We start from the raw sequence: 144179 nt of genomic DNA on the forward strand, positions 1-144179 counted from the left end.
AACCACAAAATGCAAGCTTAACATATGTCACAGATAATCTTTTTTGTGTTCTAAGTGATTAATATGTATACTAAAATAAAATTATATTCTTTTGTGATGTAGATCGTAAATATATTTGTGTGATTTTCTATTCAATATACGGAAATCACACGAATTCCGAATGTCGCCAAGAAAAACTCCAAATATCGGTGTGAATTAAAATACTTTATTTCATCTAAATCATGATTAGATTTGCTTTTTTTATTTGACACTATATTGATTTTTATCCACAAAAATATTTTAGAATCAAAAGTTATAATATTCACTTTGATTTACCCATTAAACCAATGTCGCCGATAACCTACCGTAACGTATCTTTAGGTACAGTCAAAACATATTTATATGATTGGAAATCATGCCCAATGTGACTTTAAGCAAAGTTGATACATCAAATTTTAAAATCCTGCCTTTAACTTTTATTGCAATGAAACGAAAAATAAAAAAAAAATCTTCTCTTTCTCTTTTTTTCGATTGTCGCATATAAGAATCCAACCTACGTAACGCGTATTTTGGAACGCACTAACCAAGAACAAATCAAAATGATGATTATTTCATTGAAAGCACCCATAAAGCTTCTCAATAATCAGTTTTGAGAAAGCAACTCAACAATATTGTTACCTATTTCCATGTATAATGTAAATAAAACTAACCTCCGTTTAAATAACCTCCGTGACGCAGTTATTTACAGTTAAGTTGTCAGATTTTTTTTCATCAGTATCAGCGGCTGCCAACACTGCCGAAAGTCATTTTTGTAGCAGACATCGTTTATTATAAAGAAAAACAGACAAATAAAATACAGATTTTGAGAAAAAAAATGTTGTTTTGAGAAAGGTAGGTTAACTTGTTTTTTCCCTATTATGTGAGCAACATTATAACGTTTAATAAACGTTATATCAGCCATTTTCTTAGATTTAAAATAGTCTACAACACAACTTGTGTAATTACGACGACAATCATAACTTTAACAGCGGTTTATGGCAAACATTTTCAAGATTATTTAGGACTCATCAATGTAACGGAGGTTATGCAAATAAAAAAAATCTAAAGATGCATGTAAACACGATCATACCAATTGAAATTCTTGTACATTGTTATAGATACCAAATCAGTTCATGAATTATCACTAATAAAAATCAAAAGGTGATGTCAATAATAGACGACATCATTGATTTACGTTACGGAGGATAGAAATTTAAGGAAAAAAGTTTTTTTTTTCTCTAACAGGACTTTACTCTTTTTAGATAACGATTTACTAAGAAAAATGTTTAATTCTGTTGTCTTGTTTGTCATTTAATCCAATATTTACATTCATTTATATGTTTGCTGTTGGTAAGAACTGGAATTGTCCGTTATGGAGGTTTTAAATGTCGTTACGGAGGATAGAAATTTTCGAAATGAAACTATTTTGACTCCAAAACTTCATAGTTGAGTATAATACATACATTATGGTGTGAAGGAAGATGACATTATCTGTATAGAGCTAATAAAATTAAGTTGAACAGTATTCGGTTTAGGTAAAACATATTTTTGAGTGAAAGTTCATGAATCGTTACGGAGATTTTGACAAGAACTAGTCCATTTGACTAAAAGAAACATATAACTTGATAGAAAACAGTTTTTTAGTTTGTAATGTCAATAAATTGTTTAGAAAAGCTAGCATTAAAGAGTTAAGTGTTACTATGTATCAGCATTCAGATACTGGTTTGATATCAACCTCCGTAACAAAGATGGGGGTGTGGATTAATACAAGCATAAAAAATACATACAAGTGATTCAAAACATAAATAATAGGCTTTTTCCTGGAAAGCTGTATTATGAAACTAAAACATTATACAGCATAACATTTCATTAGTTTAAATTTATTACTAAATAAGTTGTGAAAACTACTTATTTGAATTATTTTTTAAACACTATATTAATTCAGACCTTAAAATTGGTATTTGCTTTCAATATATACAGAATAATACGTATAAATCAGTTTGCTATGGTGGTAAATGTAACCCATTTCACATGAGCCTGGATTTAAATCTTGTGTTTTTCTCTAATGCAATTTTTAAGATGACTTTATACAACACTAACCTCCGATACGTTCATACTTACCTTGTCTTACAAAAAACTGCTATAACTAGAAAACAACTAAAATGGTGTAAGTAAAAATTAAAAAAATGACAGACTAGATATAGACACAGAAGAAAACAACACTCTCTCTCTGCTCAGTTGAAATTTATTTTTTAACAGTGTCTACATTCGAATTGTACCCATTTTTTGGGAATGACTGATTGATAAGAAGCTTGCATAAATTTATCCATGGACATATGTGTCCCTCCGGCACTGCCGGTTTGGACATATGTGTCCCTCCGGCAGCAAGAGGGTTAAAATATACTCAAATAAGTTCTAGAGAGGCATTCGAAATTGTTGTCATCCCAAATGTTGTCCTGATTATCGCTTCGAACGCGTCAACGTCCGGATTCATTTGTATCGGGTTATACGGGGTGGTATTGGTCATGCAGTTTTTCAAGGTGCTCCGGAAAGGTCAGCAGATCCTGTCTACATGTGGCTTCCGTCGTTGAATGAGAACATAATGATCATGGAGGACAACAGAAAAGTTTGTCAATTTGTGGTATTATCAAAGACACAACTGATTCATGTACAAGGTGTGATTGAAGTGTTGATGATTACTAAAATTACACGTAGCAAATATAAAAAAAGGCGATGTGGTATGATGGTGTGTTCCCATTTCGCCTTCTTTCAAATAGTATTTCATGTAGAATTTGACATCAAAATAACAAATATCAACTAAATGCTATACAATAAAACAACTTAATTATATTGTTTACAGCAATTGTTTAAGCATACCTGAAAATTTGTACTAAGGCAAATATATAATTATTTTGACAACTAAGGCGAAATGAGAATAAGCCGGTATGATTGCCAATGAGAGAACTATTAACAAGAGACCAAATCACGCAGAATGTTGACAAGAATAGGTCACTTTACAGCACTATACAAGGTGCAAAGACTGGCGGTCATACCTCATATACAACTAAGCAGCTCATGATATAAAGGACCCCGAAAGTAAATTGTGTATTTTGTTTTTTTCGCAAGCGGCTTCAAACATGCATTTGTGTAAAATGTATAATAATTGATCAGGTCGAGAATGCTATACATATAACACTTACCACTTTTTTTTATATATGAGCCAGTCCATGCGAAAAGGTACAAAAAGTCTTTTTGGTAAACTTTACAGGACACGTTATCAAAGTTTGTTATAGTATTTTTGAAAAACGATTTTATCCGAAAAAAAATTACATTAATGTAAACATTCATAAGATTGTCAATTCTATCCCGAATTTGTCAACTAAAACCGAAAAAGACGTAGAAATATCTGAATTTTTGGTATTTGAGCAAGTGTAAAATCATTTGTTCCCCGGACTAATGCTATACCGACCAGAAACTACAAAAAATTATGACACTACAGAGACAAAAGTCAATAATTTCCGTCAGTTCTACAGGTTTAAAGAAAGAAAGACAACATTAAAACATGAGGGAAAATGCAAAAACTATGACATCTTGTGTTTTAGAAATTGAAATTTAAGTTAAGTTAAGTTATTTAATATTTAAGTTATTTAATATTATATAAATCAACCTTAGTTGCACGGGATTCGAACCGTTGCCCGGTTTGATTGCATTGATATCCGCATCGTAAGCGAGAGCCTTATCCCCACTGCTACCAGGTTTAACGTTATCAATTGGCAAATCAAGCCATTTAAACTGTACTTTGAAAATGATTGAAATATATATATGAAATAATTCACTAAAAATCTTGATAAAACTAGGGGGGGTCTCAACACTCGCAGGTGCGTGTAGCTCACAGCTTGATGATATGAGGGAAAGTAAATGTGTTTTATAAATCACAAGTCTACTACCAATAATTATGCACACTTTTTAGAATTTCGTAAATTTTTCGTTTTTGTACCTTTTCGCATGGACTGGCTCATATATAAAAGAGCCAAAATCGCAATTGGTACTTTGCGGAACGGAACAGAATAATAAATGAAAAAAGTTTAAATGAAATTCCTCTTGATCCGTTTTTATAATCACCGTCGGAACATGGTAGAGGAAGGCCTCTCATTTTAAATGTAATTTCTAAAGAAAAACACTTTTTGTCTAACATGCATTTGTGTTAAATTCATAATTATTGATCAGGTCGAGAATGCTATCTATAACGCGTTTTAATACCACTAATTTTATAGAAGAGGTTGAAGTCAAGACGCACAAAAAAAATCATACCATTTTTTACATAAATGTCTGATTCCGTTCGATTCCTTCAAGGATTTGTATAGTAAGAAGGATTGGAATCTCGCAGTTTATCGTAATCTCTTCCGCGGCGAGACTTCGGTACTCGCCACTATTACTACTACTACTACTTGTCACTTACGATATCGGAACGTGATTTTTTGTACACATGCATCGAGTTATGTTCTTATTTTTGTCACGTATAGACAATGTTGTAATGGTTAAGGACTTTATTCATTCTTAAATGTAATTATTATTGATTTTCACTCAAGTTTCAATTGACGAAAAAGCATAACTTAACTGTTTTATTTGATGGACATTGTAATGCAATGTGTATAACGACAGTTGACAATTGATGTGTTTGTATGTTAACTTCTGTAATTTTTTATTTTCAGTCAATTGTCAAAGAAATTTAAAAATAAATCTTATTCTTGTATTAAAATTATGTCATTATAGCTATATGCGAATTTGCATCTTCGGAAACCATCAATCTCGGGAAACAGCTAGGTGCAAAACCATTTTTGTGGCAAAAAAAGAACTGACCACACATTTCAGGACGAATTACTGCATTGCGTTTTATATACATAGTGGCTAGTCATTATCATAAGTTTGGAACAAGTACTGTTAAAGAGGGAGCCCCACGGGTAAACCCTATAAAACTGCCTCTGCATGTTGCTGTAGCCGGTTTCAATCATCATAAACATATATAGGCATAAAAGAAACGTTAGCCAGTGTGTTATAAATTGTCAATGCAAGCAAAAAGTTTTAATTGTATTAATAACATCACATCTTTAAATGCACTTTTGTTTCTTATCAGAGCACTTTCATCAATTTGTGCATGAATTAATAGGGCAACTTTATAGTGTCAGCTCTCTGTCATACATGTATAACGGCCTCTCAAGTAGTCAGTCATGGAATTATTCCTGGTTATGTATTATTCATGTATAATACAGAAATTAACTTGAAAAGAGCGACTTGTCATATATATATCAAAGAAGACTAACTTTTTCTGTACAAATCCTTGATTCCTTTAAATACCAATACATCAGAGCAATTAACTCAAAATTTCACATGATGCATAAAAAGGATCCTGATGTTGATACAATGACAACCTCAGACTCAAATTTCATTCACTTAATGCTTATCCTCTATAATATCATCAGCTCAACAGTTAGTCAGTGAAATTGTTTTAACTTTACCTTTCTCGTCTATTAATTTAAAAATAATTAAAAAAACTATAATTCCGACTGCAGCATTATAAGGTGACCTACTGTGAACGTTGTAAATCTTATTTAACTCCCTTTACTCATGTAGCTTCTTGGGTATTTTTTTTTTATTCTTTCTTGTCTTTCGTTTTTGTTCATTTAAAGTGTTCCTGGTGAAAGTAAATTTAACAACATGATGTGGACGCACCAAATAAATAGATTGGGATTTACATTTTTTTCATTACATTCAAAAATTTAAAATAAATCAAATATACATTAATCTTACGGTGATATTTAGGACAAGTTTACGGACGCCATCATTATGGTGTTATACGTTATAGAACAGTGATATCATAGTTGATCTGGGGTATGTTATCATTGTCGAAGCCATAACCCTTTCCTCGATTGTAACATCTCTTAGACCTTGTGTATATATGGATGTGGGCGTTTGTTTATGTTGCAGTTTAGTTTTGTCAGTTGTTTCGTTGTTTTTATAGTCGGTACGTTGCACTCGGTTTTGGTTTGTGACCCGGATTTTGTTTTCGCTAAACCGACAGATGAATATTGAACTACAACATATCTAGTTCCCATGATACATCAATCTTTAAAGATCAAAATCTTACAAGGCACTTGTCCTACCTCCATGACAAATATCTTGTAAGCCCCAAATTACATCGTTTTTGTGTGTAAATCATATTACATAAAGAGCTTGATAAATGAATGAGGTATTATCAATTCACTTTGAAACTCAACATATACCTCAATGACACTTACTAAACAGAATATCCTGGATAATCATATGTATGTCATATGTTCCTTTGGAATTTCAACTAAAGAAGAAGAACTGAACTATCCATCAATGTATTGGATACCTAACAACCAAGTGTCCCTACCAGTGGTCCCTATAAACAACGGTATATTGCTCCACGAAACCTCTTTCTAAATTATTAACATCAATTGGCATGGGTGTCGACGGTCAATTAACGTGTTTCTTTCCGGGGCACGCATAATACCTACATCCTGCGTGATACTGACCCAGTATGTATTGAATGTGTTCGATTTGGTTTGTGTCTCATTCAAAAGAATTTGGAGGAGTTTCTACAGTAATGGAACATGAATTGAACTAGAAGTTAGAGCCTGATAATATATGGTATGAAGGTCCCACACTACTAAGGGTATCAGTCTGACACCCTTTATTTGACCTTGACCGTGTTTTCATGATTCATTGAATATGACATTTTGTCGACCAAATTAGGTGACTAAGTCCATATCCCTAGAACTTGAATCATAGCTTGATGATATATAATATGGAGACCCTCTACAAATAAGTGATATCAGTCCGACATTCGCTATTTGACCCTGACCTTGATTTCGTGGTTGTTTGACTTCAACAATTTTGCAACCAAATAAGGTGGTTACATCCCTTTCTCTAGAACTAGAAACTGTCATTTAAGAGATAACTGTATTGTATTTGAATCTTTAAGGCCGTCCATCGGTAGTTTTACTGTCGCAAATTTAGTTTACCTGGCGACGCGTAGCGAAGAAAGGTAAACGGGTATTTGCGACTGTAAAACTACCGATGCGCGTCTGCAAAGCTTCAAATACAATACAGTTATCTCTATTCTAATGCAAAACAAGTTCATAATTAAATTTCAATCATTATTTCACTGTAAAATCTTCATTAAAGAAAATTCCGCGAAAAGATGTTATCTTCTTTGGTCCCTACACTAGGTGATGATTCCGGCGTCAAACATAAACACCGTGCGTTTTCTGGCTTCTGTGCCGCTTCAGAATGTAATAAAATTTGATAAAAAGAAGATTTTTAGGTGCAACATGTAATTTTTTGGTTTATTATTGAAGAAATAACATGACAATACATTCAGCAATTCAAAATGTCGGCTTCTATAGTTACAGACAAGGAGATAGAGAATTTTACGCTAACTGTCATTCAATCAGAACTATTGACACAACATAATTGCATTAGAATTAACTTTGACCTTTATGTCATGTTTGAATGACTTTGACTGAAATTTTTGTGAAAAAGTTTCTTGTTCGAGTTTATGTTTCAACAGCTGATAAACTATAACAGCTTAGGGTTGAGACAATATTTTTTTTGTTCGCAAGTTCCACATTAACAGTAGAAGTCCGTCCAAACCTGCAAATTTCATGGCAGATAACTCTTAACCTAATGAACATTTTGTACCCCAGTACGATTTGCTCTAAATGCTTTAGTTTCATAGATATAATTAAAAAAACTGCATTTCACATGAATGTTCCATTTTAAGTCATGTCGGCCATGTTGATTGACAGGCGGGGTCATCGGGCACATTTTTTACAATAGATACCTTTATGATAATTATGGCCACGTTTGGTTAAATTGGCAGTTTACAAGATTACATAAATGTACGATAAAAAAATTGAAACTTATTACAAAATGTATCTAGGGCAATTACTCCTTAATTAAGGGATCAATTGATTATTTTAGTCATGTGTGATTTATTTGTAGATCTTATTTTTTTAAAACATTTTTTTATTTTTATAGTTTGTCTCTATTTGTAATATTATTCAGATAATAACCAAAAATTTAAAACTTTCTGTAACATTTCCTTAAAATAACCAATTTAGGGACAACAACCCAAGAACTGTTTGTCTTATTCGTCTGCAAATTTCAGGGCAAAAAGATCAAAATCTGATGAACATTTTTTATCCCAGTAAAATTTTCTCTAATGCATAATTTTCATATATATAAGTCAAAAACTGTATTTTACCTCTATGTCCCATTTTTAGTCATGTTTTTTGGCAGGCGGGGTCATCGGACACATGTTGAAACAAGATACACTAATGATGATTTTGGTCAAGTTCAGTTCAATTTGTCTAAGAAGCTTAAGTTTCAGAGGGGAAGATTTTTATAAAATTTCACTATAAAATTTTGTCCTGTAAACTTATTTGTATATCTTACTTTACCAATCATTATTGCTGTTCACAGTTTATCTATATCTAAAACAAATATTCCAAATAATAAAAAAAAGTTTTTTGTAAAAGTTTAAGGACGACATCGTACGACGGACGATGACGACAACAGACGACAACCGCCAAGTGATGAGAAAAGCTCACTAGGCCCATTGGGTCAGATGAGCTTAAATTATAAATGACTCCACGTTTGATTGTTGAACATTACATTGAATTGTTAAACTAATATCAATTGAAAATGTATCAGTATTGTTTATACATGGAACAAACAGGGAGTTTTAGTACGTAGGTGGATCTTGACTCTTTTTATTTAAATACACGCAAGAGCATCTCTATTGTTTTAAAAGACCCCATCAATTTAAAAGTATAACTTATCAACACTTTAAGAAGCACAATCATTCTATTAAGTGTTTAACATTAAGAAGTAGTAAATAAGTAACATGGGGATTCTCATTCAAAATGTGTACGATCATCGAAAATAATTAATTTAAATTGAATTAAAAAACAGAGATTGTACATGTCTATCCGCTCGATCTGTATGATAATATCATGGGAATTGATAATGTTTCAATAACCAATTTTGTTAACATTTTGGATGTAGTTTCTAAAACTGTTGGTTAACACAGTTCTTATGGACGTAGAATAAATCGCAATCGGAGGAAATTTCGTACTTAACATTAAATTGAATTAAAAAAAAAACAGCGATTGTCTATCCTCTCGATCTGTATGATCATGGGAATTGATACGGTATCAATAAAGATTTTCTTTAATATTTTAGATGTAGTTTCTAAAACTGTTGGTTAACACGAAGAATAAATCGCAATCGGAGGAAATTTCGTACTTACAACACAAATAACAGCAGACTGAACCTACTGATTAATAGATTACATCAAATTTTTGATGATTGCAAAACAATAACATATTGCAGACCTTAGTATAAAAGATGGACGAAAGATACCAGAGGGACAGTCAAACTCATAAATCGAAAATAAACTGATAACGCCATGGCTAAATTGAACAAAGTACACATGACACAACATAGAAAACAAAAGAATAAGCAACACGAACCCCACCAAAAACTGGGGTGATCTCAGGTTCTCCGGAAGAATTAGCAGATCCAGCTCCACATGTGGCACCCGTAGTGTTGCTCATGGGATAACAAATCTGGTAAATAGTCTTATTCGGTAGGTAACATTAATGAAAGGGAAGGGGATTGTAGTTACGACGTGAGGAACATATCCGATATCATCTGTGAAACGATTATTCCATAACGGTCAACCAACACGTGATGGCGTCCTTAAAACTTACGAAGGGATGATTTCAACTTCACCATTTGGAATTCTTGGTTTAATAGCTTCCTTGTGAGCAGCAATGTTCCCTCTATAAAGAAAATCATGATAGGAAACACAAGCATGGGAATATCGTATCAATGGGGAGATATATACCTCGTATGCAGGTGCTGCTGGAATGTTGCTACTTAAAAATGGAAAGTTCACATTTGGAAAGCTGAAATCATCTCTGTTGTCGTAAAGTTTTGTTTTTAACCGACCCTCATTGTCACTTTCTAGATGTAAGTCAAGATATGAGGCTGCCTTAACTTTATCTGTTGTATTCTTTATCTCTAGTTTGATTGGATAGATGCATTCAACATATTTATATCAGCAAGTCGACATTGTAAAACAATTTTTCTACATCATTCCGACAACTTGACTTCAACTTGATGATAAGATTCCAGCTTATAACACACAACTTGACTAATAATTCCGACTTATTAGCAACACAATAACTTTACAAGAGGTGTACCATATGCGCTTCCATAACATAGTCACCAATTTTTGAGAGAACATCATCTATATAGCGAAAAGTAAAGTTAAAGGATATTTCTAACTTCTTATCTTTCTTCCTAAGAAGTTCCTGTATGAAGTCAGCCTCATAATAATAAAGAAACAAGTCGGCAAGAAGAAGGGCACAATTGTTTCCAATTGGAATGCCGGCAGTCTGTTCCAAAACACGTCTCCCGAACGTAACAAATATGTTGTCAATCAAGAAATCAAGCATCTTGAAAATGACAGATTCAGAGAACTTGTTTTTGGAATCAGAGTGATCCTTTACAAAGTAGAATTTATCCCTCTATAAGACAAGATACTTGTATCTACGTTGGCCATTCTTTTTTAAGAAACAAAACAATTTGTCTTTAAGTTTGGAATGTGAAATTCTTGTGTAAAGTGTAGAAAGGTCAAATGTTTTAATACTATTGCAAGATGAAAGAGAGTTAGATTGTATGTAATTTATAAGATCTTTGGATTTTTTTAGTATCCACATCTGATTCACATAACCTCTAGAATATGCAGTTTCACAATAACTTTTAAGCCCTGCTTTGATTGCTGATAAAATAGATATTAATAGTTTAGAAAGAGGTTTCGTGGAGCACTTGGAAGACCCAGCAATATACCGTTGTTCGTAAGGACACTTATGTAGTTTAGGTATCCAGTACAGTGTTGGAAGATCCAGTTCTTCATTTTTGGTTGAAATTCCAAAGAAATATAGAACAGACCTATAATTATCCAGGATTTCCTCTTTGGTAAGTGTCGTGAGGGTATATGTTGAGTTTACACGTGAATTGTCAATACCTAATTCGTTTATCAAGCAGTTAATGTAAGGTTTATACACACAAAAACGATGTTGTTTAGGGCTTTATCTGCGGAGACAAAAACATATTTGTCATGGAGGTAGGAAGTGTTTTGCAACATTTGGGTCTTTAAAGATTGATGTAGCATGGGCATTGATAGACCCATTCAGTTTTTTTAATTCTAATTTGTATCAACGACCTCATTGCCTTAATCCATTCTGAAAGAGTGTCTTCGTCTTCTTTCTCGCGCTTAGCCTATTAATGGCCTGGCATAATCCACGACTGGATCCATCAAAATTTTTAAAGTTGTATTTCCAATTGATGGATTTAGGCCCACGATTGTTCTGTCCTTTCGATAACACATTTCGCAGGGAAGTGTTATTGACAATGTTGAGGTCTCCGGTAATAACGTGTCAAGCCGGATTATATGTGAATTGGGAACTAGCACAAGTGCTATCAGGAGGTTTAGACTTGAAGTCGTCAATATTGAGATCCTGCAAAACGTGTTTGTAATTTATTTTAGTTGCAATAGGTTTGGAATAGGTATAAGACATGATTGGTACAGACTGATCTTTCAAACAGTTTAAATATTGATTGCATATTGTTATTCTAATCTGTTTACCAAAAAATATCACCCTGAAGACCATTTTTTTTAAAACATATCATTAGAATCAAATATGTCAATAAAGTTTCTGATTTTTTGTAAATATGTCAGGTATTTTTAATGAAAAATCCGTAAAAGAACAAACTCTTGAATATTTTGATAACACTGAGCTCACTCTTACATGTCTATCTTTTTCGGCTTATAAAAAATCTATCCGGAAATATGTCCTTAAATATAGAGAGGTATTTAAAGATGATAATATGAGTGACAATACACCTACGCTATGAAATCGCAGTATAATTCCAAATACACGTATATGTTGTAAGATAAAGATCACATAGTCACCAGCCATATCATGTGCCATGCAGATAACAACAGCATCCTGTATGACATCCAACATGGGGTTTGGAAGAAAATATCAAATGAAACGTAAACGTACAGCTGATAGAATTCATCGATGATATCACAAAAACCTTGATAATGGCCAACAAAATCACTGCCTAATTTTGGACTTTTCGAAGGCATTTGACAAGGTCAGCCATAGTCTACTCACAAAAGCTCAAACACTATAGGATAACAGGAAAAACAAACACCTGGACCAAAAGCTTCCTTTGTGAGAGAACCTAGACGGAACAGATAGAAGGCGATACATCTGATTGATGTATAGGGTCTGGGTTATCACAAGGATCAGTGCTTGGACCAAGCCTTTTCCTCTTTTATAAAAATAACATGCCAGAAAACATCAAATCTACCGTGAGGCACTTGGCAGATGACACCATTGCAGTAATATCAGATAATAATACTCTCCAGGAAGAATAAGACAAGTTGGCTCTATTGGAAGAAAAATAAATGATGAAATTCAATCCAGATAAATGCCAGGTACTACCAGTAACAAAAAAACAGCACACCAATAATAAAGGATAACCATTTACATATCCACCCTCTGGAGCACGTAACATCTGCAAAATACTAAGAGGTAACTAAAACACCAGTCTTTAACTGGGAAAACCATTTAGGAAACATCTGTGCCAATGCGAATAAAACAATTATCAAAAGAAACCTAAATATCTCCAACAGCGACATCACAGAAAAGGCCTACATATCCCTCGTTAGACCAACAGTCCAGTATGCCAGCGGACTCTGGGATCCATACCTACAAAAAGATAAACATAAGATAGAAATAGTACAAGGAGATCGACCAGTTATGTAACAAATCGGTACAGAAACAGATCATCCGTTACTGATATATGATAGAACAACTAAAGTGGACACCATTAGAGGATAGAAAGAAAAACGTACGTTTGTCAATGCTTCATAAGATTAACAACAAGGAGGTGAACGTTGCAACAAGCCACAAACGCATACCATCTAAAAAAAACTCTTTCCAGACCCCACAATGTAACACAATTAGGTAAGAGTCATTCTACCCGAAGGCCATCAGGGATTGGAATGCCTTAACACCATTGTTATATCTGACAGCAGCCTGGAATCTTTCAAGAGGCCCCACGAATATTAAATAAATCACTACTATTAAATATTGGTATAGCACTCTTTTTCGTTATTGTATTCAAAATTATATTTGCATACACCCAAAAGTGCCAGAATAGTCAACATGATGACAGTGGTCATGGACCTGTAGAAGTAGAAGTAAACTAAACAGAGACAAAATATTAAGTAGGTGTTACTTTCATTCACTGGATATTTAAGAAAAAAGTTGCTCCTTGTAAGATTATTTCAGGCTTATCAATTACAATCCACTTTATACATAAATGGGCATATGAGAAGTGTTATCACAGTGAAGACTCGTGGAAATTGCGAAAAAAAAACAGTTATCTTGATATTTTTTTGTTAAATAATCAAAAAAAAATTAACTAAACTAATCTGGCCTTTGTTAGTCTTGTATGATTTTTCATTTTAGTTTCTTGTGTATAATTCCGAGTTTAGTATGACATCCATTATCACTGTACTAGTATACATATTTTATGGGGCCAGTTGAAGGATTCCTACAGGTGTGGGATTTCTCGCCACATTGAAGACCCATTGGTGGCCTTCGGCTGTTGTCTGCTCTATGGTCGGGTTGTCGTCACTTTGACACATTCCCCATTTCCTTTCTCAATTTTAATGAAATTTACCCAAAGTAACTTACTTTAAATAAATCAATTATAACCAGTAATAACTGTCCATCCTAGATTAAGATATTTGAGTATTACCAGTGAAACTGTAAACTAAAATTTTACGACAAATGGGGTGATTTTTCGTTCTCTATTGTTGATTTTCCTTTTTTCGAAAGTGATGTTCCTTTGGCACCATTTCACTGTGTTTATATATCACAGCTTGTTCGCTGTGTCCATGTCTCTTGCAACGTTTCAGATATAAATGAGCATCATCTATGTATTGCTTAGTCTGGTAAACTATTATGTTATGTTGCAAGGTTATGTTTTTACTTTGACTGTTTATGACGTCTTTACACTAACTTTCATAGGATGTTGGATGTGTATTGATTAATAAATTAGTCTTATATGCATGATTTTTAAGTAGCTACTAATTGGCTTTTGTCTGTTTGTTATTGCGATGCACAAGTATCGGGCCACCTCACTCTGTGTTTTTGTTAGATGTTTTCTTTTATTTGTATCCATGTGATGAGTCAAGTCTTTTTCAACTTTACATATAAAGTTCATAGAGGTCACATAAAATGAAACGTTCTAAAACACTTAGAAAGTGTAAAATACAGCAGGTTGTTGTTTCCAAAGATTTAACTGTATTTTGCAAGGATGTTTACAGCAATATAATATTGTGCTGCCAAAATAATTTTTCAAAAATCAAAAATCCAGCATCTCTTATGGCAGCACTTTTTGTTTAAGGGGGTAGACCTTGGTTCAGGGAGATAACTCTTTAAATCAGTTAAGCGTTTGTAAAAGTCAAGTTTATCAATGTGTTTTAAGCATTTACCTGAAACAGATTGAAAATAATCTATGTAACCTAGAAGCTTAGAATATATTTTTGAAAATGGTTGACACAAACGTACTGATGATTTTAAGAGTTATTTCCCTTAACCTAGGTCTACCTCCTTAAGTAACTGTTATTTATCAAGCACAAGGTAACATAGTCTATGTTCTTTAACTTGAAAAAAAAACAAGGCATGAACAACTGTGTTTTATGGAATTAAATTGTCCAAAGTTGCCAGCTTGACTTCATACGAAAACTTTTTTTCATACTATCTAAAGATATGTCATAAAAAAAAATGTTGTTTGATCAAAAATATTTTTATTGGAAAGACTATTCACAATTTAACTTCTGTATTTTGGAATCACTTTGTCCGTTTTTGATACGTAACACTGCTTCACCAAGTTTGTCATAATCACTGAGATCGTTATAGATATGACAAGAAATTCTTACATACAGAACGCCATCAACACACTTTATTGGTACCTATAAAATAGAAAGAAAATTTCATTTAAATAAATGTTTTCACAGATCTTCATATATAGCTGTTGCACATGTTGCATTTATTTACTCTTTCTAGCTGACTTTTTTACGATTTAAATTCCTGATACTTTCTATTTGCAAAATTTGAATAAATAATCACTCACAAAAATCAGTTTGTTAACAGTATAAGATTAGGTACTGTTTTTTTAGAAAGAACGAACATTTCGTATTTATAAATAAGAGGATGTGGTATGAGTGCCAATGAGAAAACCCTCCATCCAAGTCACAATGTATGAAAAGTTAACAATTAAAAGTCAAAGATAGGCTTCAACACAGAGCTATGACTCACACTAAACAGCAAGCTATAAAGGATACCAAAATGACTAGTGTAAAACGATTCAAACAGGAAAACCAACAGTCTAATCTACATAAAAAACAAGAAACAAGAACTTATGAACCACCAACAAATGATAATAGGCTCCTAAATTAGGACAGGTGCATAAAAATGTCCACTTTAATGACACTTTATACAAATAAAATGTGGACTTCCGTTAGATTTATCAGCAGGAAAACGGATTGTTACCAACCAAAAATATTGAAGGCTTTGTTTGATAATAGAAACTATCTTCCCTTTTCCTTGGTTACTCAACATAAACGACCATAAATCATACTGAAGTGGAAAAGGGATAGCGGTTAATTTTAATGTCTGTGAATATAAAAAATGCCTCTATCAAATGTCATGAATGTGATTTAAGTCAAAGTGTCAGCAATCCAACCACTAAAAAACTAAGCCAAAAGATATCTAGAGGACCAGATATGGTCTTAAACAAGAGACATGTTTATTGCATATATCAATTTGTGTACTCTTGTCTTAAATTTTTGCTAATATGCTTCATCTATATTCGATTTTGTGCTTATTATGCATATTTGTTTGTTTTATAGTGATTAAGATTATAACAGAATGTTGACAGCTGTACCCCTTTTTTTTACAGTTTTACCTATTACATGTATTATGTCAGTTTGTTTTGTTCACACATCATTGTCAATATAATGAAATTTGATGTAACTGTCATACAAGTGAGAGGTATAGCTAGCTTTAAACCAGGTTTAATCCATCATTGCATATAAGAAAATGCTTGTACCAAGTCAGGTATATAACAATTGTTATCAATTCATTTGAAGTGTTTGAGCTTTTGATTTTGCCATTTGATTATGGACTTGCCTTTTTGAATTTTCCTTGGACTTCAATATTTTTGTAATTTTACTTATTACACATGTCAAACTCTGAATTCCCCATACTTGAGAAAAAGTTATGAATGAATTTATCAGAGACTTTTAAAGATTTGCCATAAATAAAAAAATCCCTGATTGACACGAAAATATTGATACATAACAAAAGACAAACATTGATGATGTCCCTCACTTGAGATAGGCATATGATCATTTTAATTTCGGGAAAAAGTTCATATGCTTCATTTTCTTATCCTAATGATGAAAAGGCTTTTAAGGATGTTTGCTTCTCCATTTTTTGATTTTATGCCAGATTTTCGGAATCCTCTGGTTTTGTCCATGTATTGTCAAAAACAATTTTGCCCACTAACCCTACTTTTCTTTTCATAATTTTATTACATGTAGTTTAAAAAACCATATTTCAAAATTTTATAAAATTCTTGTTATTTTTTCATAGTTTTTGAGACAGATAAGGTGCCAATGTTAAATATATGAAAAATCTAGAGAGAATTATTTCCCGCCAAATTTTCAATGGCTTATATCACGAAAACGAGCACATGGACCCTCCATTTTTTTCTACTTTTTTAGTTTCTTTATTTATATACTATCAATTCATAACAGTCTTTTAAAAAGCTCGTTAATTTTTAACAGAGTAGCTAACATCCTTAAACAGTCTGGTTTCCAGCAACTATAAGCAACACTAAATTCAATCAATTGAAGCTGAAGCCAACCTTTGGGGGTGGGATTTTCTTGCCATGTTGACGACAAATTGTTTTCAGTCTGTTCTTCAATCAGGATAATATTATCTCTTCAACACATTCTCCTTTTTTGTTCTCAATTCTAATAAAATTTGTTCTAAATAGCATAGTTTAAAAAAGCGTGTATTGGACCATATATCTAACCCACCTCTATATTAAACTGGTGATAAAGTTGATTTTGTAAAGTCTCTGCATTACTGTATTCAATCTTGGTGGTATTTCTATAGACATCTGGTGGTATTTCTACTAAAGCCATACAACCTTAAAAAAAAAAAATTAAAAAAAAAATCTTGTTATCACTTATTCTGAGTACACTTAAAGGGGGTACCGATCTCTTCAAAAAAATGGATTTGGCTTGATTAATTTTCATAAAATTTTGACAAAATCTTTACTTTGAACTGTAAACAAAATATCAAGAAATTTGAGCCCCACCATTTACAACAAATAAAAGTTTTTAACAACCTTGACTGGCTATACAGCCCTTGCACTGTCAATGTGTGATGAAAACGTTCAGCTGATTTTGAAAAAGCTAACTCACTTGCAAGGGGGTCTCATTGGGGGGTTCAGATCCCGGATCCCGCTTACTGTTTTGTCAGATTCCCGCATCCCGCTTAAACTATGTACCTAAGCAATTCTCATTTTTTTTGTAAGTTCCGGTGTCCTGCTAGACCTTAATTCCCGTTTTCACGGCACATTAATTAAACTTTCCCGTGTCATGCTTACGAAAAATCAGCAGTCCTGCGTCACGCTTTGACCCCAATGAGACCCACTTGCAATGTAGGTGTTTTGTCCCCCTTTAGATTGGAACTTTGTGTGTTTGTCATTGTGTTACAACAGTTGCTTGTGCAAATCTAATGAGTAAACCCCTTTTCAACTCACTATTTTAATAGTTGTTTTATGTAGTGCTATTACACATCACACACTCACAAATATGTTAAAACCCTACACTAGACATTTTTCATAAGAATGTTCCTACATTTTTCAAAAGAATGTCTCCACATTTTTCAAAAGAATGTCCCCAACTAGAGGATTTTGCAAGGGAATTGTTTTTGGTTTCAAGCTGACAGTCTGCAATATCTGTTTTTTTTATTTAAATCTTAGACCTTAAATCTGGTTGTGAGTTGATCCTTTTAAACTGTTTTATTTTGTGATCCCCAGGTCTTCCATAATTTACTATAAGGTATTGAATCTGCTTCTTCTTGAAGGTTGCACATTTTTTGTTGGAAAGCTTTGACAATCAAACCATATTTTCTTATTTGTATACTAGTATTTAAAATTCAAACGCGCATCTGACGCAAATATAAAATTTCTATCCTGGTATTTATAATGAGTCTATTCCGAAAAAAATGGTGAGCATTTATTATTGTGAAGCACAACTTACTGGTAAAAAAGTGATTGAAAACCTTTTTTGAATGGAAATCACAACTGAAATTAAGAAAGTGAGTATTTATTGCAAACCTGATAGTCACATTTTTAGAATAATAAAAAAAAACATCGCAATAATTTCGAGGGGAGAGGGGGTAAAAATTATTTAAAGAAAATAATACAGACATCAAGGTAATTAATCTTACCCAAACCTTCCCCTTAAATTTTCATGTCAATAAAAATTAATAATACCGTATGACGCTCCCCTGCATAAATAGGTGGGTATATAAATGCTATCTATTTGCATACAATATTTCTTTATTTTCCTTACCAAACATTTCGTCTGGGGCTGCTAAACTTGTTTCCCATTTCTTTAGTAATAAATTGCCTAAAAATATAATAAATTAATAGGTTAATAATATATATCAAGATAAGAAGTATGAATGAACAACCCACTTTTTTTTTTATCCTGGCAGAGCTTTTACTTTCTTCTGTTGGTATTAAAAGTTCAAGATGAAGATTTATTTGCCTGCATAGTTTTTATCTGTTCTTATCACATTTAAAATTATTTATAATATTTTTGAAACTTTAGATTACATGGTTACTAAAGCCTAAACACAGAACAGTAGGGATGAAAATTTGATTGCTAAACTTCCAGAGATGTTTTTTTCTTACATTCAATGAAATGATGTGTGAAATTTTGTCTATAGTACTTAGACGATATAAAACTTTACCCATACCAAGTATTTCTTTATTTGAAACAAAGATAAATTCTGCCAAAAAAATTAAAAGTGCAAATCTATATATAGCTAGTAAGAAGAATATGTGGAAACAATGGTGGTATTACACCTAGATTGATACTTCAGTTTATCTGTAGTTTACATGCTTAGATAATGAAACCCCAGCTCTGTGCAATAAAATTTATGAATACTCTTGTAAAACAGTACCTTATATGTCTTTCATTTGGATAATTACATCCCAAGTAACTAAGCACAGTCCAAAAGAACTGTAAGGTGGTTTATTTTCTGGAAATCTAAATTTTACGATTTCAATGACAAGGTTTAGTTAACATGCTTTTCTAGCCCTTGAATCTTATCCCTATTAAAAATAAGAATTACATTAGGAGACATCAAACGTAAAATTAGTGAATAAAGCTTTTGGCTTAAAAAACTCCACCTTGCAATAACTAGCAAATATGACCATTTTTTACGCATTTTTCTTCTAAAAGGGTTAAAAAAAACTAAAAAAACCACTTGGTAGCTGATTGTAATAGAATGTTATGATCAGGGATTTCTATATAAATAAGAATGACTACAAGGAAACTATATGAAAGTATAGAAAAAGCTGTTAAACCATTATAAATATAACTTACATGCTTTCTTACATAAGCCATACATATATTGTCGAATCTTTGATGGTCCAACCGAATCCCAAAAGTCTAACACAGTATGAAGGGTAAGAAAAGGACTGTAATCATGTAGTCCTGTAAAAATGAGAAAATACCAAGATGTCAATAAAAAATCATAAGTTTAAAAAACACACTTTTATTGCTATTCATCATACCGTAAATTCAAAAATTATTGTAATAATTTTATTATGCCAAAAATGCAACAGGGTTTATAATTGCAATAATTTAAACTTGCATTTTGAGTGTGAAATTTTTTATATTAATTATAAAACAGGAGTTTTCTCAATTTTGCAAAAATTAAAATTTGCATTTAAGGCTAACTAAAATTAATTAGTAGATTTTTCATCCAGATTTTTTAAAAAAAATGGGGCGGGTGGGAGGATTTTATTTTTTATTTTTTATTTTACATGAAACCCACTGATGACGAGTTCTTCTTACAGCGGGGGTATAAGCAAGTGTAAACTAAGATTATATCATGTACATAATTTTTCGAATAAATATCTCTGATTGACAACCAATGTTATACATGTAATTGCAGCTTTAGAAGCCTATATATTATAGTAAACATCAAAAACTTAGAGAAATGCTCTCTTCAGTTGGACTATATATACACATTTTTATTTGCTTTCTAAATAATGGTGTGTAGTCCCCATAAAATTAACCAAATTTATGCAACACAGCTATTATGAGTACAGAATGAAATGAAAACCCAAACAGTGTTAGGGTAATAGGCCTAGGGTTGGTGCTAAAGAAAGATGCAAATATAATTATGATATAAAACATGAACTTAACGATTCTTAACCAAAAAGAAGTTGTTGTTTAATGAATATATTGAGGGTATTAAGACAGAGGGTGTTTGCTTTATCAAAAAACGACAGCCATCTAAAGTAAATGTAAGAGCTTGCTATAATGATTTAAAATGATTATGTTTGCAGACTTTCTTTTTAACTCAATTTACGGTCAGACATAAATCTAACAAGTTTGTGCTTGTGTCAATTTCCCTAATCCAGTCATGTTTTTGTACCAAGGTGTTACACGACTCTTGTGCTTTGGATATCATTCACAGTCCAATTTCCTGACACAAAGTCATTGTACAAATAAGAAATTAAAACGGTTTTCTAATCATTTGTGACATACCGCAATTTGCTGATGCGTTCTTTGACATATCGTTTTACTCGTAACCCAAATATTTCATGCCCTTCCCGTAATCAATCTCTATTCCCGGTAGATGATAATGTCATGTTAGAGCAGCAGAATATATGTCGACTTAATCATTTTTGATATAGATTACTCAAAGAAATACAAAAGCAAAATTTGAAACAGGAAGTTTTGAATGAAACGAAATTATCGATGTTTACCGGTAACGGACATGAACAAAATCATAATTTTTTTAAAATAAAAAAAATCAGGGCGGGAAGATTTCAGAGGGTCGGGCGAGCATGAAAATCTATCAATTAATTTTAATTGGCCTAAGTCTAAATTGACAAAATCACAATGATAATTGCATGCAATAATTTCTGAATTTACAGTGTTTGTTTTTTTATTCTTATTTTTTTTACATAAATCAGGCTTTTACATTGACCTATAATGGTTTACTTTTATAAATTGTTGTTTGGATGGAGTCATGTCTCATTGGCATTCACACCACATCTTCCTATATCTATTTTAGTTTTCTCTATGAATTGTTAAACATTTGTCAGTTCCAGTCCTTTTATAGCTTGCTATATGCAGTATTGGTTTTCTCATTGTTGAAGATTGTACAGCTATCTATAGTTGCTATGGCTTCTATGTTATTTGGTCTCAGGTCGAGGGTTATCTCATTGGCAATCATACCACATCAAATATATATGAACCACTCAATTGATCAAGCAAATTTTCACAATACTTAACGGGGGCCTCAGTGGCCATGTAGTCTAAATAGTCACTACTGTAATCACTAGGCCAGTCAACACTGAGGTTGTGAGTTTAAACCCCACTCATATGGATACACTCAACTCCAATCTTAATTGACTAGGATTGTCAGTTTTCCTATCGAAGGTGAGTGGTTTTCTTCGGGCACTCCGGCTTCCTCTACCAATCAAAGCGCGAAAGCGCTGTAAAGGCAGTTAATTACAGGTTGTGTGTATTTCTAGTCCAGTTATATCATTATCTTCCATAGAACAGAGGTGGTTTGTAGAATTTATGATTTAGAGTTCTTTTGTACCTAGTTCACCTATATCTATAGTCTACTGTTTACAGTATATTTTCTGTGCCTCTCCATGAAATGCATTTTTAGCCATGGCCTTGTCAGTTTGCTTTAAATTTATGAGTTTGACTGTCCCTTTGGTGTCTTTCGTCCCTCTTCTTTAGACATATAAGAACTTTTCCTTTTCAATATAAATAGACTATTTTTAATTATTGATTGTATACGCATATTCTATGACTCCCATAAAAAATAGTTCACAAAGATTGACTAGTCTCTGTACTGTGTGTATAGCAAGAACATCAAGTAACATAATGGTAAATGTACATAGTAACACATCAACTTTTTTGATGACCATACCTGCCAACTGTCAGTATTTGCAGAGTATTTCCCCCATCGAGCTCGAGGCTCCCAAATGGAAATTTTGTAAGAGCAATTTTGTCGACTATTATAAAGAAAACAATTAATTCAACAATGGTAATGAGCTTGTTTATGCACGAAGAAGCCAAAAACCACATTAGAATATATTTGAAGGGAATCCATGACAAATCGCCCCATTAGCAAATAGCCCCAGTTTTTCACTAACTCGCCCCACTTTAAAAAAAAACTGCCCCAACCTGGATAACCAAATCGCCCCACTTGTGAAATGTGTTATATCCCTTAATATTACTCCTGCCAACTTGCCCCACCTAATAGAAAACGATAATATCTAGATAAATATATTATTAACCAGGAAGAATTTACTAATGCCAACTCGCCCCACTCATGTAAAAAGATGTTATCCCGTTGTATATAAGTTAAATTCCGTTAATATTACTCCTGCTAGCTGGTCCCACCTAATGGAAATCGGTAAAATCTAGATAAATATATTATTAACCAGGATGAATTTAGTAATGCCAACTCTCCCCACTTATGGAAAAAGATGTTATCCCGTTGAATATAAGTTAAATTCCTTATATTGCATTATGATACAATTAACAGGTTTCTTTTCAATTGTTATGCAAATAACTAAGCTTCAAAACTTAGTTATTCTTCAACAATACATTTTTTTTTTAGAATTATAATTTCAGTATATCAATAATAGTAATTAAATAAATTTTCGGTTTGTTTGTATTCTGTGTAGATTAGTTTTCATTAAAGTGGTGCGAGTTTTTATTTTTAATTATATATATATATATATTAATCTAAATATTACCGTTTTTTTATAAGTAGGGCGGGTTGGCAGGAGTAATATTTAACATGATTTAACCAATTTCACATGTGGGGCGGTTTGATAAATCAGTTTGTGGCGTTTTTTTTAAAAGTGGGCGATTAGCCAGTGGGGCGACTTGTCCTGCTTCCATTTGAAGGCCCCCTTGAAGGTTTTGTATGACTATATGAACCATCTTTCACGTAAAACCCCCATGTTCATTTTGAAAAGTTGGCAGATATGTTTCTAACTCCAGGCAAAATCTACCGGTATGAATGAAAAAGAAGTTTTCAATTAAGGCTCTGTGGCCATAACAGCTGTCTCATTAGCATTTTAACCACTTCCCATATTTGCAATTAAAACAATAGAAGAAAATTATTCAACGCAAAAACAAAACTTACTTGTAAATATGAAATTCTCTTTATGGTATGAGTTTTTCTCATTGTTTGAGATTGTACAGTAGTACCTGTAACTGCTTATACCTATTTGTTATTCACTTTTGCTTGATAAACTCACTAAATATCATGTATATACATTGTACCACATCTCCTTATTTTTATATGCATTCCAATAACATGAACAATTGTAATTCAATTCTATATACCAAAGCAAAATGAACTGCACCACTTTCATTCCCTAGTATGCATCTTTTGGCAAAATACAAGTTCTTAAATGACACAAGATATATTTATTGATAAAAAAATAAAATTTAGTATACAACTCTTTAACAGGTATAAAAAAAAAAAGCACAGCTGTGTCACAACTTGTGAAATCTGTGCTGAAAACATAGACATTGATGGTATTTGAGTAATTCCATATGTGAAGCTTAACATTAGCTCGTCAGTTGGTGGTGGACAGTTATAGTTCCTTTCTGCAGGCTAGGTTGAATGACTTTTCAGGAAAACCAATTTCACAAATCAAAACTTTCCTCTAGATTTCTCCTACAATATTCATCCAGTTTAGTTCTTTTGGTTTAATTGGACACCGTCCTGATTTTTAATTTTGCAAACCATTCAGTCTCTTGCTTGCAAATGGTGCATGGAAATAGGATGGGTATGGCAGTAGACAAGTCTCTTTAAAGTGGGTTTGTGCCCTGAAAAAAAGTTTTATAACTTAAGTTTTTTTGAAACTTGTGCAACACACATACCTAAATAACTATAACATAGAAGAGAGCATCATTCATGTCAATGTTTTGTTACTGTTTACATTGTCATTGATATTTTTTTCAGAAAGCCTGAGGCATAGCTCATGAATTCCTGTCATTACATCCTAAATTAACATAATTACTGCTAGAATAATTATCAGTATGATATACATACACTATCATTGTACAGCCCAAGTCTTCAGTATATATAATTGTTGCATTCATTCACTCCTGTGTTCAGTCGTTCAAAAATATTTAAACATCAACAAATGAACTTTAATAAGGACAAGAAAACACTAGAAAAGATACGTACATACAACCCGTGTTTAAGTGTATTTGAAAGAGAAATATATCTGGTTAAACAATGTATAAAGGAGAGAAAAATTGTAGATATTGCATTACTATGCTTTCTACCTAATAGCACGTGGATATGTTTACATATTTAGACTTGACCCAGTATGACCCGTACCTTGTAGGTCACCGCCGTCGTTTAAACACTAGACTACAGTCGTGTATAAGACAATAAAATGCTTAAGCCTGTACGATTTGTGTGAAGTAAATGTGTTTTTTCTGTACATTTAAATTGTTTTACCTGATAGCAAGGACGTATATCTATCCGTTTCCTTCTCAATTCACTTTGTCAATTTCTACGAACTTCTTCAAAACATACGTATTACTGCGCCCGGAAGTGAAAAAAATATTAGAAATCCTCGTAAAATAATGCTATTTTCAATTTTGTGGAATCCATTTTGTTATATTTATTATATAAAGATAAACAAGAATGTGTCCACAGTACACGGATGCCCCACTCACACTATCATTTTCTATGTTTAAAGGACTGTGAAATTGGAATAAATTCTCTAATTTGGCATTAAAATTAGAATGATCTTATCAAAGGGAACATGTATACTAAGTTTCAAGTTGATTGGACTTCTACTTTATCAAAAACTACCTTGACCAAAAACTTTAACCTGAAATTTGCACTATCATTTTCTATGTTCAGTGAACCGTAAAATTGGGGTCAAAACTCTAATCTGGCATTTAAATTAGAAAGATCATATCATAGGGCACATGTATACTAAGTTTCAAGTTGATTGGACTTCAACTTCATCAAAAACTACCTTGACCAAAAACTTTAACCTGAAGCCAAAAACTTTAACCTGAAATTTGCACTATCATTTTCTATGTTCAGTGAACCGTAAAATTGGGGTCAAAACTCTAATTTGGCATTTAAATTAGAAAGATCATATCATAGGGCACATGTATACTAAGTTTCAAGTTGATTGGACTTCAACTTCATCAAAAACTACCTTGACCAAAAACTTTAACCTGAAGCCAAAAACTTTAACCTGAAATTTGCACTATCATTTTCTATCAGTGAACCGTAAAAATGGGGTCAAAACTCTAATTTGGCATTTAAATTAGAAAGATCATATCATAAGGAACATGTGTACTAAGTTTCAAGTTGATTGGACTTCAACTTCATCAAAAACTACCTTGACCAAAAACTTTAACCTGAAGCGGGACAGACGGACGAACGAACGAACGAACGAACAGACGGACAGACGAACGAACGAACGGACGCACAGACCAGAAAACATAATGCCCCTCTACTATCGTAGGTGGGGCATAAAAAAGTTACGATTAATTATGAATTTGCATATCATTATACGGAACGTTTATGGACTATTTTTCCATAGCTGTAAGTCGGTCATTTTGGCGGGAAATCATGTACACATACACACGTAGATTGGCTGGTACCTGATCGTAATGTTACACATCAGATATATCAAATAGCTAATACCCGGAACGTAGTACCGGGAACCAGGATAATACGTAGACAACATACATAACTAATACCGAAATTGAAAACGCTTTACGGTTTCTCGTTTATAAACCGAATTCCGCTTTGAATTATAGAAGATGCAATATTAATCATGTTCAGTCGACATTTCATTGTTATATCAACGTCTGAACTACTTAAAAAATCTTAAGATGTCAGATAACACTCGAAATTGACCCGACCTCTTTCCACACGGAATACAAATAATGATAGTTTGTAGTCAGGTTGACTGCTTATAATGCAAAATACACATTAATAACAAGTTCTATAAAACGAACAATACACACTGATCGTTTCTTTAGTCCCCAATGTAAATGAAAGAAACAAAAACCATATCATACCATAAAATGAAGAGGAGAAATTCGAACATTTCCGGATCTATTTCTGGCCAAAAGACCCCCTGCATAGATTGCGTATGAAAAGATGAACCTCATGACTTGAAAGTCAGGCCTTAAAGCACTGCCTTTAATAAAAACTGTATGTCAAAAAAGAGCCCAAAAGTGGTGCTTACAAGTGGCATTAAAACACAAAACAATCAAATCAAATCACAATACTCAACTGTACCTGCCCAAATAAATTCTGAATTGAACCCAGAACCAAAACCATGTGATATTATAAGTGGGCGTGTCTTGGACTGCAGATCTTTCTTCACATACATAAATGCACATCCTTTGGGTGCACAGAACCATTTATGTGCATTACTGATGTAGTAATCTGGATCTAACGTCTTCAGGTCCAGGTCTAAAGCCCCTAGACCATGGGCTCCATCTATCAACACAGGTACATTTCTGTAAATAAAGAATGCTTTACATTGTGTTGTTGATGAGTGAATTTCATTGCATACCTAAACAGTCAGCTAAGGGCCATTCCATTAAAATGCATGTTAAAGATGGTAGGAAAGGTCTTCAAAATATCCCTACAACGGGTTACAATCAAGAACCATTTTTGAGACAATTTTGCATAATGGTGACAGACACAATCGGCTATAAGATCCATGATCCACATTCAATAATTAAACGTCCCGTCCCACACTCTCATATATATTTTAATGAAATAGCCCTAAGCAGTTTTGGCTGTTAATGTCTTTGGTGTTTATGCTCTCAAATGTTTCATAGTTTTGACATATAGTTTTTCAAGTACAAATATAAAGAACAAAGTAACTATTTTCAAACAAACAAAATATAAAATAAACACAAGCAACATAAAAAAAAATCTCATATATGTAAGAAAATATTTTGCGCATATATAAATATAATTTTATTATGTTAGTATGTGGCCAAAGAAAACATTTATATTGTAGTTTTCATTTTTGTTGCCCCAATGTTTTTCGCATGTAATTTCATCCCTTACATACTATTTTATGCATACATGTAAAATACAAATAAATAAATTGGAAGGTGTATGGAAAAATTTGCAAGTTATACACTGTCCACACTACGGATTCCATTTGATGAAGTACAATAACTTTCTCCCTAGACCATGTTCCAAGTTATCTTATTGCCCCAGTTGCTCTATCTGCCAAAGTCAAATTAAACAGATTGACATGTACATCATATTTATCAATTAATGCCGAAATTTACCATTGAAATATAAGGAATATTTTTTTATCTAATACTGTCAATTTCTTTCATCTTGGATAACATTTGGCTTTTAAAATGTGTCATGTATATGAATATATATTCCTATATAAATACATAACAAGAGTGCACACGCTGAAATGTCTCCCCTTCTTTACTAATCATTGATATTATGTTGATAGTCCTAAATATAAAGCTTTATTACAACTGTCACATAAACTCAACATTAACCAAGAAAACTAAACATTGATCAATGAACCATGAAAATGAGGTCAAGGTCAGATGAACCATGCCAGGCAGATATGTAGAGCTAACAATTCTTCCATACAACAAATATAGTTGACCTATTGCTTATAAATTAAGAAAAACAGACCAAAACACAAATACTTAACACTTAGCAATGAACCGCGAAAATGAGGTCACGGTCAAATAAAACCTGCGCGACTGACATATAGATCATAAAATATTTCCATACAGCAAATATAGTTGACCTATTGCATATAGTATTAGAAAATAGACCAAAACTCAAAAACTTAACTTTGACCACTGAACCATGAAAATGAGGTCAAGGTCAGATGACACATGTTTGTTTTTCGTTCATTTTTTTACATAAATAAGGCCGTTAGTTTTCTCGTTTGAATTGTTTTACATTGTCTTATCGGGGCCTATTATAGCGGACTATGCGGTATGGGCTTTGCTCATTGTTGAAGGCCGTACGGTGACCTATAGTTGTTAATGTCTGTGTCATTTTAGTCTTTTGTGGATAGTTGTCTCATTGGCAATCATATCACATCTTCTTTTTTATATGTACACCTTACAATCATTCCACACACCAATTATAGTAGACCTATTGCATATAGTATAAGAAAAACAGACCAATACACAAAAACTTAAATATAACCACTGAACCATGAAAATGAGGTCAAGGTCAGATGACACCTGCCAGTTGGACATGTACACCTTACAGTCCTTCCATACACCTAATATACTAGACCTATTGCTTATAGTATCTCAGATATGGACTTGACCACCAAAACTTAACCTTGTTCACTGATTCATGAAATGAGGTCGAGGTCAAGTGAAAACTGTCTGAAGGGCATGAGGACATTGCAAGGTACACACATACCAAATATAGTTATCCTATTACTTATAATAAAAGAGAATTTAACATTACAAATAATCTTAACTTTTTTTCAAGTAGTCACTGAACCATGAAAATGAGGTCAAGGACATTGGACATGTGACTGGCGGAAAGTTCGCAACATGGGGTATCTATATACAAAGTATGAAGCATCCAGGTCTTCCACCTTCTAAAATATAAAGCTTTTAAGAAGTTAGCTAAAGCCGCCGCCGAATCGCTATCCCTATGTCGAGCTTTCTGCAACAAAAGTTGCAGGCTCGTCAAAAACACCAGATGTATGCATGTAATGTGCTAGTAATTCAAAAGTCGTTGAGCGTTAACTCTAAATATTGGTTTTTCCTTAATTTTTTGAATATGGTTTTCTCTTTTGAATTGTTTAGCATTTGCCTAGCTAGGGACTTTATAGTTTACTTTAATTTATAGGTTTTGCTTATTTTCTAAGAACATAGATTCACCTGTAGGTGCTAACATCTACTTTATTTTGGTTTTTATAATTAGAAGATTGTTGTCTCCTTGGAAATCATATCACATCTTCTTTTTTTTATATCAAGGTGGCTCTTACCGAAACGACATGCTTTTTTTATTTTCAAATTTATTTATTTTTTTAATATTTTTTTAGTTCTTCAGCCAAAATTTCAATTTTGATATGTACTTATACAAATTAGAAGGGGTTTGTATAGATTTGTGAAGCTCACAATTTTCAAATCAAATTTCTCACTTTTCTCGACAGATATCCACAAGTTCTTTGATAGGCAATATAAATGGTGTATTACTTGGAATGTGGTCAAACACTGCCAATTTTGTTCCTTTCTTCAAACTTTTCCTCACAAGATCAACAATCTGAAAATAAATAAGTTCTTCTGTTTACCCACAGAATATTTACAATAATAAAGCTGCAGTTTAAATTTTTGTTGTCATTTCTACTTTTCAATTATGGGACGCCTACTCACATCATACAATGATTTAATGTTATGAAAATGGTTGACCTATTACTAGAATATGAGAACAGGAGCGAATCATCAAAACTTAAAGTTGCCCAATAAGCCATAAAAAAGGTCAAGCTGCAGTAAACTCTGTCAGATGGACACAAAGTCAAGAATGGATATGGGGAATGTGTCAAAGAGGCAACAAACAGACTGAAGAGCAGATAACAGCCCCAGGCCACCAAAGGGTCTTCAACACAGCAAGAAAATCCCACATCCTGAGGGAGCCTCTAAACAAAAATATGTACTAGTGTTCACCCAACAATGATTCTGTGTTACTTATAATAATTGCCACATTAAATGTTGATGAGACTAAAATACCACTTGATTCATTATAATTTTTATTTTGAGATAAGAACAAATCATGCCACAATTGTATTTTTCCTTTAAGTCCTTAATACTGCTACTAGTGTCAAATGTCTTACAAACAAACCAGTAATAACAAATAATCAAGGCAATGTCATGTTGTGACCCAGACAATGTCATTTTGTGACCCAGATAATGTCATTTTGTGACCCAGACAATGTCATGTTGTGACCCAGACAATGTCATTTTGTGACCCAAATAATGTCATGTTGTGACCCTGACAATGTCATGCTGTGACCCAGACAATGTCATGTTGTGACCCAGATAATGTCATGTTGTGACCCTGACAGTCATGTTATGACCCAGATAATGTCATGTTGTGACCCTGACAATGTCATGTTGTTACCCTGACAATGTCATGTTGTGACCTGGACAATGTCCTTAATACAAAACGTAGCAACTCTGTACATCTAAACTATTTAGCAGTTGTGGTGAGCACTTCTTTGATGTAATGAAAGCTTAAGGAAAACACTTGTCAAAATATATTTTTTTCTTTTGTAAACTTATTCTTACAGAAATTGGTAAACTGATAAAAACAATCACAATTTCTTTTTTTATTCTACCCTTTTTACTACAAATGATGAAGTCTTGACAGGAAATAACAAGAAAATGTCATCAGAATAGAAAATAGAATTTATTTTTAAAAAGAAACATATGTGTGACAACAAAATGAAGAAAACTAAAAAAAAAAGTACCTGCTGGTTCCCTGTTACAGGAAATGTGACTGTTTCCTCTTGTAAAACTGCTCCAGTAAGTTCACACTGCCATTTGAGCAGTTTTTTAACTGCACCTAAAATTATACAATTTGTATAGTTTTTAGGAAAAATAAGTAGACAGTGGACCATAAATTCATGCAAAATGAGTCTTTTTAGAGCTGACTATTGTATCAGAATGGGTTTTGCTTATTGTACAAGAATGTATAATGACATGAAGTTACTTATGACCTTGGAAATATGGACCCCTTTTGTATGAAATATGGACACCTTTTGTATAGTTGTACATTTCTCAATGGCACTAATATAACATTTTTTATAGTATGTAGAAAAAAAGAAAAAAAAACAATGCATTTTAAAATTTATTTTATGCCATAAATCTTGCTGCTCATATCTGACTTTTAAATGAATACATATACATTGTGTAATAAATAAAAAGATGACCTAAATTTGTTTTAAAAATTGTCTTGCCTAAACTTGTATCATATTATTTTAATTTTGTTGAATAAATAGATGTAATCATTGATTATACCATATGTTGTGCTTAACATATAAACTGTATCTCCTTTTTGCAGACTGGTTCCTTTCACTACAGTGTTAATGGCAGTTGTGGCATTTGTAACAAGGACAAGGTCACTTGGGTCACAGCCTGAAAAATAAAATAAGATGATAATATAATAATAAGAACTCAAGAAAACAAACAAAGATTTCAAAAGGGCAATCAAAGTCACAAGTCTAAAAAGGACAGATAAAAACAATTAAAAAAGAAGAATAACGGCCACAGGCACTTGTCTCAGATTTTTTTCTTCTTATATACCTTAATATAAAACAAGGTACTTTACTTGCGTAAAAAATGTCAGGCGGTGACAAAATTCCGTTTTATGCCGCTTTCTAGGCTTGTCAACCCAACTAAAACTTCCAACAACAAATGCAGGTGTGTTATACACCATTGTAAAGATAAATCAATTTAGATTAACAATATAACAAGTCTTAGTGGGGTTGACAGCCGAGAAAGCCTGTGATAGCGGCCTATAAATCTTTAAAAAAAGAAAATTAGAGACTAATAGGACATGTTTGTTTTGATTTGTAAACAACAGCATGATAAATTCTCGATACATCTTAACTTAATGCAGGGATGTACATATTAAAGGCTTGTACAAATCGTTTTATCCTTAAATACACATGTATTGTAACCTATGAGCAAACACTACGTTTATTACCTGTTAAAATGTAAATTAAAAAAAATGTCAGAGCTGCCTTATTCTAATGCATAACAAAAAGAATATGTAATGCTTTAGAGCATGGAAAATGTACAAATTAAAATACTGTTAAACTAAAATTCTGTTTAATTACATGAATGCTTTTGCCACATTTACACACCATACAAATGATCTCCTACTAAATATAAAAGAAGATGTGGTATGTTTGCCAATGAGACAACTGTCCACAAGAGACCAAAATGACACAGAAATTAACAACTGTAGGTCACCGTATTCAATGTTATTCTATTACATGTAATCTCCATATACGAATGATAGCTATATATATATAGTGCATTAAAATTTTGAGGTACATGTAGGTGTTGCTTAATTTTCTATTCTATGGTATTGTTAAAACAGTTGAAGTATTTCAGCAAATAAACAGGGCAGCTCACTTGTTACATGTAGTTACAACATATCAACTGTAGATTTGTCAGTCAATGGTAGTCGTGGAAACAGAACTGTTTAGGTTGAGATTAATAAGGATTAAACACATTTTTTCTAGAGGATGCTTAAGAAATAATTCATGCAAGCCATACATTTATTGAAAGTTATAAGCTTTATCTTATAGATGGTAGAATAGAACAGCTACACATATTGCACACTTAACGTCACTTCATGCTTTTGTTAAATTATTTAAATAACCGTACATGTCCTATTTGAAAATATGATCAAATTAATTCATGAAACACATATATTTGTTATCCTTTTCACATTTCAGCTGGGCTGTTTATTTTGTTTTACGTCATCCCTCTCTTATCATGCTAATGATCGATAAATATCAAATTTTATAGCCCTAGCCATGTGAAAATTTCCCAAAATCTACGGCTTGCATGAACTATTTCTACCAAAAATAAACAATTTCTGCCGAGTTGGTGGAATCGGTTACTGTGAATTCATTATTATTCTTTGGATACCAATTTTCATGGGTTTCGTGGGTACATGTGAACCACAAATTCAAATATTCAACGAATAACATATTTTCAATAGGCTTTGTATACAGAGACTGGCAAAACCACGAAATCAAATATCCACGAATATGCATATTTTCAGTAATCCATAAAAATTTATACCCACGAAAATAAATGAATCCACAGTATGCTGTGCAGGATAATTAAACATAGTGTGATAAGTATTAGTAGTTTATTGGTTGGTTATAACTGGATAATATGATTACATAATTATATTTTTATATCTGAACCATGTATTATACTTTCGTTCCAATTCTGTGTTTAAACAACAAACCTACAAATTTAGCTAAACGTCTACTGATATATACCAGATGTGGAATTAATTCTCTGTCAAAGAATCTCAATGGTTGTCTTTCTGTGTAAACCTGCCACTTCTACAAAAAAAATTCAATAAAAATTGATAAAATACCCCTTAAGAATTTAATTTTGAATATAACATGTCTTCTGATTGGCTGACAGTGTTCTGTCTATCAGCTCATAGACATAATTTAGCATGTGACCATCATGTCATTAACGCTTTTTCATGATTTACTCCAGCTTTAAATGGAATTTAAGAAATGACTGCAATTTTTTTTTGTCTATTCGAAAAAAACATCAAAACTGTGGTTCAGTTTTTTATCTTAATATTTCAAATAGACAGAAAAAATATTACAGTCATTCCTTATAGAACAAAATAGGCTGTATGTAGCATGAAATTGTGTGTTAAATTCTCCTTTAATGGCTTAAAATCTTATTACTGCCACAATTAGTAAAATGCTATATTAATTGTTAATTTTGCAGTCACAATTATTTTATGAATAATCAGAACAAGTTTTTAAAATTAAATAATGTGGTGCATTTCCATCACACTTTAGGATAGTGATAGATGCCATAACAATAACTTGTAAAAGTTGTTTAAAACAAAAATATACCAATCATCTTTCCACATTAGCTCAATATCAACATATTAGATTTTAATAAATGCATGAACTTTATCCGAGGAATCAATATGTCTTAGTTGTAGTACTAGTTACTCTTCCTTTGAATGTTTGTCTTTAAAGATATCATGATGATAATCAAAAGGGTGGCTTATTAACAATTATGAGAGAAGAAAAAAAAATCCAAACTGGTAATTAAATTTATTTTTAGGTAATTTTTGTGTTTCCTAAATGAAAAGGAAACCCTATTAAAAGAAATGTGAATTGAAACATTGCATTTGGTTTAGGTGTTTGACATTATTAGACTTTATGATGTCATCAACATGTTTATCATTTTTGAAACCTTCTGATTTTTCAAATTGAAGTTTATCACTCCAACCCAATTTATTCATTATATTTCTAAACCAAGCCTCATTCTGTGATTTTAATAAATTCACCATACTTATGTGGGACCTTTTTTTTTTATATAATTTATCCCATTCACTGTTTCCTTGGAAATTTTTTTTTACCTGTGCTGTTTCCATGGCTTGTTTGAGAACACCTCCAAAAGCTCCATGGTTAATGAAAGTACAGTCCTCCTGAATAAACAAGAATCAATAAAAGTTTAGTAATAAAAAAAAAGTGGTTTTTTTTCATAAATCTTTCCTCTTTTTTATTCAAATTTTGTTTTTTGTGAAGACTAGACGTTATGATACTGGCTTTATATAACTGACTATGCAGTATTGGCTTTGCTCATTGTTCAAGGCTGTATGGTGACCTATAATTGTTAATTTCTGTGTCATTTGGACTCTTGTGGAGATTTGTCTCATCAGCACATCTTCTTTTTTAAATCAATTAGTATTATGTTTACTAAACAACTTAATCTGATTGTCTTCTGATTTCTAAAGTAAGGCATAAAACTACAGGCATATATATAGATACCACACACGCAAATTTTTTGAAAATAATTTTTCTCTGGATTCATTATTTTTCAATGCATTCCAATCTTCATTTCGTTGGTACAGGTGAATAACAAATTTAAATGTTCAACACAATGCGTACTGTGAAATCTTCAAGAGTACTTCTCAAATGTAAACTATTTCATTTTTAATTCTTAAATAGTCTGGATCATAGAACACTTATAGAAATTTTATTGTCTTCTTTTTGCCAAATCCCCTTATACTAATCACAAACACGAAATAAATCTACATTTTAGCATATGGGAGACAACTCATGTTAGTTGAAGTCTAATCTACCATTATCAACACACATGAGTTGTCTCCCATTGGTAACAGGTAGGTTTCTAATCTATGGGGAAATGGTGTACTTTTGGCTTGTAGGTAGTCTAGATTTACTTCAATGGAAGATATTCATTTGAAATGAATGACTGTACATTGCTGCCAACTATTCAAAGGTTAAACAAGTGAAACTGCGAGCTACTGCTCACTGATGATACCCCCGCCGCAAGTGGATAATATTAATAGTGTAAAAATATGCAAGTGTTCAGTAAACAGGAAGTTGTCGAGTGATGAATCTGAAAACGCATCACACGGTATAGCTGACTTATAAAAATCCTGAAACCAAATTTCAGAAATCCTTGTATTGTAGTTCCTGAGAAAAATGTGATGAAAATTTTTAACTTGGTTATCATGTGTAAAATCATACAAGTGTTCGGTAAACAGGAAGTAGTCGAGTGATGAATCTGAAAACGCATCACACGGTATAGCTGACTTATATAAATCCTGAAACCAAATTTCAGAAATCCTTGTATTGTAGTTCCTGAGAAAAATGTGACGAAAATTTTCAACTTGGCTATCATGTGTAAAATCAGACAAGTGTTCGGTAAACAGGAAGTTGTCAAGTGATGAATCTGAAAACGCATCACACGGTGTGGCTGACATATATAAATGTTGATACCAAATTACAGAAAGGGTGGATGTGTAGTTCCTGAGAAAAATGTGACGAAAGTTTCATGGGACGGACTGACTGACGGACGGACTGATGGACGGACGGACTGACAGACAGAGGTAAAACAGTATACCCCCCCTTTTTTAAAGCGGGGGTATAAATATTTGAAATGAATGACTACATTCCTACTATAACTATTCAAAGTAAAATTAACCAAAATCATATTCAAAAATTAAATTTCAATCATTTCAAGTAAAGATGAACAACTTAAAGTTGGCCTTTTTCCAGTTTCCTCAATGGATCTGAACATAAAGTATTCCTAATCCTTGAAAACCAGGATAAGAAGGTATAAAATGCAACTTTTGATTAAATCATATTATAACTATGGATTCATTTATTTTCGTGGGTACCAATTTTCGTGGATTGCGGAAAACTTGCATGTTCGTGGATATTAAATTTCGTGGTTTTGCCGAAGTTTGCATTAAGCCTGAAAAATTTGCTATACTTTGAACATTTAATTTCGTGGTTAACATGTACCCACGAAAGCCACGAAAATTGGTATCCAACGAATAATACTGAATCCACATTAGAATCAAACTACCTCTAAGTAGAAGTGACTTTTTTTGCACTTTTTACCAAACTCAAATTCATCATTCTCTGTGTCTTTGAAAGTTGGTATATCTATTGGTATTCTTGGAGGACTATATTCTTCCTGTGAATGATATGCAAGTGTGTTATCTGTGAAAATTGAGAACAGACATCTGGAACATTATGAAAGTGTTTTATAATGCAATAGAAAAATAACAGTTTGACAATTTAGATGATTTAGTTTTAAAGGCTCATATATCATATTCAAACAAGAATGTGTCCAAAGTACACAGATGCCCCACTCGCACTATCATTTTCCATGTTCAATGGACCGTAAAATTGGGTAAAAAATCTAATTTGGCATTAAAGTTAGAAAGATCATACCATAGGGAACATGTGTACTAAGTTTCAAGTTGATTTGAATTCAACTTTATAAAAAACTACCTTGACCAAAACCTTTAACCTGAAACTTGCACTTTCATTTTCTATGTTCAGTGGACTGTGAAATTGGAGTCAAAAGTCTAATTTGGCTCTAAAATTAGAAAGATCATATCAGAAGGAACATGTGTACTAAGTTTTAAGTTGATTGGACTTTAGCTTCATCAAAAACTACCTTGACCAAAAACTTTAACCTGAAGCAGGACGAACGGACGAACAGATGCACAGACGAATGGACGCACAGACGAATGAATGAAAAGACAGACCGACGGACGCACAGACCAGAAAACATAATGCCCCTCTATTGTCGTAGGTGGGGCATTAAAATTGACAACAAAATTATATAATTACAGAAAACAATAAAACCTACAAAATTACATGTTGGTAGAAACTTCTTTTAACTCACCTGCAAACTTTTAACTCTGAATTAAAATTTTACTAATGCTAATGGGTGACCTGTAAATGGATAGCAATCTCAGTAGTAATCATACCAAACTTCCTAAGACTTTACTCAGTACTGTACAATAGTCGCGATAATATAATGACAAACTTTGAACATTTAGTAATTTTACAATCATGACAATAACTAGGAAAGAATCTGTTGGAACAATTTACATGTACTTCATATTGTAAATAGTATTAAACAAAATAAACTTATAAAAGATAATAAAAGTAAGTTTTCTAATTTTAAATTTTTAAAATACCTCTGATAAACTGATTGTGCCTTGAACATTTGATGCATGGAACGACCCAAAATCTCTTTTGTTGTCAGTCATTGTGTCTTTTCTGTATCACAACAATGCACTAGATACACTACAATATAAATGATAAATTATATACAAGTATGGGTTGTACAACATATAAAATAATGAACTTAATCTCAATTTGATGAGGCAAAAAACAGAATGCTTTCTTGGATGGTTTAAGATTGTTATAATATTTCTATACTTATTTACTTTCTAATATCTTTATGAATTTTCCAATTTGATCTTTTTATTGTTGAAAACATCATATAAAAATTCATCCCTTTATCATGTTTATCCTTGGTTGCTTTCAGATGCTTTACCTGAACAGTTATTGCATGGGTGCTCTCTTCGAGGTCCCCTGTTGTAGTATACATACTGGGTAGCTATTCAGTTAAAGTTGTCATTTGTACTGGAGAGGTTGAAGGAAGCATACGAGAAAGGTTGGAAGGGAAATAGTTTGAAGCAAGTTAGTTGAACACAGTGAAGTGCATGAGAAAGGCTGAGACAGTTGGTTCGTTCCAAAATTTCTAAATGGGACTGGTGCTAAGGTTTTGTGTTAAACATAGATCTCTCACTATTGCAGTGAGTGTTTGCTGATAAACAATACCTTAGTGCTACGTACCCTGTTGTTCCGACAGTTATAGACATATTTTTTTAATAAGGTTTCGTACAAAAGATTACATAGTTCAAATTTGTTTTATACATTAGTCTTGCGTATAGGTTCCATACATTTAGGTTTCAGCCTCCAGTTTCAAACATTTGGTTTTAACAAGTATAAGACTGAAAGGGTTTTAAACAATTTTAATTTATAAGGTTTTGGATAAGGTCAAGTAGGTTGAATTTTAAATTCATTTTATGTAGTATTTGTTTTATATTTTGTATTTACTTTAGAAATTTTGAATAGTTAGATCTTTAATCCCAGGAAACTGGTATGAACCCAAATAAAATATTAAAACGTCCCCACCTGGTTACACGTTACACTAGACAAGTATACATAAGAACAAACAAGTTATTTTCTTCATCAAATAACTACACCTTAATGACACAACCAATCATGATTTGAGCAATGGGCCTAGATCTGGGGTGACAATTGCCGATCCAGAAATTTTCATATAAAAGGAGGACTCCTTAATTAAAATAAAGTGAAATCCAGCATCTACAGCTTTCCTCTTCATCTTCACACAATTACGTTGTTGTTTTCATAGAACAGTGCAAGGTTCATGTTCGGAACCATATTGAAATAGATTGATGCAAACATATACATAATTTATAAATAGCATATATCATACAAACTTGTAGCTGCGGAACCGTAGCTCTTAGGTCCGCAAATAGTAAAAAAATAACATAATAGTCCGCAAATAGTCAAAAAATAACATAAGGACCTAAGAGCTACGGTTCTGCAGCTAACAAACTTGATGATTTCTTATCAGAAGGAATCTATCTTTTTATAAACCTGAGATGCAACCTGGGCCCCCTCTTAATCTTCCTCTGGTTGAACTGGAATCCTACCAACTAGATAGATCATTCATCATAGGATTTTCAGTTTTCCTCCATCAGGAATACAGCTGGGCATTTATCTGTATTGGTCTTAGTTTCTGTATCTGGGTTGACTTTTTCTTGTTTTGTTTTAATATATTTTGAGGATGAGTGAATCTGGATAGTGGTAGTCCAAATAATTATGACGTCTGGCAAGGCTATTTTGAAATTTTTCGGGACCTCAAATGACATAAGATCTGTCAAGTCCATGCTGGTGAATTGAGAAGACAAATTTCAAATTTATGTATGCAAAATAATTATGCCATCTTGGAAAGCTATTTAAAATTTTTGCTTTGACGTTTTAATAGCCTTTCAAGATGTCATGTCATTGGACTAGTATGCATGTATGTACTGGTAAATTTCTCCATTATACAAGAAACCCTAGAGAGCTTTGAGGGTACAGTGGAGTTCATGTACACTTCCTATATATATGGATTAATGGAGATGTGTCACTTATGTATATAAACAATATATACAACCATTTTTTCCAAGGACACGTACTCAATCCCCACCCAACACAAAGGGTGTGCTAGGACACCAGGACGTTAAACTGGACCCCTGCTGTTGTTTCAATCTTACTGTACCAAGTCAGGAATATGGCCATTGTTATATTATAGATCATTTCTGTGTGTGTTACATTTTAACGTTGTGTTTCCGTTGTGACGTTTTTTTTCTCTTATTTTTGAGTGTGAATTCACATTACTATAAGACGTGTCAACAGTCAAGGGTCTAACTTAAATAAGTTATTAGAGAAAAATAACTTACATGTTGTTATTGCAAGCTAAAATATCAAAAAACTGTGATAACATATGTATGTTACATGTTTCAAAGGGAAAATATACAACTTTTATTTTGTTAATTTTTTCTCAAGTTCTATTGATATTATGATTTTCTTTATGTATACTAATCTTTGCAAAGATATAACAGCTCATAGTTTACCAATCATGCATAGTACACCTATGTTATTACAGAAAATATATTCCTGCAATAACAAAAGGGTGTTATTAAAGCTTCTATATATCTCTTTAAAGGCTTTGCTCTGGCTTGCATAACAATGTATTTCAATTCATTGTAAGAAATGATGATCAGAGCTTGTAATGAGGCACTGCGCAAGATTCCAAGTGTCTCATTTGCTCTCATATAGTAAGTTACATGCTTGTAATAACTAAGCCTTGTTATTACAGCTTAGTTTGCCCTTAAAGGCCTTGTCTCATTGATTTACCATGGTTGATCAAAATTGTATTAATGGAATTAGAAAATTAGTTATCAAGGTAATATATTAAGCTACTGCGCAAAGTTTTAAGAATTCCCAAGTGCCCATTAAAGATAAAATATTTATGATATATTTTAACTGATAACCATATAACAAACATATGTTATTACAGGTTAAGGAAAAAAGAGTAGACAACTCATGAAAGTGTCTGTAATAACACATGCAGACCTGCCAACTATCCCGATTTTCGCGGTATCATCCCGATTTTCATCCCTCAACCCGAATCCCGATATCGGGATCGTAAAACAAGTCAAAAACCCGATTTTCACAAAATATACCTGAAAAAATTATTGGTTACCGATTTTGAAGTTTTTCTGATCAATTTTTTTAAATCTATAATTTTACCTGGGGACATATTATGACAAGTTTATATTAACCCTGTGCTAATCAACGGTCACAACAGGTGTCATAATTTGTTGTTGCAAGTAATCGAATTACCTGATGGGTCATAACAATCCTCAAAATTAGTTAATATTTGTAAACAGAAATTCAGTCAGACGGCCTTTGATTTTTAACCAATTTATCATATAAGCACAATTTGCAACGTTTACCGTAGTTCCATGACAAAATCATATTAACTAAAAGATGAGAACAGTGTAATGAACTCTTAAGAAAACATCGTTTATCTTGAAATCCATTTAATTTTTGAAATCAGACATGAGTCTGTTGATTTAACTGCGATGCCATTTTGTATACACTTCTACTGAAAATAAGCCTCCGCTGGTAAGAGCACCTCTGAACACAAAGAAAGATACCTCAAATTTTATCCATTTTCTTATTAATACTGGCAGACTTAATAAGAATCTGAATTTATTTTTCTAACTTTAGGACATATAGGTTCATGTCTTTTGAGTCGTGGTCTAAAGACAAGCAGGTCTTTGGAGGGGGGAAAGGGGGTCTTCATTTTAAATCCTTCATTTTTTATTTGTCATTTTTCTCTTTTCTTTAATTGTTTTGTCAATTTTAAAAAAAGTACAAGAATCATGCAAATAAAAGAAATCAAGGCTTATAAGCTTATCAGTATACCAAAAGAAAAAAGAAGAGATATGAGACTATTTTAAGAGTAAAAAACAGTGCACGCAGAAATGTCGCAAAAACTGTAACCCTTAAAAATCTGGTCGCGCACTAAATCCCCCATGGGGATTTTCAAAAGTTGGCAGGTCTGCACATGCATGTTATTTTTCTCTGATAACTTATTTAAGTTAGACCCTTAACTGGTCAAGGTACCTATCTATCCCAAATTCATGTATTTGGTTTTGACGTTATATTTGTTATTCTCATAGGATTTTGTCTAATGCTTAGTCTGTTTCTGTGTGTGTGATATTTTAATGTTGTGTCGTTGTTCTCCTCTTATATTTAATGCGTTTCTCTCAGTTTTAGTTTGTTACCCCGATTTTGTTTTTTTTCCATGGATTTATGAGTTTTGAACAGTGGTATACTACTGTTGCCTTTATTTATCTACACAAGTGTTGAAGTATCAATCAGTGGGTGGCCAGTTAAACCAGGACTTCTGTTATTATGATGGAGAAGCTGAAGTGCTCCAAGAGAACCACCGGGCTACTTGGCGGAAACAGACAAACTGGAGAAATATCAGAAGATTGATCTCCAGGTCAAAGTAGGGGAAACTTTGACGAACTGAGGCCTCCAAATTATCCATTCTAATAAACATGTTGTATGTACAGTGTGTTACTTATATAACACAATAACCCATGGTGGTGCTCCTAAGTACAGGAGGTTTATATATATCATGTGACATGCACACTAACCAGAAAGGGAAAACATCATTCTAAAATATTAAAACGCGTACCGTGATTAATAAACAGGCATTTGTTTAAAAAATGGATTTTTTTTATCATATATTTTAACATTTAGCCTAGATATGTTTTATCAACACTTTTAGTTTTTGGTACCTTCTTGTCCCTCCAATCTTTGATGGGAATATCAAAATTGTTCACTGTCAGAATCTCAAAAAACTATCACTAGAAACCAAAATTTATTTTCTACAAACAAAAGTAAACCACAACGAACGCGATTCTGTAGGTTTTATTGAATTTTTTTTTTTTTTTAAATTAAATAATATGATGAGATGAAATTAGTCTCTGAGTATGTCATTGCTTTGTTTCAACGCTATGTTATTAAATTAATTTCTATTTGAGTACATTATGGTTTTGTTTTTCTTTTATTGTTTTTTCTCGAACTAACCATCTTTTTTATGATTTTTGCAAGACACATTCTTGTTGGAACATACTGCATATAGATTCGTTGGTTTCGTAAAATGTTAATCGAATGGCAAAACAAACCTCAAAAGCAAAATGCAATTGCTTATAATTTTTCTTAGGAATATCTGACTTATACAGAGAAATATTGAAATTGTTTCACATCGTCCTATTTCAGATACGTAACTTCTAGACAAAGATGGCTGACAATTTGGACGACGAGTGGTGGGAAAAACAAAATAATCAAGTCCCTGGTAAATTACTGGTCTATGTAAATGTTCAGAGAAACAAATCAAAAGTCCCGTATTTTATAGAATAATTTATTTTAGAAAAATAAACGTGAGTGATGAATTTGTTCGCTTTTAAGCCCTGCACGTGTGGGATTCCACAAAGTTCAAAATCTAGCACGTCCACAAGAAAAACAGCATTAAAAAAAAATGTTACAACCATTTGATATATGAGTCTGACAGCAGAATAATTTATTATCGGTCTCTGATAATCTCCTCTATTAGTAATACAACAGTTATAACATTTCAATTTAAAAATTTACTGAACAAAAATTAAGGTTCATCATAACAAACGGACAAATATGGCTGTATTTACATGCCAAAAATTACTCTGAGTACAGACTTACCTGTAAAGTTGGAAAAGTTTTAATGCCTAGCATCCACTAGATATAATAAAGTTAAATGCATTTTGTGTTTCAGAAAGATAAAATCTCTTTTGGATTTTGATGGGCATTTTTTTTCCTTCATGCAAAAGGTGTGAAAATTGACTAAGTTGTGGTACAACTATGAGATGCTCCCTCAGGTAAAAAACCGGTTTGTATTGTTTTCATTGTCCTTAATTGACATGGACACCAGGTATCTACACAACTGTATGTGAGTTAAAGAGTTTATCTGAGTCAGTGAGTGGACAGTATCAAAGTAATTCAGGTGTTTGTTTATTTTTGCACCTTCTGCAAAAAGGAAAAAAAATGCCCATCAAAAACCAAGAAAGATTTTATCTTTCTTAAACACAAAATGCATTTAACTTTTATATATCTAGTGGATGCTAGGCATTAAAACTTTCCAAACAGCACAGGTAAGTCTGTACACAGAGTAGTTTTTGAAGTGAAAATACGGCCATATTTGTCCATTTGTTATGGTGAACCTTAATTTGTTTTATTTATAATAAGATTCAGGTTCAGAATCCAATGATGAAGACATAGAGGTTGACAAAGAAGACAACAACCAAAACAAAAGAAAGATTACTTCTACTGAAGCAGATAAAGATGAGGATCCTCCCAAGAAAAAGAAGAAAAAGAAACGAAAGGTTAGAGTACATGTACATTGTTTGTTTTATTATACAATGTAATAAATACAATTAGGGAGCTACCATTTGATTTTTATGGGGGGCTAGGATGAAATTTGAAAAAAATAAGCAGGACAGGAGTTTTGAGTAAAAAAAAAAGGCAGGATCAGACACTTGCAAAAAAAAAAAGTCAGGACTACAATTTAGGTAATAAAAAGTCAGGATAAACTATAAAAAAAAAGCAGGACCGAACAGAGTGAAAAATAAAAAGGCAGGACAGAGATTACAGCTAAAAAAAAATGCAGGACCAAATTTTTCATCCTAGCCCCCCATAAAAATCAAATGGTAGCTCCCTTAGATATTTTGTACATCTTTAGGGACCAATATATAAAATTAAATAAAAATATTCTGATCCCCAGTTTGATGAAAAAATTTTCTGTTCCAACAAGCATGACAAATGACAAAAAGAATTATTCTGAATTCAGATTTTCCCCATACCTTTAAGTGTTTAGCTGTAAAAAAAATAATTTGATTATTTGCGTTGAAAAACTACAAAATGAACTAAATGAATTTGTTCACGCTTTGCACGAAGTTAATTATCTTACAAAGACAAAAACAAAACCTATATGAAAGATGGTTCTATTTCGTTTTAAGCTGATTCCTGCTTGTATGCCTTATCAGATTTCTCCAATATACATGATAAAGTTTCTCAATAATATTATGCAAATGGATTTTTTTCCAGTATAGTTAAACAGCACCTTATAATTGGTCCTGTTAAAATGTTTGATGTTGTATTACAGAGAATTACAGAAGAATTAAAAGACGGAAGTTCAAAAAGAGGCTCTGCCGAACAACTGGTAGAGGTCTTAGCGAAACATTTTGATGGGAAACTATCAGCTGTAGAACAGGATGAGATGAAACTTGATACTGGTAATCATTGGCTCAGTGTTTATTTTGCCATTTTGATTAGGGATTTTCCGTTTGAATTTTCCTCAAAGTTCAGTATTTTTGTTATTTTACTTTTTATACTTCTTACTCAGTTAAAGACAGGAACTAATTTGTAACATCTTAAGGGGCTGAATATGTTAATTATTAACAATTCATCTGAAATTTTCCTATCCAATTAATGCAAAATTGTATAACTTTTTCTGTAAATCTTATGGAATCTATGTCCTGAAAAAAGTCAAATGTAAATAATTCATGTGCTCTTGTAAATTAAAAGAGGGACGAAAGATACCAGAGGGACAGTCAAATTCATAAATCGAAAATAAACTGACAACGCCATGGCTAAAAATGAAAAAGACAAACTGACAAACAATAGTACACATGACGCAACATAGAAAACTAAAGAATAAGCAACATGAACCCAAACAAAAACTAGGGTTGATCAGGGGAAACTGCTTATTTTTATACGACCGCAAAAATTAAAAAAAATTTGGTCGTATATTGGTATCACGTTGGCGTCTGCGTCGTCGTCCGAATACTTTTAGTTTTTGCACTCTAACTTTAGTAAAAGTGAATGGAAATCTATGAAATTTTAACACAAGGTTTATGACCACAAAAGGAAGGATGGGATTGATTTTGGGAGTTTTGGTCCCAACATTTTAGGAATAAGGGGCCAAAAAGGTCCCAAATAAACATGTTCTTGGTTTTCGCAATATAACTTTAGTTTAAGTAAATGAAATCTATGAAATTTTGTCACAAGGTTTATGACCACAAAATGAAGGTTGGGATTGATTTTGGGAGTTTTGGTGCAAACAGTTTAGGAATAAGGGGCCAAAAAAAGCCCAATAAAGCATTATTCTTGGTTTTTGCACAATAACTTTAGTATAAGTAAATAGAAATCAATGAAAATAAAACACTAGGTTTATGACCACAAAAGGAAGGTTGGGATTGATTTTTGGAGTTGAGGTCCGACCAGTTTAAGAATTAGGGGCCAAAAAGGGGCCCTAATAAGCATTTTTCTTGGTTTTCGCACTATAATTTTAGTATAAGTAAATAGAAATCTATGGAAATTTAAACACAAGGTTTATGACCATAAAAGGAAGGTTGGGATTGATTTGGGGAGTTTTGGTCCCAACAGTTTAGGAATAAGGGGCCCAAAGGGTCCAAATTAAACTTTGTTTGATTTTAACAAAAATTGAATCCTTGGGGTTCTTTGATATGCTGAATCTAAACTTGTACTTAGATTTTTGATAATTGGCCCAGTTTTCAAGTTGGTCCAAATCGGGGTCCAAAATTAAACTTTGTTTGATTTCATCAAAAATTGAATAATTGGGGTTCTTTGATATGCCGAATCTAACTGTGTATGTAGATTCTTAATTTTTGGTTCCTGTTTTCAAATTGGTCTACATTAAGGTCCAAAGGGTCCAAAATTAAACTTAGTTTGATTTTAACAAAAAATTAATCCTTGGGGTTCTTTGATATGCTGAATCTAAAAATGTACTTAGATTTTTTTATTATTTGCCCAGTTTTCAAGTTGGTCCAAAATTAAACTTTGTTTGATTTCATCAAAAATTGAATAAATGGGGTTCTTTGATATGCCAAATCTAACTGTGTATGTAGATTTTTAATTTGTGGTCCCGTTTTCAAATTGGTCTACATTAAAGTCCAAAGGGTCCAAAATTAAACTAAGTTTGATTTTAACAAAAATTGAATTCTTGGGCTTCTTTGATATGCTGAATCTTAACATGTTCCTAGATTTTTGATTATGGGCCCAGTTTTCAAGTTGGTCCAAATCAGGATCCAAAATTATTATATTAAGTATTGTGCATAGCTAGAAATTTTCAATTGCACAGTATTCAGCAACAGCAAGAATTCTTCAATTGCACAGTATTGTGCAATAGCAAGAAATTTTCAATTGCACAGTATTGTGCAAAAGCAAGAAATCTTCAATTGCACAGTATTGTGCAATAGCAAGTATTTTCAATTGCACAGTATTGTGCAATAGCAAGAAATATATCTAATTGCACAATATTGTGCAATAGCAAGAAATTTTCAATTGGAGTTATCTTTCTTTGTCCAGAATAGTAGTTGAATCAACTTAAATCATTGTTTTATACAATATACAATGTATATTCACTTTTACTACCAACTGATAAATTAAAACAATCTTTACCGTTCAGTGATAACAAGCACTTTTTTTTAGATTTAAATATTTTATGATATATTTAGATGAGAAGTTATTGTTGCAAACTCCATTAGAAATTTTAATTGAGATCAGTTTTGGAATAAGGGAAAGGGGGATGTGAAAAAAAATTGGGGTGGGGGGGGGGGGGGGTCAATTTTTCTCATTTCAGATTTCATAAATAAAAAGAAAATTTCTTCAAACATTTTTTTGAGAGGATTGATATTCAACAGCATAGTGAATTGCTCAAAGGCAAAACAAAAATTTTAAGTTCATTAGACCACATTCATTCTGTGTCAGAAACCATCTAATCACAATCCAAATTTAGAGCTGAATCCAGCTTGAATGTTGTGTCCATACTTGCCCCAACCGTTCAGTGTTCAACCTCTGCGGTCGTATAAAGCTGCGCCCTGCAGAGCATCTGGTTGTATCATTAGTTCTATTTCTGCAGCTTTATTAAATGAGTATTAATTTTGAATAGAACTTTACTGAAGCTTTAAGGCAATGAAGCATTAACAAACTTTAAGAACATATTTTTTGTAATTTCATTGCAAATATCCAGTAACTTTCTGTAGATGTACATGTAAACCATGAATTAATATAACAATTGGATTAGGATAATACAATCACTTCTCCCTTCGTAGTGACTTTATTCAATAAAGAACATTTTGATGACTTTGAAATGAACCTTTTCTCCCCTCTCTTGAGCTGTATATGAGCATGATGAGTAAAAAAATAAATATTTGTAGTGAAAAGACTGATATGTGTGTACCTTTTTCTTTCAAACATTTTACTGACATTTTCATCAACCTAATTAGACCTTTCGACCTTACATCTATAACTCTTATGGCAACAAAACTTAGAGTGTGTGTTTTTCTGACTGTTGAAAACCGTATAATTCATTGACTACAATTGCTTACATATTTTTCATTTTGATTTTGATGGATAGTTGTCTCATTTGCCATTAAACCACATCTCCTCATTTTTATATAAATAAAACTATTTTCTTGGCTTTTAAAGTAGTTTTTTGTTGATAGTTAAATATCTTTTCTTTTTCCTTTTTAGGTCATGATTTCTATGGTAGTAGTGAGGAAGACCATACTCCAACATCATATTTTAGGTCAATATTACCAAAGTGGAATAAACTACTGAAGACAGAACTAAAGCCAGGATCTCCTTTGGTTCTTGTTCTATGTTCTTCTGCAATCAGAGCAGTAGAATTAAACAGGTAAAATATTATAAGAACTCTAATATAGATTAGACCGTAGATTTTCCCGTTTGAATGGTTTTGCACTAGTCATTTTTGGGGCCCCTTATAGCTTGCTGTTCGTTGTGAGCCAAGGCTCTGTGATAAAGACTGTACTTTGACCTATACACTGCTATAATGGTTTACTTTTACAAATTGTGACATGGATGAAGATTTGTCTCATTGGCACTCATACCACATCTTCTTATATCTATCTTCCAGGATATGCATATTATGTTCTGGTGCTGGTAATTGTTTTGAGGATTAAATATGAACAAAGGCAAGTAAAAGGAAGTTTGACTAGTAAAAATTCATACATGTACAAGCTATATAAATTTAATGAAAATTAAATTTTGTCATAAGTCAAATGTTTTTTTTTAATGAAGACTGATAGCTTACCCTTAGAAGATGAAAGCCTGCATATAATGTTGTAGATCTGTTAATTCCAGACTCTGTTCAGTTCTATTTAGAATTTCCCATCATTGCATTCAAAAATTATTTGAGTTAAAAAAAATCAATTGAGAGTGATCTCTCCAATTCAAACTGTTGATATTTCTTTATTTGTAAGTCCCTTCCTTTTTGATCTTGTTCAGTGGAATAAAAAATGTTTTTATTAGGATATACAATAAATTGAAATAGAAAATCAAATGTATGCATATATGTAGTCATGTTCTTTCACAATGACCTAGTTAATCATATTATTAGTTTAAAAAAAAAATTTGAACTGAAAGTATATTTTTATAAAAATAGAGTGTTGTACATACTCATGTGTGTAAAAGAATATTTGGGGCATAAATCAATGAGACAGCAACCAAACAACACAACAACAAAAAGTTGACATTTAAATGAGTAACATTAATTACAAAGCTGAATTATACACCTGCATTTATTTCCAATTATGTTTTGTCCTATTGGGCGATTTGCATTTGCGCCAATTTTTCTTTCATTTGTGCTGAATGTGTACAGGTAGATAACAGTTGAATGTTATTTCTTATTTATCGTTATAAACATGTTCTTACTGAGTATTTATATACCACACATCTAATGTATTCCTTCCTTGTATTTCATCACTTTTATATTTGTTGCGTAAAGAGGCAGGCATTTCAAAAGTTCTCATTTTGACATAAGTAACGGCCTGTTTTTTCTTGATGACACCCATACAATTAATTATATGTTAGGGTTCTGTGAATAGAACTGCTTATTGTAATGCGAATGAAACAATTCTGGACTGTCACTCTGTCCTCTTACAAACGCAAAGCAGTCCTCAATTTAATCTGAGGGAAGGAATGTTAACTAGAAAATTGCGATAGCTATTTATTGGTGTTAATTTATACATGTCTCTATAATCTTTCTTAGTCCAACAGACACGATTTTCCTTTACCAGTTCTGAGCAGGATGAAAACAGCAACAATCTATTTGCAGGGGACAACATAATACATATTATAATTGACAATTCATATTATCGCTATTTTGTGCATTTTTCCTTTGATCTTTTTTTGTGATAATTTTTCATATCATGCTACTCGCTTGAGATGGAAAATTATCGCTAGAAACTAAGGAGCCACGTGGCGTTGCTAACAAAATTGACATGAAATTGACAAAATTGTCATAGGTAAAATAGTGATAAACAGATTATCATTGGTCATCTCAACTCGATTGCATTTCTCGCTTTCGCCGTGACCGGCTCAAGCGAGAAAAACAATCTCGTTGAGATAACCAACGATAATCTATAAATATATGAACAACTGGCTAACGGAAAAGGTTTATATTGATAATTAAGTATAAATAAATAAACATTCATCTGTAATTTACCTGCAGGGGGAAAATCGGCGCAAATGAAAGAATCAAATCGGCACAAATGAAAGATTGAATCTTTTAAGAATCAATGGAAATGTCACAAGCTCGTCCTATTGCTCTTTGTGAATGTTGTCTTTTGCAAAGACCAGAGACTTTAACAGACTCCTAAAGTTACATGCTTTTTATTTACTTATTTAATTCAATGACCTTTTGTTTATTTCAGAGAATTGCAAGATTTTAAAACAGAAAGTTGTAAATGTGCCAAATTATTTGCAAAACATTTTAAGGTATGACAAAACAGAAATTAATTGAAGTTAATATATGGGCATTTAATGTCTAATGGCAGATACATGTATTACAGTTGACTTCTTATTTTCATGAGATTGGGATTGGCTAAATGTATAAAAACATTTGTCAAAAATTCAATAAAGAATACAGTTCAATCAGCAAAGTTAGCAGATAAGGGGAAGCAACTCATTAATATCTCTGCAACATATTCACCATTTAATGTGTCACAAGACAAAAAATAAATGATTTAAAGAGATGAATACATAGTAGTTACTGCAAAATAACAATTAGGAGATAACTGTATTGTATTGTAAGCTCCGACGGCATCAATTGGGGATTTGATGGTCGCAAATTAAGTTTACTGGCAACGCGTTAGCGGAGACAGTAAACGGGTATTTGCGACCATCAAATCCCCAATTGATGCCGTCGGAGCTTAAAATACAATATTGTTATCTCCATTCTAATGAAACTGACAGAAAACAACGTCAAAACATGAATTTAAAATCTGTCATTTGCCGTCTGCACTTGCGCGTACGTCCCATAGCATCAATTGTCAATTGATGCCATGTAAATAAGTGACGTTATCCAATCAAAATGAACGTTTCAAACGTTGTTGCATTAGAATGTAGAATACTGGAAATTTAGAAATTATTGTGATGCTTTTAATTACTGCCAACAATTGGGACAGGGTTATAAAATTTAAACTCATATTTTGATTTTTTTTATATTATTTAAACAGGATTTTTCACCAAATCCCGAAAGTTTAAATTGCATTTTTTCTAAAATGACAAAATTGAAATAATACATGCACACAATAATTTCTGAATTTATAGTCTTATAGATGTTTTACTTTGTTTCAGTTAGAAGAACAGCAAAAGTTCCTTGAGAAAAGAGTTTGTCATTTAGGCATTGGGACACCCAACAGAATCTTAGCTTTGTTGAAATTAAGTGAGTTATTTCCCTTTTATGTTGACTATCATGTTATTGTAAAGGTGTAATAAGTCACTTATTGTGATAAGTACCTATGGCACAAGCATTCTTTCTAGATTAGCCTGTATAATGACGATCAAGCAGACTATTCATGAACTTTTAGAGTGCAGGGATACTATCAGTCCTCTCTATCTGGTAAATGGAACCATAAAGGCACACATAATTGACAAACTTTTCCAGTGAAGTACAGAACTAGAAAGTGGTCTTTTATTGTTAAAAGTGTACACTGAACACAACACTATTGCAATGGTTCTCAAATGTCCATTTGAAATTATTACTTTGTTATGAACAGAGCCTGAATGGATGATTATGAGAAAACATCTTTATTTTTTGGTTCACATAAAGTATCAAATACTATCAATACATATCAATTACATGTAAACAAAATCATTTGTGTGAGCGATTTATTTTTGCATCTTTAGTGAGTATAAAGATAACGCAAATATAAATTATTGTAAAAAGCTAAATTTTGGACTTTTTTTTATTTAACTACATCAGGTAAATTTGAAAATCATCGAGAAATGGGATGGAAAGTACTTGATGTGAAAGAACGTATCTACGAAAATAATTTGGTTTACAGTACATGTAATACCTTTTTCCAAGGTGAAGTGAAGCTTTAAATATTTGTCTTTGTCTTTTTTAGAAGCGCTACATCCTGATGTAATAAGGGCAGTTGTATTGGATTTTAACTGGAGAGACGTCAAGTCAAAGAGAATTATAGACATTCCTGATGTGAAAGGAGATCTATTGAATCTAATGAAAGACTATCTTATTCCTCACATAAACAGTTCTAAATGTAAAATTGGAATATTATGATATTAAAAGATATGTTTTATTATATTTTGTGAATTTGCCTAAGAAAATATGCTAATAAGGTGGGATACATTTTTAGCTGTCAAATAAATACTCAGAAGTAGTATTTCAGAAAAATGAAATAGGCTGGTAAGCAAGCTAATCTGACCTACTTCATTTTACTAATAAGTGCTTATGGATCTAACCATTTCAAAGAAAACAATACCACAGTACCGTACAAAAAGTAAACTACCAATTCATGATATTGCATACAGATATAGTGAAAGAAGCTGGATCACTAACTCTTCAACTTTAACCATCTGAAATTTTTTAACTGTGAAAAATGAAATGACAATTCAAAAATTTCAATCGTTTTGCAGCTAAAACAGATTTTCACCCATGGTGTCAACAGTGTAGTTACTATATAGGTTAATTTTGTAAAATCCTGATTTTCTGCAAAATTCTGCAAATTTATGACAGTCTAAAATTAACAGTGGCAGCATCATTTAGCCTAAAAATATTTTTGGTGAAATATTCTTTACTTTCAACAAAACTTTCAATGGGGAGGTTTGGTAACGCACATAAAATCATGAAAAAAGGTTGGAAGAAATTGAAAATTACAAAGAAAATGAACAAAAACAAAATCTGATCCTTATTAAGTCTTATATCTTTTTAAATATGAAGCAGATCATTTGTTCTATATATTATACTCATAGATTATCGTTGATCATCTCAACCAGATTGATTTTCTAGCTTGAGTCGGTACGTCGAAAGCAATAAAAGCAATCGAGTTGAGATTACCAATGATAATCTGTTTATCACTATTTAACCTTTGACGACGGTCAATTTCATGCCAATTTCATTAATAACGACACATGCCTCCTTAGTGTCTAGCGATAAGTTTCCAACTCAAGCTAGTTGCATGATATGAAAAATTTCCACAAAAAAAGAACAAAGGAAAAATGCACAAAATAGCGATAATTCAAAATATACTTCTCTTGTTCATTGTTGTCTCATTGTTGTCTCATTGGCAATCATACCACATCTTCTTTCTTTTAGCATGTTTAGTTTTATCTAAATAATTGAAGTTAAAAATACACCTTCATGGGGTTGTGTATTGGGGTTCCTAGCTCTACTCCTTTGACAAAAGATACCAGCACTGGGATAGCAGACAGACTTGTTTCAAAGGCTTAAACATGTTAGTTTTGGAAATTAGTATGGCGTTCATTATCACTGAACTTGTATATATTTGTTTAGGGGCCAGCTGAAGGACGCCTCCGGGTGCGGGAATTTCTCGTTACATTGAAGACCTGTTGGTGACCTTCTGCTGTTGTTTTTTCTATGGTTGGGTTGTTGTCTCTTTGATACATTCCCCATTTCCATTCTCAATTTTAGTTGCATTTATAAAGTATAATGAAATTGAGAATGGGAGATCTCTAAAAAAGACAACCCCACCAAACATGTCAAAGGGCAAAAAACAGAACATGAACTTTTCTCAGACAGAGTGACACTACACAACATGCACACATCAAAGATAAAATACACAAGAAATACCCAGGAAATCTTCCAAGGCCTACAAGGGACAGAGATAACAGTTTTATGTATGATAAATGTGAAATATAAGTAGCAATACTCATAATTCATAGGATCCTTGATAAAAAGGATGATTCTGATGGATGGCTGTTAAACATCCAGCTGCAAAGTAAATGCATAATCAGAAATTGACCATATGAATATTAATGTAATATGAATGTTAACCTTGGTTTGTACTAGACCAAGCACCGAGCCTGCTTATAACATGCCAGTTCACAAGCTAACAGACATGTCACCCTACTGGACCAAACTATACTGACTGAGACGATCTGACTGCTCTTTCTCCTTAATACTGTCTGCTTAGCTGAGATGCAGCCAGTACCAAGTTTAAATTTTGGTTTAACCTGGCCATGGTTTGAACCAAGAACCCTTCACTACAGGCAAACACACTACCATGAAACTGCAGGGGCGGATCCAGCCATTTAAAAAAGGGGTTTCCAACCCAGAAAAAAGGGGGGTTCCAACTATATGTTCCCATTCCAATGTATTTATCACCCCCAAGAAAGGGGGGGTTCCAACCCCAAGAACCCTCCCCTGGATCCGCCACTGGACTGCTGAGGTAGTTTGATGAAATTTGAATGGTGTCAATTAAACTGATTTTGTTTCAAATACCAGATTGTCATTTTAGTACAGCCTTAATGTAAATGATAGAAACTTTTGAAATAAAAACTTTTTCTTTATAGCCATCATCAAATATTTGTACAGTAAGACCAGAGACATACAATACATATATGTCTCTGGTAACACTTACTATAAAGATCCTTGCTATCACTTCTTACAAAAAAATGTATATACCATTTCAGAAAATAAGTCCAGCAATGCCATCACACTAGATTGTCAAAATTGTTTCATAGACACTAATGAATCAATCAACATTTGCTGAAGAAAATATTACATATTGAGGTTTGATGTACGGATTCAAAAGACTATGACTAACTTTAAGGGGAGAAGCAACAGAGTCTCCATGGAAATGAGATGTGTCCTATGGTTATACAACAACATATATACCATTTTGTATTGCCATACCTTTGATGGTTCCCATGAAACTGCCTTATATAATACATTACGGATTCAAAAGATGAAGTTAAAACTGATCATGGTTGTCTACAATAATAAAATTGAGAATGGAAATGGGAAATGTGTCAAAGAGACAACCCGATCAAAGACCGGAAAACAGCCGATTGTCACCATACTGTCTTCAACAAATTAAGCTAGAAAATCCCGCAGCCAGAGGCGCGCTTCAGTTGGACCCTAAAATAAAATATCTACTAGTTAATTGAAAATAGACGTCATACATAACTTCTTAACTATAAATGAGCTAAACTTTAAAAATTAACAAATAACACAGAAACGACAACTACAATGTATAGGTCACCGTACGGACTTCAACAATAAGCAAAGCTCATACCGCATAGTTAGCTATAAAATGCCCCGAAATGCAGTCTCATTTATCGGCCTAGAACGACACGGCAAACTAAAATATGGCACCTCAAAGTCGGTTACTCTAAACTTCTTGAACTCAGTATAAATGGAATACAAATATAAAGCAAGGTTAGGATTTCTAAAACTTTTGGATGGAATGTAAACTAAAAACGTGTAAATCTAGAGGCTCTAAAGAGCCTGTGTCGCTCACCTTGGTCTATGAGAATATAAAACAAAGGAAGCAGATGGATTCATGACAAAATTGTGTTTTGGTGATGGTGATGTGTTTGTACATCTTATTTTACTAAACAGTCTTGCTGCTTACAATTATATCTATCTATAATGAACTTGGCCCAGTAGTTTCAGTGGAAAATGTTAATAAAAATTTACAAATTTTATGAAAATTGTTAAAAATTGACTATAAAGGACAATAACTCCTTAGGGGGTCAATTGACCATTTCGGTCATTTTGACTTATTTGTAAATCTTACTTTGCTGAACATTATTGCTGTTTACAGTTTATCTCTATCTATAATAATATTCAAGATAATAACCAAAAACAGCAAAATTTCCTTAAAATTACCGATTCAGGGGCAGCAACCCAACAAAAAAATTTCAGGACTGATAGATCTTCACCTGATAATGTCAGATTTGCTCTAAATGCTTTGGTTTTTGAGTTATAAGCCAAAAACTGCATTTTACCCCTATGTTCTATTTTTAGCTGTGGCGGCCATCTTGTTTTGATGGCCGGGTCACCGGACACATTTTTTAAACTAGATACCCCAAAGATGATTGTGGCCAAGTTTGGATGAATTTGGCCGAGTAGTTTCAGAGGAGAAGATTTTTGTAAAAGATAACTAAGATTTACGAAAAATGGTTAAAAATTGACTATAAAGGGCAATAACTCCTAAAGGGGTCAACTGACCATTTCGGTCACGTTGACTTATTTGTAAATCTTACTTTGCTGAACAGTATTGCTGTTTACAGTTTATCTCTATCTATAATAATATTCAAGATAATAACCAACCAGATGCTCCGCAGGGCGCAGCTATATACGACCGCAGAGGTTGAACCCTGAACAGTTGGGGCAAGTATGGACACAACATTTAAGCTGGATTCAGCTCTTAATTTGGATTGTGATTAAATAGTTGACACATCATAGGTTTCTGACACAGAATGAATGTGGTCTAATGAACTTAAAATATTTTTTTTGCCTTTGAGCAATTCACTATGCTGTTGAATATTAATCCTCTCAAAAAAATGTTTGAAGAAATTTTCTTTTTATTTATGAAATCTGAAATGAGAAAAATTTAACCCCCCCCCCCCCCCCCCATTTTTTTTTCACATCCCCCTTTCCCTTTTTCCAAAACTGATCTCAATTCAAATTCCTAATGGAGTTTGCAACAATAACTACTCATTTAAATACATCATAAAATATTAAAATGTAAAATAAAGTGCTGGTTATCACTGAATGGTAAAGATTGTTTTAATTTATCAGTTGGTAGTAAAAGTGAATATACATTGTATATTGTATAAAACAATGATTTAAGTTGATTCAACTACTATTCTGGACAAAGAAAGATAACTCCAATTGAAAATTTCTTGCTATTGCACAATATTGTGCAATTAGATATTTCTTGCTATTGCGCAATACTGTGCAATTGAAAATATTTGCTATTGCACAATACTGTGCAATTGAAGATCTCTTGCTATTGCGCAATACTGTGCAATTGAAGATTTCTTGCTATAGCTGAATACTGTGCAATTAAAAATTTCTTGCTATTGCACAATACTTAATATAATAATTTTGGATCCTGATTTGAAACAACTTGAAAACTGGGCCCAAAATCAAAAATCTAAGTATATGTTTAGATTCAGCATATCAAAAAAGCCCAAGAATTCAATTTTTGTTAAAATCAAACTTAGTTTAATTTTGGACCCTTTGGACTTAAATGTAGACCAATTTGAAAACGGGACCAAAAATTAAGAATCTACATACACAGTTAGATTTGGCATATCAAAGAACCCCAATTATTCAATTTTTGATGAAATCAAACAAAGTCTAATTTTGGACCCCGATTTGGACCAACTTGAAAACTGGGCCAATAATAAAAAATCTAAGTACATTTTTAGATTCAGCATATCAAAGAACCCCAAGGAGTCAATTTTTGTTAAAATCAAACTAAGTTTAATTTTGGACCCTTTGGACCTTAATGTAGACCAATTTGAAAACCGGACCAAAAATTAAGAATCTACATACACAGTAAGATTCGACATATCAAAGAACCCCAATTATTCAATTTTTGATGAAATCAAACAAAGTTCAATTTTGGACCCTTTGGGCCCCTTATTCCTAAACTGTTGGGACCAAACCTCCCAAAATCAAAATCCAACCTTCCTTTTATGGTCATAAACCTTGTGTTTAAATTTCATAGATTTCTATTTACTAATACTAAAGTTATGGTGCGAAAACCAAGAATAATGCTTATTTGGGCCCCCTTTTGGCCCCTAATTCCTAAACTGTTGGGACCAAAACTCCCAAAATCAATCCCAACCTTCCTTTTGTGTTCATAAACCTTGTGTTTAAATTTCATTGATTTCTATTTACTTATACTAAAGTTATTGTACGAAAACCAAGAATAATGCTTATTTGGGCCCTTTTTTGGCCCCTAATTCCTAAACTGTTGGAACCAAAACTCCCAAAATCAATCCCAACCTTCCTTTTGTGGTCATAAACCTTGTGTCAAAATTTCATAGATTTCAATTTACTTAAACTAAAGTTATAGTGCGAAAACCAAGAAAATGCTTATTTGGGCCCTTTTTGGCCCCTAATTCCTAAAATGTTGGGACCAAAACTCCCAAAATCAATCCCAACCTTCCTTTTGTGGTCATAAACCTTGTGTTAAAATTTCATAGATTTCTATTCACTTTTACTAAAGTTAGAGTGCGAAAACTAAAAGTATTCGGACGACGACGACGACGACGACGACGACGCAGACGCCAACGTGATAGCAATATACGACGAAAAATTAAAATTTTTGCGGTCGTATAAAAAACAGCAAAATTTCCTTAAAATTACCAATTCAGGCGCAGCAACCCAACAACGGGTTGTCCGATTCATCTGAAAATATCAGGGCAGATAGATCTTCACCTGATAAACAATTTTACCCCATGTCAGATTTGCTCTAAATGCTTTGGTTTTTGAGTTATAAGCCAAAAACTGCATTTTACCCCTATGTTCTATTTTTAGCCATGGAGGCCATCTTGGTTGGTAAGCCGGGTCACCGGACACATTTTTTAAACTAGATACCCAAATGATGATTGTGGCCAAGTTTGGTTTAATTTGGCCCAGTAGTTTCAGAGGAGAAGATTTTTGTAAAAGTTAACGACGACGACGGACGACGACGGACGACGGACGCAAAGTGATGGGAAAAGCTCACTTGGCCCTTCGGGCCAGGTGAGCTTAAAAAACACAGCAAAAGGGAAAAGTTAAACAATATTCTTTATTTCTTTTTCACATTCAATTAAATGAGTTTTCCAGCGAATAGAAATGTGACCTAAAAGGTCTACATTTATTCCACAACGAAAGGGTCCACCATTCATGTCAGCACCACAGGGCTAAACCCTAGTTTCAACTTCCTGTGTCAGTCATTGAAATGTAATCCTACAAAAAAAGTGTATACATCTATTTTAATAGTAATATATTTTATCAAATGAAGCAGAACTTTTATTTTCTTTTTTATATAATCTTTGTTCTGAACAATACAATAAAAGTCCATTGTATGCTTCCTTAAATTCAGTGACAATTTGTATTTATAAGAATTCAGAAAAGGGCAATTTGATTCCATATGTATGAGGGTAGTAATGCCTTTTACCGTCAGGCGTCAAACGGCCATTTTCGGGTACCGTTAGCGTCAAATTGATTTAAATTTTACCGTGATTCGTCAAAATATCCTTATCGTGATTCGTCAGAGGTGTCAAATAATTATCGTTACCGTTATTTTTGGAAAAAAATTAACGTGATTCGTCAAAAAAAATTATCCTCTAAAAGAAAGTGCATATTTTATCGTCACGCACCTAAAAATACCGTTAACGTCATTTTGCAAGATTTTTTACCGTTATTCGTCATGTAGGTACCCCCATTACTACCCTCGTGTATAACACTGTTCTCTATGTTCTATCAATGAGGCTCAGCATTCATAACCTCGTGGGATTTCAAAATTAAAGAAGCACTTAATGAGAGTTTTCATCATTTCTAAAGTCAAAATGTTTACAAGTTATTTATTATGCGCTTTCCTTCTGAAATAAATTTTGACAGGAATTAAGCTTTGGTGGCATCACTTATAACCAATTTTATCGGAAATAATGATAAAATGTTAAAATTTGACGTAATCTGACTATTATAACAATGTTACTATAGTTAAAAATTGGTGCTGGTAAACAATACAAGTTTGCTGCCATTTGATCGGTTGGTGTATCTTTGACACATTGCCTGTCCACATTCTCAATGTTCTTGCCGGGAAATACACATTGAGGGGAATTGGTACTTATGGTATATTCAATTTTCACAAAGGTGTGAGTTAAGCTTACCATTTTCATAAAATAGATATGGACTGCTCCAGTTCTCTCATAGACTGTTTTCCTTTTGTTATCATCATTTTAATAGCATCCTACAACAGAACAAAATGTTTGGTATTTTTAATTTAATCATAATTTTAAAATTTTCACAGAAAATATAACTTACATTGCCCAAAAAGAGGCTGTAGGTACCAAAGAGACTTTCAAAACTCTTTCCCTCAAATTCGCACAAAGCTGTAAATGAATGCAAACTATGTCTCGATCATGCTAAATGGTGACAAAATGTAATTGGCACACGGGAAAACTTCTGAAAGGCATCAATATTCGATAAATTCTTGAAATTTAAAACAAAGAAAAATTTCATGTATTGATATCGGTGCCATGCCAGGGGTGGTGGTGGAAGGGGGGGGGTTACCTTAATGAGGTAGGGATAATTTCGCAAGGTTTTATGTAGAAAAGAGAATAAAAGGCTAAAGATCGAGAATAAAGGGGACAAAGAAGACTTGGTGCACTTATTTATAAATGACAGCATAATGACATAAAGATCAAAGAACAAGTCCAATCACCTATCACCGAAGACAGAATCTAAATCCTACCTCATCTTCTAAGTGTTTGTTAGCAGTAAAATCATGTCTAATCCATTCTATAAGTTCCTTCTGTTGACTTTTATCTGGAATTCTCCGAACAACTCTCAACATACTTCTATACAATTTTAAAACTTCTGACCTCAGCATAAACTAGAAAATAGCATTCAAAAAAATTTACAGTTTTGGTTGCTTTGTTCATTTATACAAATGTTATATAATATTTATAAGTTTTACATATAAATTTTCATACCATGCAACTTATTATTTGTCAGTGTATACCGGTACTTTCTTCCAATCTATCAAAGATCATAGTAACCCTTAACTCCAGAAAGTGAAAATCGTTAAATTGGACAACTATTTTGTCATCAGTAACAGCATATTAAAATTTGGCGGCATATATTTGTTGAACGGTTCATAGCTTACTGCACGTTGTGTGTGATTGTCTTACCTTTTCAGGGCGGTAAATGTGAAAATCGTAAATTTATACCAAACTTGCCCTCTATTTTGTCATCATCAACTAATGTAGTTTCAAATTTTGAAAATATTAATCATATGGGAATATTTCCCGTGCATCTTATTTGTTTTCCAATTCATTTCGCTTGTAATTGCAGGATGAAAGCAAAATTGTGCATTGTAGGAAACTATAAAAATTTAGGTGAATGAGCTTTAGAAACCATGCAGACGAAAAGAGAGGCTCGCATAACACATACCTTTTAATTTCCTACAATGCATTTGTTTATGAAATTTAGAAGCGGCACTTTAAGGTTTAGTTGTTTAAATCTAAATAGTTATTTCTTATTTCTCATTTTAGAAATCGGAATATCTAGTTCATTTGTAGTTTAAACGCAGACCAGGAAGAGGACAGGACCCCCAAAATCAACTGTCACACAAACGTTTGCTCAGAACAGAAGACTTTAAAATTGTAGAAGTACAAGTAAAACAGAACACCCGATGTGTACTAGTACTCCCAGGTGGTTCTCGGTGCTATTTGTACAACAGTTGGTTTATTGCAGAATAAAGTACAATTAAGTTATTTAAAAGGGGATAGTTATATAGTCAAAATAATTATACTTATTTGCTACAGCGACTTGTTGTATGGCTAAAAGCAAAAACGTATACATGGTATACATATATCCTTTCAAGACGTTATACTTATTTTGACTAGGGAATAGTACATTGTTTGTACTTTAAAATATTTTTCCCTGAACGTAAAGTAACAATAACTAAAAAAAAAAATCTAAAAATAACAACACATATTTATTTCTATGGCCTTAACAACATCTAAGCTAAATACTATGAATTAACTCCCTTTGAGACTATTTCTCATCTTGCGTCTACCGTTCAGTCACTTGTTTTTACACGATAAAACAGTGCACACTTATCCAAAAACAATCACATTATATCTATTAACATACTATACCTTTGTTAAAGACATCATGTGAGGTGCTTGTGATGCCATTTTAAATTGAATCCACTAGCCATAAAATGTTTGTTTTAAAAATCGTTGTTAGATGGGAGATAACTCGATTTATTTTTATGGTAAATCAAGTAAACGAAATGCTGTGACTGTCTGTATTTAAATAATCGTTCTTGCAATGTTCAACTCACAGGCGCTTGGGTCTAGGATACAGATTTTTTTTTTATTATTAAAATATTCAATTTTCTATATTTATAATTCAATTCAAAGTTTTATTGCCATATAAACTATACAGTTTGTGACATATAACAACAACAAAAACAAAGAAAGACAATAACTAAGTCTCTCAATATATATACACAAATTCAGGTAAATATTAAAGGGTCCCCTGTCCTCAGTTCCATTGACTTTTTTATAAAGGATCCTAGTTTATTCACTTGTGTTGGTGTTGATTGGTTAAGTATATATATAACTTTGTCATTGTCAGTGAGATTAGCAAATGAATTACTTTCTCTGTTAATGCAATTAAAATATGTAAATCTAATATTTGAATTATGAGAACAATTTATTAAGAAATGTTTCTCATCATCTAGTACTTTGCATTTTTTGCAAAGTCTCTCTTCGCGAGGAATTTTAAAATGCCTTCCTTTTTCAATTAATAATGAATGGTCACTGAGTCTAAGTTTTGTAATTAATTTTCTAAATTCAAAGTTTGGGTTAGAGAGGTAAGGTTTGATCAATAGATTTGCCTCAAGTCCTTTATAAAAATTTAATTTACTTTTATCATCAATAGATTTCAACTTATCCATCAACAGGTTGTTGTAATATGAGTTTATTTGGGGTTTAATATAGCTTTTAATATTTTTTAATTGTTTTAAATTATTACAGGTTTTTAGTCTATCTATATCAATGTTAGATTCAGAAAGAATATCTTTTGCAAAAGTGAACCATGAATAGGAGCCACTAGAATCCAAAGTTTTAGTTAATTGAAAAGATTCATGTAATAAGGGATTCAAATTTGAGGTGAAAAGCCTTGCTAAATACATAATAGTTTGGGTTTTTATAGGACATTCAATAGGCAGTCTTCCTAATTCGTTATACATATCTATCACTTCTGTGCATGTCTCGCCTAGTTTCGAGTGATTTAAACGACCCAGAGAAAATACCCAATTTTACTATCCATACTTTGTTTCTTAGTATGGATAGTAAAATTGGGTATTTTCTCTGGGTCGTTTAAATCACTCGAAACTAGGTGAGACATGCACAGAAGTGATAGATATGTATTATAAATATAGAAAATTGAATATTTTAATAAAAAAAAAAAAAAAAAAATCTGTATCCTAGACCCAAGCGCCTGTGGTTCAACTCCCAGCTGCATCCATCCACTTCATATGAATAAATGTTATCATTCATTCATGCATTATATATATATGTTGTTAAAATTATGGTAATTTTCTAGACGTTTTTTTCTTTCTTTTTTTTTTTTTAAATATATACATTGTTATATACTCTCTTAAAATGTCAACAATATATATATACTAAGTAATTAAATGTTGCAAGGGAGACAAATCTATTCCGTATCTAGAACATGCCTCAACCTCTCAAATGTTTGTCCAACTTGGCATCGCAGTATTACCATGATTACAGAAGCAAGCTGTTGATACACGTCATTACGTAGAGACGTGATCCGGTAAGGTTTAATCCGAAATTTGTAGAAATAGAAATTGTTGAAATTTACTTTTGAACCAACGGTTAACTTTATGTTTATTGAGAACTTTGATCTCATTTTTATATCAATTCTACTTCCTGCTAAGTTATATCATTTTTATACGACCGCAAAATTTGAAAAAATTTTCGTCGTATATTGCTATCACGTTGGCGTCGTCGTCGTCATCGTCATCGTCGTCGTCGTCGTCGTCGTCGTCCGAATACTTTTAGTTTTCGCACTCTAACTTTAGTAAAAGTGAATGGAAATCTATGAAATTTTAACACAAGGTTTATGACCACAAAAGGAAGGTTGGTATTGATTTTGGGAGTTTTGGTCCCAACATTTTAGGAATTAGGGGCCAAAAAGGGCCCAAATAAGCATTTTCTTGGTTTTCGCACTATAACTTTAGTTTAAGTTAATAGAAATCTATTAAATTTTGACACAAGGTTTATGACCACAAAATAACGGTTGGGATTGATTTTGGGAGTTTTGGTTTCAACAGTTTAGGAATTAGGGGCCAAAAAAGGGCCCAAATAAGCATTATTCTTGGTTTTCGCACAATAACTTTAGTTTAAGTAAATAGAAATCAATGAAATTTAAACACAATGTTAATGACTACAAAAGGAAGGTTGGTATTGATTTTGGGAGTTAATGTCCCAACAGTTTAGGAATTAGGGGCCAAAAAGGGACCCAAATAAGCATTTTTCTTGGTTTTCGCACCATAACGTTAGTATAAGTAAATAGAAATCTATGAAATTTAAACACAAGGTTTATGACCATAAAAGGAAGGTTGGTATTGATTTTGGGAGTTTTGGTCCCAACAGAATAAGGGGCCCAAAGGGTCCAAAATTAAACTTTGTTTGATTTCATCAAAATTGAATAATTGGGGTTCTTTGATATGCCGAATCTAACTGTCATGACTGTGTATGTAGATTCTTAACTTTTGGTCCCGTTTTCAAATTGGTCTACATTAAGGTCCAAAGGGTCCAAAATTAAACTTAGTTTGATTTTGACAAAAAATGAATCAGTTAGGTTCTTTGATATGCTGAATCTAAAAATGTACTTAGATTCTTGATTATTGGCCCAGTTTTCAAGTTGGTCCAAATCGGGGTCCAAAATTAAACTTTGTTTGATTTCATCAAAAATTGAATAAATGGGGTTCTTTGATATACCAAATCTAACTGTGTATGTATATTCTTCATTTTTGGTCCTGTTTTCAAATTGGTCTACACTAAAGTCCAAAGGGTCCAAAATTAAACTTAGTCTGATTTTAACAAAAATAGAAATCTTGGGGTTCTTTGATATGCTGAATCCAAAAATGTACTTAGATTTTTTATTATGAGCCCAGTTTTCAAGTTGGTCCAAATCAGGATCTAAAATTATTATATTAAGTATTGTGCAATAGCAAGTCTTTTCAATTGCACAGTATTGCGCTATGGCAAGAAATATCTAATTGCACAATATTGTGAAACAGCAAATTTTTTTTTAATTAGAGTTATCTTTCTTTGTTCAGAATAGTAAGCAAGAAATATCTAATTGCAAAATATTGTGCAATAGCAAGATTTTTTTTTAATTGGAGTTATCTTTCTTTGTCCAGAATCAACTTAAATCTTTGTTATATACAATATACAATGTATATTCACTTTTTACTACCAACTGATAAATTAAAATAATCTTTACCATTCAGTGATAACAAGCAGTTTTTTTACATCTTAATATTTTATGATGTATTTAAATGAGTAGTTATTGTTGCAAACTCCATTAGAAATTTTAATTGAGATTAGTTTTGGAATAAGGGAAAGGGGGATGTGATTAAAAAAATTGGGTTCAATTTTTCTCATTTGAAATTTCATAAATAAAAAAGAAAATTTCTTCAAACCTTTTTTTTAGAGGATTAATATTCAACAGCATAGTGAATTGCTCTAAGAGAAAACAAAAATTTTAAGTTCATTAGAACACATTCATTCTGTGTCAGAAACCTATGCTGTGTCAACTATTTAATCACAATCCAAATTTAGAGCTGAATCCAGCTTGAATGTTGTGTCCATACTTGCCCCAACCGTTCAGGGTTCAACCTCTGCGGTCGTATAAAGCTACGCCCTGCGGAGCATCTGGTTAAAAATAATTTTGAATAATATTAAACGTATTTGGGGGGGGGGGGGGGGGGGGGGCAAAACTATGGGTCATAATTTTTGCGAGATTTTATAAAAAGAAAATGACTCCCCTTTTCAATGACATCCTATATTAAAATACATTAAAAAAAATGACTCCCCTTTTCAATGACATCCTATATTAAAATACATTACATTTGATTTGGGGTATGATCTACATATCATATTGAATAAATATACTTTCTAGAATTTCACTTTGTTGATGGCCAAATGTTCGCCTTTGAAAAATCTTAAACTAAAATCCTTAAATTATGAGGAATGATATAGATTTATATAGCGCTTATAACATGCATAAGCATGGGTCATATTTAAGATATTGTATAAATCAATGATACATACATGACATATGTATGCTTGGTATGCAATTCCAAAAACATTGGCAGTAGGGAAGGTATACGGGACTTTAGGAGGGTCTCACTCTGACTGGGATGACCACAATATTAATTTTTTTACAGAGATTTACAGAAGAAATGTTAATTCTTCAATATACCATGAAAATGCTGTAATATCTAATAATACAGCAACGAACGGCCACCATACCGCAGATGCACTAGCTATGACTAACCTTATTTTTTACATTCAAATTCTGTATCACCAGATAGATGTTCTCTTGAACTTTGAAAATACATTTAAAATATAAATTGTTGCAAAGAAATCGCACTTATTGGCGAAGGCCTTACCCCACAAAAACTGACAAAACCATTACATTCATCTAGGGACGTCGCCTTGTGGTCATACTTTTCATGTATAAAGTACATTCCATAAGGTTAAATCACTAGATTACCAACATGTTAGAGAACATCCAATATCGTAAACTTTATAAAAATCACAGTAGACATTAAACTTCCATAAGATTTTATATAGTGCAAGATAGATAGATAGATAGATAATTTTATTAACCAATCATGGTGCCCAAAATTTGAGCTATATAATCAAATGAATTACAAAATAAAGCACAGAAAATGATTAGAATGATTAAAGTACATTTGAACAAAAAACCACATGAATACACATTTACACTAATTAACCTGATATAAACCAAGTTATTGACAAAACATAGTTGTTATGGGTGCCACTGTGATATCATTAACTTTATATTTTGTTCATTTTTCTCAAATGAACATGAACACTTATAACCAAAAGAAAGAATTTTCTCTGACTGTTAATGACGTTTTTACACCAAATTCATTGGATATTAAATGTGTACTGATTGATATTTTAGTCTTAGATGCATGGTTTTTTATTAGTTATTATTGGCTTTCAGCTAGTTGTCAGTAATTTGGGGTATTCTCAGTTTTGTACTTTTGCGTCTTTTTTGTTACATAAAAAAAGATATTTTAAAACATTTAAGCAATATTATTAATTTTACAGATTTTAGCTGGAAAAATAAATAGATTTGAGTTTTTACATTTTTTCAGACATTTTTCTCGCCTACAAACAGAGCTAAGAAACGAAGGGGAGGACAGGGGGTACCCTTCTCCCTTCTCCCACCCCTCTTCTCCTTTCTCCCATTAGAATAAAACATCTTCTTTTGGGATATTTTTTCTTGAAATATTAGAAATTTTTTTAAAGGAGAGATATTTTATTTTTTCTCCTTTCTCCCAGCCTTCCTCTCCTTTCTCCTACACACTTTCTCCTTTCTCCCAGCCTTCCTCTCCTTTCTCCTACCCCTTTCTCCTTTCTCCTACCCCCTTTCTCCCTGTCTCCCTTACCCCTGTCCTCCCCCTCAGAAACAGGTGTGAAAAAATCCATGTCCACCACCAGTTGTAAAATAAACCTTTCTCAATGAAGGAATTTAAATTTCTAATTCCAACAATAAAAATATTCATAATGACTGGATGGAAATATTTTTTCGGGAACAGATATCCATTTTTCTCTTTTATCAAGGTGAGTTATTATTCAATATGTAAAAGACAGTTGTAATTTATACAAGTGTGAAATGTATAAATACTCTGCCACGTCTAGTCTGCGTTTGGTTATTTTTTTTTTTTAGCTTTTCGTCGATCCGATGAGTTGAGCACTTTTCAACTGATTGTTATAGTTTGTTCTTGTGTTGTACTATATAACACCACTGTGGCGATTTCTCCGCAGTTTATACATGTATGTGCCTGTCGTAATGCAGGAGCCTGTTATTGTTGCTGTTTATTGGTGGGTTTGTATTTTTAGGCAGTTATAACTTAAGCTGCCTTATGCGCAGATAAGGAGAGCACCCTAGATTTGTGTTCAAATGCTGAAATATGTGTCATTGTTATTATCTAGCTGGATGTTATGTTATTCATAACTAATTGGACAGTTTTTTCATACTTTTATTTCTTGATCACAAAAATTAAATATGATCAGAAAAACCTTAAATGATCGTCGATTTATCCAAAAGTTTTGAATTTGCACTTAGGAAGTAGGGCACCTTAGGAATCTTTATCACGGTAGTTTATTATCCCCTGAGATTTTGGCTAAGCTGTCAAAGAACAAATGTATGAAATGTTTAATCGCCGAAAATTTCTAAAGACAAGTAGTTTAGATTTCCCAAATGGCAAAAAATCGAAGGAATATTGTGTGTCGTCAATAAGTAGTCAACTACGTCAGTAGTCTTAAAATAAGTTCCACTGTTGGCGGCAAATTTAAATTATAAGACGAAATGTTTGTATCTTTTCAATTTGGAGGCAGGGGTTCAATTAGCGGTTGTCCGAGGTCTGCGAACTTCCACTTTTGCAGTCGGACTTTCGACTTGGTTACTAGCTACGCTCGACATGCACGACTTGAGAGGAAATAAAAAAATAACTTTGCAAACCTTTTTACCAAAGTCTCCTAGTAAACGATCTCAAAACTTTTTTTTAGCATTATTATTCATGACAGCGATGTTCATTTTGTTCAACCGCTAGCTTTATACAAAAAATCACCGACAAATAATGTGTAAATTCGAGTAAATAGACAATAATAGTGCATTGACTTGACATATCAACGATATAAGGATGAGGCTTAGAAACGGGGAAATGCGAGGCTGTGCCGAGCTATTTCCCCGTTTTGGGCCGAATCCTTATATCGTTGATATGTCAAGTCAATGCACTATTATTGTCTTTATACTGCAATCTAAAAAAAACATTTTCAATTGTTGTTTAATGCGTTAAGGTTATTTATTTGATTTAAATATTGGGGGAAATACCCTTTAAAAAGGCCTCACATCATGCTCGCGGAGAATGAGAAGAAAATTCTAATATCGGATCCGATTCCGGAAGCGGATATGGGTAATTCCGGGTTTTGGCGAATTTTTTTAAAAAATCAGACAGATGACAAAATACATCTTTGCATGGTAAATAAATATAAACACTAGAATTGAAAACCAAAAGATATATTATGTAAAAGAATGAAAAAACAGAAAATATTTTGTACTGAAAATGTGAGAAACGTACAATTAAATACAATGACGATGAAGTTAAGAGCATAATATAATGGTGCAACATTGCCAGCGTTCTGAAGATCCATAGGTATCCATAGGAAACTCAAAATTACTTTTTGACAAATTTTAATGTCAAAATCCAATACAATGTGAGTCTTTGTGACAGCTGAGAACAGTATATCTAACAATATATATGGTCCTGGTGACAGTATAAATGTTCTTTATCAGTAACAAATGTTGGTAAAGCAAGTTAGATGCTTTTAAAGTGTAAACATATTACTAAATGGGTATTTTTTTTCTCAATTTTGATGGGTCAGTTAAAATAGCTGGAAGTTTCTTATTTTACACATATAGTGCAACTAGATTATATGATACCTGAATGTAAGCAAATTATATGTATGTGGAGTCCTTTGGGGCACTATACCCCCTCCTGTTTGATATCTTTGAAACGGATGAGATCCCCACCTCTCAACCATATACATCCATGTATGGGACTATATAACTAATCAAATGAAATATAGGTGAAGTCCCTAGGGTCACCCACCACCTCCTGCTTCAGAACTTGGAAACAGTCGAGATCCTCACCCCTTAACCATATTTATTCATGTAAGGGACAATATGACCAATCAATTGAAATACAGGGGAGTCCCTGGGGTCACCCCACCACTCCTGTTTGGAAACTTTGAAACAGTCGAGATCCCCACCCCTAAACCATATATATTCATGTATGGGACAATATAATAAATCAAATGAAATATAGGGTGAGTCCCTGTGGGTCGACCTCCCACCCTCCTGTTTGAGAACTTGGAAACGGCCGAGATCCCAACCCCTAAACCATATATATAGACAATAATAGTGCATTGACTTGACATATCAACGATATAAGGATGAGGCTTAGAAACGGGGAAATGCGAGGCTGTGCCGAGCATTTTCCCCGTTTCTGGCCGAATCCTTATATCGTTCATATGTCAAGTCAATGCACTATTATTGTCTTTATACTGCAATCTAAAAAAACATTTTCAATTGGTTTTTTTTTTTGTGTTAATGTTATTTATTTGATTTAAATATTGGGAAAAATCCCCCTTTAAAAAGGCCTCATTTCACACAGACGGAGAAATATAAAACACGATGAAATGTACATCATTACCGCAATCAATGATGAACGAATTCGTTGCAGACTAAAATATCAACAATAAACATAAAACATAATGATTTATAGGTTGCAAACAAAAAATATTAATAAGTGAAATATGTTTTCCCAAAAATTGCAAAAGAGACAAGTTTGAGTCGTTAAACGCATCGTTGTTTACATTGGAAACAAGAACAGGTTGAAGAGGTCGTATGAATAATTAAATATAATTTCGACAATTTCTATTCAAATATTCATGAGGAAAAGTGATATCAGGTCAATGACTGTATATGGCATAGAAATATACAGTCAACGCATTTTGACTGCTCAAATAGAACGAGTGCAGTATAAATTCATGTATGGGACAATATAACAAATCATATGAAATATAGGTGGAGTTCGTGGGGCCACTCTACCCCTTCCCGTTTGAGAATTTGAAAACGGTTGAGATCCCCCCCCCCCCCCCCGATAAACCATATATATTCATGTATTGGACAATATAACAAATCAAATGAATTATAGGGGGAGTCCCTAGGGTCTTTGCACCCTCATGTTTGAGAACTTGGAAACAGTGGAGATCCTCACCACGTAACCATATATTCTCATGTATGGGACTAAATAACAAATCAAATAAAATATAGGGGAAGTCCCTGCGGTCACCACACCCCTCCTGTTGTTTGAGAACTTGGAAACAGTCGAGATCCTTACCTTAAATTAAACCATATATTTTCATGTATGGGACAAAAGAACAAATCAAATGAAATATAGGGAGAGTCCTAAGGGTCACCCTACCCAATCCTGTTTGATAACTTGGAAACAGATGAGATCCCCACCCCTCAACCATATATATTCATGTATTGGACAATATAACAAATCAATATAGGGGAAGTCACCGGGGTCCCCCACCCCTAAACCATATATATTCATGTATGGGACAATATAAAAAATCAAATGAAAAATAGGGGTAGTCCCTAGGGTCACTCACACGCTCTTGTGTGTGTTTTGAGAACTTGTAAAAGATTGAGATACCAACTAATAAACCATATTCATTCCTGTTTGTCATTTCAAAAAGATTGAATGACATACAAGGTCAATCTCATAGGCGTCACATATGCATATCACTTTGCTAGACCTAACACCTGTCATTTTATTCCAAACTTAGACATCATGGACTTGGGTTGAAAGTGGGAGTCATTTACATTTACTATGGACAGGTCAGTCAGACCTCACTATTGATCCCTGTAGTAGTAAACATTTGTCTGATTTGTGTCTCATAACTTTTGTACTGTAGAACACAAACTCAGTTTTCTTTCCAGGGAAGCAAGTCCATTCATACTTTTACAAGCTCGTACTAAAGTCAACTTGAAATACTAACAGTCAACTACTAGTAATACGAACAATTACGATCAACTAGAAGAACTGCAATCATTGCGAATTGTACCACTGCTGACTCGAGACTCATGACCATGAAAAAAAATATACTTGATATATACGTTGCTATAGAAAACCTTGATAAAATATGAATTATTTGCCTTAATGATTAATTCATTAAATGAACATAAATGTACATTTATATATGAATGTTTAATGTTTGTTCTTTTAAATCTTTAAAAAAAGGAAGCAACATTGCCACAGTTTTCATACTTGTGTTTGCCTTGGTTTTTGGTTAACTGCCTACAGTGCTTACAGCGCTTTGATTATAGTTTGGGGTTGTATTGTTCCGTTATACTACTGTCTCATGTTTGGGTAGGGGTCGCACCTTCAAATATGTGTTTAACACCGCCACATTATGTATGTGCTGCTTCACAGGCAGGAGTCAGACGCCTATAGTTTAGTGGGCAGCTGTGGTTCATGTCTGTCATATTTTCTTTCTATACGGTATATTTTTTTTTATCACTGACTGTACAGGTCATACGGTTGCCTATGATTGCTTACATCACTTCATTTGAACTTTGGTTGAAAGTTTTTACATTGACAATCATACCACATCCTCTTAATTTATCTTTTTTTCATTGAAGTGGAAATAGTGAAAATAACAAAATCTACGAGTGTAATTGTGCGTGTTAATTGATTATTGTTTGTGATGATTTGTTCAATGAACTATATATTGCATACAAATTTAGTGTCCTAAAACATTCCCGAAAAATGCACGTTTTGCAACGAAAAGGGTTTGGAATCAGTTGCTAAGCTAGCTAGGTAGAAAAACATGGTAATGTTCTGGTACAAATGTATCTATAGATGCAATTTGCTTTCGTAAAAAAAATATCCAACCAACTATGCATGAGACTAAACTTGCATCCATTCATGTATCTGTCTTCTCTTTTTAGATATGGCATCTGTTACAACTACTGACATCAACTGTGGACCATGCTTATATAACAATATAACAGTGCCTGGAAAGGTTTGGTGTTTATCGTGCGAGGAGGGCCTATGTAAGTCGTGTACTAACAGTCATAAAGGTATAAAGGCGACTAGAAACCACAAAGTAATTCCTGCAGAAAAATGTCACCACGTGGCTTCCATCGGACATTTGATGTCACAAACCTGTAAAAACCACAACAAAGTTCTTGATCTGTATTGTCCTTCCCATGATGCACCTGTATGTTCTTTATGTATAGCAGAAAACCACAGAGAATGCAAAGACATCGTATCATTGGATGAAGTTGCTAAAAATGTTGTTTCATCTTCTTCGTTTTGTAATCTAGAACATAATGTCGATAATCTTCTAAAGAACTTATCCCAGTTGAAAACAGAACGGGAAATGAATTCCAAACAGCTTCAAAACGATAAAATAGCGAAAATTACATTAGTCAAAGAAATGAGGAGACAACTTAATAAAAGCTTAGATACATTAGAAGAAAAACTTTTGCAAGAGTTATCTTCCAATGCTGGAACCAGTGAAACGGAAATAAATAATTCCTTATCCGAAATAGAATCGAAAACTAAAGCAGCATACGTGGTACAATCCAACATTTCTCATCTAAAAGAAATGGCGACAGATGTACAATTGTTTCTTGCAATTAGAGAAATTGATAAGTCAGTAACCACAGAGAGTAATTGTCTTCATGAAATCATAAATCAACATAAAATGGACGAATTGACCTTGGACCTAAATACAAAACCAATGGAAGACATGCTTAAAACAAATTCACTAGGATCAGTTAGGATGGAACGCAGCCCATATACTGTTCAAATAAAACATCCGAAAATGAAAGAGGCACAGATACCACTCGAAACAATGCGTAATAAAATAGATCAAATACGGTTACAGCAGAAGACATGCATTCAGTACCATACTGAACTATCGGTTCAACATTTGTTTGGATGCATGATATGCAGTAATGGAGACATCATCCTTACAGATGGCCCAAGTAAGAAATTTGCAGTTTTCAATGAGAAGGGAAATCATATAAAAGATATATCTGTACCTGGCATACCAAATGACATAACAGAGATATCAGAAGATAGGATTGCTGTAACATACGGGAACGAAGAAAAATTTGAGATAGCTGACATAAAGGATTATAATTATAAAACTGCCAAATCAGTTTGCACAACAAGTACATGCTGTGGGATATCATGTGATAATGGGAAATTGGCAGTGAAGCGTGCATTTGAAGAAATTCACATATATGACATCAATGAACAGAAAATAAGGAATATAAGAAATGACAATATTCACAATAATTTTCATCATGTAACAATATTTCAAGGACGAATTTACTTTTCGAACACGTCTCTAAATATTGTGGGAAGCTTTGATCAGTTAGGGAACCAATTGTGGATATACGGAAGTTATACCCTGGTCAGTCCAACAGGGATAACAACAGATGGATATGGTAATGTCTACGTAGTAGGACGAGATTCCAAAAACTTATTTGTTATTTCAGAAGATGGACAAAAAGAGAGAGAACTTTTTAAATATAATGCTACACCTTTGTCGGTACATTTTGATAAACACAATAACCAGCTTTTAGTGAGAGATTGTGAAGGAGCTACAGTATACGACGTCGTTTTTGACAACAGACGTTAAGACCAAGATAAATCGATACATGTTGTCAGTTGATACACGTAGTACGCGTATCTACACCGACGTAAACGGTGAATTACTTTATTCTGTATTACAATTGCAAAATATATTACTGATGTGAAAGTGTCAATATAATGAAAAATGTGCATTATTTCGTTTAAATACACATGTTCCGACGTGATTGGGATATGCAAATTATTGAGTGCAAAGTTATATTCATGATTCTATTTTTCTTTAAAAGAGGTATTTTTTAATCTATTTTGTGTCTGACTTATTTTGTAATACATGTATTATATTTTTCTCTATTTACTCTTTTGTACTAAACAAAAACAACAGTAGTTTGCCGCTGTTTAAAAGTCATTTTTCGATTGAGAGAAAAATAAAACCGAGGGAAGCACATCACCTATAAGAGGGTAACAATGGAAGAACAGAAACACTGAAGTTCAACAAAAACAAAAACTGTTTTATGTATCGATCTTTCCGATTCACACTCAAGTTTCAAAAGTGCATATAAAGTACTTATACCAACTGATAATGAAATAAATTGTGTCTGCATGAGAGCTAGAAATGAAACATTTACCAGCCGTCTTATTTATGACGCCTTATTTTTGGATTATGACTTACAGTTCTTTCACAGAAACAGTTACACAATTGATAAGCCCGCAGATTAGTTGGGAACTGCTGATAATTTTGGAACATATCAATACACCACTGTTGGGGCTCATGTTTCACATTTTTATGAAACGTTGTTTATCTGGTCGTGTCGTTTTTATGCCATTTGATTACCCATATTCCTTTTAAAAGAGGGACGAAATATACCAGAGCCAGAGAGATAGTCAAACTAATAGATTGAAAATAAACTGACAACGCCATGGCTAAAAATAAAAAAACAAACAGACAAACAATAGTACAGAAGACACGACATAGAAAACTGAAGACTAAGCAGCACGAACCCCACCAAAAACTTGGTTCTAACTTGATATGAGTTTCACAGGTGTAGCACAATTTGCTTACTTTTCAGGAGCACATGATATTGCCATCATTGTTTTTGTTTGTGTTCGGGTTTGGTTTTCTATGTTGTGTTTTATTTTGTATCGTTGTATCTTTAGGACTTTTGTTTTTGCTTTTTCCATGTTGTTGTCAGTTTGTCTTCTACTTGTGAGTATAAGTGGATAGTTTGTCATTTCCACCTTCAGTTGGTATTTGTTTTACTTCTTTTAAATACTTATAATGTTTAAATGGTTCGAAAGATGCAAAAGAAGAAAATATGCTGAGGAAAATGAAAAAAATAGAAATTTATATTAAAAAACTTACTTATACTGGAAAATCCTTCAAATTATCTCAATCATATGAAAAGTTTTCAGTTTCAGACCACTTACAATTAAATGTTAATACCCTTATCCCCGTTTGTCCCAATTTCTTTACTTCTTGTTAATTCCATAAAAAATTAACTTCCATATCCTCTTTACATCTATCCTGACCAAGGGTAATAATCCAGTCCTGTTCTTTCCACCTTTAACAAATTCAGACAGAATTTATGTATACAGCTTTGTGTAATCGAGCAATATATATAAATATGTTACAGTAAATAGGTGAAATTAGGAATTACACGTAATTAATAAACATTTTAGTAAATACCTGTAATTACTAGCCAATTTATTAGTTGTTTCAGTGATTACTGGTAATCACTGATTTTTTTTGTCATTTTTACAGCTATTTACTAACTTGATGTTTTTGTTTTAAAATTAAAAACATAATTCAAGATACCAAATAAGAAAGTAAGGGATTTTAAGGGAGCTTACTTAAGGATGTAGGAATATAAGGCACATCAAAAGTGCATACTCTTTAGTGTTTGTGAATTGAAACTGGAAAATGGTTGTTTTATAGGTTTTGAAACTCTGTAAATATATGCAGGCAAGACAATGATATCTATCTAAAATTGATTTTCATAATTTTGTTAAATTAAAATCCAGAAGCTAAATGTTTATGATCATAAGATAATATCCAAAAGTAAAGTTTGTAAAAAGAATCCTTTTTTTCGTAAATTACTTATAAATGGACTAGTGTTTTCCCCAGTTAACATTACATAGTTACACTCTGCAGTTAAAGTTTAAAAAAAATAGGTTTTATAAACCATACTGGATTTTTACCCAATTTTGACAGAATCTTCAGTCTGTGATTAAAAGGCAAACGTAGCCTATTTGTTCTTCAAAACCCTTACAATTTTAATAGCTTAATACATCGATAACCCATCTCCAGCTAGGGGTTGAATTGAAGGTCACATGAATACGTATTCAGTGTCATTTGAGGTTCAAATATTTACTCCCAAGTGCACAACTCATCAACCTTGTTTCTCAGCTAATTTAACAAAATAGAACCAGATAAAATCAAAGGATAATAAATTAACTATGTTCCTATCTAATAAGATAGTAGGAACTAACCGATCTTAACCAACGTTGTGTGACCAGAGCTTACTAAATTAAAAGCCTACGGACCAAGTTTCATGGCAATTATAAGATATATATTATAGACAAAATGTTTTAAAGACTAATTTGATGTACATGTATCAGACATGTAGAATGTATAATAATTATTCAAAAGTCAAAATTATAAAAATGTATGAGTATGTGCCTTTTAGCATGTTTAGTAGGTTTTTGAATAAAAAAGGGGGGCTTGTATGAAGAGGTAATATTTTCCTGCAATTTAAAACCTCGTGAATGTTTTTGTTGTATAAATTTATCCCAGTGGCGGATCCAGAATTTTTCATAAGTGGGGGCCCACTGACTGCCTAAAAGGGGACCTGCTCAGGTCATGCTCCAGTGATTCCTTATATTGTTAACCAAATTTTTCCCAGGGCTGCCTCTGAATCCTCCCATATGTTTAAAATGTACTTTAAATAGAAAGGAAATTACAAAATTATGGCATAGTATATTACATGTAATAATTTAATAGTACGTTATGTATTAAAAAGTCTAAGGCCAAAAACACTTGAAATAATTCAGGGTCAATTTATGCCCCTAGCACATACATTGTATTTACATTTAAAAATGCATACTACAGCTGTAGTTATTAAAATTTGCTTTTTTGGGGGCTGATTTCTATTGCATGTAATTTTAGTCTCAAGAGGCATACATGTATTTTTGAACCACTTACTATCCTACAGTAGAAAAGAAAATTTAACATGTGAAATACAGCAGTTACAAAAAATATTGTAAAATGCGAATATACTGAAATCTTGAACTTTATGACAGACTTTATGTACATACAAACCTCATCACATTTTTCTTGCTCCATAAAGTTTGTAGGACAAGGGTCCTGACTATTCATGCAACTCATTCTGCAAATTTATCTGTGATAATCTACTTTTCGCTAGATTTACAAATGTAGAATTCACAAATGAATAATACAAATTGATAAAACCCATATGTTATACCAATTTACACCACTGTCCCAGGTTAAGGGGAAGGGTTGTCACCTCCAAACATTAACCCCACAACATTATGTATGTGCCTGTCCCAAGTCATGAACCTGTAATTCAGACAGTGGTTGTCTTTTGTTGTGTCACATATTGTTTTTTGTTCATCATTTTGTACATTAATATGCCTTCAGTTTTCTCATTTGAATTGTTTTTCATTAGTCATTGAAGGGCCTTTTACAGTTAACTATGCGATAACGGCTTTTGAACTGTAGCTGTTTTTTCTGTGTCATTTGATCTATTGCGGAGAGTTGCCTCATTAACAATCAATAATCATACCACATCTTCCTTTTATATTGAAACACAAATATTGACACATAAAAACCTTTTAGATAGAAAGTCAGAATGAGACTTATGGATAAAAACTTAGCGGACTGTTAGCTCACACTTTTCATATGTTGTAACAAATATGGTTTAAGCACAATAATAACCAGATGCTCCACAAGGCGCAGCATTATACAACCGCAGAGGTCACCCCTCTTTGAACAATAAACAACAACTGTTATTTTGCTAAAATAAAAATCTCTTGGATGGCCAGTGACCCGCGAAATTTATTTCAATTTAATAAAATAGAGACATCAAGCTTTACAGTATGAAATAATGAGCAACTTCTGTCATTTATTTTGCACTGAAAATTCAATAAAGATATTTTATGCCTGTTTTCCCTATATTTAGCCTATTTGCACTCATTTTCAGAGGTCAAAAAATCTCTTGGATGGCCGTTGACCCCCAAATTTTATTTCAATTTTATAAAAAAGAGACATCAGGCTTTACAGTATGAAATAATGAGCAACTTCTGTCATTAATTTTGCATTGAAAATTCAATCAAAGATATTTTATGTCTGGTTTCCCTATATTTAGCCTATTTGCACTCATTTTCAGAGGTCAAAAAATCTCTTGGATGGCCAGTGACCCCCAAATTTTATTTCAATTTTATAAAAGAGACATCAAGCTTTACAGTATGAAAAAATGAGCAACTTCTGTCATTTATTTTGCTCTGAAAATTCAATCAAAGATCTTTTATGCCTGTTTTCCCTATATTTAGCTTATTTGCACTCATTTTCAGAGGTCAAAAAATCTCTTGGATGGCCGTTGACCCCCAAATTTTATTTCAATTTTATAAAATAGAGACATCAAGCTTTACAGTATGAAAAAATGAGCAACTTCTGTCATTTATTTTGCTCTGAAAATTCAATCAAAGATATTTTATGCCTGTTTTCCCTATATTTAACCTATTTGCACTCATTTTCAAAGGTCAAAAAATATCTTGGATGGCTGGTGACCCCCAAATTTTATTTCAATTTTATAAAATACAGACATCAAGCTTTACAGTATGAAATAATGAGCAACTTCTGTCATTTATTTTGCTCTGAAAATTCAATCAAAGATATTTTATGTCTGGTTTCCCTATATTTAGCCTATTTGCACTCATTTTCAGAGGTCAAAAAATCTCTTGGATGGCCAGTGACCCCCAAATTTTATTTCAATTTTATAAAAGAGACATCAAGCTTTACAGTATGAAAAAATGAGCAACTTCTGTCATTTATTTTGCTCTGAAAATTCAATCAAAGATCTTTTATGCCTGTTTTCCCTATATTTAGCTTATTTGCACTCATTTTCAGAGGTCAAAAAATCTCTTGGATGGCCGTTGACCCCCAAATTTTATTTCAATTTTATAAAATAGAGACATCAAGCTTTACAGTATGAAAAAATGAGCAACTTCTGTCATTTATTTTGCTCTGAAAATTCAATCAAAGATATTTTATGCCTGTTTTCCCTATATTTAACCTATTTGCACTCATTTTCAAAGGTCAAAAAATATCTTGGATGGCTGGTGACCCCCAAATTTTATTTCAATTTTATAAAATAGAGACATCAAGCTTTACAGTATGAAATAATGAGCAACTTCTGTCATTTATTTTGCTCTGAAAATTCAATCAAAGATATTTTATGCCTGTTTTCCCTATATTTAGCCTATTTGCACTCATTTTCAGAGGTCAAAAAATCTCTTGGATGGCCGGTGACCCCCAAATTTTATTTCAATTTTATAAAAGTGACATCAAGCTTTACAGTATGAAATAATGAGCAACTTCTGTCATTAATTTTGCTTTGAAAATTCAATCAAAGATATTTTAGGTTTGTTTTCCCTATATTTAGCCTATTTGCACTCATTTTCAGAGGTCAAGAAATCTCTTGGATGGCCGGTGACCCCCAAATTTTATTTCAATTTTATAAAATAGAGACATCAAGCTTTACAGTATAAAAAAATGAGCAACTTCTGTCATTTATTTTGCTTTGAAAATTCAATCAAAGATATTTCATGTCAGTTTTCCCTATATTTAGCCTATTTGCACTCATTTTTAGAGGTAAAAAAAAATCTCTTGGATGGACGGTGACCCCCAAATTTTATTTCAATTTTATAAAATTGAGACATCAAGCTTTACAATATGAAAAAATGAGCAACTTCTGTCATTTATTTTGCTCTGAAAATTCAATCAAATTGTTTTTTTGTCCATTTTCCCTATATTTCAAAATAACCTATTTGCACTCATTTTCAGAGGTCAAAATATCTCTTAGATGGCCGGTGACCCCCAATTTTTTTTGCATTTTTTCAATAACAATACTTCAAAGTTAAATTTCACAAAGTATAAGAAAATTCTGTCATTTTTTTTCTATACCCCTGAACTACCTTAACAAAAAAAAAAGATGTTTTTTTTATATCTCGAATCTAATGCACATAACAGTTCATTCCAGTTCTTAAAACATACATAACGTTATCTTATCTTTATAAGGTAGTAAGTCTAAATATTCTTCAAATTCAAAGTTTTCTTTAAAAATTTAATACATAATGCTTTAGGAGAATTTTCCATTTCTGATTTCCATGTCTGCTGAAATTGGTCAAAAATTATCTGTATAATGCTCAACTTTAACCATTTTGAATTAAAACTAAAGTTACTCTGATTTAACCAAGTATTTGAAAGTTCATATTTATTCAAGATAATTTTTATAGAAATCAACCATTCAAAATTTAAGAGTACTAACTGGTCTTCTAGTTAGTATTACCATAACTTTTGATCACCTGACCATGTTACAACATTGTTTTAGCAGTCAGTAAATAGGTGTAAAAATTCATTTTAAAATTAGTAATTACTGGTAATAACTGGGTCGTTTAAGGAATTACTTGTATTTACTAAGTGCATTGGGGATTACCTGTAATTCCTAAATTTTAGTAATTACATGTAATTCCTAATTTCACCTATTTACTGTAACATATATATAAGTCATTACCACTCCGGCTATATAATACTTCATCAAAGACAAAAATTGTTTCAACACCCTTAGGATAAGTTGGCTTTGGAAGTATTAGGTGCGAAAACGTAGCTCTGCAGGTCCTTTTGATGATTTTGATATTTGCGGACCATAGAAAAATTGCAAAAACAAATTCAAAGGACAATAGAGCTAAGTTTTCGCAGCTGTGGATGGATATGACTTTTATTTAAGGTAATTTGCGATTATATGTATACATCTCTCTAACTAGTGTTTCGGATATATACATCCATGGCTTTTAATTATCGACTAACCTTAAAGCGTTCCTGATGAAGGTAAATCTTAAAAAAAAAAAAGTAGGTCGACCGCAATAAATTGATGACATGTTGATTTCATTTTATACTATCACTATTCCAGACGTGTTTAAATGGCTGCGTCCAGTGTTTGCAAATTTCGTGAAACAGAAACCGTATATAAGTCGACACTCAAATACTTGCACAAGAAACCTACCCAAGAAGTTTAATAGTTGACTATGAATTTGAAAATTTTTAAGTTAGGCTCACTAATTTAAGATAGGGTTTTCGTAGAATTGTTCTCGGATGATCAATGTTTCCACTAGTTTTTACATCATTCAGTTTGAGTTATGTGATACCGGAATTTGTTTCGTATACTTCCAAGAACACAAAGCCGTAGTCGTTCATGATCATGTGCTGTATATAGCGCAAAGAATATTTTGCCATCTGAAAAAGGACTTTTCAATCTGAATTTACCTTGGAGTATGGTATTTTTGTTTTTTTTTTACCTTTAACGATCTAGCACACCTGGATACACAAAATTATTTTTTATAACAATTCAATTTAGCTGCAAGTTACAAATTGAAAAGTCTGATTATTTTTCTAGGCTATACAATACTTTGAGAGTAATACAGAATCATCCAAAGGCAAAAGTTTATACAAACAATGTTACACGTAACGCACGAAGCATTACCAGTGTAATGGAATAGCAAGCACCACACTAGCACACTGCATAGAATAGCAATCACCACACACACACTGAATGGAATAGCAAGCACCACACAAGAACACTGAATGGAATAGCAAGCACACTTAATGGAATATCAAGCACCACACAAACACGCTTAATAAAATAGCGAGTGCAACACAAACACACTGAATGAAATGTCTATGAACATGCCGGGATATAATTTTTATCTAGACTTGGGTTCCCAAAATTGCGTTTAAGTTTGTGACACACGCTGCCATGCAAGAAATGATAATACAGCAAAGTGATGAAAAGAAGCAGTATACAACCTGGGGAACTTAAACAAAATTATTTATTCTCTAATATATACCATTGTAGACCTTGCTGCATATTAATTCTATTTAACTGTATACGTTATTTTCTTTGGCGGTATTCTATTCAAGGTTGTGGTGTCTTTATGAATTTGTTTACATCTAAACCCCTTGGTTTGTTAATATTGTATTTACATTGTGTAATAGAAAAAAATTATTTGTTCAGTGTATTTTCACTTGTTTTTATTAGATATGTTTATTGTTTGGGTTTAGCCATTTCAATTGATATTACATAGTTTGTCTTTCTATTTTGTGATGTTACACTATTGTTTAAGGTTGGCGCCTATTAAAGCGATTATACCCGCTGCATTTGTTAGTAACTGTCCTTAGTCAAATATCAGATGTTCAGTGGTTGTCGTTTGTTGATGTGGTTCATTTCTCGTTTTTATATATATTATATCGTTCCTGTTTGAATGGTTTTACATTAGTCATTTTAGGGGCCCTTTATAGCTTGTCGTTTGGTGTGAACCAAGACTCCTTGCCGTACTTTGACCTATACTGATTTACGTTTACAAGTTGTGACTTTGGTCTCATTGGCACTCATATCATATCTTCTTACATCTATCAACTATAGTTGTTAACTTCTTCTATATCATTTTGTCTCTTATCAAGAGTTGTTTTATTGATAATTATACCATATCTTCATTATATTTTTTAAAAGTCCGAGTAACACAGAAATAAAGAGTTTGTCATTCCAAGAACAAAAGAAGACTGACTCAGTCCAAAATACGTTGTGGTTTTAATGTCCTAACTGTCCTTTATTCTAACCAATTTATAAGGTAGAAAAAGAAGGGGAGAAAAAGGGAACAGTGGCGTATTATTGTTATGATTCAAAATATGATTCAAAATAGTTATAGAAAATATTTTTATTCACATGTTGTGTTACACATTGACCTTAATTACAATACTAGTAACACATAATTTAACTAGCGATTTAAACATCATGTAAGATTGACATGAGCCTTAATACATAAAAAAGATAACAGATATGTAGTCCTGTATTAGATAATATAAATACTATAGACGACACAAAAGAAAAAATCTCAATCAGGGAAGATAACATCATATATATTTATCGTAAATTGTGGATATAAATTAAGTTCATAGCTGTTTTATCTATTACAGGGTCAATTTATTGATACACAGAAATAGTAACTGGTGATGTGGTAAGGTTTAACTAAAAAAAATTATACATGTATATTGAAATTGTATATATACATGTATGTTCTTTTATCATGTTTATTAAATTTAGAACTGATCTACACTTTGTATGCATCTTATAATGTTTTGTCAACTATTGCATATATAGTTTATCGATTTTTAAAAATTATTAAATATGCTTACCTTGGACAGCGAACAGTTGAATGTTGGAAATGGTTAAAAAGATTTGTATACTAATGAATAAAAAAGAGTTGAATAGCGGTTTTTTTTATAGAAAATGTCAAAGTCGTTTTGTCTTTTGAGTGATATGTCAATAACTTGCTTTATACCATGATGTTATCATTACTGATTTACAGATATGAAAATTGGGGGTTTGAGAGCAGTCAATTCAAACAATATTCTTGATGTAAAAAAATAGATACGATTGGCTTGTGTATTCACTTAGAATAAGCAATTGCAGATGTTGCAAGGTTAGGTGCCAACATACATCTGAAGGATGTTCGCTTGTCATGTTTTGGAATTTTTGTTGGATTTTCGGAATCCCCTAGTTTTATCCATATGAATGCCTTAAAAGTTTTGCCCATTGAATCCCATTTTTCTTTTTATAAATCTTTTACATGTATAATTATAAGCCATCTGTAAAAGTCTTATAAAATCTTTGTTATTTTTTAATAGTTTTCGAGACCTTAAACTTGTCAATGATAAAGCTATGACAAATCATGAGAGAAGATTTTCCGGCCAATATTTCAATGGCTAATAACTCGAAAACAAGCACATTGACCTATATATATATATATATATATATATTTTTTTGCTCTTTTGTTTCTATTAAGTATCCCCTATCAATATATTTTAGTGTTATAAAAAGCTTGTTATTTTGAAACTGAGTAGCGAACCTCCTTAATCTCAGTTTCATTCAGTTTGTGTCTGTCCAAAGTTTGTAATACAGTACTTGTAGTTTCTTTGCTGAATATCATTTGTTTTTTGTTTATTGTTTTGCACATAAATTATGCCTTGTTTCAATTGAAAACTTTCGAGTTCGATGCATTGCCGTCAAAAACTCTGGTTTTAGTGAACCTCATTCGTGCCTTTAGGGGCATCGTCACTTCCGTTCCAATTTTGAGCGAGTTGTTCAAAACTATAATGCTGTATTGCACGAATTATTCTGAAAATAAAATTCTCATATTTGACAATCAGCACTGCTGTCATTAGGGAATTGTGATTAAGTACTTACAAAACAAACATTATTTCTAGTTTTTTTCCGGTGAAAGATGATCTCGAAAGTGGTCTATTGTTTTTCTTTGATCATTATGGGAATTTATACGACTTGCTTTGTAGTATGAGTTTTGTTCATCGACGAAGAATATACGGTGATATATAGCTTTTACGTTATTTAAAAAAAAAGATGATGGGATATAATTGGCAAATGAATGTAATCTCGTTGACAACTATATCACATCTTCTCATTTTTATATTAAACTAGTGAAACATCACTTGATTTCCTAGCGTGAATTCGTTTACTAATTGACTTTGTGTGATATTTAGTGACCTACATTCATTCATATGCACTAAAACAAAAACAAAACTTATCTAAGTTATGCAATGATAATAGGGAAAAATTAGATACACAGTTTATACCAGTGGCTAGTTTCGACATGCTCGTGTTCTGGTTCACATGTATATATGTGCAGGTTTTCGGGTAGGAAACATGTTAAAGCATCTATGGACAAGACGTATGAATAAATTTAAGTTGAATCCATTCATGTCTCTTTTTAGATATGGCATTTTGCACATCTACAGATATCAACTGTGAACCATGCTTATATAATAGTATATCGGTGCCCGGTAAGGGATGGTGCTTATCGTGCGAGGAAGGCCTATGTCAGTCGTGTGTTGACAGTCATAAGGGACGTCAGGCTACCAAAAACCACAAAATAATTGAAAAATGTCACCACGTTGCTTCAATCAGACATTTGATGTCACAAACCTGTAAAAACCACAACACAATACTGGATGGTTATTGTCCTTTCCATGATGATCCTGTCTGTTCTTTATGTATTTTAGAGAAACACACAAATTGCAAAGGCATTTTATCATTGGATAATGTTGCTAAAAATGTTGCTTCTTCTTCTTCGTTATTCAGTCTACAACAAAATATCGCCAATTTAGTCAAAAACTTATCCCAGTTAAATAAAGTACGGACACGGAGTTCCAAACAACTTCAAAGTGATAAAATAGTAAAATATACATCAGTCAGGGCAATGAGGAAGAGACTTGACAAACATTTAGATACATTAGAAGAAAAACTTTTGCAAGAATTATCGTCCAAAGCTGGAACATGTGAAACAGAAATCAATAATTCGTTATCCGAAATAGAATTGAAAACCAAAGCAGCATACGCTGTACAATCCAACATAACTCTGCTGAAAACAATGGCGACTGATGTACAATTGTTTCTTGCAATTAGAGACATTGATACGTCAGTAACCACAGAGACTAACTGGCTTCGTGAATTCGCAAATCAACACAACACGGATGAATTGGACTTGGACCTGAATACTAAACCAATGGAAGACTTGTTTAGAACAAAATCATTAGGGTCAGTTAGGATAGACCGCATCCCAAATCATGTTCCGATAAACCATCTGAATATAAAAGAGGCACAGATACCACGGGAAGCAATGTGTAATGGAATAGATCAAATACAGTTATATCAGAAGATACACATTCAGTACCATAATGAAAAGTTAATTGAAATTCTTTTTGGATGTATTATAAGCAGTAATGGAGATATTATCCTTGCAGATGGCCCAAGTAAGAAATTTACAGTTTTCAATGAAGAAGGAAATCATATAAAAGACATTCATCTACCTGGCACACCCAGTGACCTAACGGAAATATCACAAGGTCGAATTGCTGTAACATACGGAAATTAAAAAAAAAATGGAAATTGCAGAAATAAAGGATTATCATTATAAAACTGTTATATCAGTTAGAACAGTAGCTTCATGCTGGGGAATATCATGTGATAATGGACAGATGGCAGTGAAGTTACTAACAGAACGAATCAATCTATATGATACAAACGGACTGAGGATTCAGCAAATCAAAGTAGAAGAATCATGTCCGCATTATATTAATGATATTACAATAGCTCATAGACATATTTATTATTCTTACCCTTACCAAAATTCTGTGTTTTGTCTAGGTCTTGATGGAACGCTTATATGGAAATATGAGAGTGATTTCCTGCAGCATCCAAGAGGGATAACTACAGATGGGTATGGCAATGTCTACGTAGTCGGACGGCATTCCAAAAATCTAATCGTAATTTCAAAAGACGGACAAAATGGAAGAGAACTATTAAAATGTAATGTTACTCCTTGGTCGGTACACTTTGATAAACACTATAACAAGCTTTTAGTGAGAGATTCTGAAGGAGCAACAGTATACAAAGTCGCGTTTAGACTTTAAACATATAGGCCAGTATAGATCAAACATTTTGTCAATGTATGACGTGGAACAAACCGCAACAAGGCCATGTGTATATAATCAATTACTTTTTTTTTTAATTCTGGGTCATCTTATTGATGTGTACTTAGATAAATATGAACGAGCTTATATAATGAAAAATTATTTATTAATTCGATTAAACGCTCGGTGTGCATTTCATTGGAAACCCAAGGGGATTTGCAATTTCTTGAGTCCCAAGTTATTCTGCAGTCACCTGAGTACACCTCGATTTTGTTTTAAAGGAGTAGTTTGTGTTATCTATTTTGTGTGGTTTTTTTTGTTATATTATTTCTTATCTATTAAATTTTTGGACTGAAAATTGCTTTATATATCGATTTGTCACACTCAGTCATGTTTCAAGGCTACATAGAAATTATTTATACCGGCATTTAGTGCATTTATCCTATTCTAAATAAGGGCTAGATATAAAAACAATCGCTTTTTTACAGGATTATGATCCAATGGCGTTTAACGAAAATAGTTACAGAAAGGGTAATTCTATGATTTATTTGGGACTGCTGATCATTCTGGAACATACTAATGAACCTGTGTTTTGGGGGCTCAGGTTTCTAATTTATGTTTCAGGAATACATGTAGTTATGAAAGGTATTAGGATTGTAATTTAATACGCCAGACGACCGTTTCGTCTACATAAGACTCGTCAGTGACGCTCAGATCAAAATAATAAAATAGCCAAACAAGTTCAAGGTCGAAGAGCATTGAGGACCCAAAAATCCAAAGAGGTTGTGGCAAATACGACTAAGGTTATCTATTCCTGGAATAAGAAACTCCTTAGTTTTCCAAAAAAATTAAAGTCTTGTAACATGATATTTATTAATATGACCATATAATTGATATTCATGTCAACACCGAAGGGCTGACTACTGAGTTGACGATACCCTCGGGGACGAAACTTCCACCAGAAGTGGCATCGACCCATTGGTGTAAACGTTGGTATCTTAATATCGTGACTTTTTTCATTTGGCCATTAAATTGTCTTAAATTCTTTTTACTTAAGGGTGTAAAGATACCAGATGGACAGTCAAACTCAGATTGAAAATAAACTGACAACGCCATGGCTAAAAATTGAAAAAAGACAAACAGACAAACTGATCAAAGTACACGACACAACATAGAAACCCAAAGACTAAAAGGAAACCAAGAGTAAGCATAACGAACCAGATTTGCTTACTCTTCTGGAGCACAATCGGTTTTCACCATTTTTTTTGTAGGAGTCGTGCCGCTCAGTCTTAATAAGTTTTCTATGTTGTGTTTTGTGTATCTTTATTTTTGTCTATTTGTCTTCTTTTTTTTTTTTTGCTTTTTGCCTTGGCGTTGTCAGTTTGTTTTCTACTTGTGAGTATTAGTGTGCCCTGGGTGTCTACATCGCATTTTATGGCAAAAGCTTTTTTATTTCCATCTTGGTATAAGAAATACGATCTGTAATATTTTGACGCAAAAGGCTTGAAAGATGTAAAAGAAATATGTATATTCGCGCGGAATAAACGAAAAAATTCGAACACATGACTCTCAAAATCTAATTATCGATGTATTATTTTAGGCCATTTTGTAAAGTAACAGTCAAGTGAAAATTGACGACACCTTTACTGGAAAATTGAAGGGAAATGAACGTCCAATGAGGACTAATATTAACATTGTACAGTTTAAAATGAACGATAACTAAATCAATAGTTTGGAAGGGCATATTTTGTAACAAACATCCTCAATTTTATCCTAATTGTTGAGTAAGACAGAAATGACAATACCATCTATCCTAATGTTATGAGATTTTGTTTTCGTTTTAGACCACTTACAATTAAATGTTCAGATCCGTATCACCGTTTGTCCTAATTTAGTTATTTCATTTTATCCTATACAAGAGCATCTTCCCTAGTTTTGAGCAATCTAGCAATAGATAGAAGTAACGCTTATTCCGACTGTATTATTATTGATCAATTGAAAGACAAAAGTTGTTTCAACTCCCTCAGGCAAAGTTAGCCTTGGAAGGACTAAAAAGTCAAAGATAATTTTATAACATCAAAACGTCAGAAAAAATACATTTCAATTCAATCTTTCTTGCCATACAACTACTAGTATATATTTATAGTATATGACACATCATAACAAAATGAAAATAAACAATAAGAAGATCATTTAGAAAAAAAGTTTTTTAAAGGGGCACTAGCTGTCAAATTCATTGTAACCGATTTGACTCAAATTCTCATATTTGGTTTATAACAATGTAAAACATTTATCCAAACTATCAAAAGTCTAAAATAAACAGTTTACAGAGCATGGGGTAGATAATACATAGGTTCGTTTCGTGTGTATTTTAGTCCAGACGCCATATAATTAACTATCGATTTGACCTCAGATGACCATATAAGCGATGTAAACAAAAATAAAGATACGAATAGATTAAAACAACACGTGAAATTGCATTTTTATAGGTCTGTTTGATTTTATTTTATAGATTGAAAATAGATGTTTCTCATTGTTTTTAACCATATAAGAATGATTTTATGTGCATCGAATTAGTAATCAAATGATTTACAGTAGTTTCACTTTCATTGTTGACATTCTTTTTCTTTAAATAACCAGTACACGTACAATGCATGCGTTGTCAATCTCTAGCTAGGGGTTAACTTGAAGTTCACATGAATACCGGTTAGAATGATGATGACGTTTTCACTTGCAAGTGAATCAGTCAAAAAATATGTTTAATCGCTTATTTCAACAAAATTAAAGGAAAATGATTGCTAAAAGCAAATTATTATTTCATTATTCCAATTTGATCAATGATTGATCTAAAAAAATTCATACTTTATTTTTTTATATATATCGTAGCAAGTGCCCCTTTAAACTAGCCCAACTAAAGCTTTATTTGCTTATTTCATTGGTTTTCTGATAAAGATAAACTCTTAGCATCACCGTTATGGTTAAAAAATAAAATAAGGAGCTTTCAGTCTTTGAGGAAAGAAAAGAAGATTGACTCAGAAAAATTTACGTTGGCATCGTGGTCCTTTTTCTTCAGCGACTTATCACGGCGAGAAAATCCCGCCCCGAAGTCAGGCTTCAACTGGACTCTAAAAAATGTGTTCTAGTTCAGCGAAAATAGACGTCACACTAAACTCCGAAACATGTAAATAAACCAAAAGTTTACATAAGCATGCAATACTTATACAAGCCAAGGACTCCTGACTTGGGACAGACACGCATAAGGTATGACACTCATGATACATGATGTGTATTTCCCCCTGGACAAATAGAGAGTTAATCGTAGTGCTTTGAGAAAATGACAAAGTCTAAGTTTGTCTATTAAGTGAAACATTTTGTGTGTTAATGACTTACAAAATGGTTTATAACATGATATCACCCATACTGTTTTACGGATGTTCAATTTGGAGGTTTCAGATCAGTGGTGATATTCAAACCTTGTTTCAAACATTGACACAATATTCCAGGTGTAAAAAATCAAGTACAATTGGACTGGCTATTAAACATGTCTATGCACACGTAGATGTTGCAAAGCTAACCTTATTTTGATTTTAGATTACAACCCTATTCCTTTTTTAGTTGCGATCTCTAGATTAACAAAAAATTGCGATCTCTAGATTAACAAAACACACATCCGCCATAAATCACTTTTGACAAGCGGATGATGGTAACTGAAGTTTCCACGATCCAAATATGGCGAAGGGAATTCACCGTAAAATCTTTGTTTTTACATAAATGTGGCTACTATCACTCAGCCGTCGTTTGCTTATTAACATTTGCAATGCGTCTGTAAAATATTAACCTTAAACAGTTGTTCGTTACACAATAGAAATGCGATGATGATAGTAACTCAAAGATGGGATGGTGGAAACTGCCGATCAAACTGGAGATGATGGCTACTTGTATATTACACGAGGTTTCTTTTCAATCATAGTCTTTAACATCACTATACATGAAATGAAACACAATAACCCATCGTCACAGAAATGTGTAAGGGGGGGGGGGGGTGCAAATTAAAATTGTTTTGTAAAATAAACTTTCTTTAATGCAACAATTTCACAAACAGCGTTGTAATACCAAGTTCGTTGTGTGTTAATTTGTGTTACTAAGTTTTTTGATTGAATTAAGCCTTCCAATTGATATTTTATATAGTGGTTTTCTATGTTGTGATGTTATACTATTGTTTCAGAAAAGGGAGAAGGTTTGGTACCATTAAAACGTTTAATCCCGCTACAATTGTTTGCACCTGTCCTAAGTTAGGAATCTGATGTGCAGTGGTTGTCGTCTGTGGATGTGGTTCATAAGTGTTTCTCGTTTTTCTATAGATTAGACCGTTCCTTTTTCTGTTTGAACGGTTTTCACTGGAATTTTTTTTTACCCTTTCTAGCTTGCTGTTCGGTGTGAGCCAAGGCTCCGTGTTGAAAACCATACCTTTACCTATAATGGTTTACTTTTATGAAAGTGTTACCTGGATGGAGAGTTGTCTCATTGGCACTTATACCACATCTTACTATATATATATATAAAGAACTATATATACTGACTGACTTTAAGAACGCAACACTCATTTTGCAGATTTTTTGTACCAAATCATGTTTGATCTTCATACAACTATTATTCATGCTTATCATACTTCTTTCTCTTTCGAACAAATCAGCATCTGTCTTTCCTGTGATTATTGAACATGCCAGATTAATGAGATCGCACGAATTTCAGAAAGCCAAATTTCAAACAAATTAAGGATTTTTTGTTTTTCTTTGTGAAACAGTTCTTTCAATCCATGGCCGCACTTAAATCAGTTTAATAATGTTGCATCTCCATATTGCCAAGACTGAGGTATAAAAAACTGAATCAACCAATTAGAATACTGCAAACTGGATATCGTGAACGTGCTGCAACCAGATAATTTGACGTCAGAAACTATTACTGTCCTTTTGACAATGATACCGGCAGACAGGATTTGTCGAAGACCATCAATGACCAGATCAACGGAATTGACAATGCAACGTCAATAGATTGCACAGATTTATGCCATAACTGTTTCCCATTATACTGAACTGCCAAAGAATCGACTGCAGAAAAACATTTAAAGCCTTAAAGTTTCAACCGCATAATTGCCAAAACCCATTGCAATGGATAGAACAACGACAAAATCAGAAGGTGCAAAACAGAACCCAAAACGTGCCGAACAGAATTGGTTGACAATCATTGAATGACAATCATTTTGGCGTTAGTTACAGGCAGTAATTGGTTTTGACGGTGACACGTTCATTGGTAAGAGGAAACCAGGGCTTCAGTGTATACCACAATATTTGAATATTGCAAATGACGTAATCAATTCAACTTTAGAACTAGCATATTTTTTCAACATTGAAGTAATGAAAGAACTTTCTGTTCATTAGTTTGTTTACCAAAAATTGCATATTTGAAAATGGGAATTAAAAAGAATATCTAGTGTTGCGTTTATAAAGTCGGTCAGTTTATATATATTTATTACCAAGAAATATGTTCCTGCAATGAAATGTAGGATTTTAAAATAACCTACAACTGTCAAATTCAAGGGAATATTTTTTTCGACCTATTTTTGTATGAAACCAGGTGTGACGCACTATGATTTGGTGGTATTACACCGGGAAAGGTCTATTTTTTTACGTTTGAGCAATGCTTCCGCGCTTCATACAAAATGTGCTTCGGTCAACACTTTTACACCCTAATGAAGGCACAAAAAGTAGCATTCAATACTTATAATTACATTTTTTAGCTATGATCATCAAAACATGAATTTCATAACTTTTTTATTTTAATTCACCTGTGCCTTTTTTGCGGGACCACGTGCTATCATGAATGAAAAGTTTTATTGAGTAATGCAATTGCATATTTACCCATTTCGACCAATTTGACTTACCGATTTAGAATCATGACAGGATTTGTACTTACATGCTTAGAACTATGGGTGCTACATATGGAGTAGGATCCACAGCTAACCGCTCGGAACAACATAAGTTCACTCCGATTCTGCTCTGCATAGGGTTCCTGTTTCTCAGTCGTTAGTTTTCTATGTTGTGTTCTGTATTCTTGTTTGTCTTTTGTTTTTGGATTCTTGTAATAGTCTTGTCAGTCTCTTTTCGACTGATCAGATTGACTATCTGTCGGTGTATTTCGCCTCTATTTTAGAACAAAAAGTTCTGAAAAGTAGACGGAACGTGACTGGTATATCTAAAAAGGTCATGCGGGTACATGATGTATATTTTGTAATAGGCGTGTCTCATAAATACCCGATAAGTTCTAATATGAACCCTTAAAAAACATCTTTGATCCTGGTTCCTTGAAGTACAATTATTGATGCAGGCAACAGTTGATGCATTATCACAATAAATAGATACACGCTTATTTTGCCAGCACTTAGCCCAACGTTTGACTGCCAAAGCCACTGCAAGTGTCTCTTGCTCATTTATATGCAAAGATTGCGCAAATCGGAAAGGTCCTTTAGTTATGCAATGAATTTAATAAAAGAATGGAACGGGGAGTGAGTCCACGAGACAACAAAGCGCCCAAAGAGCGGAAAACAAAGGCCGCCAATGAGTTTTCAATGCAGAAAGAATATTCCTCACCCGGAGACGGGCTTATGCTGGACCCTAAACAATGACTAATTTTAGCGGAAGTACTGATAATGCATGACATTAAAACGCACTCAGTCAGTAAATATTTCCAGTACAGACAACAAGGAAAAAACTCTGTTCTCAATATACTTTAACTACACCTTTGAACGAAAAAGCACACTCGTACGAATAAATCGCAGATAATTGGTGACATTTTTCTTTTCTTTAGTGATAATAAACGAATTGCCCTTGTAGATAAGGAAATGCTAATCATCTAATGGTACCTGACCTTATTCTCGTATTTGTTTCACAAGGGTGTAGTTTGCTCTATTTCTTTGTGTGTCATATTTTTAAACCTTTTATTACTTCAACATTTTCAATATCCATATTGGTGTACGACCTTGTTAATTATAATTTGTACTTAAAATTGTGTTATATATCATTTTTACGGTTAAGAATACTCAGAATTTATTTGTACCGACAGTGTTTTTAGAGATGTGTGGAATTTGGTTGTGTCTTAATAAGAGCTAGACAAGAAACATTTACCTCTAGTTTATTAACCCTAATTTCAGGCTTATGGGACTATATTAAACTCTGAATGAAATCTTAGAAAAGAGTTAAACATATGCCAAGGTGACCGGATGATGTTTTTTTTTTTTTTAATAAATAGAATAATCAATCTGATGAACTATGTCAACCTTGCGTATATTATAAAAGGTTGTGAGAATATATTTGATTTTTATGACAATCCTCCTCTTTAATCCGGGCTTGGGACCGGCATCTGTGACCTGTCAAAGTTAAATTAATATTGTTTCTTTATGGTTAAAAGTTTGAAAAAAATCATTTAATAGCACATTTCATAGACCATTCACGTCATAGCACATTGTTATGTGTTTAAAAGTCTATATACACTGAGCTACAAGTTAATATTTTAAAGACATACAAACACATCCAGTCATCACAGGTCAGTTTTCGCTTGATATCTGAAGCCCAAGGAGTGGACAAATTTAGCTCTTGTTTACTGATCTGACTGATATTTCGCCCACATTTCAAATATATATTCAAGTTTCTCTTTCTCATTTCTTGTCAACAGGGGTGCATGTTCACTAATATAACGAATCACAGACTGTTGTTCAATGATACTCTTCAAGAAGATGAAACAAAATAGCAGGATGCGTCGAGTAGAACTGTTCATTGTAGTTGGCAGGGAAGGATTCTGGACCACGTGTCGTACTAATGACAAATATAAGTTAAATTTATTTACGTAAACATTTCTTCTCATTAAAATTACAGGTAGACGACTATAGGTGCAAAAGCGCAAATGTCCGGTCAATTTTATACAAGTGAATCAAAATTTAAAGCGTCAGTATTTGAAGCTCAAATGTCCTATTGTTTTACAGGTACAAAAGCGTAAACGTCCTGTGCCCGAGCAAAGACAATACGAAAATTATATCATGAACTGTATACAGATGTTATACAATTAAAAAGTATAGTATATGACAACAATGACGTACAGATAAATAGTGGCGTTTTGCATTTGCGCCGATTTTTTTACAGGTAAATAACAGGTAAATTACAGGTGAAATGATATAAGAAGATGTGGTATGAGTGCCAATGAGACAACTCTCCATCCCAGTAATGTTATTTTCATTTATTATTAAAGACCTCTTCCGTTAGCCAGTTGTACATATGTTATGAATTGTCAATCATAACATGTATATAACTGTTGTCTCCTGCTTAAAATCAAGAAGTGAAAACCTAAGATAAAAGCACTTTGTTTATACTAAAATGACGAATTAAAAAATATATGTACAGCATTCAAATCCATAAAAACGGAATACATTCAAATCATAAATCGATGTATGTATAGGCAACACATCTAATATATTCCTTTCTTATGATTTCGTCTCTTCTATATTTGGCGTAATTGTCAATAACGAAGGCCATCTTTTCTTTGTCTGGCATACGTACTGGTGAGGGCATTTCTATGGTTCGCATTTTCTCACAAGGAAGCTATTAAACCAAGAGTTCCAAACGGTGAAGTTGAAATCCTCCCTTCGTTAGTTTTATGGACGCCATCACGAATTGTTTGACCGTTATGGAATGTGTACTTGTACGTGGTCTAAGAATGTATGACATTTGTCATCAGAAAGAGCGTCAGACAATGTCAAACGTGAAGCAGTCATTGATTTCATTTAGGGAAAGGAATGGTAACCCGAAACATTGGGATAGCCATTTACCAATTGCAATGTCACTTGATTTGTCTTTATACTCTGTGCTCAGCCAATGTAAAAGTGTGAACTTACCTGTAACTTACCTGTAAATCCAATTAGGAAAAAATACAAAATCGGCGCAAATGAAAAAATGAAATCGGCGCAAATGAAAGACTGAAAATTTTCAAAATCGGCGCAAATGTCATACGCCCATAAATAGGTGCTAAAATAAACTCAATACTGTAAAAACCCATTTTTGATCTTTTTACAAGTTTTCTATCTTATTTTCTGTTACTTGTTGATAATATCCCAAATGTGTGTTCATCAATGCTAAGACATCCGGCATCGAGATCGATATCTAGAAAATAATTCCGTAAGTGTGTTACACAAACGTCTTTTTAAGTTAAACGACCTATAATTACATGTTTAGTGTCATTTAAGCTTTGACACATAAAAACTTTGATTGGTGTGCGTGCATTTAGTCTTGTGATATCGACCTACACTATATTTCGAGGCCTCGGGGTAGGTGGTGTTGGCGGTGCGAGGGATCTAAGTCGTTCATCTTCTGTATCACTAACCTGTCAACACTCAGCTTTTGAGTCAAACCCCACGTGGTGGGTGCATTTGACCAAATCTTAATTGACTAGGATTGTTAGTTTTCCTGCCCAATGTCAGTGGTCATCTCGAGCCAGCTGACAGCCAGACACGATAAAAAGTACAATTCAAACAGGAAACCCATTTGTTTAATGTTTGACCCTTCTTTCCAAGCGGCAGAGATAAGATAAAATGGAATGGGTTAGGAATTGAATGCCATGGAATTCGACAAAGATAAGATTACATGGAAAGATGCAAATATTAGATACCACCCATGGAAATACCGGTCTGAGGGGAAATGAAAAATCGAAGTACTGCTATTTTGACAATGTATTAGTTCGTTCCATTAACATATTCTATACAGCCAGTAAAAAAATAAACCGAGGCTGCGGCGCTAGAAAAGTTTTGTTTTAAAAACTAATTGTACACTCAACTCATAAATTCTGTTGTTTGTTTTGGAGAATATATCATTAAAGAAGGAATAGTTTAAGTCAAAATGTATGTAGGTACATGTATATATAATTTACCAGCATTCAATGTCCATGACTAATTTGAAGGAAACTTGCAAAAACATTAGACAGTTTGATCTATTTTTTTTGAAAGGCATATACATGGTTTGCAAGACTGATTTGATCGATAGTCAAAAGGAGAGACTAACATTGTACTTTTTATTGTATACATTATTACCGGCTTTAACCACTGGGAAATTAATTAATTATGTTTTTGATGAATGCTTTGTGTTGCCAAAACTCTGTGTTCACAGTTCTTTTACATGTTATATGCACGCCCTTTAGCTTACCTGGCTTCTTTCTTTCGAAAAAAAAATATTAGACAAGTGTGTTTGTTTGCTTTGGACCATGCAATTATTTTTAACTTTGAATACACATATTGACTTTCATTATGACTGGTTACCCTTACAGTCTCTGATCATTGAACCGTTAAATGTAATGGGGAGTTGACATTTGTTGTATGCTCTTTATTTCCAATCAAATATTAGACTCTCACCAATAACAAGCGACTAATTCAAATAAAAAAGAAGAGCAATTTCTCACTATATTTACGATAGTAATAATAAAATAGCAGAATTTAATCCATTTGTCAGACTTTGAATAACACTTGTGTAAGATTTTTTGCGCTCTCCTCCACTAAATTTTTTTTTTTAATTTTCAGCACCCCTCTTTTTATATTACACAAACACAAGCACACACACACACACAAACTCTTTTTGGTTAATTCATACAACAGTGGAAAAATATAACAGCAGTACCAGTCTATTTTATAATTTAGATATTTGTTTTACAAATTGTGACAAAAGTTGAGACTTTATTGTACACTTCAAAGCTTTTCCATATAGCAATGATTTTGATTTCAGTCAAACTTTAAAAAAAAATGTATATGATAAATGGTTGAGTCTTGCGTTCTGTTTCCTAAAATTATTTAAAAACGTTATTACATTCTTTCCTAAATTCAAAGATTTGGTTTAAAAGTTGGCTCATTTCTATGGTAAATAATTACTAACCATATCTAGATCGATGTTGTAAATATATCCTGTGCATTAAAATTCTACACATAAAACTGAACAGTAAAAGTCAAAATCGTCATTATTGAACTTGACCTCCATTTTGTCATCAGTAACAACATATTAAAATTTGAAAAGCTTTGGTTGAACAGTTCATGAGTAAATGCAAGGACGCGACTGGAAACGCCATTTTTCAATCTTTAAGTGGATTTTGTCAAATTTGATATTGATGATTTTCACTTTCACCGTTCATCAGTTATGGTTCTTGTGATATTGCCAGGACACAAATAAATGTTAATAAATCCGGTTTGCTGTCGTTGTGACAGCCTCTTGTTTTAATCAATTCAACGTGAAATGTCGTGTAAATACACACAATAAGAATATCAATTTACATATTTGTTTCATATATTTTGTGTAGCTATATAGTCAAGACAGTATATAACCGCCAATCGAATATGTTTTGTAACGATAGTCATGATGGTTTTCTTTTTTTTTTGTCTTTGAGACGAGTCGACCAATCCAATTTGCCTGTAAACTGTAGCTGTCATTAGTCGGTGTCGAGAGTTGTTGAACATGTCTAATAATATTAATAAGGGTACTATACATTAACGGCACAGTTAGCATAATACATAGTCCTACGTATATGTTAGCGGCAATAAGTGAAATTAGGCATTAAGCTTAAATCCTAGGCAATAAGCTAACGCCTAGGCATTACGTTATTGCCTGAAATTTTCAGGCATTAAGCTTATTACCTGAAATCTTATGATGATTATTCATCCTATTGCCGAACATAATTTTAGGCATTAAGCTAAATCTGGAATTAATGCATATTTGGTGATTATTTCTTGATATAAAGGAGTTACTTAATTTATTTCTAATATAACATGTGTAAATATACATTTATTTGACAGATCTTCAAATTTAGTAAGTTTATTTAGTAATTTTAGCAGTTAAAAAACAGAATTTACACATACTTTTTTTCATTTTTATGCCCCACCTACGATAGTAGAGGGGCATTATGTTTTCTGGTCTGTGCGTCCGTTCGTCCGTCGTACCGTTCGTTCGTCCGTTCGTCCGTTCGTCCGTCGTACCGTTCGTTCGTCCGTTCGTCCGTCTGTCCCGCTTCAGGTTAAAGTTTTTGGTCGAGGTAGTTTTTAATGAAGTTGAAGTCCAATCGACTTCAAACTTGGTACACATGTTCCCTATGATATGATCTTTCTAATTTTAATGCCAAATTAGAGATTTTACCCCAATTTCACGGTCCACTGAACATAGAAAATGATAGTGCGAGTGGGGCATTCGTGTACTGAGGACACATTTTTGTTTTGTTATATTACAACATATTAAAAAGATTTAAAAAAGTGATTGTTATAATCCAATTAAACAAGGGGGAGATTCTATAAAATAATTTTAATATTTATTTGAAAAAAATTTCACTTCACTATAGTCGAGCTGATTTAAACTGGTCAAAAGTAGACTAAATTAAAATGTGATTTTTTTAGCTCACACCATTTTTCAAATTTTTTTTATAGGATAAGTAAGTTTTCTTTATTAACAGTTTCACAACTTGTGATAACAAAATTATTTGAACACAAATTTTTATCAAGTTTTCATATTTTTAGATTATTATTTTAATATAGATAACATATCTTATGAGTGATTTTATTTCCAGTCTCTTGTGGAGTGTTGTGACACTTCCATTTCAGCTCCCTCAAAGCATGATTTTACTGATTATATGTAAAACTTTAACTATTTGCAGTTAGTTTGTTCAATTTTAATATAAAACGTAGTTACATTTTTTACTTATGTTTTGTTTCATATAGTTTACAATGTACAAATTATTATAATTTAAAACTTTAATATATTTATTTTCTAATAATTAGTCGGTTTTTAAATTAAAGTTGTTGGTTAAATTTGATACAATATTAATTTTTTTTCATTTGCTATTTTTTACGTCAATACGCGGTTAGGACATCCTATCTAAAATAATCCTCGGATAGCTTCAATGTGCATGCTGAGACATGTCGTAAGTCGGTCCTAACTTTATCATAATTTCTGTCCTAGGAATATCTTAAAGGATCGATCTTAGGACAGTTTCGATAAATAGGCCCCAGTTCTCATAATGTTATTATTTAACAAATATATTGTTATTTAAATGAATAAATGTCTTTTATTTACGAGCATTTATGTTTTAGGCATTAAGCTTAATGCCTGCACATACTTTTCAGGATTTAAGCTTAAATCCTAGGATTTAAGACTAATGCCTAACATCATTTAGGCAATAGACTTACTGCCTAGGCGTTAGCTTATTGCCTAGGATTTAAGCTTAATGCCTAATTTCACTTATTGCCGCTAACATATATATTGTATGGTTACGGTCCTGCCTGGAATTAAATGTATGTGATTTCTATAGAATGAAGATAATAACATCAATCTGAACTTTTTAATGTTACATTTCAATATATATAAATGTTTTTCTGCTACAAATTATGATGTATTGTTTTATGTGTACATGTCATGCTTCCCACGAAGGGCCCTTGATTTGAATAATAAATATTATTCTTTTTATATAAAAAATAAAACAATAACTACATTTTTATGAGGATTTCACACCAAAAGACAATTTCTGATCCGCTCTACTAAACATTGCCCAAAACACATGTTAGTTACAATTCAAATGGACTAGCTTCATCATCTGATCTTATTGGCTGATAATACTGAGACTTAGCAAGGATGCCACCCAACATGTTGCATATATACAAATAGAGGATTGATAATAATTCATTGAAATTCAATTTCTGAAAATTAAAATCGCATGAAAAAGCTCTTAAAATTGAGATGGATTCAAGTGCTGCGTTTCTTTTATTCTGTATACAACTAATGTTGTTTCAAGCAATTAAGGGTAAGTCTTTGGTTATTTAAAAAAATAAATCCTCCCAAGGGAAAAAGTCTTTTTTATTTAGATAAATTCTAGAATAAAGACAAACTTGCACCTTTGATGTTAGAGCAGCAAAAGCATCATTTGTACGTCTTTCGTGTCCGTCAATTGTGCAGTATGCTGCTTGATTTGTTAAAAGTCATGGTCACTGAGGAGGGTGGACTCAACAACTGAATGATAGATACATATGTATATAATGTTTTATTCTTTTATTGTTTTTTTATTATGTATATATAATATTTTATTCTTTTACTGTTTTTTTATTATGTATTGTCAACTTAATTTGTTGATTTATGTATGTCTTCAACCCCATTGGGGTATAAATGTGCATTTTTCAATAAACTTATATCATAATGTATTTATCATTTTCAGGCAATGATAATGTGTTTATATATCAAGCTCTTAACATTAAGTCTTAGATATAGCAAATAGAAAAGGAAAGTGTCGAAATGATTAGGAGTTTGTGCTTTAAAACATGCTGTAAATTTTGGCCTGAATGAAAATATGGGGGTAACCTTGGGGACTGATAGTCATTCATGCATGCACCATCCGTACCATAATTAGTAGTAATAAAACGCACGTACAATACACATATGTGACGGAAAATGCTGCAGATAAAAAGTGATGAAATCTTGTTTTATTTTATTTGGGAGCAATAATTGTTTACAATAGCAGTGTGTAAACTTAGGGCTGCCTGCCATCTAAGTTAGATCAATATTTGTACAAATCATCGCAAAACCATGATGTCATTTGGATTGTTTTATTCAGAAATTAGTGTTTATAATATACCATCTAAGATTTGGTTAAAAGAAAAAAAGTAACCACTTCTATACATATATAAGAGCCTAGGTGCCAGTGGTCGAGTGGTCTAGCGCATCGGACATAGTGCAATGCGATTTGGTGCCACGATATCTCAGTAGCATGAGTTTGAATTCCGGCGAGAGAAGATTTAACATTGTTCGGTTGATGTTTATACAAATTATATATGCAGCATGTATTGTAAGCCTTGCATTACCATCACTGCTGATTGATTAATCTGTTGTAGAGTCGTCACTGCTTTAGACGTACTTTTAATATAATTATTTCTGTGATTGTATCTTACATTAATTTTAAGGATCCTTTACAATAGATAATTCAGCTGATCTGTTACAATTCCATCTTCATGCCTTATATATCATGTACTGTGTTACGACGCTAGATTAAAACTGACGAGGAAACTTTAAGGTAACGCCCGGCCACCGAAAGCTATTTTTTTAAGAGCCTTGGTGGTCGAGTAGTCTAAGGCGTCGGGCATAGTGCAATGCGATTTGGTGCCGCGATATCTCAGTAGCATGAGTTCGAATCCCGGCGAGGGAAGAACAAAAAAATTTGCTAACGCAATTTTGCTTCTAACATTGTTGGGTTGATGTTTGAACGAATTATATATATATATACTTTTCTCCTTTAGGTTCAGCTGAATGGGGATATTATCAACGCGGTATTCGTAAGTATACAATGAAATGAGGGTTTAGATGGGGGTCCTTCATTTCTGTATTCTTCAATTTTCTAGGCCACTATTTTCTATTCTTTGTTTTTTTGGTTCATTTTCTCTATTATGTAAACACCCAATCAACACCCTCTCATATTGGGGTCTTGGTAATATAAAGCATATATAATAATTACTTCATAAAAATCTTTCAAAGTCTAAATAAATGCAACAGTAATAAAAAAAAATACTGATGTTAAGGACATTGAACAATAAATGGTCTATTTCACAGATTTTAGTCAATTTTGACTCGTTGAAATTTAGCTGAAATTGAAAAAATTACAAAAAACAAAATTTTATGCATATTTATCTATTTCCTTTCTGAAATGCTACAGCTTGAATTCTTTCACATAAGGTGACTATGTTATGGATAATGCATATTTTAAGGTTTTTCTTGACGTACAACACACCGAGGGGTGTCACCCCAAGGTGTGTTCTACGACAAGAAAAACCTTAAAATATGCGCATTATCTGACTTATATACCGTCAACAAATATTAATTTTATAAAGATTTGTAAATTTTAGTATCCTATTTTACCGACAACACTAAAGTGGGATATTCCTTTCTAATGCGTTCAGGTTTTAATACGCCCTTCGGCTCATTTAGAATGTGAAACGGTGTATGACAAATACAAGACACATTGTAAGTAGTTTATTGTACCACTTAGCTTATGGAAAAGGCGGAGGGGGTATGTTTTTTTTCCTATTTGTTATGTTATTTCTATCGCGGATTTTTTTTTAACAATTTTACTTGAATCGAATGAAAAATTCAGAAATATTGTCTTTTGAATAGCAATGCATTTTATTAAAAGATAATCAGGATATAATTATATACCTCCGCACCCAGCCCTTTCGTGAGTTACGTTAATGTTATTCAATAGAATATAAGATTACTTTATTAGTTGATCATTTGATAGAGTAAAAGGTATACATAAATTTTAAAAAGTTAAGAACTGACACGAAGACGAATATAAATACATGTAGGTCACAGTATGATTTCCTATTCAGTCTGTATCGTTCTGAACATGTATGAAATATTTGCCACTGGACGTTAAAGACCAAACAGCCTTTTGTTTATGCGCATCAGCTAACGCAACTTGGTAGTGACATAAAAGCTCTATGACGTTGTTTCTAGCAATGAAAAAACTTCAAATTATAACGTCCTATTTCGCGTTTTTCTCGAATTCCAACATGGTATACGCTACGTAGGTACGCTACGTCTCCCAAGAAAAGAGGAACTATTATGAGTCAGGCTACTTTAATATCCTGTGGAAATTTAACACATATGGACACATAAGAAACTACACTATATTTAACCTTCGTTCTAATAAAAATGATAAAATATAAATTTTGATCTCGACTTTTTGCATTTGCGCCGTTCTGCATTTCATTTTTTTTTATTCTTTCACATGCGTAGATTTTGTCTTATATTTGCGTCAATCTGCATTTCATTTTTTTCATCTTCACTTGCGTAGATTTTGTCTTTCGTTTGCGCCGATTGTGTACAGGTTATGTGAAAGTTTTTTTTATGCCCGATTTATGGGCATTATGTTTTCTGGTCTGTGCGTCCGTTCGTTCGTCCGTCTGTCCCGCTTCAGGTTAAAGTTTTTGGTTACAGTTTTTGGTCAAGGTAGTTTTTGACGAAATTGAAGTCCTATCAACTTAAAACTTAGTAAACATGTTCCTTATGCAATGATCCTTCTAATTTTAGTCTCAATTTAATTTTTTTTTTAAATTGAGTATTCACAAGGTTTGGCCGATAATCAATTATTCCTAAAAGTTTTGACATACTGGCAACATGTGCATGTAACTGATGTCTGGATGATTCTCGTAAAATAATGTCCGATCTTGCAATGAAGTTAAAATTTATTTATCATACTGCTTATTTGACAAAATCTTATAGTAAAAATAAAATGATGACAAAGGGTCATTTTTGTTTGTCATTTGTTTCATTTCAAATTGTCTTAAGGAGAAATGATAAAAATATTGTCTAAATTCACTGAAGCTTACAGCTAATTTCCTAATGTATGTAGATCAACACTTTGGTTTGCCTGCTTGCGTTGTTTGTATATTTTGTATAATTATATTTTGATAACGTCCAATTCAATTGAATAGCATACGTACAGGTTTACATACCTATATATAAAAATGTCAATCTTAATTACAGAGCTTGAGTAAACATTTATACAAACAAAGCAAGGAAGCCAACCAAAGTTTTACCCTACATGCATTAGGAAATTAGCTGTAAGGCAAAAAATATTTATAAAACTAATACTCAGCGAATGTGAGTTAAAATCTAAATTTTCGGTGTTTAAAACTAAATTGTTGTAAATTTAACTTATGACAAAAACAATTGCTCCAAGAATAATATCTTACATAAAATCGCTCCCTTTCATTTAGCTACAACTGTGAAGAAAGATTGAAAACAAATTTCGATTTTCAATGCCGGCAACAACCTTTTCTTTGTTTTAATTTCCAAAATGAGCAATTTAGATTTATTATATTTTATCCTGTTGGAGAAATCTTACTTTGTAGTTTTCAACGGAAACTTATTTCTAAATTAATTTTTGAATCAAAAACTTTTTGTATTTTATATTTACTGTCTCGTTTATTGAAAACACACGAGGTAGTAATAAAAGGATTGTATTTTAAGATAGATGTATAACGTTTTAGAACCAAAACTTTCATTCATATATTATACCTATTATTTTAATTTCCTTATATCTTAAATATTCTAAAATAATGAATTCACAAACTCGATGCAATAATTTCTAAACGTTCGTCTTAGTCGGAAAAAATAATGTTATAAAGAACTCCGTCCATGCTTTTGTGTGTCCTTCTTTCAACAGTACCGAATGAGTTCGTTACGGCAAACTTCTGAAATTGACGCGAAAAAGAAACAAGCACAACTAGTCTGGTATATTCAAATACTCTTAAGTTAACCAGTTAGCCATCTTTCATTTCTATTTTTATTTTCAATAATTTTGCTTTATAATAATTTATCCTGTTGGAGAAATCTTACTTTGTAATTTTCAAATAGTTTTCAACAGACAAATTATTTCTAAATACATTTTTGAATTAAAAACTTTTTGTATTTTATATTTACTGTCTCGTTTATTCAAAACACGTGAGGAAGTAATAACAGGGATTGTATTTTATGATAGATGTATAACGTTTTAGAATCAAAAACTTTAATTCATATATTATACCTATAATTTTAATTTCCTTATATCTTAAATATTCAGAAATAATGAATTCACAAACTAGATGGAATAATGTCTGTGCGTTCGTCTTAATCGGGAAAAAATAATGGTATGAAGAAGTCCGTCCGTGCTTTTGTATATCCATCTGTCAACAGTAGCAAATGAGTTCGATACGGCAAACTTCTGAAATTGACGCGAAAAAAAAAAACCCACACACATCTAGTCTGATATAGTCAAACACTCTGTAGTTAGCCAGTGCCATCTTTCATCTCTTTTTTTTTATTTTCAATAATTTGTAATGAGGGGTAGAGGACAAAAACAGACTTTTCTAACAAAAGCGGCGTGAAAGGTTATTTTAAACAATTTTCCATTCCGACGGATGGTGTTTCTGAAGGTTAATATTGTGCGGCAACATCGTAAGATCTGATACTGACACATGCATTTAATCTCTTGTATTACCGGATAATAAAGTAGGTGAATATAGTTGTCATTCTTGGAAATTTAAATGTGGGTTTCAAACGTCCAATTTGCGATTTTTTTCAAATAGTGCGCCAGCAAGGAAAGTTTGTACTATGACGTCAGATGCAATGTTCTGAAGAAAGACAACTCTTTTCTTCAAAATGAACGAGAAAAAAACATGAAAATCACTCATAACTTTTTTGAAAGGTCGGTGACATACACTTTTTATTGCTTTATTTTGAAGAGTACACATGGCACTTTCCTTCTTGAAATTGTTATGAAGAAATCACTGGTAGATATTTTTTAATACTGGAAACGTTTTTCATTTTTACGTTTTATTTTTGGCGGGAATGAAATAAATCATATTTTTAAAGATCAAAACAATACGAGTCTAAAACTCTTGAACCTGTATTTGATACAAATCTACTGTTTAACCTGAAACAAGAATTATGCTTGTAGGTTTGATATAAAGTATTTTTTGGAGAGTTTATATAACAAGCACATATTATGTTAATATTCGGGAAAACACGAAACTGAGGTTGCTATAGCGACAAAACTAAGTCGGTGACCCCCAATTTTTTTCATCATATTTTGTTCCTCAAATCATGAAATACCTTCACACAAAATTTTAAGGAAAAATCACTGGTAGAAATGAATAGGCTGTTTGGTCTTTAAAGATTTATTTTATGAAAGACTACATTAAAATTCATCTGACATATATGATAATGTTTCTTATTGTAGCGATAAATCAACAAAACTTCACGTTATTTGTTTCTAAAATTAAAATGCGGGACTACAATGACGGTTTCTTTTACACCTATCATCGATTGAACTTTAAAAAATAAATTTCCAAATCGGCAACAAAAAACTATTAGACGAATAAAGTTTTGAAGTAAATCATAGGAAAATAATGACCTCACACAGGTCATTATTTTATGCCTTGGTGCATATATCACTGAAACATGGTATCGTCCGGGTTGATTCTGAAAAAGAATGACCTGTCGTTCTGAAAGAAAATAACTTCATATAGGTATATAAACATGTATATGGTATTTCAAATTGTCTGCATGTTTGTAATATTTTTTACTTATAATGTAATAGCGTGTTTCCAACTCTTTTTTTTTGAGATTTTTTGAGATTTTAAAATGACAAATAATTGTGAACTCTTCACGGAAAGGTGAGGATTGATATTTGATTGCTTAACGTCCAGTGGCCAATATTTCATTCTTTTTTTCTGATGTCAGGAACCATGCCTCACATCAAGGTTTTTCAATTGATAGAACACAGGCAAATACAATAAGATTCTATTGACTATATCTGCTGCCTTGATCTCTATATGATGATTTATTATGTTGTATGCATGGGACACTAAACTCATGTTCAACAAAAACAAATTTATTCAGTTTTTGATGAAGCCACCGTACTAACATCTCCTTTCGCTTATTTTTGAATAGCATACTTTACCAAAACGAATAAAATGAAAACAGGAAATTGCAGAAGAGACAACAATCCGACCAAATCATCAGGAAAAAGACATATAATGTATATACTAATTCTTTCAACTGGACGCCACACTTAAATTCGAAAGCAAAGCTACTTTTGGTTTTTCATATACATATCCATTAAAGTTATTTAAGGATATGTCTTTCAATGCAATATTTTGAATATCATTTTATAATATTTTGCCGCGGATAAAACTGTCATCAACAATACAATACATCGTTTTAAATTTGTTTGTGAAATATTCAGACTCGGAAATGCTTCGGATTTTTTTTTACCTCCAATGGAAATAAACTCGTTGACTAAGAGGATGTTATTTTTTTTTTTTTTATTTCAAATGAAATATTTCAATGCATGAACATTTTGTATTTGAATAAATCTGTCTGTCTGCCAACTATCACACAAGAGAGTCTAACTAAGAAATGCTTAATCATCTGTAGATTGATTTTTATATATGAAACGATGTGTGGTATTGATTTTACTTGGTTCAATGTTCAGTGGCAAGCATTTCATATATGCGCCGGTACTGAAAATCAAATTATTCAGTTAAAGTTCAAAGAGCCAACGTTGTATTAAAAATTTTACAAAAATCTGTGATATAGCCCATTTACGGTAACTTTACCTTTGACAACATCTTAAAAAAGAGTTGTGATAAAGTATTATTCAAATGTTCGACAATCTGAGTGTCATCAATGTCACTCCAGATACATTAAAATAAACAACAAATACCAAAAATGACATTAACCAACCATGCATGCACTGTGTTAAAAAAAGTGACATTAAGCGTATATAGACACATATCTATTTGAAGAAGACCATGTTTTAATCATTTAATTTTGTATGTCTGGACGTCGTTTTTTTTCTTTTTTTTCTGTCGTTTTTTTTTCATTGGTCCTTACTTTTGTTAATCACACCTCTTCTGTTTCATGTGCATTATTTCAAAAAAAAAAAAGTGAATAACTAAATCCAAAAGTAAAAGCAGAGAATATTGACTTTGTGCTACTGATTCTTATTACAGAAACCATCACTGAAAAAAAGGAAAATTTTTTAAATTCAGTCTTTCTTAAATGCCTTTTTGCAAATGTTATTGTCATTATTTTTTTTCTAGCGCCATCATTTTGGCATTGCTTGGAAGGCAATGAAATGTGCATTAGTAAAAGGCAGTCACCTGTCGATATTAAAACGAAAGATGTGGTAAAAAACAACAGAATTGTCCCGTTTGACTTCTCGGATCTAGAAGATACAGAACGAGTAAAAATGGAGATGAGAAACAATGGTCATGCAGGTAAACATATTCCTTAAACAAATATTTTATTTATGGAAGCAAATATTCTTCGCAACAGTTTGCAAAATAAATACTCACAAAACTATTATCGAATTTGAATTATACTTATGATAATTTAGAAAACTTTTGTTGTAAGATGTTTTTATTCTGTTGTGTTGTTATTTTCTTTCTTTTAAACCTTTTTACTATATTCTATCGTTTTTAGTTATAATAGACTTTCCTGATCGCCAGCCATTGATTAAAAGAGGAGGTCTTCAGGAACCCCTTCAACTTAACGAATTGCATTTCCATTGGGGGAGTAATAGCCAATGGGGTTCAGAACATACAATAAATGGACACCGATATGCCATGGAAGTAAGTAAATTTGGTTATTGTTCTCCTTATAAAAATATGGAGATTTGGTATGATTGCCAATGAGACAACTATCCACAAATGTTCAAATGAAGTGGATGTAAGCAACCGTACGACCTTCAACAGTGAAAAAAAAAAACATACCGTATGGTGGGCTATAAAAGGCCCCGATATGAAAACATATGAAACAATTAAATTGAGAAAACTGACGGCCTAATTTATAACAAAACAGTTTACGAAAAACATGTAAGACAGACCTGAGCCAACGTCAACCACTAAACTGCAGGCTCCTGACTTGGGACAGGCACATAATGAATATGGCGGGGTTAAACATGTTTTTAAGCGCTTAACCCTCACCTAATCTGGGACAGTGGTTATAGCAGTACCAACATAAAAAAACCTATATATACAAATCAGTTGAAAAAGGCTCCTTGTATATTTAGACGACACACTTTATAAATTGTCCAGACCAGATGACTATAAATACACTGAACCTAAACATACCCTAAAAGTTTTTATGAGTTCAGGATGGATTAACATAATAGAGAATAATGGGGAAAATAGAGAATAAAATGAAAATTACACTTTATAATTTCATGCGTATTTAGCGCTTTTCTGGATTAACCCTTACTAGGAACGCTACAGGACAAATTTGAAAAAAAAAATGTTATTAATATAAAAATATTAAATATAAAGAGAAAAGAACAAAAAGAATACAAAATCATACGATGTCATAAAGTAAAGAATATAATATAACGGTGAAAAATGATAGAGAAAATGGCGTAACGAATTAGCCCCCTTCCCCCAAAAAAAATATAGAACCTCATTTAAATACTTACTTTCATTAATACTTTTTAACAGAACATTATGCAAATGTTGGTCACAAACGAACGTGTCATTGAAAGATGTGATGATCCCTTTCTTTGGTGTATGAACTTTTACTGAACCTATATAGATATAAGAAGATGTGGTATGAGTGCCAATGAGAAAACTCTCCATCCAAGTCACAATTTATAAAGGTAAATCATTATAGGTCAGAGTACGGTCTTCAACACGGAGCCTTGGCTCATACCGAACAGCAAGTTATAAAGGACCCCAAAAAACACTAATGTAAAACCATACCAAAGCCATTTATATACATGTTGTATTTCAGGTCCATTTTGATTTTGTCACAACTGGAAATGGACCAGTAGAATTACGAGCAGTGATTTCAGTACTAATTTATGTAAGGTCATTTTTATCTCGTATAAATACCTAAAAATCAAAGTAGAGTTTACAAAGTTATAAGTATTGTGTATATGAAATTAAGGCAAATAAATAAAAAGACACATAGGCTATACACCAATAAGACAGAAAACAAACAACAAACTGATACCTTCAAGAGGTGACACATGCCCCTTTAAATACAAATTTATAACGAAGGTAGGGTATCCATTGAATTGATTATTAATTACTTGTTGACTCAAGAGAAATGTCTATCAACACAAGACAAGAAAAAAAAAATAATAAAGTAGGAATAACTAGTTGGACGACTTACCCGGCTATGGGTAAATGGATGTGTTATAAGTAGAAGCAGGCTTTTATTTGTACAAGGTAACCCTTAATCCTGTCAAGTTTTTATTGAAAGGTTTCTTCAACGTACAGAGAGCATGAATATTTTCGAATGTGATCGGATTAAAGTCCTTATGGAATTTGACTTTGTATTTAAAACCCTCAAAATTGACTAGTTAAAACATATTTTATTATTCAAAAAAGGACAAATGGATTGGACACAAGTTTTTCAAATCATTAACGTCTTCTCCAAAGTAACGTTTTTTCCCAAAGTAACGCCTTCTCCAAAACGTCTTCTCCAAAGTAACGCTTTCTCCAAAACGTCTTCTCCAAAGTAAAGTCTTCTCCAAACACCAAATTCCCTACTTGGTACAGAAGCACAACACAGATAAAAGTACAGTATTTCGACATATGAAAAACATACCTGTGATACAAATAACATCTCATTTGATAATCATTTTTATAATTGTTTTTTTTTATAGTGATTTTATGACTTCAATGACAGATGATTCTCGTTACAGGCTGGCAAACACAATTCTAATTATGACGAAATAGTGTCAATGCTCCCATATATACCCTCACCAGGTAAGTGAAAGAGAGACAACCTTTTCGGCACACATAAGTACTGAAAACCAAAAGAAAAGATTTTGATAAGATTAAATACCATGTTCAATAAATTAAACAGAATTAAATTTAAAGGCAATGCGGCATATTTTCAGTAAACTATGTTATTTATACTATTAATATTTGAATGAGATATATAAAGCATCTAAGATTTAAATGAGTTTTTGTCTATGTTTGATGGATGCCATACCACTACCTGCACCCGAGCCTCGCTCTCGTTTTCATCTGTAATCCAAGCAGCATATTATCCAATTACTTGCAGAGATTTTCCCGATAAGGTTCTAGCTGACGTACCATGCAATATATTTGTTTAATATAAATCATTGCTGAAATTTGAACCATTCTATTCAAATTAAGACTAATAAAGTTATGAAATTCTTTTTGCATTTTCCTCGTTCAATTTACTGACCTATGACAGTTATGCCTCTAACATTTATAAATTGTGGCATTTTTTGGTGATTATTTCTACCATGTTTTAAAAAGAAGAATAATTTATTAATTTTGAATCTTTAATTAAGCCATTGACCCATGTTATTTCTGACTGCATGTTGATAATTGTCTCGGAAATGGGTGCGACCGCAGACACAGTCTAAAGCGAAAGTAGTAGGTTGGATGGAGACATTTTTGTTCTTCTTCTTTAAAATAAACTACGTCATTGCGCCCAATGTAAATACACTTTTACATGTGATCCATTATATAAGAATTAAATTGCATATTAAACTGTATACGAGAAGTTTGCCTAATAATGCAATGTTGTTGAGCAAAGGCCAACAGTCATCCAACCTTACCAGAATGACCCTATAGGGAATCATTAGCCCGTTATAGACATGTTGAATTGAAACAATAATCAGCGATAGTTAGTCAATACAAAAATAACGTCCACAGAATTCCTTCAGTTCTATGGAATATTTTATGATGTATTTATAATTATAGCCTTTGTATGAGGTCGATACGAGGTTATATCGACCTAAGAGAATCATATTGACCTCAACCAAAGGCTATAAATGTTACACTATTATTCAAAAACTATTGGTGTGCAAACTGAGAAGATACAAATGTACATGTGATCAAGTTTTAACTAATCATAAAAAAATTCAATTAATAATAGAATCATATTCAAAACAGTGTAGCTGTGGCCATTGATTGACAACCTTAAATTATCCCATTGACTGGGGCAGATTATGTGAACGTTCGCTGTAACAACCGCTGCTCACTATGTACTTGTTAAAGGCACTTAAACTGTGAGGTCACAAAAGGTTCTCAACACCTAAATAAAGAAATTAGAAAAACTAATCAGGAATAACACGATGTTTTGATTTATATCAATAATATAAATCAAAACATAAAGTTATTCCTGATTAATTTTTCGAACTATTTTAATATTAAAGGCGTTAAGAACCTTTGGTGACCCCACAGTTTAAATTCCATAATAAGTAAGTAGTGAGCAGTTGTCGTTACAGACACACGTTCACCTAATCTGCCCCAGTCAATAGGATAATTTAAGGTTGTCAATCAATGGCCACAGCTACACTGTTTTGAATATGATTCTATTAACAGTTTTATTTGCAAAATATTTTGATTTACAGGTAGTAAGATAGTCCTCGACAAATTTCCAGTCATAGATCTCTTCCCGGAATCAACCACCTGTTGGTACCGATATTGTGGAAGTTTTACAACACCTCCATGTACTGAGAATATTATTTGGACCATTTTTGAACAAAGCATTTCTATGTCTGAATATCAGGTAAATAAAATATCATTTTTGTATCAAAATTATTTAACTACTCCAATTTGCAATTACTGTAAAAACATAAGAAGATGTAAGAATATTTATTGCTTCCTTTAAAAGCTGCGTCATATCCTACACAGGTAAAAGAAAATATTTTGTCATTACGTATACTTGTTCGTCTGTGTGAAAATTTCTTTAATATCAATACAACTAATCTAACACTTGGTACATGTGGGGTGAATATCAACAATGAAACAATACAAGTAATGCTTAGCCTAGATTACTAGTCCAAATAATTATGACGTCTTGAAAGGCTATTATATTTTTTTTCTTTGACGCATTACTTCGACGAAGTAAGGCGTCAAAGAAAAAAATATAAAGGCTAAAGGTGCATTCACACGATACGATTTTCCATTCGATTTTCATTCGATTTTTACCTGTGCACCTGCTTTCGACTAAAATCGTACCGTGTGAACACTAAAATCTGAAGTCGAATGTCAAGTCGAAACATCGTTTTGAAATCGAAACGTACGCTATTTCCATTCGACGTTTTGACTGGAATCGGACCGTGTGAACGCCAAATCGACTAAATTTATCAGTCGATTGAAAAAATCAAGCTTATAAATTTAATCGACAATATTCCGATTTTCGCATCATTCTAAACGTTTTTAATTCGTAAAGGAAACATGGCCACCGTTTTACAAAGCCTTCGGAAGTCTACGTGTCATTAGATCCATAGTGACAACCATCGTTAATAAATCCTAGGTTTTACAGCCGTTTCACAAAGCCGTCGTAATTAATGATCGTGGATAATAGGTAAATCCTGGCATAACTTACTACTGCTATTTTATCGTGTACTTGGCTGGGGGACTATGGTTAGACCAAGTTACGGAAATGGGATGTGGTTCCTATAAAAGAGGGACGAAAGATACCAAAGGGACAGTCAAACTCATAAATCTAAAACAAACTGACAACGCCATGGCTAAAAATGAAAAAGACAAACAGAAAAACAATAGTACACATGACACAACATAAAAAACTAAAGAATAAACAACACGAACCCCATATAATAAATGATAAGAACTGGCGGACTTACATGGCGTTAATAGGGCGACAAGTGCTAGTAAATGCAATACATCTCTTAGCACTTCCAAAGTCAGGAGGAGGGTCATTGGATGAATTTGCCTGTTCAAGAATTACAAAAACATATATCCAAAGGATGACGAGGGGCCAGCATTTGTTTGTCGTGAGCAGTTCCGTGCATTGAATGTGCAAGCCGTATATGATGCAAATCTTAAGTATTATTTCACTTTTAACTCAACTTACATATTTCCTTCCCGGCTTTCTTCTAGACTAGACAATGTTCTAAATTAGGCTTTCTATCACGTCCACGTTCTGATATCTATTTATGTATTTCACTTCAGGCACAGTGGTAATCGACAAAGCGTTTAAAAGAGGGATGTTTTATTCCCAAATAAGAGAGCTCATAATGAATTGATTAATACAATGTATTATCATTATTTTTTTTTACAAATAATTCACCAAAACAATATGTATAGTTACAATAGTATAAATTGCACCTATTTTGAAAAAAAATCACCTACGTTTTTTTATTATTTCGACAAAATTTTCCTTTCTGTGTTTATTTTGTAGAGGTATCATTGTTAACACCAATTTGATTTTGAATTTTGAAAAAAAATGTCGATTTTAAAAGCTCACTAGAGCTTGTGTTACTTTGTTTACTATGTATCGACAACATAAAACTTTGATTTTGATTCCATATTGAACAGAGCAAAATTGGTCTGAACAGACCTCCAAACGATCCAGGATTCCGTAATGAGGAGTACCCAAATTGCAACGGCCATACTTAAATCCAGTTATTAAAAAAAATATATAATGACGAAGTAAGGCGTCAAAGAAAAAAAATATAATAGCCTTTCAAGACGTCATAATTATTTGGACTAAGCCTAGATAAAACTTGCTGTACAGGTGAAAGAACAGTATTTAAGGAGAAATGAAATAATTTTGATGTTCATAGTACGAAAAAGGGAACATTGGTAGTAATATCCAAATAATCAAAGCTGGTATATAGACAAGATGCATATTTATTAAGAACTGAGCAGAGTGATATAGACAGTGGGACGACCGATAAGTTACGTTAATTTATCGCATAGCATTTCGATGTCATCCTTCAAATTCCGGAAAATACACCTCATTGGCACATTTTAGTGAAAAACATAACTAAGTATGATAAAAATCCAATCTTAGGAAACAGAAAAGTATATTATTAACAAATGCAAAACAAATATTAAACTAAATCCATTTTTCAAAGTTAAAAAAAGTCCGTATGTCTTCTGCTGAAGTATATGATAAAAAACATGTGATTTGTCATATCAGACCCCTCATTAGCCAATGGTCAAAATCCTCCCATGTTTTAATCTATATGTATATGATAGAATGCTAGCTTGTGAAAAAAATTAATAAAGAACAATACTCGGAATTTGCTGAGTCATTAACATTTATCAGTTAAAACTGAAAAAAGTGTCTTTGCATAAAACAATGTTTGTTTGGACCATCAAGTGTGTAAAACTATTTAAAATATTTCTTTAAACTTTGAAGCCATTTTTCTCCATTCTTTATTTTCACAATTTATTCTCTATTCTTTTTAAATTTTACATATTATTTTCTATTCTTTTTAAGTTTTACAAATTATTCTCTATTCTTTATATATATTTTAGCACCTCGTTATTCTCTATTTCTTTCATTTGTTGGTGTCACTATTCTCTATTTTTAAACCCCACCCAGACTCTTATAGAAACAGGAAGAGATACGATTAATGATATCTAATTACAGCCGATTGCGTTAAGTGTGTAAAGAAAAGTAGAATCCTTGGTTGGCTTGCTTGTTAACTGAACCGTTAATTCATAATTAGGTTAGAACTACCACCTCCTTTCGAAGTAGTCTAGTCTTACATACAGATAGATTTGATGTTTGTCGGACTGGTCTATTCTTAAAAGAGGGTAGTTTGCCTAACCTAATAATGACTTCACGGTTCAGCTAACAAGCAAGCTAACTAAGGATTTTTATCTTTCCCTACACACTCAATTTAAAAACTTATAAATAAGATATCTTAATTGATACTTCAACCAATAAGATGTCAAGTATTTAAACATGCAATTATAAAACAAATGAAATTTTACTTAGCAAAATTACAAACTTGTGTTTTTTTATCAATACATATGGTTCATTGTAGATAAATGCATTCCGGGCCTTGATGGGAACTCAGAGTATGTTTGAATACAATATCGTGGATACATATAGGCCTGTTCAACCATTGTGGCAACGTAAAGTAACGCTTAGCTGTCCTCGAATGAGAAACTATGAAAATTACCGTCGATTTGATTCTAATGACAGATGCATCAACCATGGATATAGGAGAGGAAAGAGTCAAAAGAAATATTCCCAGTCAACATCTAGATCCGATAACAGCGTGTGTTTATGGGTTGATTTTTACTACCAAAATCATGTTGACATGGTTGATGAACCCTAGTTAACAAAGTTAATTATTAAAAAAAATACAGAAGAAAGTTGTCTTGATAAAATTGATTGGTACGGTATCATTTTTATGCCCCACCTACGATAGTAGAAGGGGATTATGTTTTCTGGTCTCTGGGTCCGTTCGTTCGTCCGTCCGTTCGTCCGTCGTACCGTTCGTCCGTCCGTCCGTTCATTCGTCCCGCTTCAGGTTAAAGATTTTGGTCAAGGTAGTTTTTGATGAAGTTGAAGTCCAATGAACTTGAAACTTTTTTTTTTTTTACATAATTAAATATTTATTTGAAATATTGGGTTGTTACAATATCCTTCAGGAGTCCAAGCTCCTCCTGATGTTCCCTGGCACAATCCACTAATCACTCAGGGTAGTATGACTATTCATATGTTTTCTAATATTTGCTAAAAAATTACTTTTAATTTTCAAACATACTCTTCTATTGAACTCATTGAGAAAAATTGTGAAACACATTGACATTTTTGTCTTTTGATTAGATATATAATAGGCTTTGTAAATTGAAAAACCAACAATTGTTAAAAAATAGTTAAAGTCAAAATATTCTTCGTCAGAAGTTTTATACCCAAATACCAAGTGTCTTAGTTTGATCTTAAACGTTATTTTACTGTTCTTTAAAACTTCATCTATTTTAATCCAAAAAAGTTTTAAATACGGACACAGCATAAAGAAGTGATCATAATCCTCTTCTTGTGTACAAAAATTACAGGAACTATTGTTTACAATTTTCCACCTGCATAAAAATTTTGAACTGGAAACTTACTACACATGTTCCTTATGATATGATCTTTCTACTTTTAATGCCAAATTAGAGTTTTTACCCCAATTTCATGGTCCACTGAACATTGAAGATGATAGTGCGAGTGGGGCATCCGTGTACTTGGGACACATTCTTGTTCTTTTTTAGTTTTAGCATTATTCATGGAAAAAGATCAATAGCTTAGAGAGCAATCATTTGATATTCTGTTAAGCGGAAAGGGGAAAGAGTATTTCTTTTAAAGAATGGTATAATCTTGTAAGAACCGAACAAAAAATATCTCGCTACAGACAGGATGGAAACATATATTCTTGCAGGAAATGAGTGTGTTCAAGAGTGAAAATAGATTTTCGCGGTACAATGTCGCGCAAAATAAATTGATGTAACCGACATCATTTTTTAACAGGAAAAAATGAAAATTATGTCCGCATTTCATTCATAAGTTATATTTCTGCAATTAAATTAAATCGGCGAAACTTATTATCACTCCACCGACGAATAAGCAGAAAAAAATTGAGTCCTGGTATTTTGTAAACAGTTCTCAAAGGTACCAGGCCTATAATTTCATACGCCAGACGCGCGTTTCGTCTACATAAGACTCCTCAGTAACGCTCAGATCAAAGAAGTTGAAGAGCATTTAGGACTAAAAAATCCAAAAAGTTGTGCCAAATACTGCCAAAATCATTATCGCCTAGGATATGAAAATCCTTATTATTTCGAAAAAATCATACTTTTTTAAACAGGAAATTTATAAAAATTACCATATAATTGAGGTTCATACCAACACTGAAGTGCTGACTACTGCGCTGGTGATACATGTACCTTGTAATAAAATATATTTTTCTTAGTACACATATTATTCCAAAGAGTACAAATAAGAAAAAAATAACTTTCTGTTGAAAACATTTTCCTGTTTAAAAGACTAAAAATAGAGGAAGGATTAAGTTTGGTTCGATGGACCAATTAGAGTTTGACAAATTTATGTCAACCAACCGCAGACAAATGTGGACACATTTTAAACTTTGTCGGATTAATCAGTCGCAGTTTTGGTATTGGATAATGTCTACCATCTTGTTTTAACCTACATTTAAAATGCGATGGCCATTTTAAAACTTAGACAAGGCTGTCAGACATAATTTTTATAGTTTTTTTGTTAGTTGACAAAGAAAATTCCTATATTCAACGATAGGTTCAAATAATTTTCAAGTCCGAAAATGTACGTCATATCTTATTTTTGATATCAATTGCATCCTCAATCTCAATCTGTCCAACAAAAAGTTTTGCTTATATTTTGTCATACTCTGCTGTACTATTATATGGGTATACATATATACTTACTTATATGATTATTTGACTGATTGTTTAAATGTATTATAGAGATTTCACTGATGTAATTGATTCATTATTATTTATAACTGTTGATGTAAATGTCTTTGGTTTTGTTAGTCTTTGTTCACTCCTTGGTTTTGATTGTTATTGTCATATTAAACATGTTTTTTTACAGGCATGAGATCAATACTATTTTTAAGATCAAAACACCAAACATCTTAAATTCTCGATTAATTAGTTGATAGATACAAATAGTTTTTATTAATAGCGTAAACAAATAATTATGCTTGTCGGTTTGATTAAATAAAATATATAAGATGACATGTATGTGAATTCTTTGTTCCCAAAATCAATAAATACCCCAAAACAAAATCTAAAGAGAAAATCACTGGCGAAAAAATAAAGAAAAGAGAAAAAAATATTAACATTTAACATTTTAAAGGTTAAAGAAAAGAGAAAAAAAAATAAACATTTAAAGAGTAAAGAACTGAAGACCCCACCAGCCAGACCCTCATGGACTTTAAACTTCTATGTTAAAACGATATTTAAACATATCATTCATCCGTGAATGTTACTAATAAGGACATATGATGTTTTGAAACACAATGGTAATGGAGAATCATTTGGTTGTTTTGCTACTGTCTGTAGTTATTGTGATTGGTGCATTTTATGGATACACTGTTGACCAAAAAATATTCAAATTAAAAAACGATTTACCTAAACATGAAAAAGAAATAAAGGAAGTAAAAGAAGTGAAAGTGGACTTAGAATCAACGAAACAGGAACTTAATCAAGTGAAAGTAGAATTGGATAAGATTAAAACAGGTAAATAATCCAAGCCGAGAACATTTTTTAGCTTTACCATGATACTAGTATTTGCAAATGTCTTATTGTCGCCCGTCGTACGTACTCGTCCGGGGTCCGTCGCCATCCGTAAACTTTAAGAAAAATCTTCTCCTCTTGAACAACTTGGCCAAATTGAACCAAACTTGGCATAAATCACCCTATGGTATCTAGTTTAAAAAATATAACTGATAACCCCGCCAATCATCGAAGATGACCGCCATAGCTAAAAATATAACATGGGGTAAAATGCAGTATTTGGCTTTTAGCTCTGAAACTATTTAGCATCTAAAGCAAATCTGACGGGATGAAAATGCTCATCAGGTCAAGACATATCTGCCCTGGAATTTTCAGACGCACCAAACAACCTGTTGATGGGTTGCTGACTAAGAATTGATAAGTTTAGGGAAATTTTACTTTTTGGGGTTATTACCTTGAATATCATGACAGATAGACATAAATTGTAAACAGTAAAATTGTTAAGCAAAGTCAGATCTCAAAATAAGTCAATAGTTATCAAAAGTACCAGGATTATAATTTTATACGCCAGACGCGCGTTTCGTCTACATAAGACTCATCAGTGACGCTCAAATCAAAACAGTTAAAAAGCCAAACAAATACAAGTTGAAGAGCATTGAGGACCCAAAATTCCAAAAAGTTGTGCCAAATACGGCTAAGGTAATCTACTCCTGGGGTAAGAAAATCCTTAGTTTTTCGAAAAATTCAAAGTTTTGTAAACAGAAAATTTATAAAAAATGACCATATAATTGATATTCATGTCAACACCGAAGTGCTGACTACTGGGCTGGAGATACCCTCGGGGACGAAACGTCCACCAGCAGTGGCATCGACCCAGTGGTGTAAATAGTTATCAAAAGTAACTCCTGTAAGAGTTATTGTCCTTCGGAGTTATTTCGGAAATTTTTGTAAAATTTTGTTATCTTTTACAAAAATCTTCTCTGAAACTATTGAGACAAATTTAATTAAACTTGTCCACAATCATCATTAAGATATCTAGCTAAAAACGTCAGATACCCTGCCTACCAACTGACATCGCTTAAATTAGAACATAGGGGTAAAAAGCAAGTTTTGTCTATTATTTATAGAACCGTTATGAATAAAGAAAATCTGAAAGGAAACAACATGTTCAGGAGAATGAGCTCAACCAATTGTCCATATATAAGTCAGAACTGTTAGACAAATTCTTATAGGAGTTATTGCCCATAAATTACGAATTTTACGATATCGTTTTTTTTTGTCGTTTATCATGAAAACAATGATAGTTAGAAGATTATTTTTTCTGATGATAGATAAAAAACACGAAATCACTAAAATGATCAGCAAGGTAAGAAATATCTTTTAAGTCTTCGTTTTGTTCCCACACTGTTGTTTACATAATGGAATTTTATGCGACTGTCGTACAAGTGGGAGGTTTAGCTAGCTATCAGACCAGGTTTAATCCACTATTTTCTACATAGGAAAAAATGCCTGTACCAAGTCAGGAATATAACAGTTTTCGTCCATTCCTGTGATGTGTTTGAGCTTTTGATTTTGCCATTTGATTTGGGACGATCCTTTTCAACTTTCCTCGGAACTCAGTATTTTTGTGATTTTTTTTCTGCACAAGAAAATGCCGATACCAAGTCAGGTATATGGCAGTTATTATCCATTCCTTTGATGTGTTTGATCTTTCAATTTAGCCATTTCATTATGGACTTTTCGTTTTGAATTTTCCTCGGAGTTCAGTATTTTTGTGATTTTACTTTTTGTTAAATGTAAGGATACATGTAAGTTCAGACAAACATTTACTAGATCTCGGTTATAATTCCTCATACACAATTTTTCTTTCCCAGCCCAAAAGTTCGTAAGTGATTGAATATCATTTATCTAACACAAGCTAACCCATAATTTAAATAAAGGCAACAATAGTTTACCGGAGTTAAAAAGTCAAAAATCGATCACTAGTTCCAATACCAAACCAAGGCCTAGGGAAACATATCATCTATATGAGGAAAAACAAAGGAACAACAGGAATACCGAAGTGCAGTAAAAACTCCAACTGCTGAACTGTAAAACTGTTACAATTGCCCCTTCGAAAACAATCATAATTTATTGATTAACAATATTGAATATTTGGTTTGTTTAGGTTTTTTAACATGTTTAATTACTATATTTTCAGACATACTTAATGGTAGCATTCATTAAAACATGTTTAAATGACTAATTTACAAAGTAATTATGTTAACAAGATAAACAGATCATCATTAACAGCGTAATTTAACCTTCATGTCTTTCAGAATTTCACACACAAAGACCTGGGTTTTATGTAACTCTGTCGTCCCATACTACCTTACATCAGACTCAACGAATAGAGTTCGACCAGGTGATAACTGATGTTACAAATAATTATAATAAACTAACTGGAATTTTTACAGTTCCGAAGAACGGACTTTATCATTTTTCGTTCACAATGTTCTCAAATGGCGGAAATCTTTATGCCGAGATTATGCAGAATCATCTTAGTATTGGCCTGAATTATGGACATTCCGACTGCGTGTCAGCAGCAATTAACGTAGTGATTTCCTGTAAGCAGGGAGATTCAATCTTTGTACGTCACATGCCAGGAAGAGGTGCTCAGACCATTCATGGGGGAGGATATTCAGCATTTTCGGGATTCTTAATTTACTAGAGAAAAAATTGACGGTGAGACAGTGACCTGCAACAAAGATAGTCATTTCCAACTAATGCGGTATAACACTTACTTCCTCTTTGTCTAGATTAAACAACAAGCAGTGTGAACCAAAATAACACAAGACCAAACTGAAAAGTATAGGTCTTTTGGAATATGAGAACATTTTCGAATAATAAAATGGAAAATTAAAACGGGTAATGAGACTATTTTCATAAACAATAGATCTCTATTAAGAGGAAATCACAAAAAAAAACAAGTATTTGCAAACTCTAAATAGGAATTAAGAAAGTGAAAAAAAACCAGTTCGTTACGGTGTTTTCAATATTTTTTTTCTATTTATTCATGTTTCTGTTGTGCCTGTTTATTAACGAATACAAATCCGACTTAGGTGAGTATAACCGTTTATTAGTTGGTTAGCATGACAAAGTTAACAAAATTAACCTAAGTCTGTGATGGAAAGTAAGATCATAATAAATCCAGTGGGCAGTAACAACAAAAACAAGGTCTTCCTTGCATGACCCACTTTCTTTTTAATTAAAATAATATTTCTAAATTTATATCTATATTTAAAAAATAACAAATTATTCTGTTTACCAGTAGTGATTAAAGCAGAAAACTAATTAGTTGTTTTATAGATATTCATCTCTAATTAGAGTGTATAGTTGTTTTGCACATGTACATATATATTGAAAAACCTGCAACGACATATCCGGTATAGACAAGGGAGAAACAAATAATTGAATATGAAGAGAAAAATTAATTTCATTTATTTTATATATGATTTTGTCAATAAATGTAACATGTAGTATTGATTCAAAAAGAAAGAATGCCACTAATGTTAAACAACTTTAAAGCTCCTCTGGTAGCAGAACTAGATATCACGTCACAAAACCGACAGTTGGAAAGTTATATCAGTGATGACATTGATCCTTCTCGTTTTCTGAAAATACTCAAGACATATTGAAAAAGATAGGAAGCCCATGTAAACACGTCAATGATAAAGATTACTTTTTTAACCTACAGTAAATGCAGATCGGAACGCAGAAAGTAATAATGCCACTTATTTCAACCAATTTAAAAGCTCCACTGATAGCTGAACTAGATATCACTTCAATAAACCGACAGTTGAAAACTTACAAAATTGATGATATTGATTCGTTTATTCTAAGAACCTCAAGACATATCGAAAAAAGAGCTAGCCTATTAAAAGACGTAAATGTTAAAAGAGAACTTGTTAAAACTAAAACTTAACATAACAAATATGGTAAGGACATTTGAATATAATGCAAAATCCGGAAGCCAAATAAGAGATGGTATACATTTCGAAAGTGTGAAAATGTGAAAACAATACAGTTATCGTTTAAACTTTCTCTCAAATAAAATAATATTTTTTAATTAATTTTATTAGATACAACATAAAAAAAATCTTTACAAAAGGTGATGAAAGAAAAAAAATGATTTGTTGCTTTATAGATATTCATCTCATTTGAGAGTCTGCAGTTGATCTACATATGTACAGTTGAATTGAGGAACTTGCATGGTAAATTCGATACATCAGGGAGAATACAAAAGTTGAAAATTAAGAGAAAATTAATTTAAAAGCTTCACTAGATGAACTGGATATCACGTAAATGAACAAATAGTTTACAACTTGCATCGGTGATGATATTGCATGATCGGCTTTTGCTGAAGATATTCAAGACATGGATAAATAAGACATCATTTTAAAAACATTACTATAATTACAAAATCAATCGTTAAAACTAAACACAGTAAGGAAGAATACGATCAGGAAATTTTGAATCTAATTAAAAATTCAAGCTTGAAGCCACACTAGTGGCGATACATATAATGAAAATGTGAAAAAATGTCAACACAATACGTACATTGTATAAACTTTATATGAAATCAAAATTATTAAAAAAACAATAGATAGTAAATTGTATAAGAATTACTGAATCCGCTCTGCTAAAAACCATGTTTTTAAATGTATGCTCAACCATTTTTTGCTAAACGTTCTGGAACATATTAGATTTTTTTTATGAATGTCTGTTTATAGTGCACTCATTATTATTTATGAGTTCTTGGTATTACGTCCCTCTAAACAATTTCACTATGTCGGATATCTTTTAACTCAAATAGTTTATATATATATATATATATATATATATATATAGACCTAACAGAGAAAAAAAAACAATGTCAGACTACCAACTGCAAATTCATATATTCACACAGATTCGATTTTTAAATCATCTCCCGATACAAGAGCTTACAACATTTTTACATCTTTCGACGACCATACAATAAGCGTGTTTAGAAAAATATGCTAATTGAACCACTACATTAAATCGAGGACAAACAAAGAAAGCTTTTAAGTGGCAATTGTTTTTGACATACACAGTATTTGATAAAATAATGAGCTTTATTTGCTATGATTTCAAACAGCTGCAGTCATATGAATCTATATGTATACACAGATGTCAAAACTATTTATAGTTTATGTTTATATGATTGTGCATATACAGATGGTGTCAACTTACACATCTTATCTTTAAACATGCTATAAATGTAGAGCTACAAGGCTGATCAAATCAAAATTCATATAGAATAACCAATACAATGTCAAGAACATTTTTCACCCTCAAATTCATCTGTGCAAACACACTTAATATGTCAGTCATCTCTTGAGAGACGAACTTACAAACAATTGTTCACCACACACCTAACATGTTAAGACATATATAATCATTAGCATATAGCCTCCCATCATACATATCCAGAATATGAAAATAGCAACAATCAACATTCAATCTATATCATAGAGGCGTGGATCCGTTTGAAAATAAACTGATGCGGTAACACAATTTAACTATATCAATGCCCAAGACAATAAGATCCGCTTCTGGAATAAGAACCCAAATTTGTGATAGATTGACACGCCACCGAGGTGGTCTCGAATGTGACGTCCTGCATTACCGGGAATGCCTACCAAGATTCGGTCAGAACTGTTACAATTTCTATTGAATATTATCGGTAATTTTAAGACCAAGCCTTGGATTGAACCCATGATCTACTAGAATCGAGACACGCACGTTAGCAATACCACCAAATCCGGCTCACAGTGTCGGTACATTATATACTTAGAGTTAAAGCGTTTTTATTTGGTCTTTCCGAAACATGTACTGTCAAGCGCTTCAAGTGATCGTCGTCATGTTGTACAAAATGAAGTGTCATGTATGTCAGTATCATCTACTTATTTTACAATGAAAATCAATATACATTTGAAATCAACAAAAAGATACAAATTCATGCAGTTGCCAGAGAGAGAGAGAAAAAAGAGAGAGAAATCAAAATATAAACATTAGGCCAATGATAATCGCTTCAATGCAAATAAAGAATGTTACAAGACTTTCGATACTCACAATTTTTATCTGTTCCGAATGATTTGACATCTTAAGATAAGATAAGATAAGATAAGAAAACTTTATTTTGATTCGGCATGAGTACAAATAAGCAACACAAGCTCTAAGGAGCCTTTGACCGAATATAAAAACATATAAATAACATAAAAACAGTGCATTTTGACATATAAAACAACCTGTAATACATCTTACTTTTAATTTTTTTACTTGAAAATACAAGTTTTATCAAATGTACCTAGCACCGAATTATTTCGACATATCTGTTAGGAAAACTTGAATACAAAAATAAATAGTTTTTATTTTATAGTTTACTTTAAGATTAAATTAATGCAATTTTATTTCGAAAACAATTCATATGAAAAGTTGTCAAAAGCTTCTTTTTTAAAAAAACAAGCAATTTCATCATTTAAAAAATTGATCGGTTACAATAAAAAAAATCTGTTGTGAATTACATTTTTGATATTTTGTTTGTGTAAGTTTTTTAAGTTTTATTTTCAAACAAACTTGTACTCAATGGAAGTATTATTTTAAAATCACAATTGCATTATTAACTAATTATGAAAACAAGATAAATAGATCATCATTAACAGCGATTCAACCTTTATGCTTTTTCAGAACTTCACTCACAAAGACCTGGGTTTTATGTAACCCTGTCGTCCAAGATTACCTTACATCAGACTGAAAGAATTGAGTTCGACCAGGTGAAAACTGATATTACAAATAATTATAATAAAATAATTGGAATTTTTACTGTTCCAAAGGACGGACTTTATCATTTTTCGTTAACAATGCTCTCAGATGGCGGAAATCTTCATGCCGAGATTATGCATCAAGTGATTATCGGTAATTTTAAGACCAAGCCTTGGATTGAACCCATGATCTACTAAAATCGAAACACGCACGTTAGCAATACCACCAAATCCGGCTCACAGTGTCGGTACATTATATACTTAGAGTTAAAGCGTTGTCTGTACGAGGTAGATGACCTACAATGGAGGTCGTGATAACCTGCATGCAAAAAATAAAACGATGTTTAGGTACAAATTAAATTTATTTCCGGAAGATACTCCTGGCAGACTACCTCTATCTGTACTAGGCAATTGATATACATTTAGTGTTAGAAATAAAGTTGATTACTTTAGCTAGGTACGCCCCTTGTGGACTTATCCTATGTATTATCTTTTATAATTGCCAAAGGTCTATAATTAATTGAGTTTAACTTTTCCTTATTGAATGGATCTATTGGTAAATTTTATGTTCAGTGATTTTGTAGAAAACTAAGTGGTGGTTAAAATTTATTATATCAAAAAACGAACTATAGAATCTAATTGATTAATCTTCTTTTTTACACATATTCTTTTTTATAATCACCCACAATGTACTTAAAGCAGTTAAACGTATAATCAATACAATAACATTAATCTTATGTCTAATTTATATGATCACGATCAAAATACTGTGTTGCCTGAACTTTCACGATCAAATACGGTCGATCTTTTTTTAGGATGTCTGGATTTTATTTAAATTTGTGAACTCTGGATTTCATGTTTTTAAACCCGGGATTATGTCCCTCCCACCCCCCTCATATATACTAAATTTATGTTGTAAGTTTATACAATGATACTCACTGGTACTACTTCAACTGATTAATTAAGTTCAGAGTAACTTAAGCCATCACTAAAGATTTTTCCTCTCCATGATGTACAGATAGCTATAATATAAAAAAAAAGCCTAGATGTATATACAAGAGTGAAATTTATTATTTTGATACATTGAACTGAGATCTTTATACATGTTGTAACAATACAACTAGAGTCTCCAGGAGCCTGTAACCCACACCTGGGTACTTTTTGCATAATTAAACATGTGTAAATAATATATGAATTTATATTATTGTCAAAATAATTTATAGCGAGGGCCAAATACAAATGTACCTGAAACCGGCTATTAAAACAAAGTGAAACAGAACAAAATGGAATTTCATTTAAGGAATCCATACGAGGATATCTTTTTAAATTTTTTCAGAAAGGAAAACACGATGCCTTGCCTTTCAAATATAACAACGAATGAAAGCTAGAGTAATACTTTTTATCTGACTTGTCTGTTTCATATATACATTATTGAGCGAGTTATTGAATACATTTCTAAAACACTTATACCACTCATTAAAAAAAATAATTAAACAATAAACTACTCATTTAAAAAAATTAAAACAATAATGTGTCTAAAGTACATGGATGCCCCATCCGCACTATTATTTTCTATGTTCTGTGGGCCGTGAAAATGGGATTAAATCTCTAATTTGGCATTGAAATAAGACAGATCATATCATAAGGAACATATGTACTAATAATAAGTTGATTGGACTTCAACTAAACTTCATCAAAAATTACCTTGACTTTAACATGAAGTGGGACGAACAGAAACAGACAGACGAACAGACAAAGAAACAGAACAGACAGACAAACTGCCGAATAAAGGAACAGAACAGACATACTGACAAACTGCCGAATATAGGAACAGAACAGACAAACTGACAAACTGTCGCATAGAGGAACGGACGCACAGACCAGAAAAAATAATGCCCATAAGTTGGCCTAAAAAGGACAACGGGAGGTCTGTCCGTTTTGATATCAAAATGAATGAAAGGAGTAAGAATTTTTTCTCTGACCTGCCAATGCGTCGAATTCACAAAAAAATATCAGGATAAGAATGTACAATTACAGGTTATTTTAATACCGATGTTACACATCATTAAACATTGTACATGTGTATATAATTGTGTTATCTAGATATTATAAGAGGTAAACAGAGACATTAAAAGTTTGTTTTGTTTTAATGAAATTTCCTTAGATCTATGCCTCCTATGGAGACCCTTCAGTGAAATTTCATTCCCTTATGTTTAGTCTGTTTTGTTCTATTTCCTTCCATTCTGTTCCCTCTAGTACAATTTCATAAGGAATGGTACAAATGTATATTGGACTAGCATTATTGACTGTAAAGAAAGTGACCACAGACGCCAATAACCATGACTGTGCTATACCATAATATGACCATAAAATTGTTTTGCCACCGTATAAAAACTGTATCTAAATTGGACTCCCTGGGAATATATTTTATAAATGTACATGTATGCATGGTCAATTTTTCTTTAAAACCTGACAAGCAATAGCCTCAGTTTTTTGGTTGAAAAAGATTTAATGAAATGAATGCAGATTAAAAAACATGAATAATCAGGAGACAAATACTTTTGTCCACCCACCCTGGTTGTTTTGGGCTATTTAGGGAGCAACCATATAACTTCAAGGGGGGATCAATGTTATGGTCTTGGGTACAAAAACAAAAACTTCGACTTCTATGTGGTTAATCAGCAGTCGAAAATTCCATAACGCAGATATACTGTGCGCGTGTGTAAACCAGTACAAGCCAAGTTAACAATAACAAAAACTTGTGTGTATTTACAGGAACAAAAACGAATAAAATTATGTGTACAGAGATAAAATTAGGTATCAATAGCTACGCCAGGAACAGCCACACACAGACCGAAAGGCATCTGTTGTGGGGGCTTGGATCATGGGATGGCACTTTCACTTTTATTATTATTTTTTTATTATCAAAAGCATAAGATACGGGTATATCTGCATTCATAATTTTTTTTGTCATCTGCTTGACCAGAAGATTTTTTTGCCGTCAAATAGGGGTTCTTTTCACAAAATGTTTTCATCTCGAAGTTTAAATCGAACTCTTTTTCGAAATAATACTCAACCTCGAAGTTTATTACGAAATGGAAACTAAAAAGCAAGCCGGACATTAACTTGTACTTTGACACGATTCCATCTCAGATCCGAAGCAAAACTCGAAATTTTAATTTCAACTCGAATTCGGATTAAAACTAAACATTTTAACCGAATTGGAACTTGCACATTATTATCACTCAAACAGTCAAAAAAAAAAGAAAAAGAAAAGTAGGACAATAAGAATAAAGAATAGAGAATAATGGGATGTTAAAACATAAAAAAGGAGAATAAGGGGAAAAATAAAGAAAAGAAAAAAAAGCTAACATCTAAAAATACAAAACTGAAGACCCCACCAGCCAGACCCTCGTGGACTTTAAACTTCTCTGTTAAATCAATATTTAAACATGTCAGTCACCCGTGAATGTAACTAATAAGGACATATTTTATTTGAAAACATAACAGTTATGGAGAATCATTTGGTTGTTTTGCTACTCTCTGTAGTTATTTTGATTGGTGCATTTTATGGATACACTGTTGAGCAAAAATTTGTCCAAATAAAAAACGATTTACTTAACCATGAAAAAGATATAAAGGAAGTAAAAGAAGTGAAAGTAGAACTGGAATCGACGAAAAAGAAACTTGCAGAAGTGACACTAGAATTAGAAGCGACGAAAAAGGAACTTATACAAGTACATGTAGAATTGGAATCGTCGAAAAATGCACTTATTAAAGTGACAATAGATTTAGATTCGACTAAAGAGCAAATGAATTTAATTCGCACAGAAATGATAGAGAAAGACAATGCCCGTAGGAAAGAAACAAATCAAATTCAAGCGGACGTAATAGGGTTACCCGAAGAACTAAATAAGATTAAAACAGGTAAATAAACATATTCCAGAGCATATTGTAGATTTACCATGATACACATATGAGCAATTGTCATTTTCGAAAGCAACAATGTTCTATTAATGGAAGCGCAAATGTCGATTAAAAGCGCAAATGGCCACTATGAAAAAGCACAAACTTCCCGCGCCGACTAGTAAAAATCTAAATCATACCTTTTTACACTATGGGGGCATCCATTTTCACAACATTTCTTATTGGTTATTGTAAAATCTATTTTTGTCTCCAACATGCATACTATATTTGCCGTTTGGTGTTAAGAAAAACATTCATATTTATCAACTTATCACAATTTAAAATGATATTAAGAGAACAATTACCGAATCAACAATAGAGCGACCAGTAACTACTGCTTCAGTTAAGATGGCTACATTTTTATGTTATCATTCGTGTATCTTTTTTAAGACTTACAAGGGTTAAGACAGGTAGTCCATTACTTCTGAACTACCCTGTTTTACACTTCTAGCGTTATGTTTTACTAAATAGATTCCGTAATTGGTGTAACAGTTGGATGTGTCTAAACTTTTTATTTATTTGGTCTTTCCGAAACATGTACTGTCAAGCGCTTCAAGTGATCGTCGTCATGTTGTACAAAATGAAGTGTCATGTATGTCAGTATCAGCTACTTATTTTACAATGAAAATCAATATACATTTGAAATCAACAAAAAGATACAAATTCATGCAGTTGCCAGAGAGAGAGAAAAAAGAGAGAGAAATCAAAATATAAACATTAGGCCAATGATAATCGCTTCAATGCAAATAAAGAATGTTACAAGACTTTCGATACTCACAATTTTTATCTGTTCCGAATGATTTGACATCTTAAGATAAGATAAGATAAGATAAGAAAACTTTATTTTGATTCGGCATGAGTACAAATAAGCAACACAAGCTCTAAGGAGCTTTTGACCGAATATAAAAACATATAAATAACATAAAAACAGTGCATTTTGACATATAAAACAACCTGTAATACATCTTACTTTTAATTTTTTTACTTGAAAATACAAATTTTATCAAATGTACCTAGCACCGAATTATTTCGACATATCTGTTAGGAAAACTTGAATACAAAAATAAATAGTTTTTATTTTATAGTTTACTTTAAGATTAAATTAATGCAATTTTATCTCGAAAACAATTCATATGAAAAGTTGTCAAAAGCTTCTTTTTTTAAAAAAACAAGCAATTTCATCATTTAAAAAATTGATCGGTTACAATAAAAAAAATCTGTTGTGAATTACATTTTTGATATTTTGTTTGTGTAAGTTTTTTAATTTTTATTTTCAAACAAACTTGTACTCAATGGAAGTATTATTTTAAAATCACAATTGCATTATTAACTAATTATGAAAACAAGATAAATAGATCATCATTAACAGCGATTCAACCTTTATGCTTTTTCAGAACTTCACTCACAAAGACCTGGGTTTTATGTAACCCTGTCGTCCAAGATTACCTTACATCAGACTGAAAGAATTGAGTTCGACCAGGTGAAAACTGATATTACTAATAATTATAATAAAATAACTGGAATTTTTACTGTTCCAAAGGACGGACTTTATCATTTTTCGTTAACAATGCTCTCAGATGGCGGAAATCTTCATGCCGAGATTATGCAGAATCATCAAGTGATTGGCCTAAATCATGGAAATTCCTTGTACGACTCAGGAACAATTAACGTAGTGATGTCTTGTAAGCAGGGCGAATTAGTTTTTGTACGTCATCAAGCAGGAAGAGGTGCTCAGAAAATCCATGGGTATGGATATACTGCATTTTCGGGATTCTTAATTTACTAGAAAAAACGGATGGTGAGCCAATGAAGTACCACAAAGACAGTCATTTCAAACTGATGCGGTATTACACTTACTTCTAATTCTTTAGTACTACCTTTCTGTTTAGATCAAACAACAAGCAGTGTGAACAAAAATAACAAAAGACCAAACTGTTTTAAAAAGTATAGGTCTTTAGGAATATGAGAAAATTACCGAATAATAAAATGGAAAATGGAAACAGGCAATAAGGCTATTTTGAATAAACCGTAAAAGATATCTTTTAAGAGAAAAATCACTAATAAAACTAATTATTTGCAAATTCAAAGAAAGGAATTAAAAAAGTGAAAGAACAATGGGTCACGTTGTTTTCAATATTGTTTTATATTTATTCATGTTTCTGTTGTGCCTGTTTATTAAAGAATATAAATCTGACAGAGGTGAATATAACCGTTTATTAGTTGGTAAGAATGAAATACGAAACAAAATTAACATAAGTCAGTGATGGAAAGTAGATCAAAATTGATCCACCGGATAGTGAAGACAAAGAAAAAGTCTTCCCTGGCCCACCAACTTTTTAATAGCGGAATAGATTAATCGAGAAAAAAAATTGTGTTTGGCGAAACAAATTTGTAAACTGTTATTAGTGAGGATTTTGTCGTTTTTTTATATGTTTTTTCGATATTGATTTTAAATATATGCTAATATTCATTCCAAGAATAAATAAACTGTTATATTAATGTTTAAATTGCAGATATCGTTATATATCTAAACCATCTGATCAACTCATATTACTCACACCACCACATATTTCAAACTGTAAAAACTGCCAAAATAATACATAAATTATGTGGTTGCACTGTCTTTCTAATTAAATAATGTTTCTGAATTTATTTTTATTTAAAAAATAACAAATTATTATGTTTACCAGTGGTGATGAAAGCAGAAAATTGATTTGTTGTTTTAGAGATATTGATTTTAAATATATGCTAATATTCATTCCAAGAATAAATAAACTGTTATATTAATGTTTAAATTGCAGATATCGTTATATATCTAAACCATCTGATCAACTCATATTACTCACACCACCACATATTTCAAACTGTAAAAACTGCCAAAATAATACATAAATTATGTGGTTGCACTGTCTTTCTAATTAAATAATGTTTCTGAATTTATTTTTATTTAAAAAATAACAAATTATTATGTTTACCAGTGGTGATGAAAGCAGAAAATTGATTTGTTGTTTTAGAGATATTCATCTCTTATTAGGGTCTGTAGTTGTTTTGCATATGTACGTATTTCTTAAAAATCTGCAACGACATATTCGGTATAGACAAGGGAGAATAAAATAATTGAATATGAATTGAAAATTAATGTCATTTATTTTATATATGATTTTGTCAATACATGTTACATGTAGTCAAAAAAAAAGAATGCCAATCATTTCAGAAAATCTTAAAGCTCCACTGGTAACTGAACTAGATATCACGTCAATAACCCGACAGTTGAAAACTTACATCAGAGATGACATTGATCCTTCTCGTTTTCTGAAAATACTCAAGACATATGGGAAAAAGCTAGCAAGCCCATTTTAACACGTCAATGATAAAGATTATTTTTTCAGACGCAATGCAGATTGGAACACAGAAAGTAAGAATGTCACTTATTTACAACAATTTAAAAGCTCCACTAGTAGCTGAACTAGATATCCCGTCAATAAACTATCAGTTGAAAAACTTACAAAAATGATGATATTGATCCGCTTATTCTGAAGAACCTCAAGACATATTGAAAAAAAGATAGCCCATTTAAAGACTTTCATGTTAAAAGATTTCTTGTCAAAACAAACAAAACAAAGAAAGAATACGATCAGGACATGTCAAATATATTTCCGAAACATGAAGCTAAACAAGAAGAGATACACATTTCAAAAGTGTAAAAATGCAAAAACAATACATACGTTGCTTAAAATTTATATCAAATAACATTATATATCAAAATTCATGTTTATATTTAAAACATGATCATCTCTATTTGAAGTTTGTATTACGTCTGTATGTGTACAGTATAATTAAAGAACCTGCACTATAAATTCGATATACCACAACGAAGATAAAAAGTAAAAGCACAAAAATACTGAACTCAGAGGAAAATCAATTAGGATTAAAACAGTTGAAAAAGAATAAAAAATAAATAATTTTATTTATTTAATATATGATTATGTAAATAAATGTACCATGTAGTTTTAAATTCAAGTAAGAAAGAATGCCACTCATTTCAAACAACCTAAAAGCTCCACTGGGAGTTGAACTAGATATCACGTCAATAAACAATCAGTTGAAAACTTACATCAGTGATGATATTTATCTCTTTTTTTCTGTAGATATGCAAGGCATTTAGAAAATTATCAAGCCCTTTTAAAGACATTATTGTTACAAGATATCTCGTCCAAACTGGACAGAGCAATGAAAGAATACGATCAGGCAATTGTGTATATAATTCAAAATCTTGAAGCCAATCAAGAGGGAGATACACATTTCGAAAGAGTGAAAAATGTCAACAAAATACAAACGTTGTGTAAAGTTTATTCAAATAACATAATACTTCAAAATTCACTTTTATACATAAAACAAGACCCATTATTTCTTTTTTTACTGGTGACGAAAGCAAAAAGCAGTTGTTTTGGTTTATTGATAATAATTAAAAGTCTGTAGTTAGTCTGCTTATGTACAGTATAATTGAAGAACCTGCAGGACATATTCGATATATATCAAGGATGATTATGTTTAAAAAGTAATTTCATTTATTTTGCATATGATTGTGTAAAACATGTTACATTTAGTTCTTAAAATAAGTAATGACGAATGTTTCTGATGACAAACAATATAAACATTCCAATTGTACCTGAAGTAGATATCACTTCAATGAACCGTCAGTTCAAAAACAATAATACTCATCATATTGATCCGCTATATGTAACGATATTTAAGAAGTATAAAAAAAAGTCCTTTAACGACATCAATGCTAAAAGATCACTCCTCCAATCTGGATGCAATGTAGTTTGGAATATCAGTAAGGAATTACAATTTAAAAGCTCCACTAGTAGCTGAACTAAATATCGTTTCATTAATCAAACATCTTGAAACAAGAGCAAGCCTATTGCAAGATAGCATTGTAACAATATTACTCGTCCAAAGAATGAATACCACAAAGTTAAAACAATTTTATAGCTCCACTGGCAGCAGAACTAGATATTGCTGCAATAAACCAACAGTTGAAAACTTACAGTGATGGTTATACTAATCCGCTTAGTCTGAAGATATTTAATCCTATTTACAGACATCCATGTTTAAAGATCACTCGTCCAAACTAGTAATGCAGTTTGGAATGTCAGTGTGAAAGAATGCCTCTGATTCCAGACAAACTATAAGCTCCGTTGGTTGCTGAACCAGATATAACATCAAATTGCATTTACGACATTGATCCGCTTTTTCTGAAGATATTCAAGGCATGAAAAATAAGCCCATCTAAAAATATCAATTTGACACGATCCCTTATCGAAACTGGACTAAGCAAAGGATGAATACGATTAGGAAATGACATATATAATTCCAAATCTTAAAGCCAAACAAGGGATGAAACACGTTTCGAAAGTGTTAAACCGCCCAAACAATCTATACCTGGTTAAAACTTCCCATAATTTTCTAAATTTTTTTTTTAAATAAAACATAACAAATTATTTATTTCATCACTGTTGATGAAAGCAGCATGCTGATTTGTTAGTTTATATATATTCATCTCTATCAAAGATCTGTCGTTAGTCTGCATGTGGAATTGAATTGCTGAAACATATAGATAGACATCAAAGAGGATAAAAATAGTTGAATATGAAGTAAACATTAAGTTTTATTTACTTATGATAATTAAATCAATGTTTCATGTAGTTTGAAATGCCACTTGATTAAAACAATTTAAAAGCTCCACTGGTAGCTGAATTAGATATCATGCACCAACAGTTAAAAAAAATTATTAGTGATAGGATTGGTCTTTTTTTTTCTAAAGATATTCAAGACATATGGGAAAATGAGCAAGCCCGTTTAAAGACATCAAGGTTACTGGATTAATCGTTCAAACGGGAGAGATCAAAGACAGGATATTATAAGGACATCTGGAATATTGTTCAGAAACTTGAGGTCAAACAAGATATGATACACGTTCGCAAAAGGGAAAACAAATTGCCAAAAAAATAAATACGTGCTAGTTAACACTTCTATCTAATTACGTAATATTTCTTATTTCATTTTTATTCATGAAACATACCAAATTATCTCTATTATCACTGATGATGAAAGCAGAAAGCTGATTTGTTGGTTTATAGATATTGATCTGTATTAAAAGTCAATCTGCATATGCGAGGTTTGGCATGCCACAAAACCAGATTCAACCCACCATTTTTTCCTTTAAAAATGTCCTGTACCAAGTAAGGAAGATGGCCATTGTTAAATTATTGTTCGTTTCTGTGTGTGTTACATTTTAACGTTGCGTCGTTTATTTTCTCTTATTTTTTAGTGTAAATTCACGTTGCGATAAGACGTGTCACGGTACTTGTCTATCCCAAATTCATGTATTTGGTTTTGATGTAATATTTGTAATTTTCCTGGGATTTTTTCTGATGCTTGTTTCGTTTCTATGTGTGTTACATTTTATGAGTGTGAACAGCGATATACTACTGTTGCCTTTATTGACAGTATAATTAAAAAAAAACTGCACGACCTCATCCTTAATATGTGTCTTTCGTTTTTCCTCTTTATTTTCTAAAATTATTTGTTTGTTATATTTGTTATTATTTTGAAGGTGATATTTTTAAAATTCCATTTGTATCAAATGACTAATGGTTTTTAGTCTAATATGTTTTTTTTTTCTGTTTTGCTAGCTTCTTACAGGTTATATTTCCACAAGTAAGAACACATTATGCAGCTGTCTGAAACCAAGATTTCAAAATGGTGAAGTTGAAATCATCCCGTAGTAAATTTTACGGACGTCATCACGAGTTGGTTGACCGTTATGGAATAACCGTTTCACAGATGATATCGGATATGTTCCTTATGTTGTAACTACAATACCATTCCCGTTTCATGAATGTGACCTACCGAATACATTTTTTTACCGGAGTTTTAATAACACAAGCAATACGACGGGTGCCACAGGTGGAGCAGGATCTGCTTACCCGTCCGGAGCACCAGTGACCCCTTAGTTTTTGGTGGGGTCCGTGTTGCTTTGTCTTTAGTTTTCCATGTTGTTTCTTCTGTACTATTATTTGTCCGTTTGTCTTTTTACTTTAAGCCATGGCGTTGCCATTTTATCTCTTAATGAGTTATTCAAGTTCAAGTGTGTGTAACGCGTGCATCCTTAATATGTGTCTTTCGTTTTTCATCTCTTTTTTCTAAAATTATTTGTTTGTTAAATTTGTTATCATTTTGAAGGTGGTATTATAAATAGAACGCACTATCTTTCTTTTAGTATGAAATGACTAATGGTTTTAAGTCTAATATGTTGGGTTTTTTTCTGTTTTGCTAGTCTATTACAGCTTTTATTTCCACAAGTAAGAACACATATGCAACTGTCTGAAACCAAAATTACAAAATGGTGAAGTTGCACTCATCCCTTCTTAATTTTTACGGACGTCATCACGAGTTGGTTGACCGTTTTGGAATAACCGTTTCACAGATGATATCGGATAGGTTCCGTATGTCGTAACTACAACACCCTTCTCTTTTCACGAATGTGATCTACTGAATAAAACTATTTACCGAATTTGTAATAACACAAGCAACACGATAGGTGCCACATAAGGAGCAGGACCTGCTTACCCGTCCGGAGCACCTGAGGACCCCCAGTTTTTAGTTGAGTTCGTGTTGTCTTTAGTTTTCCATGTTGTGTTTTCTGTACTATTATTTGTCGGTTTGTCTTTTTATTTTAAGCCATAGCGTTGCCAGTTTATTTTCATCTATGAGTTTGACTATCCGTCTGATATCTTTCTTCCCTCTTATACGTGTTTAACAGTTATCGTATCGTATCGCTGGTTTCGTTAGATTTTGGTGAAACAATTCGCAATTTAGGGGCAAAAAGTATAAGAAAAAATCTTATTTTGTCATCGTAGTAGCAAAAAGAATTACGTACGAATAAGAAAAAAAATCTGGTTAAAAACACCTGTTTTGAATTGTCAAAAGCGTCTCAAACAAGTATCTATTGATATGGTTAAATAATTTTGTTTTTATCTGAATAACGTCTGATATATTGATTATGATGTTCTAATATAGGTGATTAATAGAATACCTGAATCTAAGATATTTGTCAAAGGAGCACACATCTTTGTAAATGTTAAGGTGGATAAGTTACTTAATTGACCGGACCTTTGATGTAGTAATTATATTATAAAGTTATCAAAAGTGACGTTCACCTCTTATGCATGTTTTTTAATATGACATTTATAAATAAGGGTATACAGTTTTGATGAATCTAACATATACCTGTCAACTGTAAAAAGAAATCTATCGTTCACAAAACGCGTTAGGTATTAGAAAGTATAATAGTCTATGCACCGAACGTATGCATCAATTGTCGAATAATTTATTTTTGTAAATTTCATTTATCCGCCAAAATATGCGAAATAGATTTACCGCAAAAATGTCCCGTTGTATATCTTTTGTATTGCTGCTTAGTTACTATGATAATTAACGTGTTTTCAGCGTTGGTGGCTTTACAGAATTTATAATAGTTAACACCACAATTTCAGTGCATCAATTCAATTATTGATGAAATGAAATTGTACGAACACGCATAGATGATGTGTGGCTGAATTATTAAGAGGGATTTGTATTCAGTAACTTTATAATATAGATTTCATTTGTTGACTCAAACATTGCAAGGATTAGATTTTTGATGTGATGGTAGCATACATCAGTCCTGCAAATCATTATTTGCAACATAATGAAATCATATTTTTAAGGATCAACACATTCTTGAATCTTCAGTTGGTTGATACAAATCGTCTGTTCAACGTGAAAAAAAGAGTTATGGTTGTAGCCTCGATATTATTATATTATACGAAATTTTAAATAACAACCAAATATTGTTAATTTTTGGGAAAACACGAAATTTAGGTTGATATAGTGACATTACGAAGTCGGTGACCCCAAATGTTTTTAATTCATGTTTTGTTTCCAAAATCATAAACATTTGAAATACCATCACACAATATTTAAAAAAAAATCAGGTATATTATCCATACCACGAAAAAGTGTGGATGCAGTTTACAGAATAAGGAATAATGAATTAAAGACTAAATTAAATTAAAGAAAACAGAAAAATAGGACAATAAAAATGAAGATTAATGGGATGATCAAACATATCAAAATTGAAGATCAATGAGAAATATAAAGAAAAGAAAAAATGCTAACATTTAAAAAAAAACCAGAACTAAAGACTCCACCAGCCAGACCCTCATGGACTTTAAACGTCTTTGTTCAAACAACATTTAAACATGTCAGTCACCCGTGAATGTTACTAATAAGGACATTGTACGTTTTGAAACATAACAGAAATGGGGAATCATATAGTTGTTTTGCTACTGTCTGTAATTGTTTTGCTGGGTGCATTATATGTACATAAAGTGGAACAAAATATAGTCCAAATAAAAGACGAACTACTTCAACACGGAAGTGAAATAAAGAAAGTGACGGATGAATTGGAATCGAACAACAAGGCACTTACAAAAGTGAAAGTAGAATTGCAATCGACGAAAAACGAACTTACACAAGTGAAAGTAGATTTGGAATTGACGAGCAAAGATCTTAAACAAGCGCAAGTAAAATTGGAATTAAATGAAACAGAACTTAAACAAGTGAAAGTAGAATTGGAATCGACCAGAAATGAACATGCACAAGTGAAAGTAGAAGTGGAATTGACGAGAAAGGAACTTACACAAGTGAAAGTCGAATTGGAGTCGACTAAAAATGAGCTTAAACAAGTGAAAGTAGAACTAGAATCGACGAGAAATGAACTTAAACAAGTGAAATTAGAATTAGATACGACGAGAAATGAACTTAAACAAGTGAAAGTAGAACTAGATACGACAAGAAATGACTTTAAACAAGTAATAGTAGAATTGGATATGGCGAAAGAGCAAATAAATATACTTCGTAAAGAATTGATAGAAAAAGAAAATGCCCACAAGAAAGAAATAAATCAAATCAGAGCAAACGTAAATACGTTAAGTGAAGAACTTAATAAGATTAAAATAGGTAAATAAGCACAGTCGTGAGTACAATGCAGCTATATCATGATACTAGTATGGGCAAATGACCTTTTTAAAAACGCAAATGTTCTATAAGTTGAAGCACAAACGTCCCACGTCTAGTAAAGATTATATAAATATTATCCTTTTTTACGTAGGGAGCATCAATTTAACAACATATATTATCAGTTATTGTAAAATCTATTGTAGTCCCCACAATGAACAATATATCTGCCGATTGGTGTTAAGAAAACATCCGTATCCATAAACTTATCAGAATGTATAATGCCAATAAAAGAACGATTTCCTAATGAACGATAGAGCGACCAGTAACCAGTGCTTCAGTGGAGATGATTTTATTATTAAGTTATCCTTCGTGTAGAGATGGTTTCATAGTTAAGTTATCCTTCGTGTGGAGACGGTTCCATTATTAAGTTATCCTTCGTGTGTACTCCACTGCTTCTGTACTAACCTGTTTTACCCTTCAAGTGCAATGTTTTAATCTGTAAATAACCTCATTGGTTGTGACCTCATATTTTGTTCTAACGGTTTGATGTGTCTCAATTTTTCATTTATTCGGCCTTTGATTTTAAACATATTTTATTCATTAAGATATAAAAAGGATTGAGCAACAGGCCTTTCCGGTACTGATCTTATTCGTCATGTCTTGCGAAATGAAGTGTCATGTTTGTTAGTATAATCTACTTATTTAAGGTTCATCATAACGTTTGAACTAATATGGCCGTATTTACACCACACATTTACACCGCACATTTTACTCTAAGTACAGACAAATCTGTACACCCGGAACAGTTTGGAAGGCATTGCAGGAACTAGTTGATTACATTTTAAATAATTACATTAGATGTATGTTTCATTATTTGATTGACAAATAGCAATCTCGCGTCATACTGGAATGAACATTTATTTTAAAATGATTGTAACATTCATGATGAAAACATTTCCACGATAAAGTGCACAGGTGAATAAAAGTGACACTTGTCATGATAGTAATAATTTTTTCATGATCATAGCGAAAAAATGTAATTTTATAATATTGAATTATTCTTTTGGTAATTTTATAGGGTTGTAAAAGCGTTGACCGTGCACATATTGTTAGAATGAACCCACCCGGCACACAAAGTCATTTCAATGATGAAATGTGGTTGATATTTTTCCCTGACGTTCAACAAAAGTTCATAAATAAGGATTTGTCTATCGAAAATTGCAATCAATGTCGCCTTTTATTTTGTACAATATCTAATAAAATCAGCAATATTTAAAAGAAATATAAGCTCAAAACGACGTCTAACCGGACGTTTATTAAAATCGTAAAAAATATACAAAAATATAAATTTTCATTCAGCGAAATATACTACTAAAACTAATCTGTTATTATCCGGAAATATTTTAAACATAGATAAATCACACTCGCGAGAAATCACAGCATGTGAAAGAGCAGTATCTAACAGCTGATACATGAGGATTAGCACTCCCAGAATTATCACGTGACATGATGCTGACAAATGTATAACCGCACGCGACAGCGATAGTCAAGTGTGATACAAACACAGGGGATTGAACAATTTTCTTGAACAATATTTAGGAAATATAAGTGTTTCTGTTAATTATTATTAGTTGCTGTATTAATTGGCTTTAAATACTTCAGTGATGTTAACATTGGGAGATTATAATGAACAAATGTGTATATTTTGAAAACCTCGCCATATTGCATATTGTAGAGATATCATTACTGGCTTCAGTGTGTCCATCGTCTTTTTTGTTGTACGTTCCAATATGACTACACCTCTATATAAATATGTACTTTAATCTTGGAACAGCATACTCAGCTTACATACAGTTATTTAGTTCTTTACTGCTGATTTGTTATTGAAAAGGAACTTTTGCGAAGTTAGATTATCAACTCCCACTTTTCTATATAACATTTTAATCCGTCATACATAATCACATTATTATAATTATTTTCATCTATGCTCTGAAATTCTTAATGATTTCTTTTTATTTTTCACTCGAATTTTACAAATATGAAATATTGCATGGCGATGATGATCGCTGTTATTCTTATTTTTTGCACAGATTTAAGGGACAGAGTTTTAGGAAAATTTGATCATGAGAAAAATGAAGAGGAAAGATTTAGGGATGGAGGTAAAAGATGTCGAGGTACGTTTTTATTATTTTTATTTTTAACATTTATAATTATCAATAACCAGTATGTAAGTTAAGGGATATTTGTGCATTGCATTGTCAAAAACAGCTCATATTTATGTAGCAGAAGCATTTTACTTTCCAAAATATAGCTTAAAGATTACATTTTCACAATTTTCTAAAACTGCTATATGTTGGGGCCAAAAAGTGGTCTTACTGAACCTACTCATGCTACTCCTTTAAACCTTTAATAAGAAATTTTAAGCCTTACTTATTCTGACGTTGAAACCAATCCTACGAGTTTTCTATACAAATCAAATGTTTTTAAGGTATTATTTTCCTTTCTTTTGATATATAATTTTCATGAGGTTACCGAACTCCCTTTTTATATATCAATCGTTGAATGGGTGTGCCTGACGGAAAACGAGAAAAAAATCATGACGTCGCCGAAAGGATTACGCAACGTCAAGGCTATATCAGCAGAATTGTAAAGACAATGACCGCTTCATTATAATTTGTTTGGCTGTATTTATAACGTATTTCTGGAATGATTAAACACAACAGTAAACTTTTATTCCCCCGATAGTTGCAGAAGGTCATGTATATAAAATATTTAAAATTATGTTTCAATGGCACGTGAACGCAACACAAACATGAACACATACTTCGATCCAAATAGTACTGGTCATTTGCAAACTTAAATGGTGTGTTTAATATGACACGAAAGAAGATGTGGGATAAATGTAAATTATAGGCAAAAGCAAAACAAAAAAAATATTTTAAAGTTTGAAGCATATTATCCCTACTTTTTTTTCCTTTCGTTGCTTTTGTTCCATTATTATAGTCAGGACAGTGCATAGATGTGAATATTTAAAAACAAATGTATATAAATTCCAAACTATTAACTTTTGGTTTTTTGTAACTCGGCTTCACCGCGGTTGACTATGTTTTCTTGGGGTACTTTTTTTCCTTTCGTTACTTTTGTTCCATTATTGTAGTGAGGACAGTGCATAGATGTGAATATTTAAAAACAGATGTATATAAATTCCAACTTATTAACTTTCGATTTTTTTGTTACTCGGCTTCACCTCGGTTGACAATGTTTTCTTGGGGTACCAATCTGCTCTATCCCCCACTCAGTTATGTGTTATTTATATATTATATTGTTCAACAAGGACTTTGAACACACATTATATGACGTTCTGATAAATGTATCCAGTCTAGATTTTGTGAACTGTAATGATCAAGCTAACAATGTACTGATTAGAAAAGCTGCATGTGATTTTGAAGAACCGACTTTGAGGGAGTTTTAACGTATTAAGTATATGTTGCAGCGATTGGAAATTGCAACGGCATTATGTGTCTCGTAAT

General features: G+C 32.3%; 8 protein-coding genes across 10 annotated transcripts in view; 6 read left to right on the forward strand and 2 right to left on the reverse strand.

Moving 5' to 3' along the window:
- Positions 1 to 14991: 14991 nt before the first annotated feature.
- Positions 14992 to 42654, reverse strand: LOC139491777 (uncharacterized). Of its 3 annotated transcripts, none has more exons than XM_071279632.1 (13): positions 42594 to 42654; positions 37833 to 37941; positions 36704 to 36814; positions 34725 to 34793; positions 33573 to 33672; positions 31601 to 31717; positions 31051 to 31145; positions 29725 to 29846; positions 26853 to 27076; positions 19895 to 20005; positions 18854 to 18910; positions 17306 to 17418; positions 14992 to 15172 (listed from the first exon to the last, which is right to left on the reverse strand). In XM_071279632.1, exons 2-13 carry the CDS (start codon positions 37902 to 37904, stop codon positions 15020 to 15022), a joined length of 1344 nt encoding a protein of 447 aa, XP_071135733.1. In that variant the 5' UTR covers positions 37905 to 37941; positions 42594 to 42654; the 3' UTR covers positions 14992 to 15019. The 3 variants fall into 3 exon arrangements, with proteins under 3 accessions (XP_071135733.1, XP_071135735.1, XP_071135734.1); XM_071279634.1 differs by lacking the exon at positions 42594 to 42654 and adding an exon at positions 39328 to 39348; XM_071279633.1 differs by lacking the exon at positions 42594 to 42654 and adding an exon at positions 38195 to 38303.
- Positions 42655 to 43004: 350 nt separating this feature from the next.
- On the forward strand, positions 43005 to 52475 carry LOC139491778 (protein CMSS1-like). Its single transcript, XM_071279635.1, has 7 exons — positions 43005 to 43153; positions 44077 to 44213; positions 44993 to 45122; positions 48385 to 48547; positions 50586 to 50649; positions 51511 to 51598; positions 52284 to 52475. The coding sequence occupies exons 1-7, from the start codon at positions 43099 to 43101 to the stop codon at positions 52454 to 52456; spliced, it is 810 nt and encodes a 269-aa protein (XP_071135736.1). The 5' UTR covers positions 43005 to 43098; the 3' UTR covers positions 52457 to 52475.
- A 6456-nt stretch (positions 52476 to 58931) lies between these two features.
- On the reverse strand, positions 58932 to 62137 carry LOC139492534 (LYR motif-containing protein 2-like). Its single transcript, XM_071280699.1, has 4 exons — positions 62032 to 62137; positions 60621 to 60761; positions 60037 to 60116; positions 58932 to 59110 (listed from the first exon to the last, which is right to left on the reverse strand). The coding sequence occupies exons 1-3, from the start codon at positions 62068 to 62070 to the stop codon at positions 60042 to 60044; spliced, it is 255 nt and encodes an 84-aa protein (XP_071136800.1). The 5' UTR covers positions 62071 to 62137; the 3' UTR covers positions 58932 to 59110; positions 60037 to 60041.
- Positions 62138 to 63606: 1469 nt separating this feature from the next.
- LOC139491779 (uncharacterized) lies at positions 63607 to 74576 on the forward strand. Its single transcript, XM_071279636.1, has 2 exons — positions 63607 to 63718; positions 72758 to 74576. Exon 2 carries the CDS (start codon positions 72760 to 72762, stop codon positions 74461 to 74463), a length of 1704 nt encoding a protein of 567 aa, XP_071135737.1. The 5' UTR covers positions 63607 to 63718; positions 72758 to 72759; the 3' UTR covers positions 74464 to 74576.
- Positions 74577 to 85493: 10917 nt separating this feature from the next.
- On the forward strand, positions 85494 to 86651 carry LOC139492943 (uncharacterized). The gene has a single exon (XM_071281090.1). It carries the CDS (start codon positions 85494 to 85496, stop codon positions 86649 to 86651), a length of 1158 nt encoding a protein of 385 aa, XP_071137191.1.
- Positions 86652 to 100990: 14339 nt separating this feature from the next.
- Positions 100991 to 118070, forward strand: LOC139491780 (carbonic anhydrase 1-like). The gene is made up of 8 exons (XM_071279637.1): positions 100991 to 101052; positions 102536 to 102571; positions 108884 to 109060; positions 109266 to 109414; positions 110565 to 110636; positions 111484 to 111547; positions 113173 to 113330; positions 116569 to 118070. Exons 1-8 carry the CDS (start codon positions 101031 to 101033, stop codon positions 116863 to 116865), a joined length of 975 nt encoding a protein of 324 aa, XP_071135738.1. The 5' UTR covers positions 100991 to 101030; the 3' UTR covers positions 116866 to 118070.
- An 11996-nt stretch (positions 118071 to 130066) lies between these two features.
- On the forward strand, positions 130067 to 132774 carry LOC139491782 (uncharacterized protein PF3D7_1120000-like). Its single transcript, XM_071279640.1, has 2 exons — positions 130067 to 130542; positions 131976 to 132774. Exons 1-2 carry the CDS (start codon positions 130128 to 130130, stop codon positions 132365 to 132367), a joined length of 807 nt encoding a protein of 268 aa, XP_071135741.1. The 5' UTR covers positions 130067 to 130127; the 3' UTR covers positions 132368 to 132774.
- Positions 132775 to 139899: 7125 nt separating this feature from the next.
- The window catches only part of LOC139491781 (uncharacterized protein PF3D7_1120000-like), a 7126-nt gene continuing 2846 nt past the window's right edge, over positions 139900 to 144179 (forward strand). The window contains exons 1-2 of the mRNA XM_071279638.1: positions 139900 to 140649; positions 142740 to 142823. Of these exons, the coding sequence (XP_071135739.1) occupies positions 139950 to 140649; positions 142740 to 142823 (784 nt within the window). The 5' untranslated portion in view covers positions 139900 to 139949. The remainder of the gene's footprint in view (positions 140650 to 142739; positions 142824 to 144179) is intronic.

Source organism: Mytilus edulis, chromosome 10 (genome assembly GCF_963676685.1).
Source record: "Mytilus edulis chromosome 10, xbMytEdul2.2, whole genome shotgun sequence".
Classification (NCBI taxonomy): Eukaryota; Metazoa; Mollusca; class Bivalvia; order Mytilida; family Mytilidae; genus Mytilus; species Mytilus edulis.

What these genes read in the sequence shown, in the direction of transcription:
- LOC139491777 (XM_071279632.1), bottom strand. Translation starts at nt 37,904, where the DNA reads ATGACTGACAACAAAAGAGATTTTGGGTCGTTCCATGCATCAAATGTT. An exon ending in AAGCCATGGAAACAGCACAG is followed by an intron (nt 33,673 to 34,724) that starts GTAAAAAAAAAT and finishes TTTTTTTTGTAG; the next exon opens with AAGTGGCAGGTTTACACAGA. An exon ending in TTCAGAATTTATTTGGGCAG is followed by an intron (nt 20,006 to 26,852) that starts GTACAGTTGAGT and finishes TCATTTTTACAG; the next exon opens with GACTACATGATTACAGTCCT.
- LOC139491778 (XM_071279635.1), top strand. Translation starts at nt 43,099, where the DNA reads ATGGCTGACAATTTGGACGACGAGTGGTGGGAAAAACAAAATAATCAA. An exon ending in AGAAGAAAAAGAAACGAAAG is followed by an intron (nt 44,214 to 44,992) that starts GTTAGAGTACAT and finishes GTTGTATTACAG; the next exon opens with AGAATTACAGAAGAATTAAA. An exon ending in CTTAGCTTTGTTGAAATTAA is followed by an intron (nt 51,599 to 52,283) that starts GTGAGTTATTTC and finishes TGTCTTTTTTAG; the next exon opens with AAGCGCTACATCCTGATGTA.
- LOC139492534 (XM_071280699.1), bottom strand. Translation starts at nt 62,070, where the DNA reads ATGGCATCACAAGCACCTCACATGATGTCTTTAACAAAG. An exon ending in ACATGATGTCTTTAACAAAG is followed by an intron (nt 60,762 to 62,031) that starts GTATAGTATGTT and finishes GCTATTTTCTAG; the next exon opens with TTTATGCTGAGGTCAGAAGT. An exon ending in ACAAACACTTAGAAGATGAG is followed by an intron (nt 60,117 to 60,620) that starts GTAGGATTTAGA and finishes GTTCTGTTGTAG; the next exon opens with GATGCTATTAAAATGATGAT.
- LOC139491779 (XM_071279636.1), top strand. Translation starts at nt 72,760, where the DNA reads ATGGCATCTGTTACAACTACTGACATCAACTGTGGACCATGCTTATAT.
- LOC139492943 (XM_071281090.1), top strand. Translation starts at nt 85,494, where the DNA reads ATGGCATTTTGCACATCTACAGATATCAACTGTGAACCATGCTTATAT.
- LOC139491780 (XM_071279637.1), top strand. Translation starts at nt 101,031, where the DNA reads ATGTTGTTTCAAGCAATTAAGG. An exon ending in ATATTATCAACGCGGTATTC is followed by an intron (nt 102,572 to 108,883) that starts GTAAGTATACAA and finishes TTTTTTTTCTAG; the next exon opens with CGCCATCATTTTGGCATTGC. An exon ending in TTTCTATGTCTGAATATCAG is followed by an intron (nt 113,331 to 116,568) that starts GTAAATAAAATA and finishes GGTTCATTGTAG; the next exon opens with ATAAATGCATTCCGGGCCTT.
- LOC139491782 (XM_071279640.1), top strand. Translation starts at nt 130,128, where the DNA reads ATGGAGAATCATTTGGTTGTTTTGCTACTCTCTGTAGTTATTTTGATT. An exon ending in ACTAAATAAGATTAAAACAG is followed by an intron (nt 130,543 to 131,975) that starts GTAAATAAACAT and finishes ATGCTTTTTCAG; the next exon opens with AACTTCACTCACAAAGACCT.